Source organism: Lissotriton vulgaris, chromosome 1_2 (genome assembly GCF_964263255.1).
Source record: "Lissotriton vulgaris chromosome 1_2, aLisVul1.2, whole genome shotgun sequence".
In the NCBI taxonomy this organism is placed as follows: Eukaryota; Metazoa; Chordata; class Amphibia; order Caudata; family Salamandridae; genus Lissotriton; species Lissotriton vulgaris.
This window is the reverse complement of record NC_141686.1, coordinates 224,512,678-224,656,856: the sequence shown is the minus strand read 5'-3', so window position 1 is coordinate 224,656,856 and position 144,179 is coordinate 224,512,678. Positions and strand designations below refer to the sequence as shown.

The 144,179-nt window shown below is 44.5% G+C and overlaps 1 protein-coding gene across 1 annotated transcript; it reads left to right on the top strand.

The window, feature by feature from the left end:
- The first annotated feature begins 141,408 nt into the window (after nucleotides 1–141,408).
- LOC147735087 (olfactory receptor 8U3-like) lies at nucleotides 141,409–142,347 on the top strand. The gene has a single exon (XM_086952612.1). The coding sequence runs from the start codon at nucleotides 141,409–141,411 to the stop codon at nucleotides 142,345–142,347; it is 939 nt and encodes a 312-aa protein (XP_086808738.1).
- Nucleotides 142,348–144,179: the final 1,832 nt, after the last annotated feature.

The following is a 144,179-nucleotide window of genomic DNA, read 5'->3' as shown; positions in this document are numbered from 1 at the left end:
CTGAATGATTGCAGGATCTCTAAACTATGGTAAAGCAAATATTCCTATAAGTACTGTGTTTCAGTTTAAATTACATTTATTTGATTTAGTTTAAATCATTAAAGGGTGGAGCATCCACCAATATACACAATGTGCAAGGACGATTATATCAATGCATTAATTAACACAAATCTCATCAAACTCCATAAAGCCTCTAGAGCTGCTCATACCACCCAAATTCTCTATTATATTTACAATAGAATTTTTTTCACCCCACAAGCATTATCCAAATTCTCACCCAACACTCCTCCTACTTGTTGGTCATGCCCTCTTCCTTCCGCGGATTTAAAACACATGCTATTTGACTGCCCCCCTATTTCCCAGTTTTGGAATTCAGTCTGGTCTCAAATTCAAAAGATTTTTCATTTTCATACCCCCTTTTCCCCAGTTCACACTTTCCTAGGCTCTCTCTCTCCCGAATTACCTCAATCTCACCTTCACTACCCTCTCATAGATCTCCTGTTAGCTGTTGCATTTTACACTCTTACCTCTAACTGGAAGCAAGCCATGAATGTTTCATATCGCTCCTGGTGGAATGCAGTTTGTTTTCATCATCGACTGGATACCAATTTTTTCTCTCCCATTTTCCTGGCAATAAAGAGTGATATGCTTTGGCTTCCTTTGGTGGATTACCTTTCTTCATCTACTCCGTTAACCATTTCCCCAGACCCTAATTCAGTTGAAGTACGCAAGCCGCCTTGACTCCCCGCCCTTTGCCTCCTTCCCCCCATTATCTTTGCTGTAATGTTATTTTTACTATATATTTTTGCTATTTACCTAGTTTATCTACTATGAATTTATTATGCTCATTCCTCTCTCTATTATGTGATTTACCATGCAATTTTCTGTTTTTTTTTATCTTTAAACATTTTGTATTTTTGACCATTTCTCTCCTTATGATGTATTTATTGCTATATTAATTGTACTGTTTTCTTCCTTTCTGCCTCTGTGACCTTTATTTCTTCTCAATAAATCAAACTTAAAAAAAAGTAAATCTCATCAAATTTACTAAAATGGTTATATCAATGCATTAATTAACATAATTGTCATTAAAATTTACAATAAAATGTAATCATCAATCTCATCAAATTTACTAAAATGAATCTATCAATGCATTAATTAACATGAGTCTCAATAAAATGTACAATAAAATAAGTTTAAAGGATAGAAGTGGGTTGTTGATCTAAAAGAAGACTAGTACCGTAGATCGAATTGAGTGAAACCGGGATAAAGTGCTATAAGTACTGTGAGACCTATTAACTTACTCCAAAGTTGTTTTAAATGAAGACTCAGAAATACATCTCATCCCAAGTTTCCATTGGAAAACCAGTGATGGGTGGTGGATACCGATCCGCCATATGTCCTCTCCGAATTATGCACTAAATCAAAGAAGGTAATATTCCTGGAAGGTCCTCTACCTGAACTGTGCAGTAGAAATTAACATGTCATTGTTTCTGCTATATTGTTTTTTACAGAAGTTCACTTAGAGTGTCGTCCACAGGAAGTAGGAACCCTTACTCACCTAGGCGGCATGCTTCATCATAGTGTCCTCCCCAATTCAATGCTTAGCAGGACCGTCTATCTCTCAATCAGTGTACAGACCCTTCCAGGAGACTCACATCCATTGGAGCTTCTTCACCACTGCTTTAAGAATTTCTAGGCATCCCCTCTAAACTGACATCCTCCTAAAATCCTCAGCCTGATGTGACTTTCCATAAGCTATGTTGCTATTCAGCTACCTTGACAGATAGTATTTTCATCACTTCTACTATTTGGAGTAAAGTGTACCTTAAACCACCCGGACCCAGAGACATAAAATCATGCATGAGGACTTAAGCCACATGAAGATGCTCAGTTACAAGAATGATATGAAGGAGCAAGCTTGATAGACCTTTCAACATTCCCCTGTGAAAGTGCAGGAGCACAGGCTAGCTGTTACTTTTGCTTCATGCTGCACCATTTGAATGCATCTGGAGGCTGAATGTTGAGCAACTAGAATGTTGAAACCCTATTCTTGCTGTAGATCTCATTTTATAAAAAATTCATAAACATAGCACTAAATAATTTGGGAATGTTGGTGTATAGAATTGGTGTAGTCATGCTGATTTTACAAACTACACTGGAGTTCTTAAGGAGTTGCAATGGCATTTGATAATTTCAAAACTAGTTTGAGGCATTGCCCCTTCTTTGGGTGGACCACTTTGCACAGTTGCTACACTGCTGTGGTGCACAGTCCAGGTTTGTGCCACAACGCACATGCTGCGTTTTGATGGACAAATGGACATTTTGAGCACATTTGACCATTAAGTGCAACTATAAGGTCAAAATGGGACAGTCACATGCTATACTCTTGACTTTGTGATACTACATCCCAGGCAAATTTCTTTGTGCGAGTCCCTAGAGGAGGGCATGATCTCCTGAGGGTTCATTGATTGCTTCTTGACCTCTTTCGAGGGAGCCCCTCAGAGGCCTCTAGTGCAGGAAACACTTGGTAGATCGTTACTTGATCTTTTATGGAATGACTGCTGATCCTAAAACAAGTATTTTATTCTCAGATAACATTAGCTTGTGATGCTTACATGATCCAAAAAGATCTATCTATTTCAATACACAATGCACTTTGGTTTACTTGTAATTGACTTTAAACAATCACACTGTCTTTAAGACAACCAAAATAGTTTAACTTATTTGCCATACCTTTCATTTCTGCATGTCATGAGGCATTACAATGAACTAACTACTTTTTATTTCTCTTTGACATTGTTCTATATTATTACGGTTTTACTTAATCATACAATTAAATTGTTACTACTACTACTTGGTACCCTACAACAGAGAGAAGCATTTGTATGTCATTATAATTAATATTTCAATAATAATAATAATCTGTTCACAATAAATCCTTATTTATTATTTCACCAACTAAACTGTTGTTACTTGAACAACAACTCACGCCAATTCCCCTGGTTTATTTTCAATCTTTTTGTCTATTTCCTTTAACTCAGTGTTGCTATTGTTTATGATGTCCCCTCTCCAGTGACTTGCTGTTAGAGCAATTGTATGCCCCTAAAGATGTGCTCTATGATCATTCAAATTACAAGCCACTCTAGAGCATTCAGTCCCAGTGGCCACTGACAGGCATAATAAATACTGCTACTAGAGCAGCAGTGAAATGCTTACCCTTTTGATTTAGATAATTATTGTTTTTGGCAGAAGATGCCAGCTTTGGGGAGTTCCAGTTTAGAAGATGTAATATAAATTTTTGGAAAAATTGAAGGACTCTGACCAGAGGCAGCAGAGTCTAGACTGCTGGACAATTAATGCACCTTTGGGGTAAGTCTATTTTCCCCATTCAATACCTGTGATTCTTATTACAATAGCTTTCCATTTCAGTCCTGTACCCTACATTTTCTTGAAATAGTGTTGTAAAATAGGACGTCTACCTTTACTGCTCCATTAAAAGCCATCACACACTGACCACAAGTGAAAAGTGATTTGAATGTACCTAATTGAATTTAGAAAAGCTCCAATCTTTATATTGAAATTACAATTTAGATTTTTTTAAATGTATATGTTTTTGCGAATTAAGTAGGGGGGCCGCAGATTCCAATATTGATTCAGAGGGCTCCCTGTGTTCCAAAAATGATTAATTGGGGATTGCCAGAAATAAAAAAAATTAGAACCACTATGCTGGAGTACTTGAAGCTGCCTAGCACCAAAGCAGGCATACTTGCACATTGCTGCAAGGGTGTCTGCGTTACGAGCAGGATTATTTTTGTGCAGGAAGGGACTCATTATTCCTTACATGGATTTTCCTCTTTCTGTGTTTGGAGCAGGATACATCATGCATCAAAATGCAATGAGGAGGAATACGTGTATTTTTCCTTGCTTAGTCTGGCTCTGGGAGATGCACCATTTTAGTGCAATTCCAGGTGCACTGACCTTAGTAAATCTGGTATTTCATAGGTGGAGGCAGGGGAACGTCCATGCTCCACCCATGGAATGCCGGTCTGATGCAGAGTAATGCAAGGCACTTGTCCTGGTTTAGTAAACGCCAGATAAGATCTTCCATTGACATGCAATAACTTGCGTCACGCAAGAACTTAAGCCTCTTGTAAAATGTCTTGGATATACAATCGCCTGCTCTACAAAAGTAGCAAGCACTGTGAGCACCAATAAGAATCTTATGTTTCCAAATTAAGAAGATAAAATAGACCCTGGAATACTACAGACATTTGGATACTAAGATACAGAAACTTAGGGGCATATTATCAAGGGATTTATATCTGCTTTTTTGGCTTTAAAAGCCAAGAAAGCGGAGATAAAATTATCTCCCTATTAGCAACAGGAAGAAAAGTGTTTATCATCTAAATCTTATCAAACATGGCTATTTGATAAAAGGTTTTCATCAAATGTGACCCTTCAGCTATAGTCTAAGACTTGTGATGCCTATAGTGTCAAGGGATCCTTTTGGATGGATGACCAAACAGATACATCTTTAGGTGTATAGACAGATCTATGAAAATGAAAGAGTAGTATGCTTTTCACAGACGCAATTAGATAGATATGAACATGTCAGCCTTAAGACTGTTGAATGAAAATGATCAATATTCAAGCAGGTAAGAAATTGTTGGTGGCTGACGAAGGTGTGAAACTACACTGGTGTGAGGTTTTATTTTTGAAGATTCGTTAGGTACCATTGGCTGCAAAATTGAGATAGAGACTGCAACAAATGGTTGTGAGTGTACTAATATTGATTGGTGTTAGTGGAAGCTATTGCACAAAGGAGAAACTATATTAGTCAGGGTGATTTCCCGCTGGTCGAGATATCATTTGTGTATGTGTGTCTTTTTCCGGAGCAGACAAAAGTTGTTTCATTATTGTGCTTGCTTAGAGTTGCAGAATTTTTGTATGAGAACATTGAAAAGAAGGGTTAACCTCGGGTGAAGGACTACGTGACGTGCCGTGATGGGTCTGGTTGACAAGTCGTCAAGTATTAAACTGCAATAGGTTTATAAAAAGAAATTTGCGACGGGATTGGAAGAAGGTATTTACATTAAAAGTGTTTTCATTTGGGCGAGTTCCAGTTCGGGAGGGTAATGTAATGTAAATTGTTTCTTGTATCGCGCTTTACTCACCTGCAAGGGTCTCAAGGCGCGAGGGTGAAGAGGCTCCACCAGGATATATACCAGGTCATCAGATGGCAACACATGTAGGGCTTCCTTCAAAAGAAAAAAGGGTTGCACATGGTCTTCTGTAGAAATAAGCCAGACTGCTTTGCTCATGTCCCCGAATCAGTGACACATGTGCCTGGTAAATAATCATTAGAAATGTTTAACAGGTGTAGACACGTCCCCTCTAGTGGGGCATATATGGTCACAACCAGTTTTCAAGAAAATTAAGCCAATGGATTGTGCAGGCGGAACACAAAATATTTGTTAGGGTTACTTGGAATGCAAAAAATGTAAGAGAAGTTGATAACAAATAATAAAATGATAACATATTTCCTGTTCCAAAAACAAAATTATAAAAATCGTTTAAAGGTTTGCAATAAAAAACGGTACACTAAAGTGAAACATATTTTTTTCTGAAGCTGGTAAGATAAGTCTGATTCTTGATATGAGTGTTCTTCCCTTTCAAAAAGTAACATTGTGTTCCAATAAAACCATTTACAAGTTTACAATCGCATTTTCCAATGCAGGACATAATGTCACAGCCTATTATCGTTTCGAAGTTTATTGAGCTAATATAACTTGGCGATATTTACATTTATTATTAACTTGTATGTCAAAGTTTGGAATAACTCTTGCTGTTTAGGTAGATTGATCACTGACCTCGCCTTCCTTCGATCCATTTCTTAAGGTGGAAAGAGTAAGCCATTCATATGAGATTGTCTCTTGTTATCTCAGGGAAACGTAGGTGCTTTTATTACCCAACTCAACAGTAATCAGTCCGGACAGGTGGAAGACTGAGATGTTCTTAACTTGATCTCAGAAGGAAAGCTGGGCCAGATTGGAACTTAGACGAGACACTCTACTTTTTTCCTGAGTCGGTTACTCGTGGTGGCCTTGCAGCGGCGCAAAGCGCCAGCCGTGAATAGATGTGCTTCATGGCACTTTTGCAGCACTATGCGGTGGATGTGAGAAGGACATGTTATTGTGTGGCATGTGATTAAACTGTGTCTGGAGACAGAGAGCATATTTACAAGAGGTTATTGCCACGTGAACGTCACTTTACTGACGTTTTGGTGGTGATAACACCTTCGCCTTTATTTAACTTGTAATAATGCCCCTATTCACGCAGCACTTAGAGAGAAAGGACCGGGCAAAGGGTGTTGCTCTGGGAATTCCACTCCAACACCCACTGCTTATTGACTCTGACCCCTATTTACATGACTGGCGTAAATATGGGGCAGGGGCAAAAACAAGACAAGGGAAAACCTGGTCTTAAAGTGGTGCAACAAGATTATTTTTTCCAAAATTAATCATTTCTCCTTGTTTTTGCTGTGTATTATTGTGCAGCAGTTCGCAGCACACTTCGAAGTTACAAATCACCATTAGTGATTGCTTATGTGCAGGAAGGGACACCTTACTGCACATGAACTATCATGCCCTGCAACAAAGGCACCCTTACACTATGGCGCAAGGGTGCCTGCCTTGGCGCTGGGCAGCTAAATTTAGCGCCAACACTAGGGGAACACAGGGGTGCGCCGTATAATTGTAAATACGGTGCATCCCTGTGTTTTGAAAATGTCAGAGCGCATTACCAATTGTAGCATTATCCCGCACTCCACCATTCTGTTGTGAATATGGCCCAGAGTTGGGTTACTTGAAGGTAGGTGCCATCCAGACAATTTAATGGCATTTAGCGAAAAGAAAAAAAAATATCTCTCACTGAGTCATAGATTATAATATTAACCAATAATAAGAGTTCTGCAATGTTCCTTTGTTTGATGATGCCATGTTGGGTTATAAAACCTATTACGACATTGTTGTCAGCAGTCTCTTTAATTAATTGTTCCATTTAGAGAATGCTGCCAAGTCGGCATCAGAATATCATTCGCTGGATGGCATCTTTAAACCACTAATTCCTCTACATTCGCAATTAACAATTTATGGTGAAAGAGATAAGGTGGGGTAGGTGGGCTACATAATCGCTTGTCAATGAACAAGTACTGGGTCCAAAGGCAAATATATCTGCCTATGTTAAAGACAGCACACGCATTTTTTATTTTTAACTTGTTGATGTGTTTGTTAAAAAAATTGATGTGTTTTTTCAAACAATCAGTTCTTTAAAAAAGCCTGGTGTTGTCATTCAGCACGAGCACCCAATCATTCACCCTTCGTCCTTTTTAGAGTGGAGGCTTTTTTATTTAAATAGAAAATGAGGCGATGTAGATGTGATTCCAAAATCCCCATCACTGAGCAAAGGACATGACATCAGGTGAAAGTTATGTTTGGGTCTTACAAGTAAATGGCCCTGTTTTTGATGAAAGGTATACGAGCATATGTACAATTCAGTGATCTGTAAGAGTATATAAGCATCCATTGTGCAAAGAATAGTTTATATTTATGTAGTGCTTAAGGTTGCACGTTTTCACATCTGGGCACCTTTTATATATTGGGCATTACTTCTCTTCAGTTTAATGGTACTCGTTTATCGACCTCGCAAAGATGAAAAGATCAGTCAGCCTTAACAGGATTTTCATTTGTAACGTGTAGATGACACCAGATATCAGTGGGCCTAAGCATTGTTCATGCTGTGAATGTAATGGAAATGTAAGATGAAACGGATGTACAACGAGGCAGAGTTGTAATTAAAGCAGAAACAGAAAGTGCCATCGAAGTTAGCTCATTGTAAGAAGTCTTAATGCAGCAACAGAGGAACAGGAGACGTTTCAAATGAGGGAATGCCAAACACAACATGTAAAATGAATAAGAGAATAGCTGCATTTATAATACAATATCTGAAAGCTCATAGTTAATAAGGTATTTTCATCAATATGAACACTAGCACCAGTGCAAAACTGAGACCACATTGGATTGAACAGCATCAATTCTTTCAAATGTGGACCTACCCCCCCCCCCCACCCTCACTGTAATACACAGTAAACCATAACCCTGAAAATCCCTCTAACAATTGAATTCTCACCCATGATCCTTCCCATAGCAAAATCAGTCAAATATACTTTCTTCCCAACTGCATAAAGAACAACGCCTCATGCAGGGCAGAGCGCAGCGCAGGCCGGCAGACATCCAGGTGGCTGACAACACCCTCCAGATCAAAGGTGATGCTCACCCATCTGAAAATACTCAATGGTACTTTACATCATCAATTAACAGGCTGTGCTCATCAGCCTTTCTTATGAATGGGCTTCAGAGACATTTTACTGAGGTGTTTCACATCCAACCTGACCAACAGATACCTGCTCGTCCTGACAAACATAACGAGGTAAGAGAGAACCCTTCAGACCTGTGCCATGTTCCGGGGCTTCATGTTAATTCAAGTCCTCTCAACTTCGAATTAGAGTCACTGGAGATATCCCTGGCATGCAAGACCCCATTGGGTCATCAACATGCAGACACGAGTCATAAGTCATCAACATGCAGACATCTTTCATGAAAAAATGCAGACAGCACTCATGGATCACCAACATGCAAACAGCACTCATGGTTCACCAACATGCAAACAGCACTCGTGGGTCATCAACATGCAAATAGCACTCATGGGTCATCAACATGCAGACAGCACTCATGGGTCATCAACATGCAAATAGCACTCATGGGTCATCAAAATGAAAAGAACACTCATGGGTCATCAACATGCAGACATCACTCATGGGGCATCAACATGCAGACAGCATTCATGGGTCATGAACCGGCAACCAGCACTCATCATCAACATGAACATAAAAAGGGAACTTAGGCCTTCCATTTCTGTGCCTGCGCGCAGTTTGTTAAACTGCCATGGTATTCTGACAAGTGCACTCACTTGCCAGACTTTATCCTTCCCTTTCTATGCACATTAGACACTCCTATGGTAGGTCCAGAGTATTCCCTGGGCAGGGTGCATTGCATGTGATCATATGGGCCATCCTGCCCATATGATAGAATAGGAAGGATGTGTAATATGTTTTCCAGCCTATCTTCCCAAAGTCTATAGATGGAGAGGTGACGTTTAGTGTGCCTGAACTCGCAATGTAATTATACATCTTTGTTTATGAAGGTTGTTTTTGCATTGTATGTTTAGAAGCCACTTTTTTAGAAGTTACTGGATCTTGGTGCTCCAACACTTCTGTGTGTCTACCCGGTTGAAGATTGACAGTCTGGATTTGAAAGTAATATGATCTGGGGAATGTCTTGACCCAAGGGAGGAGGTGAGACAGCAACAGGCTGACCTGCATCTGGAGTGTAGGAGGAGGAGTAGCCCCTAGAGGTGAAGAGGCCTGGGTTGCTGCTATAATACAATTGTCCCATCTCCTGCTGAGTGATTGAGAATCTAGATCTCTAATAATCAAAGGAAGAAGGTAGCACTGACAGAGAGGCTGGTTTGAACAGGGAGCAGTGCCCCCAAACAAAAAGACTTCAAAGCAGCTATTGAAGGGTAAATTATGAGAGCTGAAGCCCCTGAACTTTGTAGACTACCTTGAACAAGAATGAACAAGACTGAAGTTACTTTGTGGTTAAGATTAACCTTTGCCAAGGAAGAAACAACTGAAAAGACTGAATGGAAGGACTGACCCTTGCTGCATGTTCTGGGGCTGGCTAGCAGTTTGCTGTTTTAACCAAGGAAAGGCTAAAGGGACTTTGCTGCATATTGTGTCCCCTTGCTTGAAATGACTTTGCTGTGCTGTGTCCTGAAGTAACGTATCCCCAAGAGCCAGAGGTGAGCTGGCTCCCTGTTGCGGAAAGTCAGGAACACAAAAGTTTTCAGGAGAGCCTCAGCGGCACTGTGTTTGTGTGCTTGTTGCAGCCTGAGACCCTTGTAAGCAGTGCCCTGTGATCATGGGCACCTGGAGTCAAAGGAAGGATCAGCGACGCTGTGTGCGTGTTCTTTGTGCAGCGTGAGACCTTGGTGAGGATTGCTTTGTTATCGTGCACACCCGGAATCCAAGTGAGTCGCATCGCCGCTGTGTGTGTGTGTGCTTTGTGCAGCGTGAGACCTTTGTGAAGATTGCATTGTTATCATGCACATCCGGAGTCCAAGTGAGTCTCATTGATGCTGTGTGCGTGTGCTTTGTGCAGCGTGAGACCTTCGTGAGGATTGCCTTGTTAATATGCACCTGGAGTTAAAGTGAGTCTCAAGAACACTGTGCGCATTTTCTTCATGCAGCATGAGACCTTTGTGTGGAGTACCTGGTGATCGTGTTCCCGAAGCTCAAGGGAGTCTCAGCGACGCTGTGTGCATGTGCCTTTTGGCAGCCTGAGATCTCCGTAGCAGTAGCGGCCCCGACCGGCAGACCCGGAGGAGCTGACCCACTGGCCCAAACCTGCCGTTGCCAATTCACAAACATTGCATCGGAGGCCCAAGTCACTGGTGCCCCCCAGGTAACATGTGTCGACTCCTGGGGCGGGGTGCGGGCTTGAAGGGAGAAACTCTCGGCCTCTCTCTTATTTCGGTAGGGTGAGTCTCTGGTTCAGCTCGTATCACGGCCTGTATTGCCAAGGGAGTGGCAGTACCGGGGCTGGAGTGGCGAGCTTCACTTTTTGTTGCACCATACCTGTATTGGGGGCAACTGTTGACAGAGGCTGACTGCGAGTCAGAAGGAGTGGCGGAGAGACCGCCTAAGGCACTGTGATCGGTGCCAGAGTGTATTATGCATTATCTTATTTCTGCATAACGGATTACCTGATTGTCGTATTACAAATTGCAAATTTCTGCATAACGAAGTAGCTGTTTAGGGTGTTACGCATTGCATTATTCCTGCATAACAAACTACCTTATTAGTGTATGACGCATGTCATTATTTCTGCATAACAAACTACCTCATTGTCGTATGACACATTGCATTGTTTCTGCATAATGAACTACCTGATAAGCGTATTATGTATTCCATTATTCCTGCAGAACAAACTACTGGATTTGTGTATCACGCATTGCCTTATTTCTGCATAACTTCTTAACTAGTGGTTGTATTATGCAGTGCATTATTTTTACATTGCAAAGTGTCTGATTGTTGATTTACAGATTGCATTATTTTTACATTGCATAGTGCCTGATTGTTGTATTACGCATTGCATTATTGTTACATTGCAAAAGTGCCTGATTCTAGCATTACGAACTGCATAACGTGGTATTAGGATTACAGTGGAATGTTTAGAAGTGCTCATTAACATTGCACGAATTTACAAGGGCTGGCTGGCCTAACAACCAAACAAACACAAGGAGATGAAGGACTGAGTGCTGAAACTTTTCAGACACTCACCCACAGTCACAGATTTGGGTTCAATCCATCATCATTCTTTAGCTCACTTCACTACCCCAGTTCAGACACATCTATATGCAATTCAGTCTTTACCCTTTGCCTCATGGGAATAGTTCAGCCCGAACTGCCAAGCCATGTCTTCCCCGGACCGGAAACAAGCATCCATTTTTCCCCGCCACTGCTGCCCCTCACAGCCACTGCCCCTCCAGCATGACCAGCACGACTGGCCCAATCCAGCTCCCCTCCCTGCTCCCGCCTCCCAGTTGTCCAGCCCTCCCTGACCCCTACTTAATGGCAGTCGCTGTAGTGACAGATGAGCAAGACCACTGACTCATTGTCAGTGAAATTCCTCTCCCTCCTTTGCAGCTCCACCATTAAGTGAGGTCTTCCCCCAAGCCCCTGCATTCTTGAGTGTTGATATAGAGGGCCTCCTCCACCCGCACGTTTTACCTGCGCCTCATCCCTGGTGGTCCAGTGGACCTCTGTCTCCTTTCTCTTGCTCTGCTTTTTCTCTCCTTTTTCACTAATTTTTTCCCTCGTTTCTAAATCCCCCTTTCAATCTTCTTCTGTGTCTCTCCTTCTTCACTATTTTTTTCCCTCATTTCAAACTCCCCTTCACTCTCCTTCTGTGTCTTTCCTCCGTTTTTCACTTGTTTTTCACCCTCATCTCAATTTCCCCCTTGCACTCTCCTTTGTGTCCTCTGTGTCTTTACTCCACTCTGCATGCACTTTTGCTGGCACATTGGCACATTCCCCTCTCTTTTTGACCTGTTTCTTGGCCTTTAACCACTAGTTTTTTCCCTGCTGATGCTGCCCCCGCGGCCCCTCCTCCCAGCTTGACCAGCATGACCAGCCCAATCCAGCTCCCCTCCCCGCTCCCACCTCCCAGCTGTCCAGCCCTTCCCGACCTCTACTTAATGGCCGCTGCTGTGTCCGTTTGCGACCCTACAGCGACCAGCACCAGGAAACCTTGATCTCCGCCCCTCCAACACTATGACCCAGTGGAACTCAACACACTCAGCCCAGGCCGCAACAACAACTGCAAGCTAGATTAACCAGTCAACTCGCATTGACCCTTCAGCTGTCACCGTTGCCATCAAACCTAGAGCATCGACTGGAACACGGACCAGAACAACCCAACCCAACCGCAAGAACACACCTGACCTGAAGACCCTGCAATGCACCCTCTTCAACATCAGATCACTTCACAAACACACCACCAAAATCTGGGACCTCCTCAACAGCGTTCCTCACCGAAACATGGACCAACACCGCCTGCCCTGCTTTGGAAAACATTTTTCTACACTGTGTGGCCTGATCCTGCAAGGCTCCTCTGAATCGTGTAGCGCTATTTGGAAGCGCCAACGCTCTATCAACATTCATAGCGCTATCTGTCAGCGCTTGTGACTCACCTCTCGCGTTTCCCGCTTCGCGGGAAACACTCGCTGTGGAGGGCTTGCTGGCTGCTTTGGAGGCAAGTGAACACCAACGCCCAGAAGCCAGTTGGGCTCTGAGAACCTCCCTGACACGCCCCCCTCAGCTGGAACAAATTACGCTGAGGCAGCGCTGAACATTGGAACTCTCTATCCTGTGTGCGGAAGAAGGCGCCTGCCCTGCTTTGGAAAACATTTTTCTACACTGTGTGGCCTGATCCTGCAAGGCTCCTCTGAATCGTGTAGCGCTATTTGGAAGCGCCAACGCTCTATCAACATTCATAGCGCTATCTGTCAGCGCTTGTGACTCACCTCTCGCGTTTCCCGCTTCGCGGGAAACACTCGCTGTGGAGGGCTTGCTGGCTGCTTTGGAGGCAAGTGAACACCAACGCCCAGAAGCCAGTTGGGCTCTGAGAACCTCCCTGACACGCCCCCCTCAGCTGGAACAAATTGCGCTGAGGCAGCGCTGAACATTGGAACTCTCTATCCTGTGTGCGGAAGAAGGCGCCTGCCCTGCTTTGGAAAACATTTTTCTACACTGTGTGGCCTGATCCTGCAAGGCTCCACTGAATCGTGTAGCGCTATTTGGAAGCGCCAACGCTCTATCAACATTCATAGCGCTCCTCTGAATCGTGTAGCGCTATTTGGAAGCGCCAACGCTCTATCAACATTCATAGCGCTATCTGTCAGCGCTTGTGACTCACCTCTCGCGTTTCCCGCTTTGCGGGAAACACTCGCTGTGGAGGGCTTGCTGGCTGCTTTGGAGGCAAGTGAACACCAACGCCCAGAAGCCAGTTGGGCTCTGAGAACCTCCCTGACACGCCCCCCTCAGCTGGAACAAATTGCGCTGAGGCAGCGCTGAACATTGGAACTCTCTATCCTGTGTGCGGAAGAAGGCGCCTGCCTTGCTTTGGAAAACATTTTTCTACACTGTGTGGCCTGATCCTGCAAGGCTCCTCTGAATCATGTAGCACTATTTGGAAGCGCCAACGCTCTATCAACATTCATAGCGCTATCTGTCAGCGCTTGTGACTCACCTCTCGCGTTTCCCGCTTCGCGGGAAACACTCGCTGTGGAGGGCTTGCTGGCTGCTTTGGAGGCAAGTGAACACCAACGCCCAGAAGCCAGTTGGGCTCTGAGAACCTCCCTGACACGCCCCCCTCAGCTGGAACAAATTGCGCTGAGGCAGCGCTGAACATTGGAACTCTCTATCCTGTGTGCGGAAGAAGGCGCCTGCCCTGCTTTGGAAAACATTTTTCTACACTGTGTGGCCCGATCCTGCAAGGCTCCTCTGAATCGTGTAGCGCTATTTGGAAGCGCCAACGCTCTATCAACATTCATAGCGCTATCTGTCAGCGCTTGTGACTCACCTCTCGCGTTTCCCGCTTCGCGGGAAACACTCGCTGTGGAGGGCTTGCTGGCTGCTTTGGAGGCAAGTGAACACCAACGCCCAGAAGCCAGTTGGGTTCTGAGAACCTCCCTGACACGCCCCCCTCAGCTGGAACAAATTGCGCTGAGGCAGCGCTGAACATTGGAACTCTCTATCCTGTGTGCGGAAGAAGGCGCCTGCCCTGCTTTGGAAAACATTTTTCTACACTGTGTGGCCTGATCCTGCAAGGCTCCACTGAATCGTGTAGCGCTATTTGGAAGCGCCAACGCTCTATCAACATTCATAGCGCTCCTCTGAATCGTGTAGCGCTATTTGGAAGCGCCAACGCTCTATCAACATTCATAGCGCTATCTGTCAGCGCTTGTGACTCACCTCTCGCGTTTCCCGCTTTGCGGGAAACACTCGCTGTGGAGGGCTTGCTGGCTGCTTTGGAGGCAAGTGAACACCAACGCCCAGAAGCCAGTTGGGCTCTGAGAACCTCCCTGACACGCCCCCCTCAGCTGGAACAAATTGCTCTGATGCAGCGCTGAACATTGGAACTCTCTATCCTGTGTGCGGAAGAAGGCGCCTGCCCTGCTTTGGAAAACATTTTTCTACACTGTGTGGCCTGATCCTGCAAGGCTCCTCTGAATCATGTAGCACTATTTGGAAGCGCCAACGCTCTATCAACATTCATAGCGCTATCTGTCAGCGCTTGTGACTCACCTCTCGCGTTTCCCGCTTCGCGGGAAACACTCGCTGTGGAGGGCTTGCTGGCTGCTTTGGAGGCAAGTGAACACCAACGCCCAGAAGCCAGTTGGGCTCTGAGAACCTCCCTGACACGCCCCCCTCAGCTGGAACAAATTGCGCTGAGGCAGCGCTGAACATTGGAACTCTCTATCCTGTGTGCGGAAGAAGGCGCCTGCCCTGCTTTGGAAAACATTTTTCTACACTGTGTGGCCTGATCCTGCAAGGCTCCTCTGAATCGTGTAGCGCTATTTGGAAGCGCCAACGCTCTATCAACATTCATAGCGCTATCTGTCAGCGCTTGTGACTCACCTCTCGCGTTTCCCGCTTCGCGGGAAACACTCGCTGTGGAGGGCTTGCTGGCTGCTTTGGAGGCAAGTGAACACCAACGCCCAGAAGCCAGTTGGGCTCTGAGAACCTCCCTGACACGCCCCCCTCAGCTGGAGCAAATTGCGCTGAGGTAACGCGCATCGCGGGACGCGCGCGGGTGACGCCGGGCTAAGCCCGGGCAAAGGGCGGGCCCTCTGTGGCCATCAGTGGCCGAGGTAGGCCGGGCTGGGCCCCGGTATCTTGAATTATTAGTTGTATTCCCTTAGATACTTGGTTGTGTTATTATATATTAAGGTAATGCTAATACGCCGATAGAAATATAGCCACAAAGTACTTGCACTGCTAGTTCTTCTCCCATTTTTATCCTTTGTATATTTATATTATTTTAAACTGTGTTTTTTGTAAGACTGGGAAATTTATTGTAGGCTCTATTTCATTTACGGCACTATGGAGGCTAAGACATTACGATCCGGGAAAGTTGTAATGGAGAATCATGGTACAATACCCGGTCCGAGTCATTTGAGGAAAAAGCAAGCCAACAGTGTCATCATGAAAGGTCAGATGCAATTAAGTCAAATTTGGGAGAAAAGCTTGAATAAATCCCTAGAAGTCCCTAGGAAATCTGATATTGATCAATTACCGCAATTGAATCCCTGCCCTAATATGGAGGAAGTTAGTCACTTGGCCCCTACGGTGGAAATGAAAAGGTCACCGAGTCAGTCTAGTGTGCTAAACCCTCCAACTTGTCCTGTACATGCGGCTGATGCTGACCCGTTGTTAATATCGCAATCCTTGAGCCATGATATTCTTAAAGGGAATGATATTCTGGAAGAAGATAAGGGTGATGTCTCTATACCTACCAGCATTGACTTAGAACTCTGCGGTCGATATGTGGATAAGACATCTTTACCCCACCTAGTAGCTAATAAAACTCCTAGTGGAGAAACACCATCTGGTCTGCTATTATATAGCAGTACGCCCTCCATTAAATCCACAGATAATTTTTCCCCGCAGATTGATGTACAATCCCCGCATTTTAATTTATCGGGGATTTGTCCCCTTACATCTTCAAGTTACCCAAAAAATGATAAACCCATCTCAGAGTCACTCATAGCCCTTGAGCAAATTCTGTCTTCCATATTACTTTTAATGGGAAAATTTGCTGTAAACTCTGATTGTATTTTGTCTTCGGTTACTGAGATACTGCAGGCATTGGTGGCACAAAATGTGCAAAATGTTGAAAATGCAATTAAGCCTCTCGTTACTCCTGCTAACCCTGTTCTTGCTGTTTATAAAGAGGTTGATAACACTACTGAAGGGAAGGGAAATGCCCCTCTGGGATTATCTACAGAGGCGGAGATTCATAAGTCACCTAATCAATCCACCTCATCTGCCCTGCTTCTGAGAACAGAACCATTGCTAGTTGTGCAGGAAGAAAATGTGAGTGAAGTACCTCAAACGGGGGGCCATGAGCTCTTTCCCATTTTTGTACATGATAAAAAGGAGCCAGAAGTTTCCTCGGGGTCTCCTAGTGCTGCCAAAATGAAATCAAGAGGGAAAAAGGGGAAACCTACACGTAAATATAAAAAGAAAAGACCTAGACAAATTATTTTTCCAAAACATATAATAACTGAAACACCCGCTCCTATAGAAAGAGGGTATAGCCCACCTTCCGATATTCCGGATAAGGTGGAAGTGGAAAGTATCTTAAATGATTCCAATGGGATTTCCCCGGTTGAAGTAACTATGAACAGGGTGGTTTCTGGACCTGTAGTCGATGCCCCTGCTCCCCAACCTATAAGTATCGATGATAAATATTTCCCGATAGTAACAAGAGTGTTTAATCCAACAGCTCCTATCTTTCTGCCTCAGACGGAGGTAGCTAGGAACGTAATACCTCAATCAGCAAAAAGCCCTATTTCATATGTGGATACTTTTTCATTGGATTTTCTTCCATTACTTGATTCTGATCTAAAAATGAACAGATCTTGGCTACTCAGCTGCTTCAATGAGATTGAAAGCTTAAAGTTGGTTCTAACAAATGATATAGATTTAGTTCTCCCAATAAGATCTATAAATGGCCAACGAATAAGGGTAAAGTTTTACTCTAAAATAATTGCTAATCTAGTTCTTCAACAAGCCGAAGCATTCCAATGTAGAGGAATTGACGTGCTACCTTTTGTTAATAAAAATTTGTGTCTTTCTCTTAATGAAAGAAATACAAAGTTGACCTCTGGACAGGATGATTTTCCTATATGTAATAATGATCTAAAAATTTGGCTCTCCAGAGGCAAACGTATGGTTTCCCAGGTCCTTCCCTTACCTGGTAGCACAGATAACCCTCTAACTGAAGACTCTTCGATGTGGAACTGGTTACCTGGAGTTCTCTCAAATACCACTTCGAGAAACCCACGACCATCTTCACATCTTTAACCCGTGTTTAAAAATTGTCTCTTGGAATGCCGCTGGCTTGTCTAATTGCCCTGAGAAATTTGATTATCTCCTCTCCTTGAATGCGGATGTGTTATGTATCCAAGAAACATGGTGTGATACTCTTCCTTATGGAGGGAATGACTACTTCGTCCTAGAGGCCGCTGCAACTCCATCTAAAAAAGGCCATGCTAAAGGCGGAATTGCCTGTTTGTTATCCAATGCATTACAATGGCAATTCTCACATTACAAGGACGAGAGTAATCTATTCCAATCCATAACTATTTCTAACTTGGATCCCGTTGTTCAACGGTCTTCGTTTATAATATTAAATGCCTACATTCCTCCTGAAGATAATTTTACGACAGTTTTAAAACGTATGTTCTCCTATATAAAGCAATTATTAGAGGTGGATGACCCCCCATACTTATTACTGGTGGGGGACCTAAATTGTAAAGTGTCTAATATTTCCTTAGACATATTTAGAAATAAAGCAAAGGAAGAAGTATATAATATTCCCCAAGCTCTTCTGCCCAATAAAATAAAAACTAACAAAAGGGGCAAGATTCTTCTTGGGGAACTCAGTGCCGTGGAGGGAATTATTATAAATGGCAGAATGCCTTCAGATACCCCGGCTAATTATACTCATGGTTCAACTAGGGGAGAATCTATTTTGGACTATGTAATAACAGACTTTGACACGTTCTCTTTTCTCAAAGATTTGGTAATCACTCATACCCCCTTGAGTGACCATAAAATTATTAAATTAACTGTCTCATTAATACCCCCTGAATCTGACCTCTGGTCCTTAAAGAACAGAGACTTTACTATTAATCGCCACTCAGATAGATGCTATTGGGGATCTAGTCATAATAAAGATGTACAAAACATCCTTACCCAATTTCTAACCGAGCTCGACTATTGGCAAGGTAGGGAATTCATGTTCCTTGAAACCCTCATCCAAAAAGTCACCGAAATGGCTAGGAGTACAGGAAATTATAAAAAGAAATATTTTTCTCCTAGTCCTCTATTAAGGTTAAATAAAGAAATCAATAAACTTGTTAGGATGCAATACCTTAATAGATCAGGGGAGAATGGGGTACAGTTAGCTCTGTTAAAAAGAAGGAGGGTGAGATTGAGAGCCAAGTTAAAAAGAGACAAAGAAGATACTTTATGGGTCAAGCTAAGAGAGGCATCAAATTGTAAAAACTCTAGAGATTTTTGGTCCATAATAAGGCAAGGATGTGGATCTGTAAAAACGTCCACTCCTATTGTTATTACTGAAGATGTCTGGACCCAATTTGTGACCACCTTATATGCGCCCAATGATGCAGGGGGCGATGCATGGGTTCCAGATCTTAATACCGATTCTAAAATGGAACTCCCCACTGAGCATTCCATAGCTACCGCAATCAAGAGCATGCGCTCTTCCGGGGCTATGGGACCCGACGAATTGCCCATGTCTATAATTAAGCAAGACGTAATCACTTGGAGCAGGATTCTTCTTCCAGTGTTTCGGGCGTGTTTTAAAACTCGAACAGTTCCCGACTCTTGGCGGGGAAGTATCCTGATCCCAATTTTTAAAAAAGGAGACCGGGATAATCCCTCTAATTATCGCCTAATTGCTTTATTGGACGCGATAGGGAAAATTTTTGCAAAACTTTTATTAGTATTAATAACAGAATGGGCAAATTTAAATAATATTATACCTAGGGAACAGACAGGATTTCGAAAAGAGCATGGAACTCTAGATAACCTAACTCTGCTACGGGTAATTGTAGACAAATATGTTCGTGTACGTGGTGGGGGCATATATGCAGCATTTATAGATTTCTCCGCAGCGTTCGATAGGGTGGACCGACCGACGCTGTGGAGAAAGCTGTCGGTATTGGGTATGCCGGGATACTTATTGGATTTAGTTAAGTCCCTACACAGGAACACATGGTGTAGGGTGTTACAAGGCGGCGAAAGGGGTCTCTCTCAAGCTATCCCCTCCCGGAATGGACTAAAACAAGGATGTATATTGGCACCCACACTTTTTTCCCTGTATATGGCCGATTTGCCAACCGCTGTTGCAGATTGTGAGGGACTAGCCCCAAAAATTGGAGGAACTGCTATATCTATTCTAATGTATGCAGACGACATACTTGTTTTAGATCTGACCCCGAAAGGTCTCGCTAATCGTCTCCATACATTGAATGAATTCGCTGATGCACACTATATGAAAATCAATAGCTCAAAAAGTAAAATCATGTGCATCTTTGGTAAGAAGAAGTGCAGATCCAGGAGCTTCAACTGGACATTAAGCGGAGAAAAACTTGAGGTAGTTAACTCCTACACGTTTTTAGGCAAAATAATATCTTCTAACCTTAGTGAGAAGCCCCACATCGAAAATAATTCTAGAAAAGCAATGGCCCATGGTAGGGGATTATGTTCCTTGTATAAAGCGACGGGGAAGAGGCACTTCTCCTTATGCTTGGAGGTATTCCGAGCAAAGATTCCTGCTACCCTCCTTTATGGAATGGAATTGGTAGATCTAAATCAATGGGATTTTATGCAAAAAATGGAGGGGAAGGTATTAAGGAAAATTTCCTCATTTAATTCAGCCTGCTCCACATCTTCTTGCAGGCTGGAATTCGGACTGCGAAGTTGCTGGGCTCAAGGGTTGGCTGCTCTCGTAAGATGGGTAGCATGCTTGGCCCGAGGTAAACCAGGAACCTTACGAGAAATCTTAAAAAAGGAACTATTGGGCAACTTTAATGAGTTCTCGCAGCTGGTAAAATTTTTTAGAAAAGCTGTTTCGCTACTGGAACTGGATGAAAGTACGTTATTTTCACTTTCTCCATCAGAGTTAAAGTTAAAGTTAAAAAGTATGTCCTGGGAACTATGTTATAAACTGGATATACTTGCCCAATAGAAGTATAAAGAAAGGGAAGCCCTGGTTTTAACCTATACACCTAAACTAGCCCAACAATACTTAACTTGGAACATTCCGCATGGTGTCCGTAGGATATGGTACCTTTTACGGCATAATTTGCTTCCACTTAATACACTACTCGCAAAATGGTATGGAGTGTCTCCCTTATGCAATTTATGTAATAATGCTGTTCAAGATCTTAACCATGTACTGTTTATTTGTCCGGTATTGCGCCTATTGCGAAAAAAATGGATAAAACCAATTTGTTTACAATTGGGAATTAAGAATGTAAAAATGTTCTTCCATGCTCTTTATTGCCCCCCTAACGAAATGTTCTGTTCCAGAATTTTTAAATATTTTAAAGAATTTTTATATATATATTAATGTGATTTCGGGAGATGTTGATGAGTGCATTATTTGTAGTTAACAAGTGGTTATTTCTGTTGCTGTATGTAGCTTGTGTTTATTTTTGCTATGTTAATATGTACATTATCTATGTGGCCCTCAATGAGAGCCAAATCATAATAAACTTTTGAACTTTTTGAACTTTTTTTTTGAATGGACCAACACCTCCTCGGGACCAGACATCGCCATCCCCCAAGGACACAACATCTCCAGGAAGGACCACCCCAACTGACAGCAGGAGGAATTGCCATCGTCCACAAATCCACCCTCTGCCTGAGCACACTCCCCGACAAGTCCACAGACCTGATGGAACACCTTCACTTCAAGATACTGGCCAGCCCCACCACCACCCTCTGAGGAACCCTCATCTACTGACCCCCTGGACCCGCGGACCTTATGATGAATCTATCACAGACCCCATCTCCCCACGGGCCATCGCATCCACCAACTGCACCCTGCTGGGAGTCCTCAACTTCCACCCAGACAACCTACTGCACCCCAACACCACATCCCTCCTGGAAACCTCTACAACATTGGACTCTGCCAGATCATGACCGAACCCACGCACTCAGCAGGACACACCCTCAATCCCCTCTTCACAACAGTAACTCCATCACCTTCAGCCACACCACCGAACTCCCATGGACCAAACATCAATACGCCCACTTCACCTTCAGAACACACACCATCCACAGACACCAGCACCTGCTCCCACCAAAAATGGGACCAGAATCACAGACAACCAGCTAACCTCATCACTCAGCAACTCCACCCCTACCGTCATGGAAAATGATGACCCCAACGCCGCAGCCCGAAACCTGCACAGATGAATCACTGACAGCTCCAAGAAAGCTATATGATTTACCATCGAACTTCGAGAGTCCAGATGCACTTACCGCTGCCTCGGAAAGGAATGGAGGAACACCAAATACACAGAAGCCCACAACAACTTCAGAGCCACCACCAAAGTCTACCACCAACTCATCAGAAAAATGAGAAAAAAAGCGATCAAAGACAAAATCTCCACCCATGCACAAAACAGCAAAGAACTCTTCAACATCATCAAGGAGTCCTCACTACCTTCCAGCGAGTCTACCACCATCCCACCCTCACAAGACCTCTGTGACAAACGGGGCACCTTTTTCCACCACAAAATCAAGAGCATCTACAACAACTTCAATAAAGACCAACACACTGAACCCTCACCAACCACCCCCAGCACCATGAAGCCAACGATCGACAACTGGACAGCCCTCACTACCGAATACACACTGAAGACGATGAACTCAATCCACTCTGGGGCCCTCACGGACTCCTGCCCCCACCACATTTTCAACAGAGCTGTCAACAACATTGCAACCATGCTCCGCCACACCATCAGCCGCTCTCTGCCAACTGCATCATTCCCCGACGACTCGAAACATGCCTAGATCAACCCCCGTCTCAAGAAACACTCGGCAGACCCAACCGACCTCAGAAACAACAGACCCATCTCCCTGCTTTTAAGCATGTAAAATTGCTTTTTCAAAGTAGCTGAGGATGTTGTTGATTTAGCTGCTACCCTACGTACAGTTTTGGTACTTTGCAAAGCGTGAATTAGTACAAACTTAGCATGTTCCGTAGTATTATGCCAAGGGTTAATTGTGTGGATATAGGTGGGTGTGATGTTGTGCAGTGTGAGTCAATGGTGTCCTGTCTTTCTGTCTCGGCATGTGGTGTGTAAAGGATGCTGGTCCAGGAAGGGGTTGGTTTTATACTATGGTATGTGGGTGTGTCCACATGAGTGCTGACCTCCAGATGTCTCTTCCATGCAAGTTTGGGTATATCATTGTGGCATGTGTGTTGTGATTGAGGGTGGCAGGGAGTACAGGCACATTTCGGGCATTGTTGTGAAGTTGGTTCCATCCGCCATTCCTCTGGCCTATGTGCATGTTGGCGATCAGACGCGGAGCTCGGTCTGCCTCGACCGCATTCTTATCGTAATTAGCCTTTGAAAGCCATTGAACAACTTTCCCTGTACGCCGCAGTCAGATTTGTAGCTTTTCCGTCCTTGGTGGATGGTCTTTTCTGACATCCATCTGCTGCGGTCTCATTTTGCGTATATTGCATCATAATGTGACCAACGGAATTGCCGAGGGTCAAGTGGGGGATTTTTTCTCTAAACCATGTCGTTTGACATCGTAATTGGAACCTAAGTGTGGGGAATTCTAGATCAGTGTTTACCAGTGCCAGTATCAAGGCTTCTAATTCTGCCAGGTGTGCCGTGCAGTCTCCTAGAGATTGCTCAAGTTCAAGTTCAAGAAGGCTTTATTTCGATAAAAATGATCATAAAAGCTTTTAAAATACACAATTCCATATTTAAAATGGCAAAATAGTCAAAACACAAGAAATTTAACATACAGTTAATTTAAGAAAATTTCCGAAGTTCATTAGAAAAAAAAGATATTTCATGAGATAATTTTAAAAAACGGATTAAACAATTGATTTAAGCCTCTTGGATCTAATGGACCAAGCCCATGATAAACATTTCGCAAGAATGCAAGCATATAAGGTACAACAGTCAGACCTGAGTATGCGTATTGCCTCCGCATGACGCCTAGTGCCTAGCTGGCGACATAGATGTTTAAGCCATTTCTTCTGCTGCAAGGTATACTCTCCACATTCAAACAAGAAGTGCGCCACTGTCTCTGGTCTGCCTATGCACATTGGGCAGTACTTTGTGGTTTGCAGGGGTGGTTTCCACCTTGATGAAAAGGCATTGTGAGAAGTTGGCCTGGTATATAATGCTCACTAATTCTAGTGATCACTTTGTACCATGCCAAGCAACCCTTATGATGATCGGTTGTAAGTCAACCTTGTAGACCAGTTATCCTAGTGGTAACGTGGACAAAGCAGTCTTAGGCTAAACTCTGAAAGGCATGTGAAGCCAGCTGTATTACCATACACAACCCCCTTGAATACCACATGAAAGGACACCACACAGATATATATTGAAAATATATATTGATTTATTAACTATAAAATCCCCTGGACTCTTTATGAGCACAGAAGCACAAGCGTTAAATCACAAGACAGTTTAAAATACACAAAAGTTGCACAATATGGATGAGCCCTAGGGGCCACCTAAACCATATACTAAGAAAGTGGTATAAGAGATACCAATTGGAAAGGAAACAGGCCTAGGGCCTTGGGAATCGCTGGAGCTATTCGAGACTAGCAATGATTAAGTCGGGAAAGGCCCGCGGGACTCGGGTGCAGTGTCTAAAGTGCACGCACTTTTCAATGTAAAGTCTATGGTGGTAAAAAGTAAAAAGTTAGTTAGTTCGGAACCTTCCGAGTGACCTAGAACGCTGAAACTTAAGACACAGGCCTTTGAGAGGTGTACCAGTGTAGGAACACTGGCGGAGCTGAGTTACCTCACCCACAGGAAGCGGGTGCACAGGGTCGAAGTAGTGTCGGGTTTCGTCACGCTGGTCGATGGTGCTTGGAGCTGAAGATGCTGCAGGCGGCTCGAGGTGAAGAGTTCCGGTGGATCCAAGGGTGGATCTGAAGTTGTGAAGACCTGAAAGCAGAGGGGACAATGTTCAAAGTCACTAGCCAGTGACTACCGGGGAACCAGATTGGAACCAGGCGATGTCGGGTGCAAACAGGCATCGAGGTGTAGCTTCTCTCTGCAGCCACGTGGACACCGGGGGTCGAGGACATCCAGGAGTCAGTCACAAGCTGTCCCACGCAGGCTTCTTGCTGTTGGCAGTGTCTGCAACTTGATCAGAGCAAACAGGCCTTGGCTAATGCAAGCCACGCAGGAGTCAAAAAAGTCAGCGAGTGCTCCTTTTCACAGGAGCTTGGGCAAGTCTGAAGCAACCAGACCCGCAGTGTAGTTTGTCGGTTTCGTCACCAAGATGGCCGCTGACCACGTGGCTAGTGGCCGGGATGGCGCGTCGAGTGGCACAATGCAAAAGGGCCCCACGCAGATCGTGGAGATGCTGGAGGGCTCTTCTTCGGTGCAGGAGCTGCTCGGTGGTGGGGTTTCTCAGTCCCCAAAGCACAACATCGAGGATGCCTCGGTTGCTGCGCAGTCAGCTTTTCAAGTGTCTTCCAAGAGGTCCGGTCCCACGTCACTCGGTGCCTCCACGGGTCCCTTCTTTGCAGGGACTGTGGATCGGGCTGTGAGAGGTCTGGTAGTCTGGGTCTTGTCAGGCTCTGGGCTCGGGCTACGGCGGGAGGCGGCGGCAAAGCAGACGTCGAGTTGCTGGTTGGTGCCTGTGTTCACAGGGTGGCCACTCCTAGGCCACAAGGGAGATTCTCTTCAGTCTTCTGTGCAGCAGAATGTCGAAGTCCAGTCTTCTTCTTGTTTAAAGTTGATTTCAGGATGATCTGCTGTGCAATGGCACTGCTCCCACTCTTATTCCCAATCTGAGGGGTGGATCACCTACTAGGTCCCTCCTCTGGGAGGAACCAGGAAGGGGGGCGGTTACACCCCCTTTCCTTTGTCCAGCTCCTCGCCCGGCCTTGTCTGGAAAGTCCCAGGACCGGTTTGGACTGGCTTATGCACGGGAACACCTTGTGTGCCCCGGGCATGTCTGATTCTATTCAGCCCTGTCCTACCCAATACACAAAACCCTGTCTGGGGTGGTGCTCGCACCTCCCAAGGCAGGAAACCCTTTGTCCAAGCCTCCCTCGCTGGAAGGACTCCCAGCAGCAGGAGGTCAGACTCGTGTCTGTGGTGGCAGCATCCATTTTGTGATGCTGAGGCTCTGGTTAACTTTAACCGGGGTTAAGGCTACACACATGTTGTGTCCCTCTAGAAGGGTGGAATGCTATCCCCGTCGACAGAACTGTCGAGGGGATAGTATTCCAATTCATATGACACCTTACTCGACATGTTTTGATAAAGCCAAACCAAAGATAGCATTTAACCGCGAGGATTATAATGCACTTAAGAGTATATGGTATGGCAATATCCCGGAACAGCGTAGGGAGTGGTTCCCGACAGCTGCAGACAGGCTCCGCTCATGCTAGAGCACCACCTCACATATTTCCAAGCACTTTGCCTCCAGGATTGATGAGGCCTTCCATAGGAGTGGCTGATAGGAACATATGTGTCCAATTCAATTCAATTCAAAAATCTTTATTCGATTGTAGATTTTACAATCATAAAAGTACAATTCATAAGTACACGTTTAAAAACATTACAAACAATTCATTTCATATGGCAAATAAAAGACACAGTGTACAGTACAAAGAAAAGGATGGTACATCAGGCACTATGAGCATGTGCAGTATTTGGTTAAAAACATAAATAACTGTATTCTTAAAAAACACCTAAAACATTCGCAGCATAATTATCCATCCATACTTTTCCTAAAACAGATGGCTTTTTTAAAAAAGTTACAGAAAATTATGTACAATCGCTATTCAGTAGTTGTAAATAGTAAAGTGCAGGTTTGATTTGTGCAAAACTTAGTTTTTTAAGGCACGGTTTAAGATATAATTTCCGTGGGATGGAGTAATAGGGGCAGATGAAAAGAAAGTGCGCCAGATCTTGAGGAGACTTTCCGTCGCAGCCACAAGCTGGCAACACTTCACCCAGTTGAGCCCCACTTGGTACTGCCAGTAGAAGATGATATAGATCAAAGCGGAACCTTATTAGCAGAAACCGTTCATAGCTGGTCATGGGCCATGTCAGGTAAGGTTCCATTTGTGGACAGGTTTTTAATAGTAAGTGTTTCCTTACACTGTCCTTCTGTATCTCAACCTCTTCTCTGTCAGTACATCTTAACAGTAGTATAGCGTTCTTGACCGAGGTAACATCAGATTTTATAATTGAGTTGGGGGCATAAAACAGGTTAGGGCGGCCAATTGCCGTTAAACAATCCTTTATGTACTTCACCCACGGTACTTTGAACCTCCCGTCTAGCAGTAAGGCTTCTTTCAGTAGGGCATGTGTTAGTGGAATGTCAGTGTTGAGCCAACAATTCAGCCAACACAAAACTGGATTTACTGCTATTCTGTCGCCTAAATAGGGGATCCCCAACTCCTCATGTACAGAGTAATTCCCAATACCCCTTGGTAGCCTCAGTGTCTTTTTCAGGAAGTTATTTTCTGTAACCTCTCGGTCTTTTATCTTGCGATAGCCCCAGAGCTCGCTTCCATAGCAGGCGACAGCAACACTTTTTGCCTGATACAATTTAAGCAATGCGGCCGTAGGGCAATTGCCGATTTTTTTTGCAAAGCCAAGAATGGCCGCATTTACCCTTGTTGTTTAGCCCTTCTTTTTAGAGACTGCTGGGCCCCATGATAATTTATGATCTAAAAGGACCCCAAGGTATGAGAAGGAGTTAGTTGAGGGGATTTTCTCCCCATTTATGCTAAAGGAATCAATTTTCCGGGTACCCTTTCCTGTTTTCATGACGTAGGACTTAGAATTATTTATACTTAGGCCACGTGACTCCATAAATTTAAAAAAGGAATTTAGTAATTTCTGGAGACCGATTGCTGTTCTAGATATAAGAACAGCATCGTCAGCATAGAGTAACACAGGTACCCCTTTGCGCTCAACTAGGGGGTAATCTGCTTCAGTATTTAAGAGAAATTCCTTCAATTCGTTAATGTACAGGTTAAAGAGGAATGGGGCCAGAATACAGCCTTGTCGAACTCCCTGGTTTATTCTAAATTCGTCCGTTACTTTAAGGTCTTGAGTGTAACGGACGTTTGCTCTTGTATCCGAGTGCAAATCGGCTAGGAAGTTAACAAGATTCCTCTCTACACCCATTCTCAGCAAGGTAGCCCATAGTAAGCTCCTGTCCACGCAGTCAAAAGCGGACGACAAGTCCATAAATGCCATGTAGACAGTTCCTTGTCTCGCCAGGGTATATTTACTTAGAATGAAATATAGGTTCAGGCACTGCGTAATGGTCGAATGGCCTGGTCTGAACCCATATTGTATAGGTGAAAGAATGCTATTATCTTTAGCCCATGTAGATAACCTATTAAGAATTACACCCCCTACCACTTTAGCTACTGAATTTATTAAGGAAATCGGCCTGTAACATAACGGGCTGCTGCGATCGCCCTTTTTAAAAACGGGGACTATAGTCGATAGACCCCACGTGTTTGGGCACCCCGTTATCACAGCTGCATTTATTACAGCCGTGAGAACTGGAGCCCAAAAGGGGATACTAGACTTAAACAGGTCCGGCGGTAGTCCATCCGGGCCCGGGGCCTTGTTGCTAGTTAGACCCTGTATGCCCCTTGCAACCTCATTTGCTGTGAAGCATAATGGGATCACAGTTGGTGTTAAAAAATCATGATCTTCCCAGTGCTCATTGCTCTTAAAAATTGTGCTGAAGTGGGTCACCCACTCCCCCTCTGAAATATTTGTACCAAGAGCTGTGTCATTTGGGTTATCAAACAAAGGTTTGTTGATTATTTGCCAAAACTTGCTGCTGTTCCCCAACACTGATGGATCTAGAAGGGATTCTATGATGTTGACCTTAATTTCCTTTTTTCTAACAGCTATTACCTTCCTATAGGCCAAGCGAAGATTTTTTATCAAATCGGAGTCTCTAGGTTTGATTTTTAGAGCATGTTTCAGATCCCTACTTGCCTTTGAGCAGTTATGATCAAACCATTTAGAATTTTTTCCACTTTGCCCCTTTGTTGGCGCTGTAAGCATGGAACCAATTTTAGAGACCAGCCCCGCAAACCCGGTCAGAATATTCGTGGGGGTTGAGTCAAAGGATGAACATGCAAACAGCTCCTCTTCACATGCGGGTTTATTATGGAGTATAAAGTGTCTTGGTTTATCATTGTCCATTTAATGCGGCGTCTGCCATTTATGCAACTCAACGTGCCTCGATCAATGCGAGACTGTCGTTTTGTGGATAGAGGCCCGCCCAAGTTAATGACGAGGGGATTATGATCACTGTAGACACTGGTATGGATAGTAAAGTGCGAGACCCATTGTACAAGATCTGAAGATACTAATATATGATCAATGAAGGATCCCTGGCCATGTCCTTTGAAGGTTGGGGTGTCGAAAATGTTTGTGTCAGGAACCAAGGACATAGCTACAGTCAAATTATTGTCATTCACTAAGTCATTTAAGTTCTTGCCACCCCTAGTGTGGGAGAAGTGAAAACCTTCAACACTATTACACCCCAAGGAACCCATTGGGGTACAGCCTGGATTACCACATGGATGGACATTAAAATCACCTACTATCAACAAGTGCCGTGATACATTGTAAACATTCTTGCTCATTAATTCTGTTAAGGAAGCAATATTGCATACATCATTACTGCTATTAGCATTGTAAAAGTTAACCAGGGTCAACACATTCTTGCCATTTTTTAGGTCAAGCATCTGAATGTTCAAATTATCGTCATGACAGTTGCTTATTTTGCAGAGCAAACCCAAGTTAATAAAGGTGGCCAGGCCACCCTTAGCTCTGCCCCTGATCGGGGCGACCGCTAGGATAATGAAGCTTAAAAAACCATCAATATGAATGTTTTTATCCTCCAACCAAGTCTCTTGAAGACACACAATACTAAATTTTTTGATAAATGATAACCAGGCTGGGTCTCGTAACTTATTGGCCAAGCCAGCTATGTTCCATGAGATTAGGCTTACACAGTCATCGGATACAGGGCAGGTAAAAGTTTCTCTGATAATTAGAGCGGATATTGGGGTGGGCATCACTGCGTTTGTGTCCACCAAGTCCGCGGTGCTTACTGCAACCAGTTCTGAATGCTCTAAGATAGGATCAGAAGCCCCATACAAGACAAAAGAGTTATCAGTTTTAGATGGAGAATCCAAAGTTAACAGTGATGTGCTGGGGTGGTTTTTGTGGTATCCTAACATACTTACACCCTTATCGGCACCACTTTCAGAGTCGCTATTTTCTGGCCTTATAGAGGGTAAAAGCATTGGAGCCACCTCATTGTTCCCAGAAAACGCTGTGGGTGATACTACAGGGGATCTGCTATTTTTATCAGCATATATTACAGCAGTATGTGTCTCTGTTTCATGGCAACAACTTCCCATCTTTTCATGTAACCGTATAATGCATGAGACATTTTCACCCCCCCCGTACCCTCTACACTCCTTAAACATCAGTCGCATTCCTCCAGGCCACTGAAGGCCTCGAACCTGTTAGAGAGCTCTAGGGGAGTAAATGGTATCAGATTTGACATATTACCATTAGGTCCTATTTTATGGTTAAATGGTATGGTATTCTACCCTTGTATAGCTGGTGGTGGGGCTAAATGGTGCATATATGCAGGATTCAAGGCAGACTCCATGTTGAGGAATTGGGAGGTAAGATAGGTATTATTATTTAGGTATTGTGGGGGGAAGACAGTGGATCTGGGGTAAAAGTACGTCAGGGGACGTGGTACAATGCAATTCTTTTCATTGCCGAATGGCCAATTCAGGATATGGTGTACTGCTTTTCTGTCCCTAAAATTTATAACCACAACGTCACCCCCTATATCCTTCACTCTGCCCCCCAACCAAGACAGGCGGCGAACATGGACTATTTCGTCATTTACCAGGTTGGGTTTTGGTCTGTACAGAGAGAGCCAATGCATTATTTTATTTTTTAATTGAGAGTATCCCTCTCTTTTTCCATTTGGCAGTTCGGGGACCCCGGTAAGTACAACCACGTACGGTAGTGCTTCCGGTGGGAGTTCCATAGGTGGTGTCCTAGACTGACCCCCTCTTCCCCGGGTAATCTCTTTCCCATCGGGTCTAGGGAGTCTATCCGGGAGAATGCTAGGTTCCCTGGTCAGAATATTGACTGAAGTAACTGCATTACTATTTGATGTTGTGGTAGTTGGTCTACCCTGGGCTGCTATTGAGTCTGTTGACAGAGATTTGTTACAAGTATTGCCATCAGGTATTATCGCGGCCACATGCAAGGGGTTAGGGGCAGCTGGAGTTGCTACTGCTGCCTGGCTATTACCTGTAGTGGATGTAGGGGGTGTGGAGCCCACAACATTTTTTAAAAGGGATTGTGTTGTTGTGATAACTTTTTGTTGTTGCACTTTTAATGGACCTTGTGATCGTACAAAATTCCCTAGTGCAGTCAAGTCCCCTTCTATTTTACCTAGCCTTGACTCCATCCCCTTAAATCTTTCTGCTAGTGCAAGCATGTAACTACGTACAATCAGCTCAATATTGTCCAAAAGCGACTTGGGGGAGGCTGATTGTGAGTCTTCTTCCATCTGAGTATGAGTAATATCTGGCTCTATAGTTACTTGGGATGGCGATGTTAGGGAAATAGCTGCTGTTACTTGATTAGTGTCGGGATCTCCCAGTGGTGTTATAGCAACAGTGTTCGCCTTTTTGCCAAACTCAGTATGACTTATTTTGGGCTTGTTCACAGTTGTTGTTTTCCGTCTCCTTTTAGATGGAGGGGGCCCATGCATTTTTTGTGCCAATGGCCTCAAGTTTTTGCCTCTTACAACCTTGCCAGGTCTTATTGTAGGTGAAATCAAGATCTTAGAGGTATTGTTAAGGGCATTAGTCACAGTTGGTGAGACTTGTTGGGTTTGAGTAGGTGACACAGCTGGGGCTAAACATTCTTGAAGGAGCAGGGGTACACTAGCAGTCAGTGATGTGTTATCTGCTGAGGTGGTGATCAGATCGTCGTCCAAAATAACAGACATTATGGGTTCGGAAAATGTTCTGTTTTTGATGCGTTCTATTGAGCGACGACGATCAGCCCTCCTCTCAGCTAACAGGAGCTCCTTATTACCTTCTAGGGCTGGTTTAAGAAAGTAATCATCCAGTGTTCGATTTAACGTGCCCTCGTTTTTATCTGCTCCCACAATAGCAGGGCTGGTAGCAGCTGTAGCCATAATGCGGTGGAAGGTAGAGGCGAACTATGTACAGAAATGAAGCTTAACTTACGGATATCGGGAACCATGACCTCTGGCCCAGCCCAGCCTCCTCTGGCCGATGAGGGCCGTAGAGGGCCCGCCCTTTGCCCGGGCTTTGCCCGGCTGCACCCGTGCCGCGTCCCGCGACGCGGGAGTTCTGTCCTCTTTTTAAAGCGCCAACTGGCGCGGAATCCCTGTGGGCGGGGTCAGCCGCGGGGAGCGCTGGTGGTTGTGGTCTCCCCCCTCGGCGGCCGCGCACGGATGGTAGGGTGCAGCAGCGGCGGGGGAGACCTGTAGAGCCCACTGGTTGTTCTGCTCGTGTCCCCGCAGCCCTCACACGCAGCAAAAACGCCAGCACAGAGTCTCCAGTGGCAGGAAGGCTCCCAGGTAGGGAAAAGCTGCTCCGTCAGTTTACAAATGAAAAAAACAGCAAACACTGCCCGCTCCTCAGCAGTTCTGTCCTCTTTTTAAAGCGCCAACTGGCGCGGAATCCCTGTGGGCGGGGTCAGCCGCGGGGAGCGCTGGTGGTTGTGGTCTCCCCCCTCGGCGGCCGCGCACGGATGGTAGGGTGCATCAGTGGCGGGGGAGACCTGTAGAGCCCACTGGTTGTTCTGCTCGTGTCCCCGCAGCCCTCACACGCCGCAAAAACGCCAGCACAGAGTCTCCAGTGGCAGGAAGGCTCCCAGGTAGGGAAAAGCTGCTCCGTCAGTTTACAAATGAAAAAAACAGCAAACACTGCCCGCTCCTCAGCAGTTCTGTCCTCTTTTTAAAGCGCCAACTGGCGCGGAATCCCTGTTGGCGGGGTCAGCCGCGGGGAGCGCTGGTGGTTGTGGTCTCCCCCCTCGGCGGCCGCGCACGGATGGTAGGGTGCAGCAGCGGCGGGGGAGACCTGTAGAGCCCACTGGTTGTTCTGCTCGTGTCCCCGCAGCCCTCACACGCCGCAAAAACGCCAGCACAGAGTCTCCAGTGGCAGGAAGGCTCCCAGGTAAGGAAAAGCTGCTCCGTCAGTTTACAAATGAAAAAAACAGCAAACACTGCCCGCTCCTCAGCAGTTCTGTCCTCTTTTTAAAGCGCCAACTGGCGCGGAATCCCTGTGGGCGGGGTCAGCCGCGGGGAGCGCTGGTGGTTGTGGACTCCCCCCTCGGCGGCCGCGCAAGGATGGTAGGGTGCATCAGTGGCGGGGGAGACCTGTAGAGCCCACTGGTTGTTCTGCTCGTGTCCCCGCAGCCCTCACACGCCGCAAAAACGCCAGCACAGAGTCTCCAGTGGCAGGAAGGCTCCCAGGTAGGGAAAAGCTGCTCCGTCAGTTTACAAATGAAAAAGACAGCAAACACTGCCCGCTCCTCAGCAGTTCTGTCCTCTTTTTAAAGCGCCAACTGGCGCGGAATCCCTGTGGGCGGGGTCAGCCGTGGGGAGCGCTGGTGGTTGTGGTCTCCCCCCTCGGCGGCCGCGCACGGATGGTAGGGTGCAGCAGCGGCGGGGGAGACCTGTAGAGCCCACTGGTTGTTCTGCTCGTGTCCCCGCAGCCCTCACACGCCGCAAAAACGCCAGCACAGAGTCTCCAGTGGCAAGAAGGCTCCCAGGTAGGGAAAAGCTGCTCCGTCAGTTTACAAATGAAAAAAACAGCAAACACTGCCCGCTCCTCAGCAGTTCTGTCCTCTTTTTAAAGCGCCAACTGGCGCAGAATCCCTGTGGGCGGGGTCAGCCGCGGGGAGCGCTGGTGGTTGTGGACTCCCCCCTCGGCGTCCGCGCACGGATGCTAGGGTGCAGCAGCGGTGGGGGAGACCTGTAGAGCCCACTGGTTGTTCTTCTCGTGTCCCCGCAGCCCTCACACGCCGCAAAAACGCCAGCACAGAGTCTCCAGTGGCAGGAAGGCTCCCAGGTAGGGAAAAGCTGCTCCGTCAGTTTACAAATGAAAAAAACAGAAAAAACAGCATATGTGTCCAGTTTAAGGTTAGATATAGGGATACTATATCTAAGCAAGAGGTGATTACACCAACTTACCCCAGCTGAGTGATCAGCCAGTTGTGTCAAATATGGAGGCCAGGCCAGGGGTGGCACAATACATGCTGCAGCCCCTGGTAGGCCTTGGAAACACCTATGCCCTGGGTACCTAGGGTACACTGTTACAGGGGCCAATAAGGTGAACCAATTCCAATTCGTAATGCACCTAAAGTGCATTGGCAGTAATTTAGAGAGAGAACAGCAGGCTGTGGGTCTGATTAGCAGGCCCACAGCCACATTAAGTCATAAACCAGTGAAGCAAAAAGCAACAATTTGGGGTGACCATAGGATAGCAGACCCTACTCTCCTACACAACCTCCCCACCAAACGCAGGGACATTAGACTAACCATGACCAGTTGTGTCTTCATGTTCTAAGTGGAAGTACCTGGAGAGACCATCTGCGTTGCCATGGTCAGTCCCTGGGCGGTGCTCCAATGTAAAGTCCATCCCCTGTAGGGAAATGGACCACCTGAGTAGTTTGGGGTTTTCACCCTTCATCTGATTAAGCCATAAGAGGGGCTTATAGTCGGTCTGAATCTTGAAGTGAGTGCCAAATAAGTATGGTCTCAACTTCTTCAGGGCCCACACCACAGCAAAGGCCTCCCTCTCAATGGCTGACCAACGTTTCTCTCTGGGGGTCAGCCTTCTGCTAATAAAAGCAATGGGCTGGTCCTGGCCATCTACATTAAGCTGTGAAAGCACTGCTCCCACTCCCAACTCAGAAGTATCTGTTTGGACAATGAACTCTCTTGAGTAGTCAGGACTCTTCAGGATAGGTGCAGAGCACATGGTCTTCTTCAGGTCATCAAATGCCTTTTGACAGATTTCTGTCCACTGAACCTTTTTGGGCATCTTCTTAGATATCAGATCATTAAGAGGAGTAACAATGGACCCATAGTTCTTAACAAACTTCCTGTAGTACCCAGTCAGGCCCAAGAAAGCTCTGACCTGAGTCTGGGTAGTTGAGGGGACCAGTCCTTGATGGTCTGGATCTTACTCTCCAGTGGTTGAACTTGGCCTCCACCTACAAGGTGGCCCAGGTATACAACCTTGCTCTGCCCTATCTGGCACTTTGTTGCCTTGATAGTGAGGCCTGCCTTTTGCAGAGCCTCAAGCACTTCCTTCAGGTGGACCAGGTGATCCTCCCAGGTGGAGCTAAAGACAGCAATATCATCCAGATAAGCTGCGCAAAAGTCATCCAACCCAGTAAGGACTTGATTCACCAACCTTTGGAAGGTGGCAGGTGCATTTTTGAAACCAAAGGGCATCACCACAAATTGATAATGCCCACTAGGGGTAGAAAATGCTGTCTTGGCTTTAGACTCCTCAGCTAACCTGATTTGCCAGTAGCCAGCTGTCAAGTCAAATGTGCTCAAATATTTGGTAGAAGCCAACTTGTCTATGAGCTCATCTGCCCTTGGAATAGGGTGTGCATCTGTCCTGGTGACAGCATTGAGTCCTCTGTAATCCACACAGAACCTCATCTCTCTCTTGCCATCTTTGGTGTGAGGTTTGGGGACCAGAACCACTGGGCTAGCCCAGGGGCTCTCTGAAGGCTCAATGACACCTAATTCCAGCATCTTTTGCACCTCAGTCTCTATACAGTCCCTGACATGATCAGGTTGCCTGTAAATCTTGCTCTTTACAGGAAGACTGTCACCAGTGTCCACCACATGGGTACACCAGTTAGTCTGACTGGGTGTCAATGAGAACATATGCCTGTATGCCTGCAGAACTTGTCTACAGTCATTTTGCTGATGTTCAGTGAGGCTGCCATCTAAGGCCACACCATCAACTGAGCCATCCTCAGGGTTCTGAGTGAGCAGGTCTGGGAGAGGGACACTCTCTTCCTCCTGTCCCTCATCTGTAGCCATGAGCAAGCCCATGTCTTCCCTGCTGACATATGCCTTCAATCTGTTGACATGGAGCACCCTGCGGGGGCTCCTGGGAGTTCCTAGGTCCACCAAGTAGGTAACCTCTCCTTTCTTTTCCAGAATTGTATGGGGTCCAGACCATTTGTCTTGGAGTGCTGCTGGGGCCACTGGCTCCAACACCCATACCTTCTGTCCAGGCTGAAACTCAACCAGGACAGCCTTTTGGTCATGCCAAGCTTTCTGTAATTCTTGGCTAGCCTCAAGGTTTTTGGATGCCTTCTCCATGTACTCTGCCATCCTGGAGCGGCGACCAAGTACATAGTCCACTATGTCTTGCTTAGGCTTTTTGAGAGGTAACTCCCATCCTTCCTTCACCAGACACAGGGGTCCTCTTACAGGGTGCCCAAACAACAATTCAAAGGGGCTGAAGCCAACCCCCTTTTGAGGGACCTCTCTGTAAGCAAACAAAAGGCAAGGCAGTAGGATGTCCCATCTTCGCCTGAGCTTTTCAGGTAATCCTTTAATCATGCCCTTTAGGGTCTTGTTAAATCTTTCAACAAGCCCATTACATTGTGGATGATAAGGAGTGGTGAACTTGTAGTTGACACCACATTCCTTCCACATAGCTGTCAAATATCCTGACATGAAGTTGGCACCTCTGTCAGATATTACCTCCTTAGGAAACCCCACTCTGGAGAAAACTCCAAGTAAGGCCCTGGCCACAACAGGAGCTGTTGTGGTCCTAAGTGGAATTGCCTCTGGGTACCTGGTGGCATGGTCCACCACCACCAGTATGAATCTGTGCCCAGATGCTGTAGGGAGATCCATTGGACCTACAATATCAATCCCCACTCTTTCAAAGGGAACGCCCACCACAGGTAGTGGTATTAGGGGGGCCTTTGTGGTTCCACCTGCTTTACCACTGGCTTGGCAGGTTTCACAGGAGCGACAAAACTCCTTGGTGTCTTCAGACATGTGAGGCCAGTGAAAGTGAGGGACAAGCCTGTCCCAGGTCTTATTCTGGCCTAAGTGTCCTGCTAAAGGAATATCATGGGCTAAGGTGAGAAGGAAACCCCTAAATTTCAGAGGTATAACCAACCTCCTGGTTGCACCAGGCTTGGGGTCTCTACCCTCTGTGTAAAGGAGTCCTTCATCCCAATAAACTTTATGGGCACCTTAAGCATTCCCAGCAGCCTCAGCAGCAGCCTGCTGTCTGAGGGGTTCAAGAGAAGGACAGGTTAACTGAGCCTGCCCCAAGTCTGCCCTAGAAGGTCCCCCTGTCCTCAGAAACTCAACCTGATCAGGTTCAAGTTCTTCAGAGACAGTTCCTTCAGGGGTCTCAAGACCAGCTTCCTGTGAAGCTTGATCCTCACTTGCAGGCAGTTGGGAAGGCACAGCCTTAACCCTCCTGTTCTTCTTCTTGGAAGGTGCTTGGTCCATTGTTCCAGGATCCAAGACCTGAGGGTCAGAGAGGCACTTTTTGGCCTGTGACCTGGTCACAGCAAGGACATGTGATGATATCCCTAACATCTCTGCATGAGTCCTGTACTCAACTTCTGACCATAGAGAGTTCTCCAGGTCATTGCGCAACAAACATTCAACTGGGAGATCAGCACTAACCACAACTCTTTTTAGGCAAGTTACCCCTCCCCAGGAAAAGTTAACAAGTGCCACACTATGTGTAGTAGTGACATTGCTGGCATTGGTCACCAGGTAATTATCACCTGGCATGTATTGTCCAGGGTCCACAAAGTTAGGTGTCACCATAGTGACACTGGCACATGTGTCCCTGTAAGCTTGAGCCACTTTGTTATTAATCAAAGGCGTCTGTCTGTATTTGCCCAGGTTACTGGGACTGATGTCAGGGGTCAAATCTATGTCCTCTTCACAAATCAGAACAGCCTGTGTAAGGGTTCTGACTAGGTCAGAATCTCCTTCAGTTCCCAAAGTGATACCCACTACCCCCTTGGCTTGTGGACCAGCACTGCTAGCTGTACTAGTGGGTGCAGGTGCCTTAGGGGCTGCAGTGCTGGGGGCTCCACCCTTTTTACACTCACTTGTCCAGTGAGAGGTGTTTTTACAAGTTTTACACCAGGGTTTCTTCTGACCTTCTTTCTTCTTCTTCTTGGAAGTTTGGGACCCACCCTCTGTTTCAGTTTGGGGCCCTGTTGAAGACTTCTGGTCTTTAGATTTCTGCTCCCCACCCTTCTGGTCTGTTTTCTTCTGGTCACCACCCTGGTTCTGGTTCTTTTGCTTAACTCTGGTTCTTACCCATTTATCTGCCCTCTTTCCCAATTCTTGAAGAGAGGTCAAATCTGAGTCAACCAAATGTTGATGCAACTGCTGGTTCTGACAATTATTTAAAATTTGTTCTCTCATCAGCAAATTATACAATCCTTCATAGTCTGTAACCTTGCTTCCCAGCAACCATCCCTCCAGAGCCTTAGTGGCACACTCAACAAATTCAGACCAGTCCTGAGTCTGTGTCTTCTGGGTGTCTCTGAACATTAACCTGTACTGTTCAGTGGTTAAGCCTAACCCATCAATCAGAGCACTCTTCTGGACCAGGTAGTTTCTAGAATCCCCATCACTAACTGTGAGGAGTCTGTCTCGGCCTCTACCTTCAAAAGAGAGCCACAAGATTGCTGCCCACTGCTCCTGAGGGATCTGCTGTACTCTGCAGGCTCTCTCCATTGCAGTTATCCATTTATGGATATCATCCCCAGCTTTGTAGGGGGCACAATCTTACTCAGGTTTCTGTTATCAAAAGACCTGTCTTTATCCTTGTGGATATTGCTGCCACCAGTGGGTTCTATTACCCCACTCTCTCTAGGCTGTCTTGCTCTAGCAAGTTTCTCTTGGGCCAGGGCAACTTCTAACTCTTGTCTCTGGATCCTCAATTCAGCCTCTCTCATTTTGGCCTCATGTTCCCTTCTCTGAGGGCTAGTCATCTCCCTTCTGGAGTGACCATGAGAACCTCTAGAAGCATGGGAGTTGTTAGAGTCACCTGAGTGAGTCCTCCTCCTCCTAGGCTTCTGGTTAAGTCCACCTGGGGGTCTGAATGGGTTGTTACCTGATTCAGTCCCAAATAGGCTTAAGTTAGCCTGGTTCAGTCTACTGACCAGCACCTGACTATTTCTGTCATCATCAGACTCACTGCTCCCATCCTCTGTCTCTTCTTCCTCTTCCTCCTCTGGATCTACCTGAGGAGCTCCAGTGATGGGGGCTTCCTCATCTACCAGGATGATAGGGACAGGGGTGTCTACAGTGTCATCCTCTGAAGGATGGCCTCGTTCAGCATCCCCTGTGGGGTCTACCTTAGAGGTCTTTAGAGTCTCAGACTGGTCCAAGATCTCTCTAAGGTGGTCTGTGGTAGGGGAAGGCCCTGTCCTCAGACCCCTTAAGACACAAAGCTGTCTTAATTCCTTAAAGAAAAAAATAGCAAATTTGGATGGTGCCCTTGGAGGGTCACTCTCAACAGGGATGTTCCCAGTGGATCCCTCTGCTCCAGACATTGCTCTTATCACGATATCCAGGTGCTCCAACGCTTCGCAGGGGCAGTACTGACGAATGTCCCGATCACCCTTCCACCGGTACCCTCGCTTCAAGAGCAAGACCACCAGCAGCAGGGAAAGGGGAAGTGGACAGAGAAGAGAATACCTGTACTTCGACTGGCACAGCGACTGCTATTCGTCTCACCGTCGTTTCTGTAGGTGCCTAATACACAGAAGGGGGAGAGAGAGAGAATATACCACAAACCTTCTTACACTGTGCTGACTATTCGTAAATGATAAATGAAACTTGTCCTACCAGTTTCTGCCCAGGTATTTGCCTCTCTTCTATATTTAGGAATGTTATCTGACTGAACTTCCTGCAGTGAAGACATATACGAACATTAGTATTTCTCCCTCAGATATTTCTACTCTTGCCCTCCCTCTCTCTATCAACCTGAATTGTACCTGTGAAGTTCTTCGTCAGACTTTGTCTTGGGGTTCTGTGCAGAGATATCCTCGGGTCAGAAGTGCGAGCAAAAGTTCACTGAATCTCTGAAGCACGCAAAAAGGATAAAGGAAGGTACAAGAGGGAGGAAAGGCAAGGAAAAACGCAAGGGGGAATGTCCAGAGGGGAAATGCGAGTGGAAGCAATACAGTTTGAATATTTGCTGACTTGACGAGAAGATGTAACGCCTTACTTGTAGAGTTCAAGATTCTCTTCAGCGGAATACTCAACTACGTCGTGTCAGAACAAGTCCTCCTCGACACTCGTCTTCTCCTGCAGAACCGTAGGATATTTGGATGACAGCTGTCACAGCTCGGGGACAGCGGCTGGGAAACTTCGTCTGACCGAGGGGCCTCTCTGAGCAGTGAGAGAGCACGACAAGGATTTCTCTCATGGAAGTCTCTGAAAACTCTAGTACTATGATACTTAGAACGTCTTTGATAATTGCTGTTATTCTCCCGTCATGAATTGTTGACGCGGAGCAGCGACAAGAACAAGCTTCTCGAACGGAATCTTCGTTGAAGTGCGCAGTTAGGAGCGCGCGCCTTCCAGAAGTCCACTAGAGGGCGCATCTATCGAGTACAGTAAATGGCACATTGAGCGGCCATCTTAGGGAGGGGAACTATTTACAGTCTTAACAGTTCTTTAGTTCAATGACTCGGATTACCTCTGGAATCTCTCAGTCTGCCAGAGGAACAAGGAAACCACACATTAGATCGTGCAGAACGGGGCCAGGACAGGGAGCTGACCAACAGTCTTGAGGAAGCTACAGTGGCTACTCGGTGAATCCTGACAGTACCCCCTCTCAAGGACCGATTCAACGGTCCTGGTTTGTGTGGAAATCTGGAGTGAAAACGTTTCAACAGTTGTGGAGCGTGAAGGTTGCTGACAGGTTCCCAAGACCTTTCCTCTGGGCCAAACCCTTTCCAATCAACTAAATACTTCAATTTCCCTTTTACATACTTGGAATCTAAAACATCCTTAACCTCATATTCTGGATGCTCTTGAACATTAAGTGGATCTGGAGGTTTTGTAAGCCGTATAGGCGATTGAACCTTTTTCAGCAAGGATACATGAAAAACTGGATGTACACCTATCTTGGCCGGGAGTTTCAGTTTTACAGTAACTGGTCCTAACACCTTTTCGATAGTATAAGGACCCACAAATCTAGGCTGGAATTTTCTGTTTCCTTTCAAATGTAAATTTTTAGTGGACAACCACACCTGATCTCCTGCTTGGTACTGTGGGGGCTTTTTCCTATGTGAATCTGCAAACCTTTTATAGGATGCCTTAGCTTTCTCTAGATTCTTTTCAGCTGATTTGTGCAAAGAACTCAAATCTAAAAGGGCCCTCTTGGCTGCGGGGACATCTAACTCCTCTTGTAACAACATAAAGTTAGGATGTCTACCAAAGTTCAAATAAAACGGAGAGTAACCAGTAGATGCACTCTTCGCATTATTACAAGCAAACTCGGCCATCCACAACTTTTCGGACCATTCCCCACCCTGATCCAATAGAAATAATCTCAAGTACTGTTCTAATTCTTGATTGGTCCTCTCTGTTTGCCCATCGGATTCTGGGTGGTAACTAGTGGACAGTCTACCCTCTATCCCCATCCCCTTTAGGAAGGCCTTCCAGAAGTGGGAAATAAATTGGGGACCTCGGTCTGAGACCACTATCTTAGGGACACCATGAATTTTGACAATATTTTCGCTGAATACTCTAGCTAATTGGACTGCCGTGGGAATTCCTGACAAGGGGACGAAATGACTCATCTTCGTGAATGTATCTACCACCACCAGGATGGTATCAAATCCCTTGCTCAACGGTAGGTCTACGATGAGATCTAAGGAAATTGTATGCCAAGGAGAAGGGGGAGTGGGCAAAGGCTGTAACAACCCTTGGGGAGCCTGTCTAGTGGGTTTACTCCGAGCACAAGACTCGCAAGACTGAACATACCTTTTGATCTGATCGGACATTCCAGGCCACCAAAAATAACGTTGCACCAATTCTTGAGTCTTGGCAATTCCTTTGTGACCCGCTAGAGGATGGTCATGACAGTTTTGCAAAGCTTTCTCTTGGAGCTCGAGGGTTGGAAGGTATAAGGCTTCTTTGACATATGGTAACTGCTGTCGACACTGACGCTCTTCTCCTAGTAGCACCCACTGTTGAACTTCTTCTGAGGTTAAACTCTTACGGACCTCTTCTTTGAAATTGTCCAATGTAAGCGCCCCCACGATCTTTGTTTCTGGAATGATTGGTTTCGCTTCTACGGTATGCTCAGATTCTTCGGTCTGTAATCGAGACAGCGCATCTGCTTTCCCGTTCTTGGGGCCAGGTCGGTATGTAATCACGAAGTCGAAGTCAGCAAAGTAAAGGGACCAGCACAACTGACGAGGAGTCAAGGTCTTAGCCGTCTTTAAAAACTGCAGATTCTTGTGATCGGAATAGACGGTGACTGTGTGTCGTGCCCCCAACAGATAGTGCCTCCAGTCCTCAAAAGCATCCTTTACTGCCAATAGCTCTTTCTCTGTGATGGTATAATTTATTTCAGCAGAGTTCAATTTTCTGGAGCGGTACGCCACGGGATGCAACTGTCCAGTCTTTGGATGGCGTTGAGAGAGAACTCCCCCGATGGCCTGATCTGAAGCATCAGCTTCCACGTAAAACGGTTCGGCAGGATCCGCATGCAGTAAGATGGGGGCAGAGGTGAATTGTTTCTTCAGATTCAGGAAAGCGGAGTTTGACTCATCTGTCCATTCAAACTTTACTCCTTTCTTTAAGAGACCTGTGATGGGAGTTATCAATTGCGAAAATCCTTGAATAAATCGCCGATAGAAATTGGCAAATCCCAGAAATCTTTGAATTTCTTTCACATTCTTGGGGGCTGGCCAATCTTCCACTGCTTGTACTTTTCCTGGGTCCATGGTCACTCCTTGAGGTGAAATAACGAATCCCAAAAACTCCACTTGTGACACATGAAAAACACACTTTTCCAATTTAACAAATAGCTGGTTTGCTTGCAGTCGTTCTAGGACCAAACGTACATGCTGGGTGTGTTCCTGAGGATTCTGCGAGTAAATCAAGATATCATCCAGGTAGATGATGGCAATCTTATCCATTAAATCGCTCATTATGTCGTTGATAAAGTGTTGAAACACTGCAGGAGCATTACAAAGGCCGAATGGCATGACACAATACTCGAAAAGACCGAACTTGGTTCGAAAGGCGGTCTTCCACTCATGCCCTTCTTTCATTCGAACCAAGTGATAAGCTCCTCGTAAATCCAGTTTGGTGAAAATTTGTGCTTCCTTAATCTGATCCAAAAGAACAGAAATCAACGGCAATGGGTACCTATTTTTAATGGTGACCTGATTTAATGCACGATAGTCTATGCAAGTTCTGAGACTACCTTCTTGCTTCTTCGGTATGAAGAACAGGGGTGAGGAAACTGGGGACTGAGATGGCCGGATAAATCCATTCGCAAGATATCGATCCAGGTATTCTTTTAAATGCACATTTTCAGCTTCCTGTTCACTGAACACCGTCTGGAGATCTCGGTACTCAGGAGGAATTTCTTCCGTCACTATCGCTCCAATGGACTGTCCGCCAAACGACAACAGCATAGATGGCGTAGGTTCCTTCTCAATATTCTTGGTACCGTAACAGTGGGACAGGCAAAACTCTGAATGCAGACTGACTGTCCGGTTTTCCCAATCTATAGTCGGGTTGTGGAGGGTTAACCAGGGCAGTCCCAGGATCAATTGAAATTGGGGGGCATCGATTAAATTGAACTGCAACACTTCCCGATGTCCCTCTCCTTGAGTAATTTCCAATTCTTCGGTGTGACTAGTAATTGGTCCGGAGGTCAAATTGGTCCCATCTACGGCACGTACAGGCTCGGGATGATCCTTTGCGATTGTCTTTGAATTTCTTTCACATTCTTGGGGGCTGGCCAATCTTCCACTGCTTGTACTTTTCCTGGGTCCATGGTCACTCCTTGAGGTGAAATAACGAATCCCAAAAACTCCACTTGTGACACATGAAAAACACACTTTTCCAATTTAACAAATAGCTGGTTTGCTTGCAGTCGTTCTAGGACCAAACGTACATGCTGGGTGTGTTCCTGAGGATTCTGCGAGTAAATCAAGATATCATCCAGGTAGATGATGGCAATCTTATCCATTAAATCGCTCATTATGTCGTTGATAAAGTGTTGAAACACTGCAGGAGCATTACAAAGGCCGAATGGCATGACACAATACTCGAAAAGACCGAACTTGGTTCGAAAGGCGGTCTTCCACTCATGCCCTTCTTTCATTCGAACCAAGTGATAAGCTCCTCGTAAATCCAGTTTGGTGAAAATTTGTGCTTCCTTAATCTGATCCAAAAGAACAGAAATCAACGGCAATGGGTACCTATTTTTAATGGTGACCTGATTTAATGCACGATAGTCTATGCAAGTTCTGAGACTACCTTCTTGCTTCTTCGGTATGAAGAACAGGGGTGAGGAAACTGGGGACTGAGATGGCCGGATAAATCCATTCGCAAGATATCGATCCAGGTATTCTTTTAAATGCACATTCTCAGCTTCAGTCAACGCATAAACTCGACTACAAGGAAGAGCGGCTCCCGGTTCCAAGTCGATGGTGCAATCATAAGCACGGTGGGGTGGCAATACTTCAGCTTCCTGTTCACTGAACACCGTCTGGAGATCTCGGTACTCAGGAGGAATTTCTTCCGTCACTATCGCTCCAATGGACTGTCCGCCAAACGACAACAGCATAGATGGCGTAGGTTCCTTCTCAATATTCTTGGTACCGTAACAGTGGGACAGGCAAAACTCTGAATGCAGACTGACTGTCCGGTTTTCCCAATCTATAGTCGGGTTGTGGAGGGTTAACCAGGGCAGTCCCAGGATCAATTGAAATTGGGGGGCATCGATTAAATTGAACTGCAACACTTCCCGATGTCCCTCTCCTTGAGTAATTTCCAATTCTTCGGTGTGACTAGTAATTGGTCCGGAGGTCAAATTGGTCCCATCTACGGCACGTACAGGCTCGGGATGATCCTTTGCGATTGCCTTAATACCCATCTGTTTAGCATAACAGATATCACAGAAGTTTCCAGTAGCACCGGAATCGAGCATAATGGCCACTCCACAAATCTGATGTTCACGGAATTGCATGGTTACATGAAGGATTACATGAGGAGTCATGGTCTGTAGCGTATTTAAAATCAAATGTGACTTTGGAGTCGTCTTATCTTCTTTCACCACCAGAGCGACCCCGTCTACTGGCGGTTCACCTCGTTTCCCTTAAACGGAGTCTTGGGACGCTTCAAACAATCCTTTACAAAATGGCCGGCCGTACCACAATACAAACATAACTTCTTTTGTCTCCGTTGTTCTTTTTCTTCGTTGCTCAAAGGGCCTCGAACTGTCCCAATTTGCATGGGTTCCGACTCTGAATTCCCTCCGGGTCCTTTTTCGCTCTTCGCTCTGTCAAAGCGCGGGAAATTTATCTTCCAATCTTTCTTCTTCTCACCTTTGCGTTCTGAGTTCCGAAAATCCAATTCCAAAACCAAATCTACCAAAGCTGACAACTCGGTGGGTCGATTGGGAATCTGAGCCAGGGTGTCCTTGATTTCATCTCTTAAGCCACGGTAAAACAAGGCAGCTCTCTTTTCTTCGGGCCAGTTAGTCTCTAGGATCAGTTTATTAAACTGTGTGAGGTAAGTAATCAAATCTTTAGAACCCTGACGCAGCTCCAATAATTCGTTATCGGTGGCCTGAGATATCCTTCTCCGATCAAAAATTCTAAGAAACTCAGCCTTTAATTTAGTGAAGTCACTAAGCAAAGGATCATCCTCACTAACTAAAGGCATGGCCCAATTGGCAGCATCTCCACTTAAATATGACAGGATAAATGCTACTCAAGATTGGGCGTCTGGGAACAATGTGGGTCGACACATGAAATGAAGGGAACATTGGGTCAAAAAATATTGAGCCTTTTGAGGATCTCCCGAAAACCTTTCAGGAGTTGCCAATGGGATCAACGGGGATACCGAATGAATTACCTGAGCTACAGATTTTGGATCCACAGCGGCACCACTAGTGACTGGTACCGCTGAACTCTGTACGGGATTCCCCATAACTAAACCATCTACCTTTTGTGCTAACAACCTAGCTTCTTGACGGGAAGCCACTAACTCTGACCTTAAACTTTGGTTTTCATCTCGAACGGCTCCCAAATCTCTCTGAATCCCTACTAAGATTGCGTCTAATTCCTTCAAGTCCATTCCCTCAGCCATACTGCCCGGGCGAAGGTAAAATACGTGGGCACTTCAAACTATCACGATATCCAGGTGCTCCAACGCTTCGCAGGGGCAGTACTGACGAATGTCCCGATCACCCTTCCACCGGTACCCTCGCTTCAAGAGCAAGACCACCAGCAGCAGGGAAAGGGGAAGTGGACAGAGAAGAGAATACCTGTACTTCGACTGGCACCCTACTTCCAGCGACTGCTATTCGTCTCACCGTCGTTTCTGTAGGTGCCTAATACACAGAAGGGGGAGAGAGAGAGAATATACCACAAACCTTCTTACACTGTGCTGACTATTCGTAAATGATAAATGAAACTTGTCCTACCAGTTTCTGCCCAGGTATTTGCCTCTCTTTTATATTTAGGAATATTATCTGACTGAACTTCCTGCAGTGAAGACATATACGAACATTAGTATTTCTCCCTCAGATATTTCTACTCTTGCCCTCCCTCTCTCTATCAACCTGAATTGTACCTGTGAAGTTCTTCGTCAGACTTTGTCTTGGGGTTCTGTGCAGAGATATCCTCAGGTCAGAGGTGCGAGCAAAAGTTCACTGAATCTCTGAAGCACGCAAAAAGATTAAAGGGAGGTACAAGAGGGAGGAAAGGCAAGGAAAAACGCAAGGGGGAATGTCCAGAGGGGAAATGCGAGTGGAAGCAATACAGTTTGAATATTTGCTGACTTGACGAGAAGATGTAACGCCTTACTTGTAGAGTTCAAGATTCTCTTCAGCGGAATACTCAACTACGTCGTGTCAGAACAAGTCCTCCTCGACACTCGTCTTCTCCTGCAGAACCGTAGGATATTTGGATGACAGCTGTCACAGCTCGGGGACAGCGGCTGGGAAACTTCGTCTGACCGAGGGGCCTCTCTGAGCAGTGAGAGCGCACGACAAGGATTTCTCTCATGAAAGTCTCTGAAAACTCTAGTACTATGATACTTAGAACGTCTTTGATAATTGCTGTTATTCTCCCGTCATGAACTGTTGACGCGGAGCAGCGACAAGAACAAGCTTCTCGAACGGAATCTTCGTTGAAGTGCGCAGTTAGGAGCGCGCGCCTTCCAGAAGTCCACTAGAGGGCGCATCTATCGAGTACAGTAAATGGCACATTGAGCGGCCATCTTAGGGAGGGGAACTATTTACAGTCTTAACAGTTCTTTAGTTCAATGACTCGGATTACCTCTGGAATCTCTCAGTCTGCCAGAGGAACAAGGAAACCACACATTAGATCGTGCAGAACGGGGCCAGGACAGGGAGCTGACCAACAGTCTTGAGGAAGCTACAGTGGCTACTCGGTGAATCCTGACAGCTCTAGTGTGGGTGGATGTGTTGCAATCTACCTACACTGGTGTTTACCTACTAAACCTATCTAGTAGTTGTAGTCAGGGTGTGCTACTCCCTTTGCTCTACAACAACTAAGTTCAGTAGAACTTAAGTATACTAGTCTTGTTTTATATGTACCTAGCAGGTACCTGTATGATCTTTCAAATGATAATCTCAAAGATTGTAATGGTAAAACAACAGCAAGCTCAGATCCCAATCCGCTGCTCACCAATGTGAGAAGTTGGCCTGGTATATAATGCTCACTAATTCTAGTGATCACTTTGTACCATGCCAAGCAACCCTTATGATGATCGGTTGTAAGTCAACCTTGTAGACGAGTTTTCCCAGTGGTAACCTGGACAAAGCAGTCTTAGGCTAAACTCTGAAAGGCATGTGAAGCCAGCTGTATTACCATACACAACCCCCTTGAATACCACATGAAAGGACACCACACAGATATATATTGAAAATATATATTGATTTATTAACTATTAAATCCCCTGGACTCTTTATGAGCACAGAAGCACAAGCGTTAAATCACAAGACAGTTTAAAATACACAAAAGCTGCACAATATGGATGAGCCCCAGGGGCCACCTAAACCATATACTAAGGAAGTGGTATAAGAGATACCAATTGGAAAGGAAACAGGCCTAGGGCCTTGGGAATCGCTGGAGCTATTCGAGACTAGCAATGATTAAGTCGGGAAAGGCCCGCGGCCAATATGTGGTTGGACCTCACATATTTCCAACCACTCTGCCTCCAGGATTGATGAAGCCTTCCATAGCAGTGGCTGATAGGAATATATGTGTCCAGTTTAAGGTTAGATATAGGGATACTATATCTAAGCAAGAGGTGATTACACCAACTTACCCCAGCTGAGTGATCAGCCAGTTGTGTCAAATATGGAGGCCAGGCCAGGGGTGGCACAATACATGCTGCAGCCCCTGGTAGGCCTTGGAAACAACTATGCCCTGGGTACCTAGGGTACACTGTTACAGGGGCCAATAAGGTGAGCCAGTTCCAATTCGTAATGCACCTAAAGTGTATTGGCAGTAATTTAGAGAGAGAACAGCAGGCTGTGGGTCTGATTAGCAGGCCCACAGCCACATTAAGTCATAAACCAGTGAAGCAAAAAGCAAAAATTTGGGGTGACCATAGGATAGCAGACCTTACTCTCCTACAGGCATACAGAGGAAGAGTACCTGCTCTAAATTTAAAATAGAGGGCCCTGTCAAAAGGTTTCTCGATGTTGATATAAGTACAGTTCTCGCACTGGCAGGTCCTTAAAATTCAGGAAATCTTCCGTTAATCTGCCCAAGCAGTCATTAGTGTCCCTTTTTGACGCTATCCAATTCCAGTACAGAGTTTTTAAAGTTTCTTTCGGTGGAGAGGATCTGTTTAGCCATGCTTCTTTTAGTCCCACATTGGATAACAAGATTTTCATATCTCTCAACCATTTAATTTTCTGCCATCCTGGAAGTGACATAATTTCTGAAAGGCCTTGTGCATATTTGCCAAGTTCCTGTACTCGCCACAGGCGGGCCCATAACAGCAATGGCCGAAGTTTTGCTTTGTCGTCAATTGGGCGACAACCTAAATCCAACATTAGTGGAACCATAGGCGTACCTTGCGGGAGGGACATAATTGCTCTGCTGAATTTCCTCTCAGATCTTGGCAATTCGTTAGTAATAGATGAGCCCCATAACTCAGCCCCATAAAGAGCAGAGCTAACCCCTTTGGCTGTATAAATTTCAAGAACAGTAGATATAGGTCTAAAAACACAAGAGCGTTGTTCTTTCAATAGAGCTCCTGTTATACGTTTGTGGGTTAGCAACATTGTATCCAAATGAGGGGCCCATTGCATTTTGTGGGACAACCGTATGCCTAGATAGTCAAAAACTTCTACTTTCCCCAAAGGTTCTCCATTCAGGGTAGGAGGGCAGATACTTTTTTTTGAGGGATGGCGTTGAGAGAGAACTCCCCCGATGGCCTGATCTGAAGCATCAGCTTCCACGTAAAACGGTTTGGCAGGATCCGCATGCAGTAAGATGGGGGCAGAGGTGAATTGTTTCTTCAGATTCAGGAAAGCGGAGTTTGACTCATCTGTCCATTCAAACTTTACTCCTTTCTTTAAGAGACCTGTGATGGGAGTTATCAATTGTGAAAATCCTTGAATAAATCGCCGATAGAAATTGGCAAATCCCAGAAATCTTTGAATTTCTTTCACATTCTTGGGGGCTGGCCAATCTTCCACTGCTTGTACTTTTCCTGGGTCCATGGTCACTCCTTGAGGTGAAATAACGAATCCCAAAAACTCCACTTGTGACACATGAAAAACACACTTTTCCAATTTAACAAATAGCTGGTTTGCTTGCAGTCGTTCTAGGACCAAACGTACATGCTGGGTGTGTTCCTGAGGATTCTGCGAGTAAATCAAGATATCATCCAGGTAGATGATGGCAATCTTATCCATTAAATCGCTCATTATGTCGTTGATAAAGTGTTGAAACACTGCAGGAGCATTACAAAGGCCGAATGGCATGACACAATACTCGAAAAGACCGAACTTGGTTCGAAAGGCGGTCTTCCACTCATGCCCTTCTTTCATTCGAACCAAGTGATAAGCTCCTCGTAAATCCAGTTTGGTGAAAATTTGTGCTTCCTTAATCTGATCCAAAAGAACAGAAATCAACGGCAATGGGTACCTATTTTTAATGGTGACCTGATTTAATGCACGATAGTCTATGCAAGTTCTGAGACTACCTTCTTGCTTCTTCGGTATGAAGAACAGGGGTGAGGAAACTGGGGACTGAGATGGCCGGATAAATCCATTCGCAAGATATCGATCCAGGTATTCTTTTAAATGCACATTTTCAGCTTCCTGTTCACTGAACACCGTCTGGAGATCTCGGTACTCAGGAGGAATTTCTTCCGTCACTATCGCTCCAATGGACTGTCCGCCAAACGACAACAGCATAGATGGCGTAGGTTCCTTCTCAATATTCTTGGTACCGTAACAGTGGGACAGGCAAAACTCTGAATGCAGACTGACTGTCCGGTTTTCCCAATCTATAGTCGGGTTGTGGAGGGTTAACCAGGGCAGTCCCAGGATCAATTGAAATTGGGGGGCATCGATTAAATTGAACTGCAACACTTCCCGATGTCCCTCTCCTTGAGTAATTTCCAATTCTTCGGTGTGACTAGTAATTGGTCCGGAGGTCAAATCGGTCCCATCTACGGCACGTACAGGCTCGGGATGATCCTTTGCGATTGTCTTTGAATTTCTTTCACATTCTTGGGGGCTGGCCAATCTTCCACTGCTTGTACTTTTCCTGGGTCCATGGTCACTCCTTGAGGTGAAATAACGAATCCCAAAAACTCCACTTGTGACACATGAAAAACACACTTTTCCAATTTAACAAATAGCTGGTTTGCTTGCAGTCGTTCTAGGACCAAACGTACATGCTGGGTGTGTTCCTGAGGATTCTGCGAGTAAATCAAGATATCATCCATGTAGATGATGGCAATCTTATCCATTAAATCGCTCATTATGTCGTTGATAAAGTGTTGAAACACTGCAGGAGCATTACAAAGGCCGAATGGCATGACACAATACTCGAAAAGACCGAACTTGGTTCGAAAGGCGGTCTTCCACTCATGCCCTTCTTTCATTCGAACCAAGTGATAAGCTCCTCGTAAATCCAGTTTGGTGAAAATTTGTGCTTCCTTAATCTGATCCAAAAGAACAGAAATCAACGGCAATGGGTACCTATTTTTAATGGTGACCTGATTTAATGCACGATAGTCTATGCAAGTTCTGAGACTACCTTCTTGCTTCTTCGGTATGAAGAACAGGGGTGAGGAAACTGGGGACTGAGATGGCCGGATAAATCCATTCGCAAGATATCGATCCAGGTATTCTTTTAAATGCACATTTTCAGCTTCAGTCAACGCATAAACTCGACTACAAGGAAGAGCGGCTCCCGGTTCCAAGTCGATGGTGCAATCATAAGCACGGTGGGGTGGCAATACTTCAGCTTCCTGTTCACTGAACACCGTCTGGAGATCTCGGTACTCAGGAGGAATTTCTTCCGTCACTATCGCTCCAATGGACTGTCCGCCAAACGACAACAGCATAGATGGCGTAGGTTCCTTCTCAATATTCTTGGTACCGTAACAGTGGGACAGACAAAACTCTGAATGCAGACTGACTGTCCGGTTTTCCCAATCTATAGTCGGGTTGTGGAGGGTTAACCAGGGCAGTCCCAGGATCAATTGAAATTGGGGGGCATCGATTAAATTGAACTGCAACACTTCCCGATGTCCCTCTCCTTGAGTAATTTCCAATTCTTCGGTGTGACTAGTAATTGGTCCGGAGGTCAAATTGGTCCCATCTACGGCACGTACAGGCTCGGGATGATCCTTTGCGATTGCCTTAATACCCATCTGTTTAGCATAACAGATATCACAGAAGTTTCCAGTAGCACCGGAATCGAGCATAATGGCCACTCCACAAATCTGATGTTCACGGAATTGCATGGTTACATGAAGGATTACATGAGGAGTCATGGTCTGTAGCGTATTTAAAATCAAATGTGACTTTGGAGTCGTCTTATCTTCTTTCACCACCAGAGCGACCCCGTCTACTGGCGGTTCACCTCGTTTCCCTTAAACGGAGTCTTGGGACGCTTCAAACAATCCTTTACAAAATGGCCGGCCGTACCACAATACAAACATAACTTCTTTTGTCTCCGTTGTTCTTTTTCTTCGTTGCTCAAAGGGCCTCGAACTGTCCCAATTTGCATGGGTTCCGACTCTGAATTCCCTCCGGGTCCTTTTTCGCTCTTCGCTCTGTCAAAGCGCGGGAAATTTATCTTCCAATCTTTCTTCTTCTCACCTTTGCGTTCTGAGTTCCGAAAATCCAATTCCAAAACCAAATCTACCAAAGCTGACAACTCGGTGGATCGATTGGGAATCTGAGCCAGGGTGTCCTTGATTTCATCTCTTAAGCCACGGTAAAACAAGGCAGCTCTCTTTTCTTCGGGCCAGTTAGTCTCTAGGATCAGTTTATTAAACTGTGTGAGGTAAGTAATCAAATCTTTAGAACCCTGACGCAGCTCCAATAATTCGTTATCGGTGGCCTGAGATATCCTTCTCCGATCAAAAATTCTAAGAAACTCAGCCTTTAATTTAGTGAAGTCACTAAGCAAAGGATCATCCTCACTAACTAAAGGCATGGCCCAATTGGCAGCATCTCCACTTAAATATGACAGGATAAATGCTACTCAAGATTGGGCGTCTGGGAACAATGTGGGTCGACACATGAAATGAAGGGAACATTGGGTCAAAAAATATTGAGCCTTTTGAGGATCTCCCGAAAACCTTTCAGGAGTTGCCAATGGGATCAACGGGGATACCGAATGAATTACCTGAGCTACAGATTTTGGATCCACAGCGGCACCACTAGTGACTGGTACCGCTGAACTCTGTACGGGATTCCCCATAACTAAACCATCTACCTTTTGTGCTAACAACCTAGCTTCTTGACGGGAAGCCACTAACTCTGACCTTAAACTTTGGTTTTCATCTCGAACGGCTCCCAAATCTCTCTGAATCCCTACTAAGATTGCGCCTAATTCCTTCAAGTCCATTCCCTCAGCCATACTGCCCGGGCGAAGGTAAAATACGTGGGCACTTCAAACTATCACGATATCCAGGTGCTCCAACGCTTCGCAGGGGCAGTACTGACGAATGTCCCGATCACCCTTCCACCGGTACCCTCGCTTCAAGAGCAAGACCACCAGCAGCAGGGAAAGGGGAAGTGGACAGAGAAGAGAATACCTGTACTTCGACTGGCACCCTACTTCCAGCGACTGCTATTCGTCTCACCGTCGTTTCTGTAGGTGCCTAATACACAGAAGGGGGAGAGAGAGAGAATATACCACAAACCTTCTTACACTGTGCTGACTATTCGTAAATGATAAATGAAACTTGTCCTACCAGTTTCTGCCCAGGTATTTGCCTCTCTTTTATATTTAGGAATATTATCTGACTGAACTTCCTGCAGTGAAGACATATACGAACATTAGTATTTCTCCCTCAGATATTTCTACTCTTGCCCTCCCTCTCTCTATCAACCTGAATTGTACCTGTGAAGTTCTTCGTCAGACTTTGTCTTGGGGTTCTGTGCAGAGATATCCTCAGGTCAGAGGTGCGAGCAAAAGTTCACTGAATCTCTGAAGCACGCAAAAAGATTAAAGGAAGGTACAAGAGGGAGGAAAGGCAAGGAAAAACGCAAGGGGGAATGTCCAGAGGGGAAATGCGAGTGGAAGCAATACAGTTTGAATATTTGCTGACTTGACGAGAAGATGTAACGCCTTACTTGTAGAGTTCAAGATTCTCTTCAGCGGAATACTCAACTACGTCGTGTCAGAACAAGTCCTCCTCGACACTCGTCTTCTCCTGCAGAACCGTAGGATATTTGGATGACAGCTGTCACAGCTCGGGGACAGCGGCTGGGAAACTTCGTCTGACCGAGGGGCCTCTCTGAGCAGTGAGAGCGCACGACAAGGATTTCTCTCATGAAAGTCTCTGAAAACTCTAGTACTATGATACTTAGAACGTCTTTGATAATTGCTGTTATTCTCCCGTCATGAACTGTTGACGCGGAGCAGCGACAAGAACAAGCTTCTCGAACGGAATCTTCGTTGAAGTGCGCAGTTAGGAGCGCGCGCCTTCCAGAAGTCCACTAGAGGGCGCATCTATCGAGTACAGTAAATGGCACATTGAGCGGCCATCTTAGGGAGGGGAACTATTTACAGTCTTAACAGTTCTTTAGTTCAATGACTCGGATTACCTCTGGAATCTCTCAGTCTGCCAGAGGAACAAGGAAACCACACATTAGATCGTGCAGAACGGGGCCAGGACAGGGAGCTGACCAACAGTCTTGAGGAAGCTACAGTGGCTACTCGGTGAATCCTGACAGCTCTAGTGTGGGTGGATGTGTTGCAATCTACCTACACTGGTGTTTACCTACTAAACCTATCTAGTAGTTGTAGTCAGGGTGTGCTACTCCCTTTGCTCTACAACAACTAAGTTCAGTAGAACTTAAGTATACTAGTCTTGTTTTATATGTACCTAGCAGGTACCTGTATGATCTTTCAAATGATAATCTCAAAGATTGTAATGGTAAAACAACAGCAAGCTCAGATCCCAATCCGCTGCTCACCAATGTGAGAAGTTGGCCTGGTATATAATGCTCACTAATTCTAGTGATCACTTTGTACCATGCCAAGCAACCCTTATGATGATCGGTTGTAAGTCAACCTTGTAGACGAGTTTTCCCAGTGGTAACCTGGACAAAGCAGTCTTAGGCTAAACTCTGAAAGGCATGTGAAGCCAGCTGTATTACCATACACAACCCCCTTGAATACCACATGAAAGGACACCACACAGATATATATTGAAAATATATATTGATTTATTAACTATTAAATCCCCTGGACTCTTTATGAGCACAGAAGCACAAGCGTTAAATCACAAGACAGTTTAAAATACACAAAAGTTGCACAATATGGATGAGCCCCAGGGGCCACCTAAACCATATACTAAGGAAGTGGTATAAGAGATACCAATTGGAAAGGAAACAGGCCTAGGGCCTTGGGAATCGCTGGAGCTATTCGAGACTAGCAATGATTAAGTCGGGAAAGGCCCGCGGGACTCGGGTGCAGTGTCTAAAGTGCACGCACTTTTCAATGTAAAGTCTATGGTGCGTAAAAAGTACAAAGTTAGTTAGTTCGGAACCTTCCGAGTGACCTAGAACGCTGAAACTTAAGACACAGGCCCTTGAGAGGTGTACCAGTGTAGGAACACTGGCAGAGCTGAGTTACCTCACCCACAGGAAGCGGGTGCACAGGGTCGAAGTAGTGTCGGGTTTCGTCACGCTGGTCGATGGTGCTTGGAGCTGAAGATGCTGCAGGCGGCTCGAGGTGAAGAGTTCCGGTGGATCCAAGGGTGGATCTGAAGTTGTGAAGACCTGAAAGCAGAGGGGACAATGTTCAAAGTCACAAGCCAGTGACTACCGGGGAACCAGATTGGAACCAGGCGATGTTGGGTGCAAACAGGTGTCAAGGTGTAGATTCTCTCTGCAGCCACGTGTACACCGGGAGTTGAGGACGTCCAGGAGTCGGTCACGAGCTGTCCCACGCAGGCTTCTCGCAGTTGGTGGTGTCGGCAACTTGATTGGAGCAAACAGGCCTTGGCTAATGCAAGCCACGCAGGAGTAAAAAAAGGCTTACCACTCGGACCAGCAAGGTCAGAGCGGGGGCTCCTTCCTGCAGGAGCTAGGGTAAGTCTGGAGCAACCAGACCCACAGTGTAGTTTGTCGGTTTCGTCGCCAAGATGGCCGCTGACCACGTGGCTAGTGGCCGGGATGGCGCGTCGAGTGGCACAATGCAAAAGGGCCCCATGCAGATCGTGGAGAATCTGGAGGGCTTTTCTTCGGTGCATCGGCTGCTCGGTGGTGAGGGTTCTCAGTCTCTAAAGCACAACGTCGAGGATGCCTCAGTTGCTACACATTCAGCTTTTCAAGTGTCTTCCAAGAGGTCCGGTCCCACGTCACTCAGTGCCTCCACGGGTCCCTTCTTTGCAGGGACTGTGGATCGGGCTGTGAGAGGGTCGGGAGTCTGGGTCTTGTCAGGCTCTGGGCTCGGGCTCCGGCGGGAGGCGGCGGCAAAGCAGACGTCGAGTTGCTGGTTGGTGCCTGTGTTCACAGGGTGGCCACTCCTAGGCCACAAGGGAGATTCTCTTCAGTCTTCTGTGCAGCAGAATGTCGAAGTCCAGTCTTCTTCTTATTTAAAGTTGATTTCAGGATGATCTGCTCTGCAATGGCACTGATCCCACTCTGATTCCCAATCTGAGGGGTGGATCACCTACTAGGTCCCTCCTCTGGGAGGAACCAGGAAGGGGGGGCGGTTACACCCCCTTTCCTTTGTCCAGCTCCTCGCCAGGCCTGGGTCTGGAAAGTCCCAGGACCGGTTTGGACTGGCTTATGCACGGGGACACCTTGTGTGCCCCGGGCATGTCTGATTCTATTCAGCCCTGTCCTACCCAATACACAAAACCCTGTCTGGGGTGGTGCTCGCACCTCCCAAGGCAGGAAACCCTTTGTCCAAGCCTCCCTCGCTGGAAGGACTCCCAGCAGCAGGAGGTCAGACTCGTGTCTGTGGTGGCAGCATCCATTTTGTGATGCTGAGGCTCTGGTTAACTTTAACCGGGGTTAAGGCTACACACATGTCGTGTCCCTCTAGAAGGGTGGAATGCTATCCCCGTCGACAGAACTGTTGAAGGGATAGTATTCCAATTCGTATGACACCTTACTCGACATGTTTTGATAAAGCCAAACCAAAGATAGCATTTAACCGCGAGGATTATAATGCACTTAAGAGTATATGGTATGGCAATATCCCGGAACAGCTTAGGGAGTGGTTCCCGACAGCTGCAGACAGGCTCAGCTCATGCTAGAGCACCACCTCACATATTTCCAACCACTCTGCCTCCAGGATTGATGAAGCCTTCCATAGCAGTGGCTGATAGGAATATATGTGTCCAGTTTAAGGTTAGATATAGGGATACTATATCTAAGCAAGAGGTGATTACACCAACTTACCCCAGCTGAGTGATCAGCCAGTTGTGTCAAATATGGAGGCCAGGCCAGGGGTGGCACAATACATGCTGCAGCCCCTGGTAGGCCTTGGAAACAACTATGCCCTGGGTACCTAGGGTACACTGTTACAGGGGCCAATAAGGTGAGCCAGTTCCAATTCGTAATGCACCTAAAGTGTATTGGCAGTAATTTAGAGAGAGAACAGCAGGCTGTGGGTCTGATTAGCAGGCCCACAGCCACATTAAGTCATAAACCAGTGAAGCAAAAAGCAAAAATTTGGGGTGACCATAGGATAGCAGACCTTACTCTCCTACAGGCATACAGAGGAAGAGTACCTGCTCTAAATTTAAAATAGAGGGCCCTGTCAAAAGGTTTCTCGATGTTGATATAAGTACAGTTCTCGCACTGGCAGGTCCTTAAAATTCAGGAAATCTTCCGTTAATCTGCCCAAGCAGTCATTAGTGTCCCTTTTTGACGCTATCCAATTCCAGTACAGAGTTTTTAAAGTTTCTTTCGGTGGAGAGGATCTGTTTAGCCATGCTTCTTTTAGTCCCACATTGGATAACAAGATTTTCATATCTCTCAACCATTTAATTTTCTGCCATCCTGGAAGTGACATAATTTCTGAAAGGCCTTGTGCATATTTGCCAAGTTCCTGTACTCGCCACAGGCGGGCCCATAACAGCAATGGCCGAAGTTTTGCTTTGTCGTCAATTGGGCGACAACCTAAATCCAACATTAGTGGAACCATAGGCGTACCTTGCGGGAGGGACATAATTGCTCTGCTGAATTTCCTCTCAGATCTTGGCAATTCGTTAGTAATAGATGAGCCCCATAACTCAGCCCCATAAAGAGCAGAGCTAACCCCTTTGGCTGTATAAATTTCAAGAACAGTAGATATAGGTCTAAAAACACAAGAGCGTTGTTCTTTCAATAGAGCTCCTGTTATACGTTTGTGGGTTAGCAACATTGTATCCAAATGAGGGGCCCATTGCATTTTGTGGGACAACCGTATGCCTAGATAGTCAAAAACTTCTACTTTCCCCAAAGGTTCTCCATTCAGGGTAGGAGGGCAGATACTTTTTTTTGAGGGATTCAGCACAAGATACTTCATCTTTTCGGTATTGATAATCAAACCCCGTTCAGAGCAAAAAGACTAAAAATTGTTCAAAAGTCTTTGGAGGCCAATCGGTGTTTTCGATATCAAAAGCGTATCATCCGCGAAGAGAAGGGTTGGTATACGCTCTCCGGCCAGGGATGGTTCATCTGAAGGATGTCTCCGAAGGTGCTCAACCACCCCATTAATGTAAAGGGAAAAAAGGGTGGGAGCTAGGACACATCCCTGCGGACCCCCCTCTCTACCTGGATGCTGCTAGTTTTTTCACCCTCTGGGCCCCACCTTATCTGGGCAAAACTATTTTCATGGAGCCTAATAAGCAATGAAAGGATATAGTGCGGCAACCCCATGTCTGCCAGAACACCCCATAGGGTCGCCCTCGGTACAAGGTCAAAGGCAGTCTTTAAATCGATAAAAGCGAGATAAAGACTGCCCTTGCCTATAACCACTACCTTCCAATATATCATCATTAGCCTAAAGGCTTGCTCGATTGTGCCAGTGCCCACTCGGAACCCTGCCTGGTAGTCAAAGAGAATATTATTTTGATCTATCCAATCCAATATTGTGACCAATAGGACCTTGCCAACTACTTTTTGGCTGATATCCAACAGATTAATTGGCCTATAATTGGATGGATCATCTCTGGCGCCTTTTTTATAAATGGGGACAACCTCCGCCCCTTTCCATGATGTGGGAATCGGTGCACCCCTACAGATGGCAACGAGAAGGCAGTAGATACATTTCCCCCACTTCTGGATATCTGATCTCAACAAGTTCCCCGGTATGCCATCCGGTCCAGCAGCTTTTTGTGGCCTGATAGAACTTATGGCATACTCCACTTCTTTTATTGTAAAGTCAGAACTTTCCTGAAGGGACGCCCAATCTATATCAATCTCAGGTGAATTCCCTGCCCTTACTTCAACAGCAGTGTATAACTTTGAAAAATGGTTGACCCACGCCTGACTAGGGATATTGCAAGTTATCAGATCAGAGTCGGGTCTGTTTCTGGCTCTTATTGTGTCCCAGAAGCATTTTGAGTCCCTCTTAGAGCTAGCCTCTTTAAGAGTACGCCAGTACTCCTCTTCCCACTCTCTTTTTGCATGTGCCAGAATGAACCTATACTCTTTCCTGGCTATCTGTATCAAGGGTTGGGATTTCCCTTTAACAGCCTCTATTAAGAGTGACTTTGCCTGTCTGCATGCTGGGGTATACCAGTCGTGCTTCCCCTTGGGTTTACACTGAGATGGATTCCCCCCTACGAACCCCTTACCCTGGAATACTCTCCTATAGTCTTAACAGCTGCCTCAAAAATAGACGTCGCCATTTTGGCTGAATGGGCCAGATTGGTAGCATAGATTGCATTTTTGTACAACTTGGATGGAACTTTCTATTCCGTATGCAAACTTTACCGATCGCACATGCTGCAATATTTTGTTGCTTACTACCTATGGCCGGTTGATCATATCCGTCAGTGTAAATAATATATTCATACTGATCTCGAGTCATTATTCATTTGGTAGAGGATATTTTTGTTCGTATTCCTGGAATGGGTGTGTCTTTAGATTTGGGTCTTACCTGTATTCTACATTTGTTGCAGTGAGAGAATTAGCCCATTGTATCCATCTCGGATGTAAGGCTTTTGCATTTAGGAACGCTCGCTTCTTTTGCAGCCTCTAAGGCTGTGACCGGAGTCACTACTACTATTCGTTTCCCCTGAGCAAGTGCTCTTTCTCTTAATACAGTAGTCTGTACCACTGTCAGAATCTATTCTGCGGATGTGAAGCGCATCTCAGCATTTATGTACAAATATGACTTGTATGCAATTGGTACTGTTTCACCTCGATTATATGTTAGGTATGTGTATATCACCAGGTTGCATACGTTTACGCGTGTCTGTAAGTGTTTGAAGCTATCATGCTAGCTTGTAAGGAATGAAGTCTATTGTGTCCATTGTTTTACTGAAAAGTCAGGTTTTATTAAGTCATAGAAAGGTTTTACTCTTTCTGCGTAATCCACAATGTATTTTCCACAAAAAATTAGGAATCCCAGGATTGAGTGTACATTTTTTAATGATGTCAGAGGTTGGAACAGTGCGCATTTTTCAAAACAATTTACTGTCAGACTGTTTCCTTAACTTGAAACCTCATATCATAAAAACAGGACTGAGGTGGACAATTTTTAATTTCTTAAAGTTGAATTTGTAGCCCTCAGATGCAAATCCCAAAATGAAGGTATTCACTCTGTTCAAGTGCTCCTCAATGTCATTTTCCATCAGATAAATATCATCCACATAGGACAATGCCTCTTCATCCAAATTTTGAAGTAACTCTGTTATCCTAGCCAAAAACAACTCCGGGCTGTTCTATACCCTTGAGAGAGTCGTCTAAATTGCAGCTGAGACCTTAGCGCTGAGAATGCTGTTAGATACCTGCTTCCAGGCGCTATATTTTGGCCCAGAAATCCATTTGATATTTCATATTTTTGCCCCACAATGTTATTCATTAATGATGCACTGTGTGCATTTTGAACAGCAAATGTCTTAGTGCAAGTGTTTAAGGGGACTATTAGGTTGGCGGACGGACTTTCGTCCACCCGCCTCCCTAGCGGTGATAGGATCAGCCGCCAGTGGTGCGGCAGTCCCGCACCGGCAAATAGGATACCACCGCCACGGTGGTGGTGGCATCCCCCATCCACAACATGGCTGGATGCACCTTGTGCATTTGCATGCACATCCTAGCTGGCACTGTGTGGTACCTGCCACGTTGTGCATGCAAATGCAGGGGGTACCATAGGTACCCCCCATGTGCACCCCTACTCCCAACACCCAAGGGCCCCCACAATCAGGGACCGCATGCCTTTCCATGGCGGCAACGCTGCAAGGGAAAAGCACATCTCTACCTGAATTGTAATATGGATGGCGGTGTCTTGCAGACACTGGCACCATATTCAGCCCCTTTTCCGCCCGGTCGACCCATTGATGGATGGACAACCGTTGAATGGTCTTTCCACCCACCGGGGTCCTCCCCGCCATCCTAATATTCCAGGGGGAAATGGGAGATGGGCGGTGGGCGGTAGATACTCACAGGCAGATCTCCAACGCCATACGGGCAGTGGCGATCCGCCCGCTATTATAATAGACTCCTAAATGTCTGTAAACAATATGAATTGGCAGGTTTCATGAATGGAAACAGAGGATTGTTCATTTGAGAGGCTCAATCAACCCTTGGTATTAAAGTTGAACTGTTTTTTACCTCCTTAATTTATTGACTACTGCCCTGGTGCAGTTGGAGTATTTTTTAAAGGAATTTTGTGGTGGGTTGAATCCTCATCCTATCCAACATGGTTGTTGTATAATCCTGGAGCCTAGACTACTGCCCACTCCTGTGCATATTTGCATTGCAGTTGTCTGGAAATATGGTCTGAGAATGCCTGTAGAATTACCTTTTCTACTTTAGGGCAATCCATGACGAATGCTGGCAGCCAATCTTGGTCAGCTGGCAAAATGTCATAGCCAAACATCGGGTTCTCTCAAAACTGACCTCTCACTGTTCTACACTTGTCCTCCTCCATCTGGAGCGTTATTTCCGATACTTTATGTGGGACACTTACCCTAGTATCGGGCCTTTCTACTGTGATATAATCATTTAAGTCCGCTGTCACAAGAAATTCCATCAGGTTCCGGTGAGCTATTGTTAATTGTGCTCACTGTCTAGCATGATCAGAGCCCATTCCCTGTTCAGTAGTCAAATCCTTAGAATTCTGGGCATGTCTGATTGTTAGACCTGCAACTTTCTTCTTTTTGAACTGTGGCTTCTGCTTTGGCCTTTCTTCTTTTTTAGAAGTGTAATCCTGAGCATGCTGCTTGTCTCTGGACTTTGTACACTCTTCTTGTATGTCTGACCGTCCTTCCTGCTCAGAGGTTTTGGAAGAACCCTCAAAGGAACAAGAGGAACATTTATCATTATCCTGATACCTGTCAGGTTTCCTAATATTATCCCTATTCCTAAGGTTATACCTCTTTTCAGAGGGCTCCAGCGGAGGAGATCTACCTCGGGATTGAGATCTGTTTCCTTTAAATGATTGTTGTTTTTTATTGTCCCACTTCTTTTTAGTTGAAGCGGTGCTTGCTAGAAAGTGTCCTTTTCAGGATTGCCCATCAGTTGTGGTTTTAAAGCTTTCCCACCCAAACTGTCTCTGCTAATTCTGCATTTGCGGTTTCTATTATTTTTGATAGATTGTGTTCCTGTTCTACAGGACTGAACTCCCATAGGCATTGGCGGAAGACCACTGAAGCTGCTTCCCCTTTAATATTAGCTAGTATTATGGTTGATACCTGGCATAGTTACCTAGTAACTTCATCCCTAATTTCAGAACAGGCTCTGCCCTGTACTCTTTTTGTATTTGTCTTAATACGTCTAGTACTGGTATAAATTGCAGCAAAGACTGTACCCCAAGTGGTACAATCTTCTACTTGTGGTGTGAAACCCATGGGCAAGCAGATTGTTAGCATTCTGTGTTTTTCATATGGAGTAGTATTCGGGAATACTGCCTCTAGCTGTGCTTTTAGTTGCTGTACCCTGAGTTTGAGTTCCATTTATGGCAACTATAGCTGGTTGGACTGTAAAAGTCCTCATGACGAATTGCATCAAGTTTCTACAGATTTTAATTCAATCTTTGTGTTGTATGAGTAGGTCTCCTGGTGGCATTGTGTCAATGTCAGGATGTGACGTGTAGGCAGCTAATATCGGCCATGTTGCCCCTTCTCCTCCGAGCGGGCCGAATCTTACTCTTCTTCTTATGTGGGGTAGGGCGCCTTTAAACCAGTATAAATGTTCCTGGTACGTGAGCGGAGCTTCAATGTCCTCAAATGGACAATTTTCCTCTGGTGCATCTCCTTCTGTGTAAGGGGGAAATGATTTTGTTCTTGCATTTCCTGCTGGGAATGTAACCCACAAATAAAATACCTCTGTTTTGTTTGATTTGTGTGCCTCAATCACAAAAGCTACTATGCCATGCCTGACTGTTACACAAGCTCTAGCAGTTTCAGGATGCCCTTATTTCTGAATTTTTCTGCAATCGGAATTGCGTTTGCATCGTCTTCTCTGGCTGAGAGGTGTAGATCTACTCTTACAGCATCTCCTGTCTTAGTCATTTTTGTAAAGAAGAAGGTTGTTCAAAGAAACTAAGTTAAGGTTTTGTATGCACAATTTTAAGAACACTGTGTCTATCTAGGTTGATTAACCTCAGCCAATAAATAGGATTTTTTATCCTACTCAGCTGCTGCAGAATTTGTACCCACCCACTCCAGGTGTCTCTGGTATTTTGTGAATAAGGATCTCTGAGAATAGCACAACTGAACCACTCAGATGCTACTGTTCAATAAGTACCTAACCAACATTGGCAGCACCATGTCGTGTAGTCCCTTTATAACCTATACAGGATCTGCGCGTTTGGATAACATAAAAAGCGGTACTGGTGGCAGACCGATTCTGTGCATCCCCACCGGATACATTAGCCTGCCTGTATCAGCTAGCTCACAGTGCCACTAGAGTCTCCTCTTTTCATGGAGTGAATAGTTCTTCGTAACCACAGAAGATTACAACCCTTATCCCTCAGAATTGTGAAAACAACATACTACTTTATGTTCAGTCACTCGTGCTCACTTGGGGCCCGATTCACAGAATGAACTTAAGACTAAATCCTAAACTTACTACTATTTGGTATTCACAGAATGCATTTACTACTTTCGGGATTCACAGAGTGATGGACAGAGCCATGGCTAAATCCCCACCTCCGAGCCGGAAGCTCCTCCTCCAAGCCGCAAGCTCCGCCTATGGGCCGCAAGCTCCGCCCCCACGCTGGAAGCTCCGCCTCCAGGCCGGAATTTACGGCCCGAGTGTGGACGTAAAGTTAATAGTCTTAAATCTTTTCTGTGAATACTGAAAGTAGTAAATTCATTCTGTGAATCCCGAAAGTAGTAAGTGCATTCTGTGAATCCCGAAAGTAGTAAGTGCATTCTGTGAATACCAAATAGTAGTAAGTTTAGGATTTAGTCTTAAGTTCATTCTGTGAATCGGGCCCTTAGTTTGGCTCAGAGATAAACGGAATAAACAGCCTGGGCGTTTCAATAAGAATTTATTGAACTGTTGTTATTCTAGTTTAGAATAGATAAACTGCAACAACCGTTAGACAGTGGCAGAAATATATGATTAGCAATCCTACAAAAGTAAAGGGATGGTATAGTTCTACCATTGTGCAAAAATCATGAATATATACACATACATAAAACACATGATAAAAAGTGCGTACTCTTACGATGTCTTCCTAAATAGATGTACCTAAATGTACCTAGCATCTGTGTAGGTGTTATGCCAAGAATCCCTCCTGGATCTAGTCAACCCCATTACTTGAGAATTAGAGAATGTAGGACCCCGTACTGATCTCAGGTTTGACACCCTGCAAGGGATGTTAGACAACTGCTAGCCGGAGTGTCTGCATGCAGGAACCTCAGCGTCTCTGGTCAGTGTGTCAGCCAGGAAGTCACGGTCTCAAGCAAGACTTAATGTAAATATACCCATAGGTCTTCTCAGGGGTCCTACCTTGCTGTATTAATGTACCGGTCTAAACGATGACATTGGGCCTGAACTTTATACAGAGATATTATACAGGAGATGTCAGTTTTGGTGTTAATCCTGCTGTGCTTACAAGAAGCTTTATGCATAATGTATGAGATTCGAACCATGGAAAAACCCTGTTCTGAATGCAGTGTTGTAGCTATGCAAAATGTCAGTCCCTATGAACCGTTATGTAGGAACTGTAGGGGAGGATATATGTGAATGGTTGCAATGTTACCTGCACCTATATAGGGTACCTATATGGAATATAACAGATGGGTATGGTCCTAAGATTTATTGGCAGAGAGTTCCACAGGCTGGTTGTATTGTGACTGAAACTCCTATAACCGCAGTTGGATTTCTTAATTCTAATGGTGGTAACAAAGCTGGCATTGCTGATCAAAGAGATCTACTTGGAGAGTACCAACTAAATGTATTCCAAAGAAATGTTGGACCTTCTCTGTGCAGATCCCTGTGAGCACTGCATTGTGCTTTAAATGTGACTCGTTGGCAGACTGGGAGCCAGTGAAGATCCTGAATGGCTGTCGCTATTGGCAGATATTTTGGAACATCCAGGATCAATCTGGCAGCAGCATTCTGTACCGTCTGCAGCTTCCTGAGTAATCTGGTATGAAGATTCATATATAGGCCATTACAATAGTCCAGCTTGGACAAGACTAGCGAGGACACAACCATTTTTATGGTGTTTCTAGGAATAAAGGGTAGGATTTTCTTTAGAGTTTTGATGGTGAAAAAAGAGGAGGACACAACCTTAGACAGCTATGTCTCCAAGTTGAACTTGATAAAGTCACGGTTCTTGGCTTTCGTTACTGGGATAGGAGGTAGGCCCAGGTTACCAGGCCACCCGGCAAGAAACCAAGCTGGAGAGAAGTAACCCAACAATACCACCTCAGTTTTGCTTGAATTCAGTTTCAATCAGTGCATGCTTATCCAGATACTCAGGGCAGTCATGCAATCATTTAGTTTAAGAGAATGGTTATCGTCCTTATCCACCGCAGAGATCACCAGCTGGGTATTATCAGCGTAGGATGTTGGGTTCAAGTTAAATCTTCTAATCAGCGGGGTGAGCTCAGAGATATAGAGATTAAAAGGTGTGGGGCTCTACAAGGGGCCCTGAGGGACCCCATAAGGCAGGTTAAATAGTGAATATTTAAACTGACCTAAATGTACCGTTTGGGATCTCCCTGATAAAAAGGATGTTAGTAGAGTGAGAATCTTTCCTCTTATCCCTACAGCTTTCAGACGGTGGATCAAAGGACCATGGTCCACCTTATGGAACGCTGCAGGCAGGTCCAACAGAATAAGAGCCGCTGACCCTCTACTGTCTAATGTAATTCGTATTTTTTCCGAAGTTTTTATCAAAGCAGTCTCAGTACTATGATTTGCTCTGAACCCACACTGATTTTGGTCTAAGAATTGATTTTCCAAAATACAATTAGCAAGTTGTACATTGAATATTTTCTCTATGATTTTTGCCGGAAGCAGGAGTCTTGAAATGGGATTGTAATTAGCAGGATCACTAATGTCCAGGTTTGGCTTTTTAATAAGGGGGAGGATACAGGCCGCTTTCCAGATACTAGGAAATGATTCTTGCATTAGTATTTGAATGAATACTGATTACAAGTAGGGGGTAAGGTACTGATTTGCCAGTTGTAGAATCTTAGGGGGGCAAGGGTCATTTGGGGATCCAGATTTAGCAGCAGAGAGAAGCATAGCTGCTTGATTTATAGATGGTGGAGTGAATTCTAAGAGCAACATCACATTGGTTAATGCCTGATCTTTTTGATTGGTATTCACATTAGTTTTATCAAAAAGGTCATACATTTTAGCAACTTTATTTTTAAATGTCTGGGCAAGCAATTTACAGAAATCTTGGTTGTGACTAGAAGAATTGTTGTTTGAATCTAAGGTGATTTTCTTTATGACCTGACTTTTTTCATTGATGAGCTTCTTTTTATAATTTGCACAAATAGCTTCATAGCAATGTTTTTCAAATCCATCATAGTTTTTGCACAAGTTCAACTCTTGCCTACTACATGCTTGTTTTTCCAATCTTTGTGCCTCTGAAAACCAAGGAGGCAATGGTTTCTCCATATATTTATTCACAGAGATAGTGGGAGCTAGCTTTGTGAAATTAGTTTCAAGCCTTGTGGTGTATTTTATGGCTTAGGAATCGGCTTCCATTTCTAGGTCAGGTTGGCTTTGTGTCAGCTGATTTGCTAATACTGTGGGATCAATTTTATGCCAGGGTTTATTGAGTACCCTAGTATCTGGTGTAATCGAAGTTTTTGATGGGGATAGCTTATAGTTAAAAAGTACTCCTCACGGTAATCGAACCACATTAGAGGAAGTGTAGAAGGATTGGAGATGGCAGGATTATTAGCAAAAAGGTTATTCAGCGTATGACGCGCTACATGTGTAGGGTCTTGTATAAGTTGTTTGAGTCCTACTCCAGTTGTCATTTCAAGAATGCTGATGTGTCTTTATCTATTGTTGATTCTAGATGAAAGTTTACATCTCCTAAAATGTTGAAATAGTTGGATTGGAGACCTAGTTTCCACAGTGATCCCTAGGTGAGGGAGGTAGAGTGGACTGCTGCAGAAAAATTGTGATTGGCCAGCCAACACTGCAGATCTTGAGCTGACTCCTCCAGGACATTGATGGTGTTAGAAAGACAGCTTTGATGCTGGGCCCAAATGAATTTCAAGTTGCACTGCATGGCTTTCATATGCCATCTGGTATATTTGACAAAGAGGAGACCTAATGCTAAGAGGTCAAGAAGCATCAGCAACACTCTCACTCAGATCCGGTATGAAGCCTGAAGCTTTAGATCCAAATGTTCTGGACTCGTTGCTGTGTAGAAAAAGCCTTGAACTTCACTATGTCCAAGATTGCCACATGAAGGGATACCTCAGTGACAGAATTAGGTACATCTTTAGTTCAATTATTGCAACCTCAACTATATCAAGTGTTCTACTGTAATCCAGGCGTTGTCTATGACTGACTGTAGCAAGCCTGACTTCAGGAGCTAGTCATCAAGGATGCCTTATGGAAATACATCAACTCACACATGTAAACTGGCATTTACTGCCTTAATCACTTTCATGAACTCCTGAGTGGAACTTGTGAGACAGGAAGTGGGAGCAAGGCAAAGTGAAAAGGCTCCTGGACCACCATGCACTACCAATAAAACTTTTGGGACTGTTGGAAAGAGATATGAAAATACCTGTCCAGCAAGTCCAATTACATCATTCAGTCTTCCGGGTCCAGAGCAGATATGATCTAAGCCAATGTGGCCATTTTGAATTTTCCCTTACTGAAGAAGGCTTTCAAGAGTCAGAGTACCAAGATGTATATGAAGGACATCTGGTACTGTTTGCCCTGCCAAAGCAGTTGTGTTATCCAAACCAGTGTGGATAACATACTTTGATGGGCTGTGCATGTCATGCATCATCTGATTTAGAATGGCCTTAAGATCCTCTGGGACTGCTTATAAGATGCCACTGGCCATGTCACAAAAAGCATGTGTGTATTTGCCTAATAGTCATACTGCATGTACCGATCACAGAGCTAAGCTTTCTGAGGAAAACATGTTTGCCAAAGGCAACCTTCATTTCGGGTTCCCTATGTGAGGGATTTATTGGAACTGAGCTGTTTATGCTATTGGTTGATGCCTGTACAACAAGGCTCTCTGGAATGAGGTGCTTGGTGAGAAAATCCAGATCACCAAGCACTGGTTGAAGAAATCTGGCCACTGCTCACTAACATGTGGGAAAGGACATGGTTGTGATCAACCAGTCAGTCTCTGAGGGAATAATTAATTGGGAGCAAGGGCTTAGATGTAGCCAGTCCAGAATTTCTTTCAACATTTTAATTTTAGCCTCAAGGAAGGTTAGCTGTAATACTAGTATTGTGGCTACGCTCTAGACCACCACAGCAAATGAGGCACTTTGGCCTATGTATCAATCCAAGCTCTGACGGAGGAGCGGTATCAAGCCCACTGGGGTGCTGTAAATCAAGGAATGAGGCCTCATCAGTGTTGTGAATGGAGAGAAAGCCATCCTTCTCTCTATCATCATCATAAATATCCTGCTCTGGCACAGAACCATAGTATGAGCCCAAACATTTATGGAGCCTCTGCAAATAGCTGCGATGTATACAGACACATAGTTAGACTCAAGATGCATTACACTTGGCTACATTTTTGTAACTTGAATGAAAAAAGGAAGGGAGGCCTCCTCTATAATTAAATAGGGGACAAGGAGTCTAATTAGGAGGAACAAGAAGGGGTCCCACAGCAAATCAGCTCAAGAAAGAAAGAACCCAAGTGTAGTTCACATATTTCTCTAAGTACCAGATTTGGCTTAAACTTAACACCATAAAACCTTAAACAAATGTTGAGAAAAAATATAAATCATAAAGAATGTGTGTCTTATAAAAATATACAGTTTATTACAAATCAGATATAAAAACAAGTAGTTTGAACAATAAAGGTGCCCTAACATACAATTTCTAATTCATTAAAAACAGTTAAAAATCACAGTTTATTTTAAAAAACGTTTCATCACGAATGTCACAGATGTTCTTGTAGTCGACGCAGCGTTTCGGTGGATTGGTGATAGCACCTTCCTCAGGACAAACAATTCTATAAAAGAACATTGTAATTAGAAACATGCCATGATATGACAGGCTGGCATATTCTACCTTTTTATTTATAACATTCTTCTTGGTATCTAGGTGCACATTACAACACATTCAGGGGCGTTTTTTTTAGTAAATGAAAATTTATCACAAAAACATTCTCTTTGGGACATTACAGGAGGCATTCGGTCTATGTGACTGTACACTTGGGTCTTTAGAAAATGAGGACATCTAGTCCTCATGAGGGTGGGCTATGGGGTTCAGGACGCCTATAGCCTACCTGTGTGTTCTCTTGACACTATCCTCACAGTATTAATTTGGAGGGTTTTATTAGGGTCAGCTTCAGTCTGACATCCGGAGTATTTAATTTCCAATATTGCAGTTCCTTAATGGAGAGAAAATAATAATTACTTTTTATTTCCTCTTGAGTCTTAGAATATGGACATGTTCTGCTTTTATAGATTCCCTTGACACCAAGTATTGATTTTACCTTATCAGGTCAGGAAATCTGCATTGATGAGGGTACCGGAGGGGGGCCACCGAGTTGTAAATAGGAGCACTGTTGGGATAAGGAAGTAATCTTACATTTCCAGAATCCATGGTTTCTTTATTTAACCAACTGTTCAGAGTACTCTTAGCTTGCTCTTATCAGAGAAGGACTAGTTAGGTACAATTAGTGTTTTTATCCCAAGTTCTACTCACCCAAGAATTAGCGAATTTCTTATGCATATGACCGCCACTGGATGTTTTCAATTTTGTCCGCGGCGATGTTTTATTCGTGATTGTGGTTGTTGATAAATGCAACCTGGAAATAATCATAAAGTGTCCTAAGTTTGTATTGTTTTTTGAATTCATTAATACAAAGAGACAGATTTTTTAGCTTACTCGGTAGTTAACAATAGAAGCGAAGTTTAACAATAGAAGCGAAGTTTAAAAGCAATGGTGGTTGTGTCATCTATCTCCACCAGTTACCACCCCAAGTGTGGGGGTTATGATAAATACATTATGTTTTTATTTGCAGACTACCCTTTTTCTCTATTTTATTGGTAGTGGAGTGGTTTAACTGAAAGAACCTTTGAATGGCATGGACGCAGGTTGAAATCCGTTAGACGACATATATTTACCAGGGTTAAGCTCTGCTTCGACTCCCTGGCGGCAAGGGTAATTTAAACTAGAGAGCCGGCGTGTAACTGCGGGATGCTCTTAGACGAGTACCGGTCTTTTTCTTACCTTTGTTTTTTGGATCGGCCTCCCTGCTCCCCTCGCGGTAGTTTCGGCGTCTGCTTTCCCGGTCGTTCTGCCAAGTGTGTATCATGGCGTTCGTCCGCTGTTCTTTTTAAAGTGTTAGTTTTCGCGGGAAAGACTGTCAATTAGGTGACGTTGCTTTTCCCCGCGGTACTTGTCTTTTGAGATCCATTGTGGAGAGGAACTACAATTGTAGTTTTAAGTCTCGATGGCGCATGGTGATGACTAGTCTGTGTTTGTAAACAACACGGCGTGTTTTTTCCAAACGTTCGTAGTCATACATAAAGTTGGACTAATTCCGGGGTCATTTCAGTATGTGGTGTGCCGCCGCATAGGTTTGCGGGTGGCAGCAAAAGACCTTATTCTCTCATTGTGTCACTTATGCTAAGTTTCTTTTGTGGTTATGCTAATACAGTATATACCAAATAGTGACGTTCGGAATCTATAATCTTCACTTCTGTGACTCCGTAGGCTTCCCCCTCTGTAGTTTTATTCTCAAGATTTGTATGTTTTGAATTTGGGAGGGGGTGATGAGTCCCGTGTTTTATGAGGGTGCCTATAATCTTTTTGGCATACTAGTTCTGTTCGTGTCTCATACAGATATTAGCTGGCCTCCAAAGGTAATGCTGTCTTTTTTTGTACAAAAGGTCTATGAAAGATATGCCCGCATGGTGCTATTGCAGGATTCTTTCCCAGTCTTCCCTCGTGTTAAGACCAGCATTCACTGAGTTAAACCGGGACATGTAGAATTGCTCCCGTTTTTTACGTTTCATGTCAATATTCCCTCCTCTCATGTTTTGCGTTATTATCTCCAGTCCACACCATGTCAGTTGTTCGATTTTATGACCAGCTGATTTCCAGTGATCTACAATTGGGGCTCCTGATTTGTTGCATCGTATTGCAGATTTATGTTCATTAAGTCTGATCCTGACTTCGCGGCATGTTTCACCGATATATACCAGTTGCAGGGGCACTTAATTAAATATACTAAATTTGTAGATCTGCAATTTATGAAACATTTATTAAAGTGTTTTATTTTATTGTGTTCTATCGGGTTGCCCTTGATCACATTATTGCAATTTGAGCAATTGCTACATGGGAATGTCCCGACTGGGAGTGGGTTATTGTCTATCGTTCGTTGTACTTGGGTTGTATCTCGATAAGTGTGTACTAAGCTGTTCTTGATTGTTTTATTTCTTCTGAAGGCAAAGATTGGTTTAGGGATCTGTTTCTTGCTGCTGTTGGTATTAACTAGGTTCCAGTTCCGGTTTATTATATTCTTAATTTTATTACTCACTCCGCTGTAGTTTGTCACAAAAACTAGCCTGTTGTCAGTTTCTGTGTCTTTTGTTTTTCCTACAAAGAGATTATCCCTATTGAAGTATTTGGCTCTTTTTAGTGCTTGATTGACCATTTTCTTAGGGTATCCTCTATCTACAAGTTTTTTGGACAGTATTCCTGCATGTTTCATAAAATCTTTGTCATCTGTGCAGTTTCGTTTGAGTCTGAGAAATTGCCCAAACGGGATATTATTTTTCTGACATGGGGGATGATAGCTGTCGTAGTGCAGCATGGTGTTTCTGTCGGTTTTTTTTGTAAATAGTTCAACTATGAGGGTGCCCCGAAGAGTGTTTAATGATTATATCTAAGAATTCACATCTTTCTTGATTGTAATGACTGGTAAATCTGAGATTTTCATCCCCTAGGTTGAGCTAGGATATGAACTCGTCAAGGGATTCCATGGGTCCTGTCCAGATAAAGAAAATATCGTCTATGTACCTAGACCATAAAGAAATATTTTCAAAAAAAGGAGCAGCTGCGTTAAAAATGTGTGTCTCTTCGAATTGGGCTACATAAAGACAAGCCAGGCTGGGAGCACAGGTGGCTCCCATGCTGGTCCCCTTGGTTTGCTTGTAAAACTCTTTCTCAAATAAAAAAATATTATTTTTGAGGACCATGGTGACGCAGTCTATAATAAAGGTTGCATGTGGAGTTGGGTCTTGGTCATTTTCGCATAGTAATTTGCTGATTGTATCTATGGTACTATCCTGCGGTATATTGGTGTATAGGGCTTCTATGTCAAGCGTTACTAGGTATTGTGTATCTCGGTTAAAGGGAAGGTTCTCAATTTTTTGAATGATGGCCGCCGTGTCTTTTATGTATGCTTTTTGTTTGGTGACGTGAGGTTGAAGAAAGATGTCGGCATATTTACTGAGGGGTTCGGTGAGGGAACCTATGCTGGACACTATGGGTCTCATGGGGGGGTTTGTGGTGTCTTTATGTACCTTGGGCAGTCCATAAAGTGCAGGTATAGTGGGATTAGTATTTCGGAGGAATTTGTATTCTTCCTCGCAAATAATTTCTTCCTCTTTTGCAAAGTCTAAGAGGTGTTTAATGTTGGTTTCAAGCTCAATCCACTCACTTCTGTTGGATTTTCGATAGTGATCAGAGTTGCTTAGAAGTAACAACATTTTCTCTTTGTAATCTGAAGTGGACATCACAACTATGCTCCCGCCTTTATCGGCCGGTTTAATGGTAAGCATATGGTTGTTTTCTAGTTCCCTTAGTGCTTCTTTTTCTTTCTTATCCAGATTAAATTTTGTCCAATTCTTCTGTTCTACAACATCTGATACACTTTTTGTTACCGCTATTTCAAAGGCTTCTATTTGTTTGTTAATTTGGCCTAACTGTGGAGTCCAAGTGGATTTGGCTTTAAGGCCTGATTTATTTGGACGAATGAGTCTTTCCTTATCTTCAAAAAATGTCATTAATCTTACTTTTCTAAAGAAACTTTGGAGGTCTCTTTCCAAGCTAAATTTATCTATAGGGGCGGCGATTGCATAACCTAAGCCCTTTTCTAGTACCTGAATTTGGTGGTGGGAAAGGGTTGTGTTTGAGAGGTTAATTATAGGTGCTTTATTCAGATGTCCCAGTTCTTCTGGCTCCTTGTTTGGGGTCTCTGTTGATGTTGAGGCACATATTTGCCCCTCCCTCTCCCTCTTCCTCTCTGTTGTGAGAAGTTCTGACGTTGTTCTAAAAAAGGGAGTGATGGTTTATTTGAGCCTTTATTTGGATCTCAAAAGACAAGTACCGCGGGGAAAAGCAACGTCACCTAATTGACAGTCTTTCCCGCGAAAACTAACACTTTAAAATGAACAGCGGACGAACGCCATGATACACACTTGGCAGAACGACCGGGAAAGCAGACGCCGAAACTACCGCGAGGGGAGCAGGGAGGCCGATCCAAAAAACAAAGGTAAGAAAAAGACCGGTACTCGTCTAAGAGCATCCCGCAGTTACACGCCGGCTCTCTAGTTTAAATTACCCTTGCCGCCAGGGAGTCGAAGCAGAGCTTAACCCTGGTAAATATATGTCGTCTAACGGATTTCAACCTGCGTCCATGCCATTCAAAGGTTCTTTCAATTAAACCACTCCACTACCAATAAAATAGAGAAAAAGGGTAGTCTTCAAATAAAAACATAATGTATTTATCATAACCCCCACACTTGGGGTGGTAACTGGTGGAGATAGATGACACAACCACCATTGCTTTTAAACTTCGCTTCTATTGTTAAACTTCGCTTCTATTGTTAACTACCGAGTAAGCTAAAAAATCTGTCTCTTTGTATTAATGAATTCGAAAAACAATACAAACTTAGGACACTTTATGATTATTTCCAGGTTGCATTTATCAACAACCACAATCACGAATAAAACATCGCCGCGGACAAAATTGAAAACATCCAGTGGCGGTCATATGCATAAGAAATTCGCTAATTCTTGGGTGAGTAGAACTTTGGATAAAAACACTAATTGTACCTAACTAGTCCTTCTCTGATAAGAGCAAGCTAAGAGTACTCTGAACAGTTGGTTAAATAAAGAAACCATGGATTCTGGAAATGTAAGATTACTTCCTTATCCCAACAGTGCTCCTATTTACAACTCGGTGGCCCCCCTCCGGTACCCTCATCAATGCAGATTTCCTGACCTGATAAGGTAAAATCAATACTTGGTGTCAAGGGAATCTATAAAAGCAGAACATGTCCATATTCTAAGACTCAAGAGGAAATAAAAAGTAATTATTATTTTTTCTCCATTAAGGAACTGCAATATTGGAAATTAAATACTCCGGATGTCAGACTGAAGCTGACCCTAATAAAACCCTCCAAATTAATACTGTGAGGATAGTGTCAAGAGAACACACAGGTAGGCTATAGGCGTCCTGAACCCCATAGCCCACCCTCATGAGGACTAGATGTCCTCATTTTCTAAAGACCCAAGTGTACAGTCACATAGACCGAATGTCTCCTGTAATGTCCCAAAGAGAATGTTTTTGTGATAAATTTTCATTTACTAAAAAAAACCGCCCCTGAATGTGTTGTAATGTGCACCTAGATACCAAGAAGAATGTTATAAATAAAAAGGTAGAATATGCCAGCCTGTCATATCATGGCATGTTTCTAATTACAATGTTCTTTTATAGAATTGTTTGTCCTGAGGAAGGTGCTATCACCAATCCACCGAAACGCTGCGTCGACTACAAGAACATCTGTGACATTCGTGATGAAACGTTTTTTAAAATAAACTGTGATTTTTAACTGTTTTTAATGAATTAGAAATTGTATGTTAGGGCACCTTTATTGTTCAAACTACTTGTTTTTATATCTGATTTGTAATAAACTGTATATTTTTATAAGACACACATTCTTTATGATTTATATTTTTTCTCAACATTTGTTTAAGGTTTTATGGTGTTAAGTTTAAGCCAAATCTGGTACTTAGAGAAATATGTGAACTACACTTGGGTTCTTTCTTTCTTGAGCTGATTTGCTGTGGGACCCCTTCTTGTTCCTCCTAATTAGACTCCTTGTCCCCTATTTAATTATAGAGGAGGCCTGCCTTCCTTTTTTCATTCAAGTACATACGGTTTGGTAACAGGGGAGGTATCTTTCGGTACACTCTATCCTTATACTTGCCCTAATGGAAGGCATAAAAACCTTAAGTTATAATGAGGATCAATTTAATAAAATAATACATGGCACCACAAAGAATATATCATCTGCTCAAATTACCAATACAGATGAGGGAGAGTGGCGCAAATTGTGGAATGCCAAGAAAAAAATTCATACGTACGGAATTGCATTCGGATTTTCTAATAGATTATTGCAAAAATGGAATTATCCCTAAAGGGTTACAGGTGACTAATGAACCTGGCATTTTTATCGGCAACTCTAAATGTATAGAAAAATGGACTCTTGTCTCGAACAGATGCAGCCGCGACTGGATGCTTTTAATTATTGAAACCGCCACTGACATTTTAATAATAGAAAGACAGGAACTCAACGAAATGGAGAAAAAACTGAGTGAGAACCCGGCATTAAATGATGCCATCAAAAAATTAGAGGACATCCAGAAAGATGTAGATGGCTACAGGGACTATCTTTTCAATAAAAAAAGCAATAAACTAAAAAATGATGTGGCTAGATACAACCCAGAGATCACATATCCTTATTTACAAAAGGACTATTATGACAGGCCACGTGACACGCCACAATTCCGTAAACCCTGGCAACGTAACCAGAGCCAGAATTTCCAGCCAAAAAAGAGGGTCAGATTCTTTGATACGTCCTATACCAGCACAGACAGCGAAAATGAAGCACAGAATGATAACAGACAGGGCAATAAAGAAGAAGATACCGCCAAAGGCTCAAATAAACCATCACTCCCTTTTTTAGAACAACGCCAGAACTTCTCACAACAGAGAGGAAGAGGGAGAGGGAGGGGCAAATATGTGCCTCAACATCAACAGAGACCCCAAACAAGGAGCCAGAAGAACTGGGACATCTGAATAAAGCACCTATAATTAACCTCTCAAACACAACCCTTTCCCACCACCAAATTCAGGTACTAGAAAAGGGCTTAGGTTATGCAATCGCCGCCCCTATAGATACATTTAGCTTGGAAAGAGACCTCCAAAGTTTCTTTAGAAAAGTAAGATTAATGACATTTTTTGAAGATAAGGAAAGACTCATTCGTCCAAATAAATCAGGCCTTAAAGCCAAATCCACTTGGACTCCACAGTTAGGCCAAATTAACAAACAAATAGAAGCCTTTGAAATAGCGGTAACAAAAAGTGTATCAGATGTTGTAGAACAGAAGAATTGGACAAAATTTAATCTGGATAAGAAAGAAAAAGAAGCACTAAGGGAACTAGAAAACAACCATATGCTTACCATTAAACCGGCCGATAAAGGCGGGAGCATAGTTGTGATGTCCACTTCAGATTACAAAGAGAAAATGTTGTTACTTCTAAGCAACTCTGATCACTATCGAAAATCCAACAGAAGTGAGTGTATTGAGCTTGAAACCAACATTAAACACCTCTTAGACTTTGCAAAAGAGGAAGAAATTATTTGCGAGGAAGAATACAAATTCCTCCGAAATACTAATCCCACTATACCTGCACTTTATGGACTGCCCAAGGTACATAAAGACACCACAAACCCCCCCATGAGACCCATAGTGTCCAGCATAGGTTCCCTCACCGAACCCCTCAGTAAATATGCCGACATCTTTCTTCAACCTCACGTCACCAAACAAAAAGCTTACATAAAAGACACGGCGGCCATCATTCCAAAAACTTGAGAACCTTCCCTTTAACCCAGATACACAATACCTAGTAACGCTTGACATAGAAGCCCTATACACCAATATACCGCAGGATAGTACCATAGATACAATCAGCAAATTACTATGCGAAAATGACCAAGACCCAACTCCACATACAACCTTTATTATAGACTGCGTCACCATGGTCCTCAAAAATAATATTTTTTTATTTGAGAAAGAGTTTTACAAGCAAACCAAGGGGACCAGCATGGGAGCCACCTGTGCTTCCAGCCTGGCTTGTCTTTATGTAGCCCAATTCGAAGAGACACACATTTTTAACGCAGCTGCTCCTTTTTTTGAAAATATTTCTTTATGGTCTAGGTACATAGACGATATTTTCTTTATCTGGACAGGACCCATGGAATCCCTTGAGGAGTTCATATCCTGGCTCAACCTAGGGGATGAAAATCTCAGATTTACCAGTCATTACAATCAAGAAAGATGTGAATTCTTAGATATAATCATTAAACACTCTTCGGGCACCCTCATAGTTGAATTATTTACAAAAAAAACCGACAGAAACACCATGCTGCACTACGACAGCTATCATCCCCCATGTCAGAAAAATAATATCCCGTTTGGGCAATTTCTCAGACTCAAACGAAACTGCACAGATAATAAAGATTTTATGAAGCATGCAGGAATACTGTCCAAAAAACTTGTAGATAGAGGATACCCTAAGAAAATGGTCAATCAAGCACTAAAAAGAGCCAAATACTTCAATAGGGATAATCTCTTTGTAGGAAAAACAAAAGACACAGAAACTGACAACAGGCTAGTTTTTGTGACAAACTACAGCGGAGTGAGTAATAAAATTAAGAATATAATAAACCGGAACTGGAACCTAGTTAATACCAACAGCAGCAAGAAACAGATCCCTAAACCAATCTTTGCCTTCAGAAGAAATAAAACAATCAAGAACAGCTTAGTACACTCTTATCGAGATACAACCCAAGTACAACGAACGATAGACAATAACCCACTCCCAGTCGGGACATTCCCATGTAGCAATTGCACAAATTGCAATAATGTGATCAAGGGCAACCCGATAGAACACAATAAAATAAAACACTTTAATAAATCTTTCATAAATTGCAGATCTAAAAATTTAGTATATTTAATTAAGTGCCCCTGCAACTGTGTATATATCGGTGAAACATGCCGCGAAGTCAGGATCAGACTTAATGAACATAAATCTGCAATACGATGCAACAAATCAGGAGCCCCACTTGTAGATCACTGGAAATCATCTGGTCATAAAATCGAACAACTGACATGGTGTGGACTGGAGATAATAACGCAAAACATGAGAGGAGGGAATATTGACATGAAACGTAAAAACCGGGAGCAATTCTACATGTCCCGGTTTAACTCAGTGAATGCTGGTCTTAACACGAGGGAAGACTGGGAAAGAATCCCGCAATAGCACCATGCGGGCATATCTTTCATAGACCTTTTGTACAAAAAAAGACAGCATTACCTTTGGAGGCCAGCTAATATCTGTATGAGACACGAACAGAACTAGTATGCCAAAAAGATTATAGGCACCCTCATAAAACACGGGACTCATCACCCCCTCCCAAATTCAAAACATACAAATCTTGAGAATAAAACTACAGAGGGGGAAGCCTACGGAGTCACAGAAGTGAAGATTATAGATTCCGAACGTCACTATTTGGTATATACTGTATTAGCATAACCACAAAAGAAACTTAGCATAAGTGACACAATGAGAGAATAAGGTCTTTTGCTGCCACCCGCAAACCTATGCGGCGGCACACCACATACTGAAATGACCCCGGAATTAGTCCAACTTTATGTATGACTACGAACGTTTGGAAAAAACACGCCATGTTGTTTACAAACACAGACTAGTCATCACCATGCGCCATCGAGACTTAAAACTACAATTGTAGTTCCTCTCCACAATGGATCTCAAAAGACAAGTACCGCGGGGAAAAGCAACGTCACCTAATTGACAGTCTTTCCCGCGAAAACTAACACTTTAAAAAGAACAGCGGACGAACGCCATGATACACACTTGGCAGAACGACCGGGAAAGCAGACGCCGAAACTACCGCAAGGGGAGCAAGGAGGCCGATCCAAAAAACAAAGGTAAGAAAAAGACCGGTACTCGTCTAAGAGCATCCCGCAGTTACACGCCGGCTCTCTAGTTTAAATTACCCTTGCCGCCAGGGAGTCGAAGCAGAGCTTAACCCTGGTAAATATATGTCGTCTAACGGATTTCAACCTGCGTCCATGCCATTCAAAGGTTCTTTCAGTTAAACCACTCCACTACCAATAAAATAGAGAAAAAGGGTAGTCTTCAAATAAAAACATAATGTATTTATCATAACCCCCACACTTGGGGTGGTAACTGGTGGAGATAGATGACACAACCACCATTGCTTTTAAACTTCGCTTCTATTGTTAAACTTCGCTTCTATTGTTAACTACCGAGTAAGCTAAAAAATCTGTCTCTTTGTATTAATGAATTCGAAAAACAATACAAACTTAGGACACTTTATGATTATTTCCAGGTTGCATTTATCAACAACCACAATCACGAATAAAACATCGTCGCGGACAAAATTGAAAACATCCAGTGGCGGTCATATGCATAAGAAATTCGCTAATTCTTGGGTGAGTAGAACTTGGGATAAAAACACTAATTGTACCTAACTAGTCCTTCTCTGATAAGAGCAAGCTAAGAGTACTCTGAACAGTTGGTTAAATAAAGAAACCATGGATTCTGGAAATGTAAGATTACTTCCTTATCCCAACAGTGCTCCTATTTACAACCGGTGGCCCCCCTCTGGTACCCTCATCAATGCAGATTTCCTGACCTGATAAGGTAAAATTAATACTTGGTGTCGAGGGAATCTATAAAAGCAGAACATGTCCATATTCTAAGACTCAAGAGGAAATAAAAAGTAATTATTATTTTCTCTCCATTAAGGAACTGCAATATTGGAAATTAAATACTCCGGATGTCAGACTGAAGCTGACCCTAATAAAACCCTCCAAATTAATACTGTGAGGATAGTGTCAAGAGAACACACAGGTAGGCTATAGGCGTCCTGAACCCCATAGCCCACCCTCATGAGGACTAGATGTCCTCATTTTCTAAAGACCCAAGTGTACAGTCACATAGACCGAATGCCTCCTGTAATGTCCCAAAGAGAATGTTTTTGTGATAAATTTTCATTTACTAAAAAAAACCGCCCCTGAATGTGTTGTAATGTGCACCTAGATACCAAGAAGAATGTTATAAATAAAAAGGTAGAATATGCCAGCCTGTCATATCATGGCATGTTTCTAATTACAATGTTCTTTTATAGAATTGTTTGTCCTGAGGAAGGTGCTATCACCAATCCACCGAAACGCTGCGTCGACTACAAGAACATCTGTGACATTCGTGATGAAACGTTTTTTAAAATAAACTGTGATTTTTAACTGTTTTTAATGAATTAGAAATTGTATGTTTGGGCACCTTTATTGTTCAAACTACTTGTTTTTATATCTGATTTGTAATAAACTGTATATTTTTGTAAGACACACATTCTTTATGATTTATATTTTTTCTCAACATTTGTTTAAGGTTTTATGGTGTTAAGTTTAAGCCAAATCTGGTACTTAGAGAAATATGTGAACTACACTTGTGTTCTTTCTTTCTTGAGCTGATTTGCTGTGGGACCCCTTCTTGTTCCTCCTACATTTTTGTAACCTCATAGCATAACATAGGTCAAACTCGAGCTGACACCAGTTTAAATCTGACATGGGCATCAGCAGCAGATTGTCCCATTACTGGTTGCTGAGTAGAAGTCTGTATTGAAGTCATTATGAGCCCGGGAAATGGGTTCTGAGATCCACAGATGGTGCCAGAGAGAGAACCACTGGTGTTCTGTGGACCCTGCAGTTCTGTGTGGCCTGAAGGAACACCAGAGAGTGATAGAAGTTCAATGAAAATTTTCAGCATGGCCACTTTGAAGGCATCAACCTGGGAAACTCAGGCTATATTGGGACCAACTGAAGAATTGATTATGTGGCTGATGAACCCCAACTGGCACCTTAACGCCCTTGCCTCATTTTCTTTGAGTCAGAGTGGCAGGATGGAGTTAAGACCCACTTCACTGTTTACTGCTTGCACTTTTACATTGAATTAAACTTATCAGAAGAATTTGGACAAGAATTGGAGTGGTCATGGGAAAGGTCTGTGAACTGGGCTGAGATTGAGTTCATGACTAAGAGCAACTTCTTGAATTTATTGACTTACAACCGCATCTCCCAGTCTTGATTCACATTCAGGAGCCTTAGGGCACATTTATCACAGCCTCTAGTCATAGCATCAAAGGCACAACTTGTGATAGTCCATGACTTGCATGTGCTTCCTGCAGTCATTGCATGGTTTGCTATTTTTAGTAGGAACATTGCTCCTTATCACACTGTTTTGGAGTTGTCTAAGTACCGACAAATAGCCTGATTTAATTGTTTCGGCGAGGGAACTCTGTCGCAACACTCCCCACTAGCACAGTGGTCTGCACGACTGATTTATATGCAGGTGCAAGAAGTTTGGCTACAGTGGTGACTACTCTGTCTGCACCATATTCAAACTATATGTATGTCTGCCCAACTAGGATGGGTGGACATATAGCCATTTTTTACTGTCCATCATACACAGGCTAATCGTGGAGAAGTGTGGCTCACTGGTTAGAGGAGGCAGACCTGGAAGCAGAGGTCAACCAGCGTTCCATTCCCGGCTCGGCGGGGTCTTGAGTCCTAAAATGTCCATGGACTCGACAATTCTCGCTCCGGTGCCTACTCGATTCACAGGTTCACACTCTGTGACTCTGGGCAATAGCTTGCTTAATCTCCACAACGGCCCCTCGCGGCGGGATGCCTGGCTTTCACCTTGCGGATACCCTGCCGGGGTTATCTCACAGGGGAATACCAGGACGTGTTCCCTAAGCAAGCGCTTAGAAACCGATTGGTGATTTGCGCTATATAAATTCCTGTACATTTACATTTACAAGGGAAAGAAAAAACTAAAAATGCCCCCCTCGCCATGTGAGATTACTCCCTTTGAGAGGGGAGATCATCGCTTTTATTTGCAAAAAGAAAATCCTGGCAGGCACGGCTTGAACGCTGCAGATGGCAGTCAGGTGAGCCTGTTGCTCTGCACTAGCATGACAGCAAACCTGATTTCTTTGTATTTTGGGGGACCAGTGTATTGCCTTCCAGAGTGGCTGCAGTGGACAGGGGCACCCCTGGAGGTGCTGTTGAAGACTGAGGGGAACATATTGTCTGGTGGCAGAAGACATGTGGGCCAAGCGGACTGCCCAGCCTTTGCAGATCAAAGATGGAGGACTGAGTCAGTAGAGAGTGACCCCAGCTGGATTGTGCACCCCCCATCGGTAAGGAAACGTGGCACCTGTGATGTTGTCCCAAATGGCAAACATTCTGTGCCCTCACTGGGGACTCTGGAGGGGGAGAAATCCATGGAGCCCCTAGCTCACAGTTGAGTGGACCAGCTGAGGCAGTGCTTGGCGCCCAGATTAGGACTCAGTGCTGTGGTGTGAGTTGAGGGAGTGGGTGCAGCTCCTGCATGATATAGTTCCCAGACCCTTGGGGGGATGGCTGCCCAGCCCCTGACTGAGGACACGCAGGGTCCTGATGACATCTATAGAGAGCGGCACCAACTGGGGTGCCTGTTCCAGACCGATTGGGGAGCCTGTTCTTTACTACTGGTGGGCCACTTGATGGAAGCCATTGCAGGGGTGGCAGAAGTACTGCTGGTCCTTGTGTTTGAGGCCTGAAGCTGCGGGACAGTGGTGGGACCCCCTCTCACCCAGAAGAACTTTAACAAGGGTTCCAGTGCATCGGGGGTCCACCACCTGCTGGAAAACAAGTTCGGAGTATACGGACACCAGGACGGGGATATTACTCGCCGCCGAGATCGGGGACTGGCGTAAGTGATCAACAGTGTAGCAATCCATCACATGGGTGCCTGGCATAAGTGATCAACTATGAATAAATCCATCACAATTGCGCCTCTATTCACACTTATGGTCTGGCTGCCTAAGGGGGTTGGAACTATCTGCAGCACTCTAGTGAGCCCTCTTGTCGGTGGATGCAGCTGGAGGCCGGGGGTCCCTCTGACCCTACTGGTGGCACCTTTGATTGCCGCAAGCCACTACGGCAGAAAAGGCAGGGATGTGACTAAGCATGGGCAAATTTTGCAAATCTGGCGTTCGCGAATTTGCGTATTTGCGAACTCGCAATCCGCAAAATCCGCAAATTCTCATGCATTTGCGGATTTTTGGGGTTTTTTTGTGTTTGCAAGGGTTTCTGCCAGTTCGCGAGGGTTTTGTACCAGTTCGCAATTGCGAACTTACTTGTCGGCACACAACGGTCGCGACTATGTTGTTTCTAGGACTGGTTCATCAGCACAGGTTCAAAGCACCCTCTGTTTCAACACTGCCACCATCTGTTTCACCCATGCCACCCTATGGTACATCAATGCCACCCTCTGGTTCATCATCACTGTAGATTATGGGGGGGAAAAGCAAGCACACCTGCCCTGCTTCAAATGACATGAATTAATTTGGGGTTGGTTTATTAATGTGTCACTGTTTTAAAATTCCAGTCTGGCACCTGCTTCCTTATCAGTAATTTGCTTTCTGTTGCAGTGCATTTTTTTTTCCAGGACCTTTGTGGCCTACTTGTAGCTATTCTATGAGCCTGCTGTGAGGGTCAGAGCAGGGTCATACAATTGTTGCAACTAGCAACTGAACTCTGGAGGGGCCCCAGTCAGGAAGCACTACAGGGAATGGTTACTAATGATGAGTTTGAACTTTTGCACCTGCTGAGTGCTTTCACTTTTGCAAAACTCGTTTTTCTGCAATTTCGCAGGATTCGTGGGGCACGAACTTGCGTGAGATTGAATTCGGAAGCCACGAATTTGTGCGAATATGCAATTTGTTTTTTTGCGGTGTGTTAGTTCGCAAGGTTTTGTGCGTTTTAGCGAGCCGCTTGTAGCGCAACGGCGCGAAGTTACCCTCGCGGTCGTTCCCGGGCGCGGCTATCTTGTTTGCATGACGTATTTCCGTTTCCGGGCGCGATGTGTAATCTCGCAAAGTGTGCGGCTCGCTAGTACAATTTTACGTGTGTTCGCGAGGAAAATCTCACGCGAACTTACCCACGCGGTCGTGAACGGGCGCGGCCATCTTGTTTCTCATTCATTGCTATGGTTCTGGGCATGCTTCTTCTATCCTCTCTGAATCTCTGCCATCCTTTTCTAGTTTGAAGTTTTTTTGATTTATTTTACTTATTATCTATCCCTCTATTTTTCTAGCTCTATATTTTTGTGTTTTCTGCTACTTTTGGTTAATTTTAAACTACTTTTTTAAACTCTTTTCTTTTCTTCTCTTCCCTATTCTATTTTCTTTATTATTTAGCTTCCTTTCTGCCCAGACCATGGTAAAGGGAGCCGGGAAGGGTCCCGCACCCCGTGCCCGGCTCCCGTGCGGGCATTTTAGGGGGGAGACAGTCGCACCCCGGGAGATCTTCAGCCCGGAGGAGGTGGCCGCACTAATTTTATATGTTCAGTGCCGCCTCCCCAGGACCATCATGGCAGGCGGCAAGATCGGTAGCGGTTAGGGGATCCGGGAGCGCCGGAAGCGGTGGGAGAAGGTGTGCCGGGCCATGTACCACCACACTCGGGTCCGGCGCACCTACAACCAGGCCACCCACCGCTGGACGGATATCCTGGACTGTGAACGCGATCTGCTCGACCTGCTTGGCCTTGAGATCCCCGGGCTTGGTGAGTAGTAGTAATTATTTCTTTACTACTCTGTTTTCTCCTGCTTTGTGTGTTATTATATTGCAAATTTTTGTTTTTTACCAAGAGCAATAATGCTGCTGATTACATTGTAGGTAAATTATATTTCAAAATCTTCTGTGCATTTCAGGTGCACTGCTCTCCTTCTCAGTAGTGTTGCTTCTATACTTATTTGTTTTCGATTTTGTGTTCATTTCATTGGCCTGTGAAATTATGTATGAGTGTAGTTTAAAGAACTGCATAATGCTAGACACTAGCGTTCAGATTTTTAATTACCGGCGCATCCCTGCAAAGTAGCAGGGATGCGCCAGTAATTGTGCGCCACGCCACCACCACCCATGGTGCGCCGTACTTACAATGCGGCGCACCATGGGCCCAAAACGTCACCAAAGCGTTACGCATCTGTGCCGTAAAGGCGACGCATTGCTGGAGTTGCGTCGCAACGATGGCGCAGCTCCATCAATGCTCTGGGGTGCCCTATCTCCCCAATGCTGCGTCGAGCCGTACGTCTGCTTCAAGCAGGCGCAGGGTTTGAGTCACGCATCATTGTCCTTAAAGTGACTGATTGAAATCTTGTAGTTTTTAAGCATGGGCGAATTTTGCGAATCTCGCGTTCGCGAATTTTGCGGATTTGCGAATTCGCAATCCGCAAAATCCGCAAATGCTCGCGAATTTGCGGATTTTTTTTTTGTGTTCGCAAGTGTTTCTGCCAGTTCGCGAGGATTTGGTACTAGTTCGCAATTGCGAACTTACTTGTCGGCTCGCAACGGTCGCGACTATGTTGTGTCTACGTCTGGTTCATCATCACAGCCTCCCAGCACCCTCTGTTTCACCACTGGCACCCTCTCTTTGACCCATGCCACCCTCTGTTACATCAATGCCACCCTCTGGTTCATCATCACTGACTGTAGAAGATGGGGGGGGAAAAGCAAGCCCACCTGCCCTGCTTGAACTGACATTAATTAATTTGGGGTTAGTTTATTAACAACACCTGCCCTGCCCCAACTGACAATAATGAATTAGGGGCTAATTAATGTGTCACTGAAAGAATTTGAAGTTCCAGCCTGGCACCTGCTTGTCTGCTCCTTTAGCTGTAAATCAGGACCTTTGTGGCATACAGTTAAGGTCAGAGCAGGGTCACACAATAGTTGCAAGCAGGCAACCGAATTCTGGAGGGCCCCCTCAGGAAGCACTACAGGGAATCGTTACAAATCATGAGGTTGACCTTTTGCACCTGCTGATTGCTTTTGCTTTTGCAAAAATCGTTTTTCGGTTTTTTCGCGCTATTCGCGGGGCGCGGCGTCGTGCGAAACTGACCGCGGAAGCCGCCAATTCGTGCAAATGAGCTTTTTATTTTTTTGCGGCTTGTTGTTTCGCGAGTTTTTTTGCAGTATTCGCAAACCGCTTGCAGCGCAACACGCGAATTTACCCCAAGGTCGAGTACGGGCGCGGCCATTTTGTTTGCGTGACGTATTTCCGTTTCCGCCCGCTATGTATAATCTCGCGCAGTAAGCGCATTGCGAGTAGAGGTTCGCACGAGATCGCAAGGAAAATCTTGCGCAAACTTACTTTCGCGCTCGTGAACGGGCGCCGGCCATCTTGTTTTTCATTCATTTCCTGTGTCTGGGCATGGTGTTTAATCCTCTTGCTATCTTTGCCATCCTTTGCTTGTTTTCAGTTTTTTTTTATGATTTTGCTTCTTATCTATCCCTCTCTTTTCCTAGCTGTATATTTTTGTCTTTTCTGCTATTTTTCTTTTCTTTTAAACTACTTTTTTGAACTCTTTCCTTTTCTTCTTCCCTACCCTATTCCTTCCTAATTTTCTACTTCCTACCTTACCTGCCCAGACCATGGTGAAGCCAGGCGCCGTGAAGCTGCCCAGGCACTTGAGGGCGGCGGCGGGGAGGAGGAGTCCTGGACCCTGTGCCAGGACCCCATGCGGTCGATTGAGGGGGGAGCAGGTGATGCGACGGGAGATCTTTAGCCCGGAGGAAGTGGGCGCGCTGGTCTACTTCGTCCAGCGCCGCCTGCCCAGGACCATCGCGGGAGGCGGCAGGATCGCGGCCGGCGGCTACAACATGCGGGAGCCCCGGAAGCGGTGGGAGAAGGTGTGCTGGGCCATATCCCACCTCTACGGGGTCCAGCGCACCTACAGCCAGGTCACCCATCGCTGGCCGGACCTCCTGGACCGGGAGCGCGACCTGCTGGGCCAGCTCGGCTTGGAGATCCCCGGGCTTGGTGAGTAGTAGTAGCCATTTCATCACTCACTACTATGATGTTTTCTCCTGCTCTGTGTTGTTGTATTGCAAATATTTGTTTTTTACATGGAGCAAGCCAATAATGCCGCTGATGACGATTACATTGTAGTTAAATTATATTTCAAAATCTTCTGTGCATTTCAGGTGCACTGCTCTCCTTCTCAGTGGCGTTGCTACTATGCTTATTTGTTTTCTATTTTGTGGTCTCATTGGCCTGAGTAACTATTATGTATGAGTGTACTTTACAGAACTGCGTAATGCTAGACACTAGGGGGCAGATTACATTTACAAGCCCCTTGCGCCACGTTTACGTTGCCTTGCGTGACGCAACAGCGGCGTAAACGTGCCGCATCCCTGCGAGTCATTTACAGCATGACGCATCTAGGGAGATGCGTCACGTTATAAAGCCATGGGCCTGCACCACAATGGGTGCGTTCCTAGTACGTAGGGTGGGCGGTCCGGCGGCTGTGTGCCTCGCAAAATTGCCTGCGTGAAATCTACAAGATTTAACGCAGGCACTTCTGCGACGCTGCTACGTCAATTCAATTCCTTATGCCTGCTTGAAGCAGGCGAAAGGACTGACACAGCATGTTAAGTATTGGGTGGCCCTGAGCATTACTGGAGTTGCATTGCGTTGGCGATGTGACTCCAGCGATGCGCCGCTCTTACGTGACGAGATGCGTCACGCAAGTGCCTACCCTTGCGCCAGGGCGGGCCGCATTGTAAATGAGGCGCATCTGCCGTGTCGCAAGGGTAGTTTTGCGTGACGCATTTGATCTGGCGCATCTCTGGAGATGCGCCAGAACGCGTAAGTAAGTATGCCCCCTAAGGGGCAGAATTGCAATTACCGTCGCATCCCTGCAAAGTAGCAGGGATGCGCCATTAATTGTGCGGCCCGCTACCACCACCAAACATGGTGCGCCGTATTTGCAATGCGGCGCACCATGGGCCCAAAACGTCACCAAAGCTTTACTGCTGGAGTTGCGTCGCAACGATGGCGCAGCTCCAGCAATGCTCTGGGGTACCCTATCTCCCCAATGCTGGGTCAAGCCGTACGTCTGCTTCAAGCAGGTGCAGGGTTTGTGTGACGCATCATTGTCCTAAAGGTGACTGATTGAAATTTTGTAGATTTCCCTCAGCCACTTTTAGGATGTGTTCCAGCGCAGGAATGCCCTCCCTTGCGCCGGAATGCCCCCTGATGGCGCAGGGCTTTATAACGGGATGCATCTCCCAAATGCGTCACGTTGTTATAATATTATACGCCGCACCATGGCGCCCTTTTTTGTTTAGCTGCTGCGTCACAAAAGTCACGCAAGAACAGAGCAAAAGAGCCGCAAGGGGCTTAAATCTGCCCCTTCCTTTGTACCCCTGACAATAAGAAAAATAGTGGCGGTGGATTGATAGTTTGACTATTTAAATGACTGGTAATGTAGCAGGCAACTGTTAGTGTTGTCACTGATCTGACTGAAATCACAATGGAGTTTGTCTGTCACTTTGCGTCTTGCCTGCGGACTGCTGCCTGCCAGTCCTAGGTGAACCTTTCAGTACTTTGTTTAGTGAGTTACGTGACTTTTGAAGTCACAGGTCCGCAAATAAATGAAAAGTAACCCTAACCAATATAATTTCGCGGAAATATTTTGTTATTGTTCTTTTGAAATGTTTGATTTGGTTGACATTGACAAGCAACAATCATCCATGTTTTCTGTTCTTTCTTTCATGTTGTACGTCAGCTCCCCCCAGGGGCGAGGGGAGGACACAGGAGCAGCAGGCGGCGGATGCTGTTCAACAGGGCCAGGATCGGGCAGGCGAGGGCTCCTTTGCTGGCCCCAGTAAGTTTTCATTTTAGACTAGTACCTATTTTTCCTAGCGTTCCTCATTTGATTTTTTCAAAATCGTCTTTGATCTTCTTGTAGACTGTATCTAAATTCTTATCCTGCCTCTACTATGACTCCCTGTGGTATTACTAGATTATTCTTATTAGTCTGTCTGTGTAGCTAACTAAGATTGCACGGTTGGCGAAACTCCCATTCTAGTCAGCAATAGCTCTATCAACTTAGTGCAGTCCTCTGGGATTGTCCATAATGTCTTTTGAAGTGTTCTATCTGCTTTGAAAATTCCCAACTATAAAATGTGAATGACCACCAAGAAATAATAAGATACTACCTTTTGGTTTGGATAGGAGAACAATCCATACCACTACAGTGGCACGGACAATTCTTCTGCAGAAACAGAACTATGGACAATAAATAGTGCATTGCTTATGAATTATAATAGGCGCTGTTAGAGTTTCCACATACCTCTGTGATAACAGACTTTGAACCCCCAATGTCCTTACTGACTGACTACTACATAGTGTGGCACAGTCATTTACCTCCCGAATTCATCGATCATTGATCCCCAATGATGATTATTATCCAACGTAGCTGAAGAGTACGGAGTCAGAGTCAAGAAGTGTCAGAGGCACGGACTCATGCTTGCAAAAATTGCAAAACCTTTCGCTCAGTCACTCTAGTCACTCTGGACCAAAAAACTCTCTAGAGTCTCTCTAAGTTTAAAAGCTTTATTAAAAGTAAACACATTTATTAAAATGAAGTCATAATTAAAAAACGAAACGTTTAACTGAGAATGTAAAAGTGGTTAGTGCTGACGATTAATTGAAGACATTTCTTGTGGTCGAGCCGAGCTCTCAACTTGTTTCAACTTGATCTTGTTGTTAGAAGTCCATCTTCTGTCTGTGTGGAAAAAAATGGTGTGTGTTAAAAAGCCAGCCTTCATCAGTTGTGCCAAAAAGTGCTGCATTACATTGTTTTCACATGTCTTCATTCCTTGACCAAATACTAGTGAGTCGTTTATTCTAACATTCTTAAATGTACTTTGTAGGTGGAACATCAGGTGGCGGGGCCAACGCAGAGGTGGTGGTGGTGCTCGACACGGAGGCGGAGGGCAATTCCTCAGGGGAGGATGCGGCGGTTCCAGTGCCGGCTGTGAGAGTTCAGACGGTGGTGGTGGCGGGCAGAGGTAAGCTCTTATATATTCCTTACTTATTGAGATTGAAGACATGGCTGGGAAGGAAAGAATATGAGATGCATGGCTGGGTGAATGATGAAGCAATGATTGGTGGAAGGACAACAGCCTGGGTGGGTGACACAGAAACTGTATGTGTCCATATACCTGGATCATGCTACTATCTGACTCTTAGATAGCATATGTGTATCTAGAGCAGGGGTACTCATAGTACGGCCCGCGGGCCGGTGGCGGCCCGGCAAGCCTTCCTTGGCGGTGTGCAGACCTTGCAGACAATCACTGCTCCCCCGGCCCCCAGAGAGCAGAGTGGAGATGCAGGGCCACAAAGAGGTGAAATAGAACAAAGCCTCTGCTCTGTGGGGCCGGGCAAGCAGTGATTGTCAGGGTGGAGATGCAGGGGCGCTACAACAAACAAAGCCTCAATAATATGTTAATGGTCTTTTAAAGACCTGTTAAGTACTTTGGTGTGGCTGTCTGTGTGTGCGCATTGAGGAAGCTGTCTCAGCCCGGGCTGAAGGCTGACACAGACAGACACACACACAGTGAGATGACAGAGGGGGAGGGAGAGGGAGGGCAGGAGGGAGAGAGAGATGGAGAGGGAGGGCAGGAGGGAGAGCATGAGTGAGAGAGATGTATGTAAATGCTGGGTCTGGTGGCTCAGTGGATGAAGGCATCTGCTGCAGGGACCTGTGTGCAACCTCATGGTCACAAGTTTTCGTTTTGCTTTAGCCCCGCCCCCTCTGACTCCGCCCCCACCAGTGCAGCCCTCGGCCACAAACTACACTGTAAATTTAGCCCCTGAGAGAAAGTTTGTGAGTACCCATGATCTACAGAGAGTAGACGGTCAGTGGATGAACTAAGTGTAACTTTGAAGAGCATGTAACACTGCACCCGCACGTCTGTTCCAGTGTAGGAAAGGCAAGGAAAAGAAGTTTTAATTTTGTCCAAATACTACCATCAATAGTAGCAGTAGTTTGTATTGCAAGCACAGCATAGATCCGGTTATTAGGGTGGCCACTCCCTACCTCTCCTAATAAGTTTAGTAGTACTCAGTCATTCATGTGTGGATGTATCACTGGTCACTCAATAAAAAGCAAAGCACCTAAAGTCATCCCATACATAAGCAAAAACATCCCATGTGAAGTGATAGATAATCCGATTATTTATCTTCTTCAATTTTCCATTTCTAGTACTCATTTCCACTGTAGGGTGAAAGTTAAATTAATTAAGCAGTAGCCCTTGAGTTGTAACAGAGTATTCTCAGTGCCACCCGTAATAGAAAAGTAAGAGCTTCACCACCTGCATGTACTGGACGGGTACAGTAACGCAACGCAAGTCTAGGTCACTCCTCATGGCGTGCGTCTCTTTTTCTCGGGTGCAAGTTTACTGCGCTGGCATTATGCCGGCTTGCAGAAGATAACGTACCAATTTTCCTAAACAAGAGACAAGAAGAAGAATAAGACTGGTGTACTTTCATAGTCGACTCCAATGGAAGTCCATAGTGCTCGTAGAATTTGTTCCTTAAACTCCCACTAATGTTAGAGCAAGGATGAAGAAGTGTGAGGTTAGATAGATACTGGCCTCAATAGTTATGTAATGCGCTTGCAAGTTGCTAGTTGTAGTGCAACACAAATTTCTGCTGAATGATTGAGTTAATCTTAAAGAGCATTGGTTACAGACTATGTCTTTCTTTCTTCATATAGGTTCTCCTTCCAAACGAACAAGGAGGAAGGAGCTGGCTAGAGCGGCCTGGCAACGGAGGATCGATGCCACTGTGGCCGAATATCGGCGGCTGGTGGCCCTGGAGGACGAAGAAAAAGTGCAGTCGACCACAACAACTACGTCGTCTGCATCGGCCTCCGTGCCCCCACGGGCTGCCACCCAGCACAGTGGTCCACCCAGACTGAGCCAAGCTGCCAAAGCCAAACGCCACCGCCGAGTAGCAAGGACAACAGCTTCCTCTCACAGCGGTTGCACCTGCAAGGCATTGAAGGCACGCCTGCGCCGCAGTACCCTGATGGTGTCCCGCCTCCAGCAGGAGCTCCACCACTTTTCAAACGAGTTGGAGGGGCTCCGCGTAGAGCACGCCTTGCTCCGCCAGGAGCATGATGCCCTGGCCCAAAAAGTAGACAGCATCCACCCATAGTGTCCCTTGTACCTTTTTTAGAGACTTTTCGGGGGTGGGAATTGGGAGTTGGGTTTTTGGGGACTTTTGAAGGACAATCGTTGGGGTTAGGGAGGGTCTTGCGGGAGATTATTTTGTTAGGGATATAAATATACTTTTTCAAACTTTATCTGAGAATACCCGTTTCTTACTGCTTGCTTGGTGGGTGGGGGTTTAACAGTGACTTTGTTTTCCTGAAAGTTTAGTTCCATTTTCTTCCTTTAAGTGTAAATGCCCAAATGTTTTCAACACTAAGTGCCTCTCACAGAGTAAGTGAAGTGAATCCAAGAGTCCTAGGACTTTAGTAGTACTACCGTCAGTCTCTCTTCTCTCCTACTAATACTCCATTATACCCCCAAACCTCCAAACGCTTATCTTACCTGTAATTTGTGTTTGAAAGTAGGGCTAGACCCAGGGCTGGCTCCACGGCAAACAGCGAATAAGGTTGGCAATCTTGGTCGGATAAAATTTCCTCATAGCAGTGGTACTAGTGGTGTGACACAGTGGCAGTTGCATGCCTATGAAAAAAAAGAAAATTAAATCTGGTTTGTCCTCCTGAGCAATTCAACGGTACAACTGAGAATATAGCAGGTGACAGAAGTACACTAGAACAGTGCCACATTGTAGCCTAACAAATGGTAAAGTATAACTACTAATTCGGTTGAAGTTCTTTGACATTAGCCATGGGTCTTTGTCAAGCAGAGTAAGAATATATCCTCGGATTTCTTCACCAGCCTGTTGCTATCACCTTATCCTCCCCAGCAAGTGTGTGGATTTATTGCTGTAATTTAGTCACACATCAATCAAAACCACACAGCCCGGGGGAAGAGGGTTAGGGTTTGAAAAATGGATGGGTACGGGGGTTTTTGGGAAAGGTTTTGGGAGACAAGAAAAAATAGCACAGCATGGACAAACAATTGTGAACATAAACAAATCTTTGGGTACAAACCTATCCATCAATCTTTGAAAGTGCATGCACTACTGCATGCATGTCAGTGAAAAGTAAGTAGTACTTTCGACAACTGTGGAAGAAAGAATGCGACAGTACAGGGCCTGTGTGGAATTATTGATAACGATATTCAACATAAGGTCTCTGTAGCCAGATACCCGAGAGCCTTGCTGGTCACTATAAATCCATTCACAACAACACTCAATGGGGTTGGTCTGGAAGGTATAGTAGATAGAAAAGGAGAAATTGTTTTTTTTCTAGGTGTCCCCTCACTCACCAGGGTTGCCCCTTGGTGACATGCTTCATCATTGGGGCCATCCCAGTCCTGTACGGGCTGGGGCGTGCTGCGACTTGCGAATTACGTAGGAGCACTTACAAATGACTATGTGTGGTGCAGATGTGATAGTGGAGTGGACTACGTGATGTGTTAAGGGAACAATTTAGAAGCAGAGAGAGATCCAAGAAATGCAGTCACAGTCAGAGAAAAAGGCAAGGGATACTGTATCTATGTTGTTGTAGTTCTCCTGTTGGAAGTGGTAAGTAAGTTGCCTGCAGAAAAAAAATCCTCTTATTAGCGGCACTCCTCCATTGCAGCCGACGCTTCGTCCATCGATGTTGATCACCAAAAGACACCCTGTAAAAAAAGCACAGCATAGACAAACAATTGAACATAAACAATTCTTTGGGTACAAACCTATCCATCAATCTTTGAAAGTGCATGCACTACTGCATGCATGTCAGTGAAAAGTAAGTAGTACTTTCAACAACTGTGGAAGAAAGAATGCAACAGTACAGGGCGTGTGTGGAATTATTCATAACGATATTCAACATAAGGTCTCTGTAGCCAGATACCTGAGAGCCTTGCTGGTCACTATAAATCCATTCACAACAACACTCAATGGGGTTGGTCTGGAAGGTATAGTAGATAAAAAAGGAGAAATTGCTCTTTTTCTAGGTGTCCCCTCACTCACCAGGGTTGCCCCTTGGTGACATGCTTCATCATTGGGGCCATCCCAGTCCTCTACGGGCTGGGGCGTGCTGCGACTTGCGAATTACGTAGGAGCACTTACAAATGACTATGTGTGGTGCAGATGTGATAGTGGAGTGGACTAAGTGATGTGTTAAGGGGTCAATTTAGAAGCAGAGAGAGATCCAAGAAATGCAGTCACAGTCAGAGAAAAAGGCAAGGGATACTGTATCTATGTTGTTGTAGTTGTCCTGTTGGAAGTGGTAAGTAAGTTGCCTGCAGAAACAAAATCCTCTTATTAGCGGCACTCCTCCATTGCAGCCGACGCTTCGTCCCTCGATGTTGGTCACCAGAAGACACCCTGTCCACTGCCTGCCTGATGCTGAATTGTGGCTCGCTAATGTGAAGCCTGACTCCATCCTTTTTTCCCCATTGCAGAGACTGAAACCTGGCCTGTAATTATTCAACGAAAAACAGGAAGTGATATAATATTACAACACCACTGATAAATAAATGTAAGGTATGTAGGCTGTGGAGTGCAAAAAGTCACAATTTGATTTTCCTAGTAGACAGTACAATATTTTTGAAAGTGCGTACTCTGTCTGAGTCACCTTTTGAAGGATAAATGAGTAGGGGCAAATTAATGTAGCGGATCTTTCCCCTCAAGCTAGGTGTACTGTAAACTGTGTGTTAGAACAAAATTAGATCTTCCTAGCAGTGCTCCCACCCAGACCCTTACTAAAGCCAGTCGCAAAAAAGACCCCCAATCAAATCTCAAAAAACGAGGCCTAGCAGAAAACTGGTGACAAAACTTACTTTGAAAGTAAAAGTAGGCCGAAGTACCCCCTTCCTAATTACCCCTTACCCACCATGGATTGCATTCAAACCACTTGCAAGCAACCAAGCAAAAGTAGCCATAGCCAGCATCGCTCCAAGACTCGAAATCCCCCCCACTCAAACACATGCAGTAGAAATATTGCTAACCCTAACGAACCCTAAGTTAAGAATAGTGGCAAAGGCTTTCTTTAACTATGCCAAATCCCCCCTTTCCCACCATGGATTTTCTTCAAATGACTTGCAACCAAAATTACACATTCTTACGAGTGCTCTAAGACCCCAGAACTCAGTTGCAAAAATCTAGAACACCCCGAAACACATGCAATCCTGCTGCTAGGGCTAACCCTAACGAACCCTAAGTTACAAAAAGTGCCAAAAGGCTTTTCCACGAGGATTTTGTCCCAACCTCTTCTACCCGGTATTAGACCTTCCCAGGAATGCCCCGAGACCCGCCAACCCACCCGCCAAGAAGCATAACACCCCCAAACAGGCCAAAAGCAAAATCTCATACTTGCAATATTTCTCGGCCTTCGGTCCAAACGCGCTGCGTAGCTAGGCCATAAGTCGGGGTTGCCACGACGGATTTCCTGAAAAGCAAATGCAATCAAGATTAGAGTGTCCCAGCAGTGCTCCCAGACCACGAAACTCACCCACAAACAGACGGAACCCCCCCCCTAGGAGCACCTCAAAGGCAAGCAAGTCATCATAAACACAAAAAATTTTCCGCCTGGGATTTGGTCCAAAACACTTTTATCCGGTATTAGAGCTTCCCAGCAATGGCCCCAGAGCCGTTAACCCAGGTGAAAACGAGTAGAAGACCCCCAAACAACCAAAGAGCAAAAGTACAAAAATGGGGAATTGGTCAATTTTTCAACAAATTTCCTAAATCACTCCGTGCGCGCTCTGCAGCTAGGCCCAAACTCCCCTCTGCCACCATGGATTCGCTTCAAACCTCTTGCAAAGTAAAGTATATATGGCCAGCAGTGCGCCCAGACCCCGAAACACACCCACAAACACCAGGAAGCCCCCCAAATAGGCCCCCGAAAACGCTACATTGAGCAAAATATCAGAAATAGCCAAAAAAAAATCGGCCTGGATTTTGTCCCAACCACTTCTACCCGGTATTAGACCATCCCAGGAATGCCCCAAGACCCGCCAACCCACCCGCCAAGAAGCATAACACCCCCAAACAGGCCAAAAGCAAAATCTCATACTTGCAATATTTCTCGGCCTTCGGTCCAAACGCGCTGCGTAGCTAGGCCATAAGTCGGGGTTGCCACGACGGATTTCCTGAAAAGCAAATGCAATCAAGATTAGAGTGTCCCAGCAGTGCTCCCAGACCACGAAACTCACCCACAAACACCAGGAAGCCCCCCAAACAGGCCCCCGAAAACGCTACATTGAGCAAAATGTCAGAAATAGCCAAAAAAAAATCGGCCTGGATTTTGTCCCAACCACTTCTACCCGGTATTAGACCATCCCAGGAATGCCCCAAGACCTGCCAACCCACCCGCCAAGAAGCATAACACCCCCAAACAGGCCAAAAGCAAAATCTCATACTTGCAATATTTCTTGGCCTTCGGTCCAAACGCGCTGCGTAGCTAGGCCATAAGTCGGGGTTGCCACGACGGATTTCCTGAAAAGCAAATGCAATCAAGATTAGAGTGTCCCAGCAGTGCTCCCAGACCACGAAACTCACCCACAAACAGACGGAACCCCCCCCCTAGGAGCACCTCAAAGGCAAGCAAGTCATCATAAACACAAAAAATTTTCCGCCTGGGATTTGGTCCAAAACACTTTTATCCGGTATTAGAGCTTCCCAGCAATGGCCCCAGAGCCGTTAACCCAGGAGAAAACGAGTAGAAGACCCCCAAACAACCAAAGAGCAAAAGTACAAAAATGGGGAATTGGTCAATTTTTCAACAAATTTCCTAAATCACTCCGCGCGCGCTCTGCAGCTAGGCCCAAACTCCCCTCTGCCACCATGGATTTGCTTCAAACCTCTTGCAAAGTAAAGTATATATGGCCAGCAGTGCGCCCAGACCCCGAAACACACCCACAAACACCAGGAAGCCCCCCAAACAGGCCCCCGAAAACGCTACATTGAGCAAAATATCAGAAATAGCCCCAAAAAAATCGGGCTGGATTTTGTCCCAACCACTTCTACCCGGTATTAGACCATCCCAGGAATGCCCCAAGACCCGCCAACCCACCCGCCAAGAAGCATAACACCCCCAAACAGGCCAAAAGCAAAATCTCATACTTGGAATATTTCTCGGCCTTCGGTCCAAACGCGCTGCGTAACTTGGCCATAAATCGGGGTTGCCACGACGGATTTCCTGAAAAGCAAATGCAATCAAGATTAGAGTGTCCCAGCAGTGCTCCCAGACCACGAAACTCACCCACAAACACCAGGAAGCCCCCCAAACAGGCCCCCGAAAACGCTACATTGAGCAAAATGTCAGAAATAGCCAAAAAAAATCGGCCTGGATTTTGTCCCAACCACTTCTACCCAGTATTAGACCATCCCAGGAATGCCCCAAGACCCGCCAACCCACCCGCCAAGAAGCATAACACCCCCAAACAGGCCAAAAGCAAAATCTCATACTTGCAATATTTCTTGGCCTTCGGTCCAAACGCGCTGCGTAGCTAGGCCATAAGTCGGGGTTGCCACGACCGATTTCCTGAAAAGCAAATGCAATCAAGATTAGAGTGTCCCAGCAGTGCTCCCAGACCACGGAACTCACCCACAAACAGACGGAACCCCCCCTAAGAGCACCTCAAAGGCAAGCAAGTCATCAAAAACACAAAAAATTTTCCGCCTGGGATTTGGTCCAAAACACTTTTATCCGGTATTAGAGCTTCCCAGCAATGGCCCCAGAGCCGTCAACCCAGGAGAAAACGAGTAGAAGACCCCCAAACAGCCAAAGAGCAAAAGTACAAAAATGGGGACTTAGTCAATTTTTCACAAATTTCCCAAATCACTCCGTGCGCGCTCTGCAGCTAGGCCCTAACTCCCCTCTGCCACCATGGATTTGCTTCAAACCTCTTGCAAAGTAAAGTATATATAGCCAGCAGTGCGCCCAGACCCCGAAACTCACCCACAAACACCAGGAAGCCCCCCAAACAGGGCCCCAAAAACGCTACATTGAGCAAAATGTCAGAAATAGCCAAAAAAAAATCAGCCTGGATTTTGTCCCAACCACTTCTACCCGGTATTAGACCATCCCAGGAATGCCCCAAGACCCGCCAACCCACCCGCCAAGAAGCATAACATCCCCAAACAGGCCAAAAGCAAAATCTCATACTTGCAATATTTCTCGGCCTTCGGTCCAAACGCGCTGCGTAGCTAGGCCATAAGTCGGGGTTGCCACGACGGATTTCCTGAAAAGCAAATGCAATCAAGATTAGAGTGTCCCAGCAGTGCTCCCAGACCACGAAACTCACCCACAAACAGACGGAACCCCCCCTAAGAGCACCTCAAAGGCAAGCAAGTCATCAAAAACACACAAAAAATTCCGCCTGGGATTTGGTCCAAAACACTTTTATCCGGTATTAGAGCTTCCCAGCAATGGCCCCAGAGCCGTCAACTCACCTGCAAAGAGGTACAACAACACCCCCACAAGTGCTGAGTCTTTCTTCATTGGGCGTAAACCAGCCCTCTGGTTTGATGGAAATAGGAGTCTGGAGGAGGAGGATAGAGGAGCATGTTCTTCTGAACTTGTGAACCTTAGGAATGCAGACTGCGGCAACTTCAAATCAATTAGCAAACCAGTGAAGACAGTTCTGCTGATGGGCTTGATTTTGTGATTATCTGATTAAAGTTTGAAATATATTAACTGTGCACAACAAAGAAAGACAGACACACAGGAATAAAAGTGAATAAGGATGAAAAAGAAAGTTATTGATTCGTTGTCTCATTTTCAGGGCTCAGTATCACGGTCCAAGAATAAGAATAAGGCTTCGTCATCATACTCTGCGAATTCAGGCAGGGTGAGCTCAGTGTCACCTGACAGAGTAGAAATTCCCTCATCTATGTTGCTGGCCACCTCCTCTTCATCCGGCACGCTTTCTCGTACTCTGAAATCTGGTGGTATGAGGTGCTGATTCATCTTGATCATTGTTAACCTCTCCACATTTTTGGGCGAGAGGCGGCTCCGTTTGGGAGTTACAATGCCACCAGCAGCACTGAAAACCCGTTCAGAAGACACACTTGCGAATGGGCAAGACAAGTAGTTTAAAGCCAGGTTGGTGAGCTGTGGCCACAATTCTTTTTTCCCATGCCAATACGCCAATGGGTCAGAATTAACATAGACCTCTGTTGAGTCATTCAGATAGTCCTTCACCATCGACTCAAGGTCCTCATCAAAGGTTCCTCCACTTTGCTTAGCTCTTGCTGTGCCTCTGACCTTTTGAGAACCAAACCCACGCAGAGCTAGCCAATCCTCTTCAGCCTCCAATGTTTCTGTTGTGTCTCGTGCAGATGATCCGGTTGCCGGTGTCTTTAACGGCTGAGAGGTCACTTGTGCCACAGCCACAGGTGCAGAAGTGGATTGTTTTGACTGGGGATGGCCTGCTGATGTACTGCCATTTCCTTCAATTTTCAGCCGTTCTCTTTCAAACCTCTTGGCTGACAAGGCTAGCCAACGTTTGTACTTTGGAACATGTTCATCATCAAAAGGAAAGAATGCTTGGCCTGCCAGCGCCTTTTTGTAGCGTGGATCCAGAATAGTAGCACAAATGTAATGCTCTTCTGAGTGGATCTTTTTAAGACGTTCATCACCTTGTAGGAGCTCTAATAATTTCTCAGCCAGAAGCAAAGAGTCTTGGTTTTTGTCCTCTTTTTCAAACACAGAACACACCTCCTTCAGTTGGTCCTCCAGCATGTACAACAATGGGATAGCTTTTCCCAAATTAGAGTCCTCCTTGCTGACTGCACGCGTGAAGAACTCAAAAGGACAAAGCATGCGTGTCAGGCTTTGAACTATGTTCCATTGCGCCGCACCCATCCTCAGCAACTCTGTACCCTCTGTATGGAAATATTGATCGAGTTCCTTATACTGCTCATACAGACGCTCAAGCATGTAGAAGGTTGAGTTCCAACGTGTTACCACCTCCTGGATGAGTGCTTTCACTGGCATTTGACGTTGATATAGCAGGCTCCTCAGCTGCTTCCGGGCCTTAAAAGAATGGCTGAAATGCTTGCACATTTTTCGGCAGGTGTCCAATACACTGTACGCTGCACTGCCTTTATTACCCAAGAATTTTTGGACAACCAGGTTTATACAGTGCGCCAAACACGGCACTCTGAAATAGTCACCGTCCCTCATGGCCTTAACTATATTGGAGCCATTGTCCGTGGAAACATAACCAACCTGGCGTTTTAGTGGGGACAGACAGTTAAGGACCTTTGTGTTAAAGACATCCAAAATGTTATATGCTGTGTGACGTTTCTCCAAACCAAACATGGCTAGTGTTGCATGTTTCCGAGCAGCTTTAAAAACAATGTCCGCGTCAACACCTGCGTTTAGCTTTGCTTTAGCCCCTGAAAAAGAGACCCAGTGTGCAGTGATGCACATGTAATCAGCGCCTGCGCCACTGGTCCACATGTCTGTTGTCAGATGTATAGTGTGAACAGCACTCTTTTGCAAAGCTGCCCCAATCACCTTCAGAACATCTTCATGTAGTGCTGGAACCGCAACTCGGGCAAAATAGAACCGGCTAGGAACCTTCCATTTAGGGCAGAGCGCTGCCACTAATTCTAGAAAACCAACCCCTTCTACAAAAGAAAAAGGGAGAAGGTCCAGAGCTAGCATTTTAGCCAGCTTAGTGTTATACAGACGCGTCAGTGGGTGGTTGCGTTCATATTGCGCTTCTGTAAACAACATCTTTTTAATGTTGCCCTGGACCAAGGATTTACGGGATGATGATGATATCTTCGACCCAGTTACGCTCGCTGATGAACTTTTTCCGCATTGATGTCTCACTCTCTCCCACACTCTTAGTGTGCCTCACATGGGGTGTGCTGCTGACAGGGGTACTGGGTGTAAGTGAAGTGTTTGACACGCCTTCTTCCTCCTCGTCATTATCAGATGAAAAATCAACGTTTTCATTACGTGCAATTCGGGCTTCCGTGAGCGCCTGTAGGTGCGCAAACCATTGGACAGCGTGCTTTCTTTCAAGATGACCTCTCTGGCCTCCGGTACCATAGTTGGAACCAAACTTACCACGACTAACTGCCAACTTACAAATGCTACAAATGGCGAGGTTTTCCTTTTTTGTGGAAACACTAAAGAAGTCCCAAACTGCGGACTTGAAATGTCTTTGGGGGCCGGAGGAGGCAGGGATACTGGTGGTGGTGGTCCTGCTGCTAATGCCAGATGAAGTGGAGGATGTGGATTGCCGAACTTCAGTACGTTTTGCAGTTTCACCACCACGAATTGAGGTCGAGGTGGGTACCTTCTTGCAAGGAAGAAATATGGAAGCGGTAGGTTTTGGTGTACTACTTAACTCCAAATCTAATGATTCCATTTCCATTGCCTCCTCGTCGACATCATCATCACGCTCAGCAGCTTCTCGGGATAGGGTCAAAATGTCTCTTTGCTGCATGCCCGGTGGGGCTGCAGTGACCTTTGTGATGACTGGCTCGTCGTCATCGTGAGAGGCTTCATCATCAGCAGTATCTGTCACTTCTTGTTGAGCCTCATCACAATCCATAGCTATGAGTTTTTCGACGACCTTCCTTTTACGCTTAGGTACCTTTGTCAGATCATGGTGTGCCTCACTGTCAGACCGCAGTTGTGGTTCCCAAGACGGATCACTTGCATCAGAAGGAGGTGGGCTTGAAGAAGATGTAGACACCCCCCTTGATCTTTTCCTTGCTAGGGATGTGGAAGACAATGAATGATCATCAGGAGGAGTGGCTTCCAATACCTCGGCTTCATTGTCGATTTCCTGATGTGCCCCTACTTCGGGAGGAACAACTATTGTGGGCACTAGTGAACCTCCATGCACCTTTGCTTGCGCATCTCCTTTTGCTGCCTCTCCTTCCACATGTACTTGGGCGTGTACTTGCACATGGTGTTGTTGTTGCGGCTGTGGTTGTTCAACACTTGTCAGATGAGTTACAACAACCTGTGTTGATTCAGGGACATTGCTGCTACATTCTTGCGATGAGCCAACATCACTGGTCGAAAGACTAGGCCCATGCTAGACTCAAATACCCCTGGTGAAAAGGCCACAAGTACAGGCCCAAAAAACGAAAATCACTGAAAAATCAGCACAATCCCAATCCATCCATGCACTCCATGATGTTTAAATTCAAGACAACCCACAGAAAGACTAGGCCCATGCAAGACTCACTACCCCTGGGCATAAATAAAGCTTGAAAAGTAGGCAAAATAGTTGCAGGCCTAACAACAAACCTTGCATTCAAAATGGCCACTTGCCTGCCAGCACATGGCCAGTGCCTGTAGCTGGACTCAAAATGGCCACCAGCCACATGGCCTTTCCCTCCCCATGAACACCCCCAAAAATCGAAAAACACTGCAAAATCAGCACAATCCCAATCCATCCATGCCCTCCATGATGTTTAAATTCAAGACAACCCACAGAAAGACTAGGCCCATGCAAGACTCACTACCCCTGGGCATAAATAAAGGTTGAAAAGTAGGCAAAATGGTTTCAGGCCTAACAACAAAGCCTGCATTCAAAATGGCCACTTGCCTGCCAGCACATGGCCAGTGCCTGTAGCTGCACTCAAAATGGCCACCAGCCACATGGCCTGTCCCTCCCCATGAACACCCCCAAAAATCGAAAAACACTGCAAAATCAGCACAATCCCAATCCATCCATGCCCTCCATGATGTTTAAATTCAAGACAACCCACAGAAAGACTAGGCCCATGCAAGACTCACTACCTCTGGGCATAAATAAAGGTTGAAAAGTAGGCAAAATGGTTGCAGGCCTAACAACAAAGCCTGCATTCAAAATGGCCACTTGCTTGCCAGCACATGGCCAGTGCCTGTAGCTGCACTCAAAATGGCCACCAGCCACATGGCCTGTCCCTCCCCATGAACACCCCCAAAAATCGAAAAACACTGCAAAATCAGCACAATCCCATTCCATCCATGCCCTCCATGATGTTTAAGTTCAAGACAGCCCACAGAAAGACTAGGCCCATGCTAGACTCAAATACCCCTGGTGAAAAGGCCACAAGTACAGCCCCAAAAAACGAAAATCACTGAAAAATCAGCACAATCCCAATCCATCCATGCCCTCCATGATGTTTAAATTCAAGACAACCTACAGAAAGACTAGGCCCATGCTAGACTCAAATACCCCTGGTGAAAAGGCCACAAGTACAGGCCCAAAAAACGAAAATCACTGAAAAATCAGCACAATCCCAATCCATCCATGCCCTCCATGATGTTTAAATTCAAGACAACCCACAGAAAGACTAGGCCCATGCAAGACTCACTACCCCTGCGCATAAATAAAGGTTGAAAAGTAGGCAAAATGGTTGCAGGCCTAACAACAAAGCCTGCATTCAAAATGGCCACTTGCCTGCCAGCACATGGCCAGTGGCTGTAGCTGCACTCAAAATGGCCACCAGCCACATGGCCTGTCCCTCCCCATGAACACCCCCAAAAATCGAAAAACACTGCAAAATCAGCACAATCCCATTCCATCCATGCCCTCCATGATGTTTAAGTTCAAGACAGCCCACAGAAAGACTAGGCCCATGCTAGACTCAAATACCCCTGGTGAAAAGGCCACAAGTACAGCCCCAAAAAACGAAAATCACTGAAAAATCAGCACAATCCCAATCCATCCATGCCCTCCATGATGTTTAAATTCAAGACAACCTACAGAAAGACTAGGCCCATGCTAGACTCAGATACCCCTGGTGAAAAGGCCACAAGTACAGGCCCAAAAACTTAAAATCACTGAAAAATCAGCACAATCCCAATCCATCCATGCCCTCCATGATGTTTAAATTCAAGACAACCCACAGAAAGACTCAGTCCACCCACCACTGAGTACCCCTGGGCAAAAGGCCCCAAAACAGCCCAAAAATCGAAAATTCCAAAATTTTAGTTGCAGCAACTGTAATGCCCCAAACAAACTTACTTGTAAAATTTCTAATCCAACAGTGATCCAAAGAAAGTCAAAAAGGCCTCTAATCCAAATATCCAGCAGCATCCACAAAAAGTAATCCTTACAGCTCCAGATCCAAATGAAAAGTGACCAGGAGATGGACAAAGCACTGGGAGGAGCCTGCTGAACAGGAACAGGAAGTTGAAGACTGTGGGGCACTTCCTTCCTCCCATTCCCCTCCCCCCTCCCCAAAATGGACTCCTCGCTAAAAAAGTGCAGGCAAATGTCAACATAAGGAGTTATTCAGATAAAAATCATCATTTCAAGAAGGTTTATGCTGCTTGCTGGTGGATTTCTTGTGCAGAATTGCAAATTTTATATTTTCGCTTGTGCGAGATTCTTGCTGCTCGCTGCATCTCAAATCTCGCAATTGCGAAGTACCGCGAGACGTGATCTCGCCGTACTCGCGTTGACAAACTATCGCTGGCAAGCCGCGATGACGTAATCGCGCTCGCCAATTTCCGCGGGATCACACAGCAAGATCCAAAATGGCGCAGCACTCGCAAACTATCGAGAAAAACAACTCGGCAAACGATGATAAACGCCGTCCGCCGCAAAAATTGTATCACCAACGCCGCGCGCCGCAAAAAAAATCCGCTGCGTGCGAATTTGCGGATTTTGCGGGAAATTCGCAAATCTCGCGGATTGCGAATTTCCCAAAAATCCGCAAAATCCGCGAGCGAAACGGATTTTCCGCCCATGCTTAGTAGTTTTCCCTCAGCCACTTTTAGGATGCGTTCCTGCGCAGGAACGCCGTCCCTTGCGCCGGAATGCTCCCTGATGGCGCAGGGCTTTACAACGTGATGCATCTCCCATATGCGTCATGTTGTTAATATACGCCGCACCATTGCGCCTCTTTTGTTCTGCCGCTGCGTCACAAAAGTCACACAACAATGGAGCAAAAGAGCCGCAAGCGGCTTCTAAATCAGCCCCTACAGGCTCAAGTCCAGTCCTTCCTTTGTACACATGGCGATAAGAAGAAATAGTGGCGGTGGATTTATAGTTTGAGGTTTTTTTTTAATGACTGGTTAATGTAGTAGGAAACTTTAGTGTTGTCGCTGATCTGCAATCACGATGGACTTTGTCTGTCACTTCGCGTGCTGTGGACTGCTGCCTGCCAATCCTAGGCAAACCTTTTTAGTACTTTATTTAGTGAGTCACATAAGAACTTTCCAAGTTGACGGTCCGCAAATCAAGCAATACTAATAACGTAGTAGACCACATGAGATCGGTCAATATATCCCGTGGAATAGTTGTCTATTTGCTATTTCGCCAACATTTTTTGTTATTGTTCTTTTGAAATGTTTGATTTGGTTGACAAATATCATCCATGCTTTCTGGTCTTTCTTTCTTTCATGTTGTACATCAGCCCCCCCCAGGCGCAAGAGGACACAGGAGGAGGTGGAGGGTGCTGTTCAACAGGATGCAGGCCAGGATCGGGCAGGCGAGGGATCCTTTGCTGGCCCCAGTAAGTTTTAATTTTAATATAGAGTACCTATTTTTTCCAAGCGTTCCTCATTCAATTTTTTCTAAATCGTCTTTGATCTTCTTGTAGACTGGATCTAAATTCTTATCCTGCCTCGACTATGACTCCCTGTGGTATTACTAGAATATTCTTCTTAGTTTGTCTGTGTAGCTAACTAAGATTGCACATTTGGCAATTCCATTGGACTCCCATTCTAGTCAGCAATAGCTCTATGCACTGAGTGCAGTCCTCTGGGATTGTCCATAATGTCTTTTCAAGTCTTCTAAATGTTTATGCTTTGACAATTGCCAACAATAAAAAGGTGAATGACCACTAAGAAAGAATAAGATACTACTTTACTTTTGGTTTGGATAGTAGGACAATCCATTCTACTACTGTTGCAGGGACAAATCTGCACAAACAGAACTATGGACACTAAATAGTGCATTGCTTAGCTTATCAATTATGATAGGTGCTATTAGACTTTCCACATACCTCAGTGATAACAGACTTTGTAGTTGAACCCCCAATCTCCTTACTGACTAGATAGTGTGGCAGAGTCATTTAGCTCCCAAAGTCACCGATGATTGATCCCCAATGATGATTAGATTATACAACGCAGGACAATAGTACGGAGTCAGAGTCAAGAAGTGTCAGAGGCACGGACTCATGCTTTCAAAAATTCCAAAACCTTTAGCTCATCCACTCTAGTCTGGAGGACCAAAAACCACAGAGTCCATTTAAGTTTAAAAGCTTTATTAAAAGTAAACACATTTATTAAAATCAAGTTTGTCATAAAACTAAACGTTTAACTGAAAATGGAAAAGTGCTTAGAGCTGACGATTAATTGGACACATTTCTTGTGGTCGAGCAGAGCTCTCACCTGGTTTGAACTTGATCCTGCTCGTGTTCTTAGAAGTCAAGCTTCTGTCCGTTAGGAGAAAAAGTGGTGCGTGTTAAAAATAAAAAGCAAACATTCATCAGTTGTGCCAAAAAGTGCAGCAAGACAACAGCCTTCCCTGGAAAAAGGGACATTTTTTACTTTAGAGTAGACAGTCACAAATTATTACATTGTATTCTGTTTTTTTCACATTTCTTTATTCCTCCTAGACCAAATATTATATAGTAGTGAGTGGTGTATTCTAACATTCTTAAATGTACTTTGTAGGTGGAACATCTGGAGGCGGGGCCAGCGTGGAGGTGGTGGTATTGGACGAGGGGAACAACTCTGGGGAGGAGGCGGTGCAAGTGCCAGACGTGCCTGTGAGGGTTAACACGGTGGTGGCGGGCAGAGGTCAGCTATATATTCCTTACTTATTGAGATTGAAGATTGCAGAGTGTGCTTTCTGCACGGGTGTATTATAAATCAACCAGGTAGTAGCCTCCTCTAAATGTACTTCGACTTAGCTGTGAAGTTTTTGGCGAGAACAATTAGATCTGAGATGAACTTGATGGATGGGATGAACGAAAAGCAAAAGAAGGGTGTAAGTAAGTGTGGAAGGATGAGAAATGTAATGATGACTGGCAAAGAAGAATGATATGTGTTTGCTTGGTCCCCGAGGTGGCTGGGAAGGAAAGAATATGGTATGGTGCATGGCTGGGTGAATGATGAAGCAAGGATGGGTGGAAGGAGAACAGCCTGGGTGGGTGAAACAGAAACTGTATGTGTGCATATACTTTGAATGGATGGATGCCTGGATCATGGTACTATCTGACTCTTAGATAGCATATGTGTATCTAGAGAGTAGACGGTCACTGGATGAACTAAGTGTTACTTTGAAGAGCATGTAATACCGCACCCGCACGTCTGTTCCAGTGTAGGAAAGGCATGGAAAAGAAGTTGTAATTTTGTCCAAATACTACCATGAATAGTAGCAGTAGTTTGTATTGCAACTGCAAGCACAGCATATATCCGGTGGACACTCCCTACCTCTCTTAATAACCTTAGTTTAGTAGTAGTACGTCATTCATGTGTGGGTGTATCACTGTTCACTCAATAATAAGCAAAGCACCTAAAGTCATCCCATATGTCATCAAATACATCCCATGTGAAGTGATAGATAATCAGATTATTTAGCTTCTTCATTTTCCTTTTCTAGTACTCATTTGCACTGTAGGGTGAAAGCTAAATTAATTAAGCAGTAGCCCTTTTAACAGAGTATTCTCAGTGCCACCCGTAATAGAAAAGTAAGAGCTTCACCACCTGCATGTACTGGACCGGTAAGTAACGCAAGTCTGTCTCACTCATCATGGTGTGCATCTGTTTTTCTCGGGTGCAAGTTCACTGCGCTGGCATTATGCCAGCTTGCATAAGATAACGTACCAATTTTCCTAAACAAGAGAGAAGAAGAAGGATAAGACTGGTTTACTGTCATAGTCGACTATAATGGAAGTCCATAGTGCTCGTAGAATTTGTTCCTTAAACTCCCACTAATGTTAGAGCAAGGATGAAGAATTCGGATGTTACATAGATACTGTCCTCAATAGTTATGTACTATGCTTTCAATTTGCTACTTGTACTGTGACACAACTTTCTGCTCAATCATTTTGTGTTAATCTTAAGGAGCATTGGTTACAGACTATGTCTTTCTTTCTTCATATAGTTGCTCCTTCCAAATCAAACAGACCATCAAGGAGGGAGCTGGCTCGAATGGCACGGCAACGGAGGCTGGATGCCACTGTCGCCGAATATCGGCGGCTGGTGGCCCTGGAGGAGGAGGACACGCAGTCTACCGGTACAACAACAACATTCACTGGGACAGCTGCATCCTCCTCCGTGCCCCCACGGGCTGCCAGCCAGCGCAGTGCTCCAGCGGTACGGAGCCGGGCTACCAAAGCCAACCGCCACCGCCGAGCAGCAAAAGACAGCAGCTGCCCCACACAGGAGTTGCAAGGCACGCCAGCGCCGCTTATGCCTCAAAGTGTCCTACCTGGAGCAGGAGGTCCTAACCTAGAAGAACTTGGTGGAGGGTCTTCGCTTCGACCATGCCACCCTCCGCAAGGAGTATGATGCCCTGGCCGCTAAAGTCAACAGCACCCTGCCGTAGTGTCCCTTGCCCCTTTTTTAGAGACTTTTGGGGAGTGGGAATTGGGAGTTGGGTTGTTTTTGGGACTTTTGAAGGACAATCGTTGGGGTTAGGGAGGGTCTTGCGGGAGATTATTTTTTTAGGGCTACAAAAATATACTTTTTGAAACTTTATCTGACCATACCTGTTTTTTACTGCTTTTGAGTCTGGTGGGTGGGGGTTTAACAGTAAGTTTGTTTTCCTGAATAGTCCTCGGACTTTAGTAGTACTACCGTCAATCTCTCGTCTCTCCTAATACTCCATTATACTACCTCCAACCAAACGCTTATCTTACCTGTAATTTGTGTTTGAAAGTAGGGCTAGGCCTAGGGCTGGCTCCACGGGAAATGGCGATTAAGTTGGCAATCCTGGGCGCATGAAATGTCCTCCTCATTGCGGTGGTACTAGTGGTGTGGCACAGTGGCAGTTGCATGCCTATGGAAAAAAAGAAAATGAAACCTGGTTTGTTCTTACTGTAGCATTACAACGGTACGATACAGAACATAGCAGGTGAGAGTACACTAGAACAGTGCCACAATGTAGCCTAACAAATGGTAAAGTATTGAAAGTATAACTTGTACTTGTGTTGGATTTCTTTGACATTGGCTACTACTACAAGAAATAGTACTGAAGCTGAGTAAGTCTAGAATATATCCTTGGATTCCTTCACCAGCCTGTTGCTATGACCTTATCCTCCCCAGCAAGTGTGTGGAATTATTGATGTCATTTAGTCACACATCAAGCAAAACCACACAGCCCGGGGGAAGAGGGTTAGGGTTTGGAAAATGGATGGGAATGGGGGTTTCTTTCTGGGTAGGTTTTATTGAGAGAAGAAAAAAAAGCACAGCATGGACATTGAAGATAAATAAATCTTTGGGTACAAAGCTAACCATAAATCTTTTAAGTAACATAAAGGAAGTGCATGCACTACTGCATTCATTGTTACTGAAAAGTAAGTAGTACTAGAATGCGACAGTACAGGGCTGCAGCGTTTTCACTTGCCTATCTCTGCACTCAGAGAAACACTTCTTACAATAAATTAGGTTTAAAAAATAGATGAAGTAAAACCTATAGAATGGCTGTAGGGATCAATTTAGAAGCAGAGAGAGATCCAAGAAATGCAGTCACACTCATAGAAGAAAACAATGGATACTGTATCTGTATGTTGTTGTAGTTGTCCTGTTGAATTTGGTAAGTAAGTTGCTTGCAGCAAACAATTCCTCTTATTAGCGGCACTCCTCCATTCCAGCTGACGCTTCGTCAATCAATGTTGGTGACCAGAAGACACCCTGTCCACGGCCTGCCTGGCGGATGCTGAATTGCGGCTCGCTAATGTGAAGCCTGACTCCATCCTTTTTTCCCCATTGCACAGACTGAAACCCAGCCTGTAATTATTGAACGAAAAACAGGAAGTGATATTACAACACCACTGATAAATAAATATAAGGTATGTACGCTGTGTAGTGCAAAATGTCACACTTTGATTTTCCTAATAGATAGTACAATATTTTTGAAAGTGCGTACTCTGTCTGATTCACCTTTTGAAGGATAAATAAGTATGGGCAAATTAATTTAGCGGATCTTTCCCCTCAAGCTAGGTGTACTGTAAACTGTGTTTTAGAACGAAATTAGACCTTCCCAGCAGTGCTCCCACCCAGACCCTTACTAAAGGCAGTCGCAAAAATGTAGAAGACCCCCAATCAGATCTCAAAAAACGAGGCCTAGCAGAAAACTGGTGACAAAATGTACTTTGAAAGTAAAAGTAGGCCCAAATACCCCCTTACCCACCGTGGATTGTATTCAAACCACTTGCAAGCAAGCAAAAGTATCCATAGCCAGCATCGCTCCAAGATTCGAAACCCCCCCCACCCAAACATATGCAATAGAAATACTGCTAACCCCAACAAGCCCTAAGTTAAGAATAGTGGCAAAGGCTTTCTTTAACTATGCCAAATCCCCCATTTCCCACCATGGATTTTCTTCAAATGACTTGCAACCAAAATTACACATTCTCACGAGTGCTCTAAGACCCCAGAACTCAGTTGCAAAAATCTAGAACACCCCAAAACACATGCAATCCTGCTGCTAGGGCTAACCCTAACTAACCCTAAGTTACAAAAAGTGCCAAAAGGCTTTTCCTTATGGATTTTGTCCAAACCACTTCTATCCGGTATTAGACCTTCCCAGGAATGCCCCAAGACCCACCAACCCACCCGCAAAAAAGCACAACACCCCCAAACAGCCAAAAAGGAAAATCTCATACTTACAATATCTCTCGGCTTTCGGTCCAAAAACCCTGTGCAGCTAGGTCATAACTCCCGTTTTCCACCATGGATTTCCTTTAAGGCAAATGCAATCAAGATTAGACTGTCCCAGCAGTGCTCCCAGACCCCCAAACTCACCCACAAACATCCGGAACCCCTCCAAAGAGCACCTCAAAGGCAAGCAAGTCAGCAAAAACGCAAAAGAATTTCCGCCTCCGATTTGGTCCAAACCACTTTTATCCGGTATTAGAGCTTCCCAGCAATGGCCCCAGAGCCATCAACCCAGGAGAAAACTAGTAGAAGACCCTCAAACAGCCAAAAAGCCAAAGTACAAAAATGGGGACTTAGTCATTTTCTTGCCAATTCCCAAAATTCCTCCGCGAGCGCTCTGCAGCTAGGCCCTAACTCCCCTCTACCACCATGGATTTGCTTCAAACCTCTTGCAAACTAAAGTATCCATAGCCAGAAGTGCTCCCAGACCCCGAAACCCACCCACAAACACCAGGAAGCCCCCCAAACAGGCCCCCGAAAACGCTACATTGAGCAAAATGTCAGAAATAGCAATAAAAAATTCTGCATGGATTTTGTCCAAACCACTTCTATCCGGTATTAGACCTTCCCAGGAATGCCCCAAGACCCGCCAACCCACCCGCAAAAAAGCACAACACCCCCAACAGCCAAAAAGGAAAATCTCATACTTACAATATCTCTCGGCCTTCGGTCCAAACACGCTGTGCAGCTAGGTCATAACTCCCGTTTTCCACCATGGATTTCCTTTAAAGCAAATGCAATCAAGATTAGACTGTCCCAGCAGTGCTCCCAGACCCCCAAACTCACCCACAAACATCCGGAACCCCCCCAAAGAGCACCTCAAAGGCAAGCAAGTCAGCAAAAACGCAAAAAATTTCCGCCTCCGATTTGGTCCAAACCACTTTTATCCGGTATTAGAGCGTCCCAGCAATGGCCCCAGAGCCGTCAACCCAGGAGAAAACTAGTAGAAGACCCCCAGACAGCCAAAAAGCAAAAGTACAAAAATGGGGACTTAGTCATTTTCTTGCCAATTTCCAAAATCACTCCGCGCGCGCTCTGCAGCTAGGCCCTAACTCCCCTCTGCCACCATGGATTTGCTTCAAACCGCTTGCAAACTACAGTATACATAGCCAGCAATGCTCCCAGGCCCCGAAACCCTCCCACAAACACCAGGAAGCCCCACAAACAGGCCCCCGAAAACGCTACATTGAGCAAAATGTCAGAAATAGCAAAAACAAATTCTGCAAGGATTTTGTCCAAACCACTTCTATCCGGTATTAGACCTTCCCAGGATTGCCCCAAGACCCGCCAACCCACAAGCAAAAAAGCACAACATCCCCAAACAGCCAAAAAGGAAAATCTCATACTTACAATATTTCTCGGCCTTCGGTCCAAACGCGCTGTGCAGCTAGGTCATAACTCCCGTTTTCCACCACGGATTTCCTAAAAAGCAAATGCAATCAAGATTAGACCATCCCAGCAGTACTCCCAGACCCCAAAACTCAACCACAAACACCCGGAACCCCCCCAAAGAGCACCTCAAAGGCAAGCAAGTCAGAAAAAATGCAAAAAAAATTCCGCCTCTGATTTGGCCCAAACCACTTTTATCCGGTATTAGAGCTTCCCAGCAATGGCCCCAGAGCCGTCAACCCAGGAGAAAACTAGTAGAAGACCCCCAAACAGCCAAAAAGCAAAAGTACAAAAATGGGGACTTAGTCATTTTCTTGCCAATTTCCAAAATCACTCAGCGCGCGCTCTGCAGCTAGGCCCTCACTCTCCTCTGCCACCATGGATTTGCTTCAAACCTCTTGCAAACTAAAGTATCCGTAGCCAGAAGTGCTCCCAGACCCCGAAACCCACCCACAAACACCAGGAAGCCCCCCAAACAGGCCCCCGAAAACGCTACATTGAGCAAAATGTCAGAAATAGCAAAAAAAAATTCTGCATGGATTTTGTCCAAACCACTTCTATCCGGTATTAGACCTTCCCAGGATTGCCCCAAGACCCACCAACCCACCTGAAAAAAAGCACAACACCCCCAAACAGCCAAAAAGGAAAATCTCATACTTACAATATTTCTCGGCCTTCAGTCCAAACGTGCTGTGCAGCTTGGTCATAACTCCCGTTTTTCACCACAGATTTCCTGAAAAGCAAATGCAATCAAGATTAGACTGTCCCAGCAGTGCTCCCACACCCCAAAACTCACCCACAAACACCCAGGACCCCCCCAAAGAGCACCTCAAAGGCAAGCAAGTCAGCAAAAACGCAAAAAAAATTCCGCCTCCGATTTGGTCCAAACCACTTTTATCCGGTATTAGAGCTTCCCAGCAATGGCCCCAGAGCCGTCAACTCACCCGCAAAGAAGTAGAACACCCCGACAAGTGCTGAGTCTTTCTTCATTGGGCGTAATCCAGCCCTCTGCTTTGAGGGAAATAGGAGTCTGGAGGAGGAGGATAGAGGACCATGTTCTTCTGAACTTGTGAACCTGAGGAATGCAGACTGCGGCACCTTCAAATCAATAAGCAAACAAGTGAAGACAGTTCTGCTGATGGGCTTGTTTTTGTGAATAGGTGATTAAAGTTTGAATTATATTAACTGTGCACAATAAAGAAAGACCGACACACAGGAATAAAAGTGAATAAGGACGAAAAAGAAAGTTATTGATTCATTTTCTCATTTTCAGGGCTCGGTGTCAGTGAAAAAGAATAAGGCTTTGTCATCATACTCTGCGAATTTAGGCAGGGTGAGCGCAGTGTCACCTAACAGAGAAGAAATTCCCTCATCTACGTTGCTGTCCACCTCGTCTTCATCCGGCTTGCTTTCTCGTACTTTGTAATCTGGTGGTATGAGGTGCTGATTCATCTTGATCATTTTTAACCTCTCCACATTTTTGGGCGAGAGGCGGCTCCGTTTGGGAGTTACAATGCCACCAGCAGCACTGAAAACACGTTCAGAAGACACACTTGCGAGTGGGCAAGACAAGTAGTTTAAAGCCAGGTTGGAGAGCTGTGGCCACAATTCTTTTTTCCCATGCCAATACGCCAATGGGTCAGCATTAACATAGACCTCTGTTGAGTCATTCAGATAGTCCTGCACCATCGACTCAAGGTCCTCCAAGGTTCCTCTACTTTGCTTAGCTTTTGCTGTGAACTTTTGAGAACCAAACCCAAGCCAAGTTAGCCAATTCTCTTCAGCATCCAATATTACTGTTGTGTCTGGTGCAGATGATCCGGTTGCCGGTGTCTTTAACAGCTGAGAGGTCACTTGTGCCACAGCCACAGGTGCAGAAGTGGATTGTTTTGACTGGGGAGTGCCTGCTGATGCTGATGCTGATGTACTGCCTTTTCCTTCAATGAGCTGCCGTTCTCTTTCAAACCTCTTGGCTGACAAGGCTAGCCAACGTTTGTACTTTGTAACATCTTCATCAGCAAAAGGAAAGAATGCTCGGCCTGCCAGCGCCTTTTTGTAGCGTGAATCCAGAATAGTAGCACAAATGTAATGCTGTTCTGAGTGGATCATTTTAAGACGTTCATCACCTTGTAGGCGCTCTAATAATTTCTCCGCCAAAACAAAAGGGTCTTGGTTTTTTTCATCTTTTTGAAACACAGAAGACACCTCCTTCAGTTGTTGCTCCAGCATGTACAACAATGGGATAGCTTTTCCCAAATTACAGTCCTCCTTGCTGACTGCACGTGCGAAGACCTCAAAAGGACGAAGCATGTCTGTCAGGCTCTTAACTAGGTCCCATTGCGCCGCATCCATCCTCAGGTCCTTCTGAGCTGTACCCTGTTTTAAGAAATAGTGATTGAGTACCGTATACTGCTCATACAGACGCTCAAGCATGGAGAAGGTTGAGTTCCAACGTGTTGGCACCTCCTGGATGAGTGCTTTCACTGGCATTAGACGTTCATGTAGCAGGCTCCTCAGATGCTTCCGGGCCTTAAAAGAATGGCTGAAATGGTTGCACATTTTTCGGCAGGTGGCCACTACCTCGCACGCTGGACTGTCTTCATCACTCAAGAATTTTTTAGCAACCAGGTTTATACAGTGCGCCAAACACGGCACTCTGAAATAGTCACCCAGCTCCATGGCCTTAACTACATTGGCGCCATTATCCGTGGAAACATAACCAATCTGGCATTTTTTTGGGGACAGCCAGTGAAAGACCTTTGTGTTTAACTCATCCAAAATGTTTTGTGCTGTGTGACGTTTCTCCAAGCCAAACATGGCTAGTGTTGCATGTTTCCGAGCAGCTTTAAAAACTTGGTCCGGGTCAACACCTGCGTTTAGCTTTTCTTTAACCCCTGAAAAAGAGACCCAGTGTGCAGTGATGCACATGTAATCAGCGCCTTCGCCACTGGTCCACATGTCTGTTGTCAGATGTATAGTGTGAACAGCACTCTTCTGCAAAGCTGCCCCAATCACCTCCAGCACATCTTCATGTAGTGCTGGAACCGCAACTCTGGCAAAATAGAACCCGCTAGGAACTTTCCATTTAGGGCAGAGCGCTGCCACTAATTCTAGAAAACCAAACCCTTCTACAAAAGAAAAAGGGAGAAGGTCCAGAGCTAGCATTTTAGCCAGCTTAGTGTTATACAGACGCGTCAGTGGGTGGTTGCGTTCATATGGCGCTTCTGTAAACAACATGTTTCTAATGTTACCCTGGACCAAGCATTTACAGGATGATGATGATGACTTCTTCGACCCAGTTACGCTTGCTGATGAACTTTTTCGCATTGGTGTCTCACTCTCTCCCACACTATTAGTGTGGCTCATAAGGGGTGTGCTGCTGACAGGGGTACTGGGTGTAAGTGAAGAGTTTGACACGTCTTCTTCCTCCTCGTCATCATCAGATGAAACATAAACGTTTTCTTGACGTGCAATTCGGGCTTCCTTGATCGCCTTTAGGTGCGCAGACCATTGGACGGAGTGCTGTCTCTTAAGATGACCTCTCTGGCCTCCGGTACCATAGTTGGTACCAAACTTACCATGACTAACTGCAAGTTTACAAATGCTGCAAATGGCGAAGTTTTCCCATTTTGGGCAAACACTAAAGAAGTCCCAAGCTGTAGACTTGAATTGTCTGTGGGGGCCCGAGGAGGCGGCGATACTGGTGGTGGTGAATATGCTGCTAATGCCAGATGAAGTGGAGGATGTGGATAGCCGAACTTTAGTACGTTGTGCACTTTCACCACCACTAATTGAGGTCAAGGTGGATGGAGGTCCCTTCTGGCGAGGAAGAAATATGGAAGCGGTACGTGTTGGTGTACTAGTTAACTCCAATGATTGTTGTGTTTCCATTGCCTCCTCGTCAACATCATCATCACGCTCAGCAGCTTCTCGGGCTAGGGTCAAAATGTCTGTTTGCTGCATGCCCGCTGGGGCTGCAGTGACCTTTATGATGACTGGGTCGTTGTCGTGAGAGCCTTCATCAGCAGCAGTATCCGCCACTTCTTGTTGAGCCTCATCACACTCCATAACTATGAGACTTTGGACGACCTTCCTTTTACGCTTAAGTACCTTTGTCAGATCATGGTGTGCCTCACTCTCAGACGGCAGTGATGGTTCCCAATTTAGATCTGTATCATCAGAAGGAGGTGGGCTTGAAGAAGATGTAGACACCAGCCTTGATCTCTTCCTTGCTAGGGGTGTGGAAGACAATGAATGATCATCAGTAGGAGTGGCTTCCTCAAATGATACCTCGCCTTGATTGTCGATTTCCTGATGTGCCCCTACTTCGGGAGGAACAACTATTGTGGGCACGTGTGACTCTCGATGCACCTCTGCTTGCGCATCTCCTTGCGCTGCCTCTCCTTCCACTTGTACTTAGGCTTGTACTTGCACATGTGGTTGTTGTTGCAGCTGTGGTTGTTCAGCACTCGTCAGATGAGTTACAACAACCTGTGTTGATTGAGGGACATTGCTGCTACTTTCTTGCGATGAGCCAACATCACTGGTCGATGGTGATTGAACAAGTACACTGGCTGCCTCTGCAGCACTCGAGGGCTTGGACTTAAGTTGGCGAACTTGGCGTGGTGGTGGTGGTGGCACTGAGCCCAATGGAGCGGGGGTGCCTGCTCCCAGCTTGGTCCCCAGCAGATCCCGTACTTTTTTTTTTACTCCCAAAAAATGTGGCGGGCGGCACACCAGTCTCCTTGGTAACTTGCTTCTTCTGCTCCTTACTGGCAACTTTCTTGCTAGAGGAGCTACAGGGAACTTTTTTTGGGGCCATCTTCTTCAGAGCAGGTCAGAACAGCAGGCCGCAGTTGCACGAGTTGCAGAGTTGTCTGTGGCCAGACGTGACGTCGTGTGACGTTATGCTGCACACACAGACCGCTGCAGGACTTCTTCCTGGCACTGGTGGTTCTCTTGAGTCTTGTGCGCCTAAAAGCAATGGAAGACAGAAGAACATCAGTTCAGTTATACACCCCAAAAAAACGAAAATCACTGAAAAATCAGCACAATCCCCTGCCTCCCAGCACATGGCCATGGCCTGCCTGTAGCAGCACTCAAAATGGCCCCCACCCACATGGCCTGTCCCCATGAACACCCCAAAAAATCGAAAATCGAAAATCAAAGAAAAATCAGCACAATCCCAAGCCATCCAGGCCCTCCATGATGTTTAAATTCAAGACACCCCACAGGAAGTCTAGGCCCATGCAACACTCACTACCCCTGGGCATAAAGGTTGAAAGCTAAGCTAGGCAAAATGGTTGCAGACCTAAGAACACTGCCTGCATTCAAAATGGCCCCCTGCCTCCCAGCACATGGCCAGGGCCTGCCTGTAGCAGCACTCAAAATGGCCCCCACCCACATGGTTTGTCCCCATGAACACCCCAAAAAATCGAAAAAAAAGAAAAATCAGCACAATCCCATGCCATCCATGCCCTCCATGATGTTTAAATTCAAGACACCCCACAGAAAGACTCAGTCCACCCACCACTGAGTACCCCTGGTGAAAAGGCCACAACAACAGCCCAAAAAAAGAAAATCACAAAAAAATCAGCACAATCCCAAGCCATCCAGGCCCTCCATGATGTTTAAATTCAAGACACCCCACAGAAAGACTCAGTCCACCCACCACTGAGTACCCCTGGGCAAACGGCCCCAAAACAGCCCAAAAATCGAAAATTCCAAAATTGTAGGTACAGCAACTGTAATACCCCAAACAAACTTACTTGTGAAATTTCTAATCCAAAAGTGATCCAAAGAAAGTCAAAAAGGCCTCAAATCCAAATATCCAGCAGCATCCACAAAAAGTAATCCTTCCAGATGAAGAATCCGAATGAAAGTGACCAGCACATGAAGAAAGCACTGGGAGGAGCCTGCTGGACAGGAACAGGAAGTTGGAAACTGTGGGGCACTTCCTTCCTCCCCCCCCCAAAAAATGGACTCCTTGCAAATGTCAACCTGAGAAGTTATTCTGATAAAAATCATCATTTCCAGAAGGTTTATGCTGCTTGCTGGTGGATTTCTTGTGCAGAATTGCAAATTTTGTATTTTCGCGAGTGCGAGATTGTTGCTGCCCGCCGACTCTACAAGTTCGCAATTGCGAACTCCAGCGATACGTGATCACGGCGTACTCGCGTTGACAAACTCTCGCTGTGCAAGGTGGCAAGCCGCGATGACGTAATCGCGCTCGCCAAACTCCAGCGGAATCCCGCAGCAAGATCCAAAATGGCGCAGTACTGGCAAAATATCGAGAAAAACAACTCGGCAAACGCTGAATGACGGTAAGTGAACGCCGCACACCGCAAAATTGTATCAGCAAGAAAAAAAATCTGCTGCGTGCGAATTTGCGGATATTCGGTAAATTCGCGAGCGTTCGCGGATTGCGAATTTACCGAAAATCCGCAAAATCCGCGAGCGGAATGGATTTTCCGCCCATGCTTAGATGTGACGGACACAGGCTGCCCTGAGGTGATATCAGTGTGCCAGTCAGGCCTAGGTTTGGGTCCGGTGTGTTCGATACTGGAGGTGGCCTGGGGCTGGGTCCTGAACCAGAGTGATATGAGCTACTACTGGATAGCACAGGGCATGGTGTGAGTCCCAACAGCTGCTTGTTTGCCTTCTACCACAGCAGAGACACCCTCTGCTCTGCTCCACTTCATTGCCTGCACTCTGGAGAGGTTAGTTGGTAAAAGTGAAGACCCTTGTCACCCTCATCATGTTGTGTGTGCAGCAGCTTATGAGAATCTGTGTGGGTGGGCTTCCCTGCATTTGGCCCTTTGCTTAGGTGAGACTGAGCCGGCCCTTTGTTACTGCAGTTACATTGAATAGTGTTTCTCAGATAGTGGGCAGAAATACCTAGCTGCCTGGGGTTATTTCTCCTGTATGCTGTCCTGTTCCCCGGGAGAATGAATACAGGCTACCCCAAACTGCATGCACAAGCTACCTAGTGGGTTGGAGCTCTGGTGTGTACCCACTGGGAGCATGTTCATTTCTGGAGCTGCCTCGCCCATGACCCCCATTGGCCCGCTGGGAGCGGTCCAGACCCAGTGTTGGGACAGCTGCTATCATGGAAAAACCACATAACACGTAACAAGCAGGGACCTCAAAGCTGTAGATGAGGGAACCCTATCCTTCCCCCCGGGCACATAGAAAGTAGAGAAACCTCTGATGCATCAATCCACTCACATTTAGACAAAGTACTAGTCACTAATAAAGACACTCAATCAACACTTCAACAATATATTGGGGCACTGTCCATGGGACTGGGCCTTCTTCAGGGAGAGCACCACAAATTGGTGGAATGAGTGATGGACAGTCAGTTAGTGAAATCATACCTATCCAGCAGGCAATGTCCAGTAAGCTGGACAATCTCTCCATCAGAGTATGGATTCTTGAACAGCAGACAGAGGACATAGAAGGCTGTAACTGCTGCAATAACATTAGAGTTGTGGGGCTTCCTGAGGGAGTTGAGGTAGCAGATATGGTGTCATTCCTGGAGAACTAGCTTCGCACTGAAGTCAAGCCCGATGCTCTCACACAATTCTTTGCCCTGGAAAATGCACATCGGGTGCCATCCTGCCCGCTGGCCCCAGAGCAACCCCCCGACCCGGTGGTGGCGTGGCTGCTGCACTACAGGAATCAAAACATCATCCTTCAAACAGTCATTTTGCAATATTAAACAATAAAGCAATAGTTTGCCCTGATTTTACAGTCAAAGTTCAAGGATATAATTTGTGGAAACCAAAAAAGCCTTCCATGAGGAAGGTATACAGTATGCATTGATTTTTCCTGCTAACCTTTGTATCCTATTGGGTAGTACCAATTTTTCCGGACACAGTATCTTCCCGGCTGACGGCCTACAAAGCAGGAGCACCTCTCCCAAAATCCCAAACCGGCCCGGCACTGCTGGACAGAAGCCTAGGTATAGATACAGAGGGCCATCTAGGAAGACCTTGTTGAGGAGACCCTGTTCCTCACAGACAGAGCGGGAGAGAGCGGCAGCATTGCTCACCATCACAGATATAGCATTGACACTGGAGATAGAAGCGAGCATCGACGCCTCTTCTGATCATAAGTTGGTAGTTTCTGATTCCGGGTGTTCAATCGCCAGTATGGCAGACCTCCCTGTTGTGACTTCATAATCCGTGGATAAGTTCATTTGAAGGGTTCTGATGGTCCCCCTAATTTCAACAAACTAACAACTGGAAATGTAGGGTGGCACTATGTCACTAGGAAACATTGGCCAGTTCTATGGCTGGCATTGATAAACATATTAAGGGCCATATTGGAGATACATATCATAATCATAGGCCCTTGGAATACTGGCACCAAGTGGCCTCTGACGGACACTAACTGGTTGATACATTACGGACTGGACTGGTGCGGCACTGCAGAACTCAGTCCTAATTTGCCCGGACTAACAAGACTGCCCCCACTAGGAGACTGGAGGTGGCTTTCTCTTAACAATGGTATTTCTTTACTGGTTTGGCTGGCCAGCCATTGATGGACTGCCCTGGGGTGTGGGATTTCATAGTTGTGATTTTGTTTGCACGTCCTGGGGGTTGAGAACTACTTTGTGCTTGCTGGGGGAAGTGGGGGGTGGAGTTTGCTGTCTGGGAATGTTGTTACATTTTGAAAAATGGGAGTTTATACACATAATGTAATTCTTGTGTCTTGGAATATTAGGGGAATGGGCCGTGCCACAGCAGGACGCTGACTCTATATACTATATCAGAAAGAGGTATAGTGTGCAGAGAATCATCAGAGGCTTTACAGAGGTTAAAGTAGGTAATGCTAATGTTCAATTTTTGTGGTAGTGTGGGCGAGCAGTTAGGCTTATCAGAGGGCAATGCTAAGCATTTGTAAAAAATAATACTTGGTTATATTTATTTTGTAGAACCACAGAACTATGTCTCATGGTAAATATGTTTTTCAGTAGAACTACTTTTTAATACAAAAAGTGGACGCAGTGCAATTTTTGAGTCTCTCGATGTGAAACCTGTGGGAGGAAGAAAACATCAGCATACATAGGGTTAACAACAACATACAGTAGTAGTCTTCGAGAGTTGAAGTAGGTATTGGGAAAGATTCAAAACAGCACCAACACTACACCACAAGCAGCAAAGGGGCGGCCGAGTGGAGGGTAAAGGGTGCAAATACATTGTCGGCACGCAATTCAAATCAATAGAGTTTGCTAAAATCAGAAAGGGGCTGCTTACCGGTAAGTAACAGTGGCTTGGAGGACGAATATCCATGAGACAAGCACTGGGCACGGTCCAAAGCAGCACCAACACTACACCACCAGCTGCACTGGGGCGACTTGGTGCAGGATGCTAACACAGCTTTGGGCACCCAATGTACGTCAATGGAGAAAATCGTAAAAGGGATGCAGGCTCATGCCAACAGGCTGGTCACAGGAAACCAATAGATGGAGAGGTTAGTTGCAATACTCAGGGACGTAGGAACACCTTTGGTTCTCTTCACCTAGGCTCCGGTTGGACGGGTTGAGGGTGCATTTTGCTGTCAGAAAGGCTTACTTGAGCAGGTCGCGCCTGAGGGTGTATCTGTACAAAGGCTGCAGGACACATCAAGGTGAAGTCCAGGAGGGGTCAACCTACAATGGACTTGGACTCTGGATGTTGAGGAAACTTGCTGGAACCAGTGGGCCTCTTGGACTGAGGTGAGGCGTCAGGTGCATAAGTGGAACCGGGCATCAGGTCTGCTGTTCTTGGGAGATCTTTGTCCTTGTCGAAGGCACACAATTCTCCCAGGGTTTTGGAGTTCACTGGGCAGCAGGAAGAGCTATATTTTGGTGCAGAATCGTTGAGGGCTGCAGACAGATAGATAGGGCTGGGGCCATGTCAGTCTTTCTCTACAGCCTTCTTCTGATAGTGCAGCTCTGTGGTGTCCTGCTCATCTTAGGTTATTAAGAACTGAAGTTCAGGGTCTAGGGATGCCACCTAAATTCTAGATTTAGGGTTGTTACAAGGGAGTGACAGGAAGTGGCCAATGGGGTGCCCCTTATCTGGGGTGTTTATACCCTACATTATGCCCACCTCCAGTTGAAGGGACACATAGCCGTACCCCTGAATAAAGAGTCCCACCATCTTCAAGATGTTGTGAACTGAAAAGTGTACTTCACCGCACCTCCAACACCTAAGGGGTGAAGTTGGAAGAAGGTGGAACACCTCTTCTTCTTTCTAAGATTTCCCACTTGTTCTCCTGCCAAAAAGGAGGTGAGGAAAGGAAGGGGACCTGCTCCTTCCAATAGGAGACGCTGGAGTTGCACTACAAAGAAGGCAAGGCCTTTGAAGCTCCCCACCACAGATGAATCTTCTTGACTAGGGGAAGGTGTGAACACCTCTGCCCAGAACAGGCCTTGTTCTAGACTCTCAGTGTGCAGGCACTCACCCCATTAGGTCAGGACTCTGTCTGGTTTCTGCTTAGGCCAGTCAGTGACCACACTAAGGGTTGGTAAGGTTTAGGGGACCCCTCTCTATAGTCCTCTGTGTACAATTTTTAACAAATCTGACACTGGAATCAGTGCAGGATTTGTATGCTAAGATGTTTAGTACCAGACATCTCATACTTCAGTAAAGCCATCGTGGAGCTGGGGAACTCACAATGATGAGTGTCTAGCCCATATACTTTTTTTGGCTTCCCTGGTCACTTACAATATCCAGGAATAGACTGGACATTGTAGGGAATATTTGTTCATGCTGATATGGCCAAACATAGGATATAATGCATCCTGGCTTAGGGCTAGAGGCATGCAGTAATGGTGACATACTTATACCTTATGCAGTTTATGGGTGGTATGGCACACAGGGCTCGGTGCCATGAGGACTCTTCTGATTTCTCTGCACTAAGACATGCAGCATGCAATGTGAGTATGCATTGCCTTGGTGAGGGATCTTTGCGGTGGCGCAACCAGTGCTGCAGCCCCTGGGGACCCTCTTCAGTGCCGATGCACTATGTACCAGGGGTACCACTTACTAGGGACTTACATGAATAACTGAAAATGTGCAAATTGTGGAAGCAATAGGTTCAGTTTAGGGAAGTAGCTCTGGCACAGGAGACCTGCTTAATAGGGGTCAAGTGCATTTCCAGTCGAAACAACATCATTTTCTAGGCAAAATGTTGGGGCTAACCTTGTCCAACAGAGGCACTTTCCTACATGACGCCCCCAAATGAAAGAGGATGAGACTAACCTTCCCCTAGAGAGTCTTCATCATCTAAGTGGAAGAACCTTGAAGGGCTCTCTGCATTGTCATGGGCAGGCCACGAGTTGTGTTCTACTTCAATGTCCATTCCGTGTAGGGATATGGACCACCTTAACAGTTTGGGTTTTTCACCTTTCATTTGCATTAGACATCTGAGAGGCATGTGATCAGTTAGAACAAGGAATTGAGAGCTAAAAAGGTATGGCTTCAACTTCTTTGGGGACCAAATAACAGCAAACGTTTCCCTCTCAAGATATGTCAATGCCGTTCCCTGGGTAGTAGCCTTCTGCTGATGAAAGCCACTGGCGGGTCTTGACTGTGGTCATATATTTGGGATAGGGCCATTTCCATTTTATCTTCAGAGGAATCAGTCTGCACAATGAATTGCTTGACATACTCTGGAGCTTTCAGAACAGATGCAGAGCACAATGCTTCCATCTGGGAAAAACGGGGCCCCTGCCTAATTGGATAAACCCTAGCAAGGTTAAGTATTTTTTGGAAAACAGAATGTGCACACCGGGTTATGTGTACTGGTAATTCGTGATTAACTTAGACATGCATATTTTAATAAATCATTCTCCACCCATAGAATTCTGATATATGTTGTTTATTTTTTATATATTTGATATTTATTATTTGTTGTTTTGTTTCTTTTTTTCTCTCCTTTCCTATTCTTCTTTTTTTCACATATATATACTCATGTTAGTTACTTTTTTTGGTACAAAAGACATTTTTACATACAAAACATTAAGATGGTTTCACATAAAACATTTTTTTTTTTTTTAAAACAATATCATCGCTGTTTGAGACTTAATGCAAACGCAATTAATTCCTTCAACGCGTTTCGGCCGTTCGCCTTCCTCAGGAAATCTGCCTTGTTCTTTGCTACAATAACCGTGGCTTATTTAATGGAGCGTCAGGGCTTCTAATAGATTTATTTCTCAACTTGTCCAGCTCACCATTTTGGTCCTTCTTTTGGAGGTTAGGGGTGCCACAAAAATGCCATACTCCCTCACAAACCTCCTATTGTAGCCAGTCAAACCGAGGAAGGCCCTGGCTTGGTTCTGGGTATTTAGACCCACCCAGTCCAGAATTGTTTAGATCTTGGGTTGGAGTGGCTGAACTTGGCCTTCACCTACCATGTGTCCAAAGTACCCAACCTTTTCCTGCCCTATCTGGCCCCTGCTTGCCTTAATAGTGAGGGCTGCCCTTCTCAGAGCCTCAAGTACTTTCCCAAAATGAATCAAGTGATCCTTCCAGATAGAGCTAAAGACAGCAATATCTTCTAGATATGCTGCACTAAATGATACTAATCTAGCCAGGACTTTATTAACCAACCTTTAAAAAGTGGCAGGTGCAATTTAAAACACAGGGCATCCTAGTGAACTGATAATGCCTATCTGAGGTTGAAAATGTTGATCTCTCTTTTGCTCCTAGTGTCAGGTCTATCTACCCTGGTGTGAGATTAAAGGTTCTCTGGCACTAGGCTGCTACCAACCTGTCAATCTGTTAATCTGTTCCTGGAATTACATCAGTTTAGGTCACAGTATTGAAGCCCCTATAGTCCCCACAAAGCCTCCTTTCTTTCTTACCACCCTGGGTATGAGGCTGATCCAGGGGCACTCAGATGGCCCTGTGACTCCCAATTCCAGCATCTTGCTTACCTCAACTTTGATGCACTCTTTCACATGATCACTGTCTGTAAATTGTATTCTTGACAGGTAGGCTTTCACCAGCATCTATTTCAAGGGTACACCAGCTAGCCTGACCAGGGGTCAAAGAGAAGGGTTCAGCAAAGTGATTTAGGACTTGCCTGTAATCAGTCTGAAGGTGGGCAGTGAGAGTGTCTGACTAGACCACTCCTTCCGTTGACCCAACTTTTGGATTGTTGGACAGGAGGTCAGGGAGATGTTCACTCTCTGCTTCCTGATCCTCATCTGTAACTATGCAAATGGTCACTTCTGCCCTATCATGGTAGAGTTTAAGGGAGTCGATGACCCTCTTGGGGTTTCTGTCAGAGCTAAGATCCACCAGAAAGGTGACCTCCCCTTTCCTTTCTAGGATAGAGTAGGGCCCCCTCCACTTGTCTTGGAGAGCCCTCAGAGCTACTGGCTCCAAGGCTCACTCCTTCTTCTCTGGTTGGAACTCAATCATAGCAGCCATAGCAGTGCTTCTGAAGCTCTTGGCTTGTCTCAAGATTTTTACTTGCTTTTTCCATATATTCAGCATTCCAAGAGTGGAGGTCAAACACATGGGGGCAGTTTTAAGAGAAAGTGACTCAGTGCATTCTGCATGCCATTTGGCTGAGTCACTTTCATATTTACAATGATATGTCGCATCCCTGTGCTTTCCGCTGCTCTGGCGCACAAACAGCTACCATGCGCTGAGGCAGGCACCCTTGCACCATGGTGCACCTTGCTACGCCATCCCTAGGGTGGTGTAGCATACTGACACATTTCCAGATTTACGTGGAACACCCACAGCAATGCCCATTAAATGCCCCTTTCATGCCAAGTGCTGCATGTAAAGGGGCCATATTTACATGGACAGGAAAAGTCACGCAGGGAGGCTTTTCCTGTGCTTGTAAATATGGAGCAGTAAAATACGCCACCAGTACTTCACAAAAAATCACCTACTAGTGGCACAGGGGGCTTATAAATCTGCCCCATAGTCCACTATATCATGCTTGGGTTCAACCAGAGGTTTCCCCTGCCCCATCTTTACAAGGCACATTAGTCTTCTGACAGGATGACCAAACAGAATTTCAAATGGGGAGAACCCAACTCTCTTCTGTGACATTTACTTGTAGGCAAAAAGTAGGAATGGAAGTAAGAAATCCAATCTCCTTTCGAATTTTTCTGGGGGCCTACCAATCATGCCTTTAATGGTCTTGTTGAATCTCTCAACAAGGCCATTACACCATGGATGGTAATCGTTGTGAACTAGTAGATCACTCCACACTCTTTCCTCATGTGTTACAGGTAGCCAGACATGAAGTTTGTATCTCGGTCTGACACCACCTCCTTAGGGAAGCCCATCCTGGCAAAGATACCAATGAGGGCCCTATCACTTCAGTCGGCCAAAGGGGAATAGTTTCAGGATTCCTATTGGTATGATCCACTGCCACCAGACTATATTTGTTTCCTGATGCTGTAGGAAGGTCAAGGGGACCTACAATATCAATCCATACCATCTCAAAGGAAACCCAAGAACTGGGAGTAGAATTAAAGGGGACCTTTGGGTGCCCTCCTATATTGCCAATGGCTTGAAAAGTGGGACTAGAGTTACAAACCTCCTTTACCTTCTGGTGAATCCCTAGTCAATAGAAGTGGCTGACTAGCCTATTCCGAGATTTGGTCTAGCCAAGGTGTCCAGCTAGGGGGATGTCATGGGCCAAAGTGAAGAGGTAACACATGAGGCACTACTGCTCTCTTAGTGGCACCAATATTGGGGGCTCGGGCCTCAGTGTAAAGGATTCCCTCTTCCTAATAGGTCATGTGGTAACCACTAACATCACCACCTTCTTGTGCAGCAGCAGCAGATTGTTGTTGCAGGTGTTCAAGAGTGGGACAGGTACTTTGCCCGAGTATAGCTTTTCCCTAAAGGGTTCCCTGGGTCCAAATGCTCAGCCTGGTAAGGCTCTAGCTCAGTTCCACCTGGGGCTGACTCTTCGTCCTCTAGAGGAGAAGGGTTTGTTGTCTTATTTGGCTATATCATATCCTTTACCATCAGGATATTCTTTCTTGCCCAAATGCCCTCGTCATGTCAGTGGACCTCGAAAAAAGCTTACGATTCAGTGAGGTGAGACTTTCTTCAAACAGTCCTGCTTAAGATGGGATTGGGTGAAGGCTGGATAAAATGGGTCTATCTACTAAACCCTAACCCACGGTGAGGGTCAGGACAGGGAATACCATATCATCCCAATATGCAGTCTATCAGGGTACTAGTCAGGGATATCCTCTTTCTCCCCTCCTGTTTACCCTGGCTATTGAGCCATTGGCAGAAAGTTTTGGACAAAAAGGGATGACTTATGGAGTTGTCGTAGGGGGCTGAGAGCACATTATATCTTTATATTCTGAATACTTGTTGTTGTGGCTCAGTGAACGCCTAAGGGGTGTTGGGAAAGTTGCTGCAAGAATTCTCTGTCAAAACTCACTTGTTCACCATAACAACAGGTGCAGTACAGCTGTATGGTCTGGTGTTTCATGCCTTTGAAGGTCTCAGGGATGGTAATCTGAGACCCATGACTTGCTCCCTCAAGTCATATGTTCTGTTCTGGTGTTCTTTGAAATTAGCAGTTAAGGCTTGGGTTTTTTATCTAAAATGATTTTGTTACCCAGGTTGCTGTATTTCTTTGTAAATCTCCCAGTCGAATGTCTGACAAAATATCGAATACAAAAATATCGAGGTACAAAAATATCGGAGCAAAAATATCGACAGCAAAAATATCGGAATCCTATCTTCATTAAGGTAAGTACAAAAATATCGAAAAAATAATATCGAAGTACAAAAATATTGGAATCAAAAATATCGTTTTTTTAAATTTATTAATAATAATGTAAAAATAATATTTAAATACATAAAATTTTAGAAGTATTAAATAAAAATATTAAAACAAAATTAAAACTAATACATATACATTTAAAATAAATAAAACACTTAAAAATTTAAAGGAAATTTAATTTTTTTCATCTAATTTATTTGATGTAAAGTAATATTTTTTTGTTTTTACCCTGTACGCCTGTACCCCAAAAACTCAAAACTGACCCTAAACCCTAAAAATATCCCTGTACCCCAAAAACCCAAAACTGACCCTGAACCCTAAAAATACCCCTTTACCCATGAACTGAAAACTGACCCTGAACCCTAAAAATACCCCTTTACCCAAAAACTGAAAACTGACCCTGAACCCTAAAAATACCCCTGTACCCATGAACTGAAAACTGACCCTGAACCCTATAAATACCCCTGTACCCAAAATTAATTAATATAATAAAATTACCAATTAATTATTAATTAACAATAACAATAAAGTAAATATATTTGAACATTTGCTGTAATTAATTTAATTTAATAATGAATATTATTGTGCCCAATTAATTAATTGAGAATAACAATAAATTATATATTAAAAAATTACTATAATGAATGTAATAACATAATTAATAATAATTAATTACCAACTAATTAATAATTAAAAATATGTAAAAAATTATAATAATTAATTAACTAATTAATAAAAAATTAATTACCAATTCATTATTAATTAAAATATGTACAAACATATATCACTTAATTAATTATTATTAAATTACTTCCCACCCTATTCCCCTATAAACCCATAACCCGCTACAGAACATATTTATCAATTAATCAATTAATTAAAAATAATTAAAAATTAATTCTCAATTAATTAATTAATAATTCCAACTAATTAATAATTAATTTAACATAATTAAATTACTTCCCACCCTATTCCCCTATAAACCCACAACCCGCTACAGTAGTAAAAGACAATATGTAATTAAATTACATTAAAAATAAATAATAAAACATAATAAATACAATATAATATACACTAAATGTATTTAAAAAATGATATTAGTAACATCAAAGTTATTAATTTCGATATTGTTAACATCGATATTTACAATATTACTTACCTTCGATATTTTTGTATATCGATATTTAAAACTCGATATTTTGGTATATCGATATTTAAAACTCGATATTTTGTCTGTGTACCCTCCCAGTCAACATAACAGGCTCCTGATTTCATTATTTAGATACCTTATTTTGAGAACTGATCTGGAATGGTGGGCACAATAGGGTTGCCTTGGCGGTGCTCCAGAGACCCTCAGCCGCTGGATGCCTGGGTGCCGCTGACTTTTAATTATAGTACTTGGCCGCCCAGCTTCAGTGGATAACCCATTGGTTAGCTGGAGAGCATCGCAAAGAAGTGGGTCCCATAGGGTTGGCTGGGAACCAGGGAGCACTTTTAGCGAAACTCCTTATCCAGAAATCGGGGATTCCACGTTCGGGATTGTTATTACAAATTGACTCTTGTGCTGGTGGAGATGACTGCAGAGGACAGCTGGGTCTTCTTTAAATGCCCCGGCCCTTCCATTGGTGGGCCTGCCACAAGGAAATCCCCCCTTTTTGCTTTAAAGCGTACCAGTTATCTGACTGGACAACAGCTGGCCTGATCACTGTGAGTGAGTGCTTTCAATTTGGAGCACTAGTCCCATTTGAGGACTTGGTGACACAATGTGAGTAATACCCAGACAATTCCTAACATATAAGGCTTTAGTGCCCACGTTCAGGGGCATGTGGTCTGATAGTAAACAGGAGCCCGAGACCCATGCAGTTTTCAGGCCCTGATAACACTGGGCATCATGTGGTACTTATTGAATTTGCTCCATAATGCGCAGTTGGACATGGCCATGGCAAACTTGATGAGGATAAAGGAGAGAGGGGAGAGACTGCTGGAAAGGGATTTTCGGGACTGTGAATGCAGTGTGGCATTGGCATCTTTCAAACATATTTACAGAAACACAAGGCTTAAATAGGGCCATTTTAATCACATACAAACGACCTTCATAGATTACATATCATGTATGGGGGAGCGCCAAAGGCCTGCCCTACGTGTAAGACACTATTGGTGGATTTTGGACATATTACATAGAGTTGCCCTGGTATGCTCTAATTCTGGGGGGCTGAGCAAGGTATTTGATTCTACACTTTTGTGCACAGCACAGGTGTGCCTCCTAGGGTTGTTTCCCAGACGGAAGGCACATCGAGTGGGCACTAGATTTGTGGACCTGGCTTTGAGGCTGTCCTGGAGACGAATAGCAATGCGATATTGCTCAGGGGAGGGCCCACCGGTTGAGGTGTGGTAGAGGGATGTCACGGTGTCCACCAGAGTGGAGGAACGGACTTTGATCAGAGATAATAAACATGGGACCAGACAATACCAACTTGAAGTTCTTTGGACAGAGGATCTGAGGGCCTGGAAACACCGGGATATGAACCTGGGGAAGACAACGGGGCCAGATCGCACAGTGAGGTGGAGGTTAGGACAACCCTCAGGGCCGTTTGGGGGAATAGTAGACACTCTTGTTTGGAGGGAGCAGCTTAGGTGTCACATAATCAATCCCAACTAATAGGAGCCCAAGGGGGATAGGAAGCAGGCCGCCCCCCACTCAAAGTGCAGTCAACAATGATGGCCTACCCCTTGTGTATTCTATAAAAAGATGTTTAGTTTATATTTTATTGTTAATCAGACAGAGGTATGCATACGGCTTCTGTCTGTAAGAATGTATTGCACATTGTTACAATCTACAATGATGCTGTTAAGGGATCACTGACATAATATCGAGGGACAGAATATCGACTAGCAAAAATATCGAGGACAAAATATCGACAGACAGAATATCGAGTTTGTATCTACAAAACAGGTAAGTACAAAAATATCGAGTACAAAATATCGTTTGCAAAAATGTAGTTTATAAAAATATCGACTTTATTAAAAACAGTGTTAAATTAAATTAATACAAAAAATTAATTACTAAAATATGCTTAAAAATACTTAAATTTACTTATAATAATTAAATAATTAATGACATTAATAAAAAAAATGTTTACAATCATATTTGTTAAAACATATATATATAGTAACATAATATAATTAAATAATATCCAATATTATTGCCGTACGATAGCAGAAGTGTAAAAAATACTATTCACACTCCAGAGAGTGCAACAGTAGGGGAATCGTTGGATAGCGTAGGGGTAAAAATTACTATTCCCACTCCAGTGGGTGCAACAGTAGAGAAAGCGTTGGATAGCGTAGGGGTTAAAATTACTATTCCCACTCCAATGGGTGCAACAGTAGGGAAATCGTTGGATAGCGTAGGGGTAAAAATTACTATTCCCACTCCAGTGGGTGCAACAGTAGAGAAAGCGTTGGATAGCGTAGGGGTAAAAATTACTATTCCCACTCCAGTGGGTGCAACAGTAGGGAAAGCGTTGGATAGCGTAGGGGTAAAAATTACTATTCCCACTCCAGTGGGTGCAACAGTAGGGAAAGCGTTGGATAGCGTAGGGGTAAAAATGACTAGTCCATCTCCAAAGAGTGCAACAGTAGGGAAAGCGTTGGATAGCGTAGGGGTAAAAATGACTATTCCCACTCCAAATAGGGCAACAGTAGAAAAAGCGTTGGATAGGGTAGGGGTAAAAATTACTATTCCCACTCCAAATAGTGCAACAGTAGGGAAAGCGTTGGATAGCGTAGGGGTTAAAATTACAATTCCCACTCTAGTGAGTGCAACAGTAGGGAAAGCGTTGGATAGCTTAGGGGTAAAAATTACTATTCCCACTCCAGTGGGTGCAACAGTAGGGAAAGCATTGGATAGCGTAGGGGTAAAGATTACTATTCCCACTCCAAATATGTTATGTTATGTTAATAATTTGTTAAGCGCAAAACAGCTGCCCCAGCAACGAGGCGTTCCGGCGCTGAACCATAACAGATACCTGAGGGGAGGGAGTGAAACAGCAGGAAGATTATATCAGGGAAAACAGATATGTTTTGATTGCCTTGCGAAAGGCCATTGCGATAGTGCAACAGTAGCGAAAGCGTTGGATAGCGTAGGGGTTAAAATTACTATTCCCACTCCAGTGAGTGCAACAGTAGGGAAAGCGCTGGATAGGGTAGGGGTAAAAATTACTATTCCCACTCCAAATAGTGCAACAGTAGGGAAAGCGTTGGATAGCGTAGGGGTTAAAATTACTATTTCCACTCCAGTGAGTGCAACAGTAGGCAAAGCGTTGGATAGCGTAGGGGTAAAAATTACTATTCCCACTCCAGAGAGTGCAATAGTAGGGAAATTAAATACTTCATATATTATTTCAATAAATATAAATTCATATCTATAAAAAATTAATTAAAAGTAATTACCAATTTAATATAATATAATTAATGAATTAAAATTACAAATTAAAATTAATTATTACAATTATTTACCTAATAATACAAATTAATTACAAATTAACAGTTAATATTTTAACATTTAAAAATTAATTAACAATTAATTCAAATTAAATACAATGAAATAAATTGATTTATTTAATTAATTATAAATAAATTACTTCCCACCCTATTCCCCTATAAACCCACAACCCTCTACAGAAAATAAATTATTAAAATTAACATAATTAGCAATTAATCAATTAAGAAAAATTAATTGCCAATTAAAATTTAATTAGTTACCAAATATAAATTAATTAACAATTAATTAAAAATGAATACCAATAAATACTTTTACATATTTAATTAATTATAATTAAATTACTTCCCACCCTATTCCCCTATACACCCACAACCCACTACAGAAAATAAATTAGTAAAATTAACATAATTAACAATTAATCAATTAATTAAAGTTAATTGCCAAATAAAATTTAATTAATTACCAAATATAAATTAATTAACAATTAATTAAAAATGAATACCAATAAATACATTTACATATTTAATTAATTATAATTAAATTACTTCCCACCCTATTCCCCTATAAACCCACAACCCGCTACAGAATTAAATTACGTAAAAAAACAAATATCATTAATTAAAATAAATTATAACATAAATACACACTTTTCACACATATAATAACATAAAAAACACTATAAAATATTCGATATTATTAAAAATTCGATCATTTTAATAACCTATATTATATACTTCGATATTTTAACTGTCTATATTTTTAACATTCGATATTATATTACTTACCTTAAAAACGATATTTTTGATGTCTATATTCTGTCCAGTCGATATTTTGTCCATTCGATATTTAAAACTCGATATTATGTCCATTCGATATTTTTTAGTCGATATTTTGACTGTTTACCGCTGTTTATCTATATATGTGTGTCTACGTGATCTACCGCCTATATCTCTATGCCCTCTCTCATCCAACTGTGAAAAAAGGGAAGGGAAGGTTGACAGTGCCTCACGGAAGCAACACCAAGGTGAGGATTCTGGCAGACTGGTACTCGCCTGATTCCTCACTTCTCATCATTGGCTACTGTCAACCCAAAAATAAATGGGGAGAAAAAGATTGTGCAGTCAAACCAAACAACCATCATGTGTTACATGTGTTTATATAACCCAATGTGATGTGCCTATATCCCTACCAGAGTGGAATATAGACAAATCACCCTTTAAAAAGAGCAAAGCAACTGGCAACTATGTCTTTATTCTGTGCTGTTAGCTCGCTCTATTAAAAGTCAACCGACATGTTTCATCACTGTGTTTTACTTTACCAGTGATTTCTTCAGGGTTTCGGGTCAGCATATGATTTGCACATTTACAATTCTTCCCTTATTGTACCTGCAGTCGGATATAGGACAAACAACACACATATGAATATATCTCATACTTGTAGTCAAGTGTCAACACACAGCACCGGTTCCGGTGCGGGTTAAAAAGTAATACTTTGTACTACTGATTTGCTGGCGGTAGTGAATGTTACATTACAAGGTGGCCTCCACTGACGTGCCTACCCGGCCCCCGTGGAAGAATATGATACTTTGCGAAGCCCCTATCTCTGTAGTGGGTCCTCTCGACCGCCCGTAGGTCGGTATCTGTGAAAAAGATAGTTAAAGGGTAAAAGTCACCTCATACAGTTATCCCTCTCTCATTCATAATCACTGGTCCTAGCGCCCATCTTGAAACCAGATTTCAACACATCGTACCATTCGTGTCCCATATTCAAAATCGCGGACCGAGCCTCACTGTTTAACAGCCAATGTGCTCTCCAATCTGCCTGCAGTCTTCCTTACCGCTAATATGCACAGGTGAGGTCTCAGCTCACCCCTCGTGTAACGCTGCCATCGCGGTTTCCCGTTTACATCCCTGTTGTACCGGTCATCTGATCATGACGTGCAACGATCCCGCCCACTCTGCGTGGCGCATCATCGCGGTTAAACGTGCACGCCATTTTGGATCGGGTGATTTAGATTGATATTGTCATGTCCCTATCGCACTGCTTGTGTGTTTACTTTTTCTGACATTCTGCCTGCCCTATAATTAATACTGCGAGTGCTAGAATGTTACAGCTGCAGTTTAAATAATTATGAGCCGGCATTAGACCCTTTCCAGTTTCGTTACTATTATCATGTATAGTGTTTGTGCACACAATAACCGGGGCTAATTATGAAATAGCTGTACGCCCTATAATTAATACTGCGAGTGCTAGAGTGTTACTGCTGCAGTTTAAATAATTATGGGCCGGCATTGAACCCTTTCCAGTTTAATTACTATTATTATGTGTAGTGTTTTTATCCACACACTCACCGGGGCTTATTATCAAATAGCAGACCTCTATTTCTAAGTCCCAATGAAAGGGGTAGTTAGGCTAGTGTCTATACATATAAAGGTGCGCCAATATATTCTGCATCCTTCTACAGCACTCTGTGGGCTCCTCTGAAGCACTGGATCAATTTCTATTGTGGCTTAATAGCCTCGATATCTGCCTTCGATTCACATGGTCAGTGGATCGCCTCAAAGCAACATATCTAGATTTAGATATACACGCCAGAGACAACAAGCTTATAACATCAGTCCATCAGAAACCAACAGATAAGAACTCCCTGTTGCACTATCGGTCATTCCACCCCAGGGCCTTGCGAGATAATCTCCTGGTGGGGCAATTTATGAGGTACCGGAGAAATTGCTCAACTACTGAAAACTTTCTAGAGCAGACGGCTGATTTAACTGATAAACTTACTGCCAGAGCGTACCCACGGAAAACTGTGAAGCAGGCCAAAAAACGGGCGTTAAACACTCCCCGTGAGGCCCTTCTTGATCGAAGCAGAAAGGAACCGCAGGACTGCATCCCGATCATTACTACTTATGGACCACATTCTACTAAAATCCTCCAGATATTGAGGAAACACTGGCATATTCTAAGCACCAAGTCTATGCGAATGCCACAACCACACTTTGCTTTTAAGCGATCATCTAGCCTGAAGGACCGGCTGGTTCACACATGCCCTCAAGAGAAGTTACCACACTCTAATCTCCCACTGGGTCATTACCCATGTGGTGAGTGTACCATCTGCCCCCTCACGATGAAAACCTCTTCAATTACAAGAACAAATGGGAAGACCTGGCACTTAAACAGTTTCAGCAATTGCAACACATGCAATGTAATTTACAGATTGTCATGCCCTTGCGGACTGTACTATATTGGATTAACGACTAAAAAAATCACAGTCAGAATACAGGAACACCTCAGCACACTCAAATCAGCGAAATTTACCACTAAACTGGTACAACATTTTTCCAATCAAAAGCATCAACCAAGGGACTTACGTTGGGTAGTCATTGAAAGGGTTCAAGGAGATCAACATAATATGAGCAACAGACTACTCAAAAAGGAGGCCCGTTGGATTTATGAAGAGACCACGGAGGAGCATGGCCTCAATGATATTATTGAGTGGAACGGAGTATCTGGACTATAGGACTTATCCCTATTGTGTGCACCAGCAGTGAGGGCTACACCTATATATATATATACAAACATCTGTGCATGATGAAGGAATAGAGTGCTGTAGAAGGATGCGGAATATATTGGTGCTCCTTTATATGTATAGACACTAGCCTAACTACCCCTTTCATTGGGACTTAGACATAGAGGTCTGCTATTTGATAATAAGCCCCGGTGAGTGTGTGGACAAAAACACTACACATAATAATAGTAATTAAACTGCAAAGGGTTCAATGCCGGCCAATAATTATTTAAACTGCAGCAGTAACACTCTAGCACTCGCAGTATTAGTTATAGGGCGTACAGCTATTTGATAATTTGCCCCGGTTAATGTGTGCACAAACACTACACATGATAATAGTAACGAAACCGGAAAGGGTCTAATGCCGGCTCATAATTATTTAAACTGCAGCTGTAACATTCTAGCACTCACAGTATTAATTATAGGGTGGGCAGAATGTTAGAATAAGTAAACACACAAGCAGTGCGATAGGGACATGACAATATCAATCTAAATCACCCCGATCCAAAATGGCGCGCACGTTTAACCGCGATGATGTGCCACGCAGAGTGGGTGGGCTCGTTGCACGTCATGATCAGATGACCGGTACAACGAGGATGTAAACGGGAAACCGCGATGGCAGCGTTACACGAGGGGTGAGCTGAGACCACACCTGTGCATATTAGCGGTAAGGAAGACTGCAGGCAGATTGGAGAGCACATTGGCTGTTAAACAGTGGGGCTTGGTCCGCGATTTTGAATATGGGACACGAATGGTACGATGTGTTGAAATCTGGTTTCAAGATGGGCGCTAGGACCAGTGATTATGAATGAGAGAGGGATAACTGTATGAGGTGACTTTTACCCTTTAACTATCTTTTTCACAGATACCGAGCTACGGGCGGTCAAGATGACCCACTACAGAGATAGGGGCTTCGCAAAGTATCATATTCTTCCACGGGGGCCGGGTAGGCACGTCTGTGGAGGCCACCTGGTAATGTAACATTCACTACCGCCAGCAAATCAGTAGTACAAAGTATTACTTTTTAACCCGCACCGGAACCAGTGCTGTGTGTTGACACTTGACTACAAGTATGAGATATATTCATATGTGTGTTGTTTGTCCTATATCCGACTGCAGGTACAATAAGGGAAGAATTGTAAATGTGCAAATCATATGCTGACCCGAAACCCTGAAGAAATCACTGGTAAAGTAAAACACAGTGATGAAACATGTTGGTTGACTTTTAATAGAGCGAGCTAACAGCACAGAATAAAGACATAGTTGTCAGTTGCTTTGCTCTTTTTAAAGGGTGATTTTTCTATATTCCACTCTGGTAGGGATATGGGCACATCATATTGGGTTATATAAACACATGTAGCACATGATGGTTGTTTGGTTTGACAGCACAATCTTTTTCTCCCCATTTATTTTTGGGTTGACAGTAGCCAATGATGAGAAGTGAGGAATCAGGCGAGTACCAGTCTGTCAGAATCCTCCCCTTGGTGTTACTTCCGTGAGGCACTGTCAACCTTCCCCCCCTTTTTTCACAGTTGGATGAGAGAGGGCACAGTGATATAGGCGGTAGATCACGTAGACACACATATATAGATAAACAGCATCACTGTAGATTGTAACAATGTGCAATACATTCTTACAGACAGAAGCCGTATGCATACCCTCTGTCTGATTAACAATAAAATATAAACTAAAAATCTTTTTATAGAATACACAAGGGGTAGGCCATCATTGTTGACTACATAATCAATCCCCCCTCAGCCCAGGACCTGTAGACCCAGAGTACAAAGTGCTAGTTAGCTCCGTACGAGGTAGGCCCTACCCATATGCCTAATTCCAAGGTGAGCGTAAACTTATTAGTAGATGAGTTTACATGTGGCACCACACCTCTGCCCCCCCCTAAGTATACCAGATCGTAAGACCAAGGTCCCACAAGGACCTTAGACTTAGGGTCCTCAGGACTATTTTATTTTGTGTTGTTTTTGCTTAGACTAGATTATCTGATCAAGATGATGACCCCCCATATGTTGAGGTACCTGAGACTACATAATAGCAGTATTGTGGAACTTACCACATGTTTATTCTAGGTTATGATTCATCTTACTAGAAGTGGTGTTTTAAGTCTTTACTGATTATAGTTTTTTTTCCTGCATTGCCATGACCATCTATAGAAATTGAACTCATGCACCTGACTGCTCCTATACGCATGTATGCATTTTGTCAAATGACAATCGAAATATGTTTTAAAAAAGAAAAGCCTGCTATGGGATTTACTTTTTGAAAATGAAATGAAAATTAAATGTAAACAGTTATACTGTGAAACCCATTGACAGGAACCACAGTGATGGCAGTACCTGCTAACACTTTATAAATGACCACCAGATTGGCAGTCATTTATAAACTAGGCTGGTGCCAGCTTCATCAGCGTGATGGATTCATTTTCCCCACCTAATTATAAATCAGGCCCAAAGTTAGGAGCGGAGTTCCAGGTCAACACTTGAAGACATGGAACCAAAGGAACTTGACATCAACATGCAGAGATGGCACTGTTATGCAGCTTTGGTTTATTTATTCTGGAGCTGTATGAAGCCATTTTGCAAAAGCCAACAGGGCAGTGTGCATTATCACTGCTACACATCCATTCAGGCTTCTAAGGCATATTCTAAGGAGAGGAATCTGCTGTCAGATGTATCCCTCAGAAACATCAATTTACAAAAGCCTAAGATGAATGCCACTGATGTAATCTTCATATTTCTCTTATTTAGATATCCCATATTAGATTTTGTATATCCATGTATTCAAGTTACTTTTTTTAATAAAAAATGCATAACACTTAGTATTATTTAGGCTTTGTTTCACTACAGGTTAATAAATCAGTTTGCACTAAATACATTGATTAATATGTGCTTCAAGTGCTTCATTAATTGTTGATACATAGAATGCAGATGGTCAGCTATGCTTCATGGAAGCATTCATAGGTGAAGGTGCATTATGGCTCATGTAATGGTTATTGCTTTTAATAACATTCAACTTGCTAAAAGGAGAGTTTAAGCTGCGATAGTCAACGGCTGGGAAGAGAGAAATCTTTGTATTCAGGGAGCAGAGAACTGAGAGGAGAGCTGTAAACACAAATCCCTTTGCAAAGGCCAATGACAGGCCCACTCAACTGCCAGAGGAGCCTCATTGGCGTGTTTAGGGATACCATCACTTTTGAACTCAGAGAGACAATAGCTGTCTTACTAAACAGTAACACTGTTTTTCCACTAGGGCTATAAAGATAAAAGGCAAATCCTGTTATCAAGATCATAGAGGCTCGTTTTGGTGCTAGGATTAGCGAAGTTGGAGGCAAGGTTGAGTGGTTGGAGAAAAAATGCAGATATACTCTACAATAAGGTTACAATGCTGCAGGTTTCTATACTATTCTGTTTAGTAGCTGCTATTGTTGTTACCATTCTTTTTGGTTTTATAGTTAAAACCATACACATTATATGCACTAGGATTGGATTTTGTTTTTAATAGCAGGTATAAAATGTGCATTCTTAGTGTGTATACTTGAGGGTGTCTATTCATGGTGAAAAGAGGCATGGTACTATTAGCAACACGTACTCATATGAGTCTCACAGGACTGATTGTTGCTCAGAATTCACCACCTACTTGTAATACTTATGTGGTCTGTGGGTTACAGTCATCAGGTTCTCTATTTCCTTATGGTATGTTGACTAAGTCTACATCACCAGAGAGCCTGGAGATCGCAAAGCTTGGGATGTCTTCTGGGTAGTTTCAGAAAACATAACAGTACAATTCATGATTGCTACAGAGAGGCAGGTAACACCTGGGATTCCAATATGTGGGGATACTCTTTCTTGAAGGCATGGACTTGTATCTTGTTTCTTGCACTGCAGGAGAGCATAGGAACTCTGATCTCTTAAGTAATGGTGCTTTTTCATATAAGATTAAATGTCATTCAGCTTTTCTTGAAGATGAAGATGTTTGGGTGATTTGGTTAAATATGTGCAAGCACCTGAGGCATGCCACGGCATGTAGGATGGCTTTAGGAGGTGCTAAAATAGCTAGGCTACTACAGCTAGGCTGTAGAGCAAGGTATTGCCTTCATACAATTTGTGAGATATGCAGAAATGGGATATTATATAGCAAATCTTGATGTCTCATGCTAAATTGAAAATTCTTATTGTGCAGTGGCGAATAATGTACCTCTAATAAGACAAGAGAAACTCATTTCATCAGCTTGATTTAAATCCCTTTCTATATGTAGACCTTGCTGTATTATGTATAATAATTTGCTAGAGACACTTAAATACCCTTATTCTGATGAAGTGTACAGTAGATCTGCACATTGTTTGTAACTTCCAAAATAACTATATGAGATATGGCATTGTAACTTGTAAAATCATCATATGACTTCAGGTGGGAATAACTGATAGAACACTCCTGTTATTCAGAGGTCTATAGTTTAAAGTCAGAGTCAAACAAAATAATCTAAAAAGTCTTTCGTTGTTAACAAAAATTATAGGCACATGAAAATTCCTGTTTTGTTGTCCATATTTTGGGTAAATTGAAAAGCATTAACATATTCTATTTCTATCAACATTATTTCTTTTGATACTCTGTCTTGCCCCATCTAGCACATGTCCACATCCAATGGAAGGCAGTAACTACACTGTGCTTACAGAGTTCCTCCTATCAGGACTTACAGATGTCCCAGAACTGGAAATTCTACTGTTCCTGATATTCCTCACTGTTTACATCATCACTATTGTTGGAAATGCTGGAATTATCCTTCTGATCACAAATGACCCTTGTCTTCACATACCAATGTACTTCTTCATCAGTCACCTTGCCTTTATTGATCTGTGTTATTCTTCCACTATCACACCCAAGATGTTGACAGACCTCCTGGCAGTGAGGAAATCTATTTCTGCCCCTGGCTGCTTTACCCAACTATCCTCCTTCTCCCTCTTTGCCACATCAGAGAGCAACCTTCTATCATTGATGGCTTTTGACCGCTATGTAGCAATTTGCATCCCGTTGCGTTACACACTCATAATGTCCAAGAAGGTCTGCCTGTGGTCAGTGGTGGCGGTGTATGTTGCCAGCCTTGTAAGCTGTGTGATTAACACTGGGTACATATCTGTACTCTCCTTCTGTGGGGCCAATGTAATCAGGCACTTCTTTTGTGACTTTGTGGCCCTCTATAGGGTGTCATGCACTGATACCTGGAGCAATGAGATGATGTTATTCGCCTTTTCTGCACTGTTCACATTGAGTGCCATCCTCATTATTCTATTCTCCTACAGTTCAATTCTTTGTGCAGTTTTTAAAATTCAATCTGTGATGGGTAGAAGTAAGGTCATATCCACCTGTGGATCCCACTTCCTGTGTGTCGTGATTTTCTACGGGACTCTCCTCTACATGTATCTCAGGCCAAACTCCAGACATTCCCAGGAGCAAGACTTTGTGAGCTCTGTGTTCTATGCTGTGGTTATCCCCATGCTAAACCCCCTGATCTACAGCCTCAGGAACAAGAGCATGAAAAATGCCCTGAAAAAGATAGGATTGAAGAACACCTTCCCATTCTGATGAGAGCCTGCAACAGACACATGTGAGGCTAAACCTTCTGCATTTTGCAACTAGAAATATAGAGACTTGGGGCCCGATTCACAGAATGAACTTAAGACTCAATCCTAAACTTACTACTATTTTGGTATTCACAGAATGCACTTAGTTCTTTTGGTATTTACAGAAGTTAGGATTTTGTTTTAAGTCTGTCTTAAGTTTGTCTTAAGGCAAACGTAAGTCAAAATCCTAACTTCTATGAATACCAAAAGTAGTAAGTTTATTCTGTTAATGCCAAAAGTAGTAAGTGCATTCTGTGAATACCAAAATAGTAGTAAGTTTAGGATTGAGTCTTAAGTTCATTCTGTGAATCGGGCCCATAGTGTGTGAGTCATCAGTGGAAAAAGTGCCCTTTTCTTTTTTGTCCTCCAAGTAAAATGTTCATTTTCAGTTGTGTTCATTTTCAGGTATTTAGCATTCCAGGAACACCAAAACTTATCTTAAAGTTTGTTAGGTCACATAAGCGTCAATTTGAAAACATTTACTAAGACATATTTTGAATTAGTACCCAAATTGGAGCTAGTAATAACTGGTATATGTAAAGTGTTGCAAGATAACTGTAGAAGTTGTGTTTCTAAATCAGTCCTTTTGCGTATAGACACATGCAAAGGTAGAAAGACCACTAAAAGCCTCTTATGAATTATTTCTTCTGAATTCAAAGAGAGGGTATATTGTTACATGCAGTCCACTTTTATTAAGAAATTCATACCTGAACAACAATGATCTATGTTTTCCACAATCCCTGGCAATCTTGGAAAACAGGTGTTTTTTCAACCCTCTTCTGGAAGTCATTTTCTCTATATGTTTGTTATCATGGTGCCAAAACAAGTGATTTAAAAATGTAACCTTAGCTACATTTTGTGTACTGAAGTGTGTTTCTGCCAGTGAGTGCACCACTTGCTTTCTGCTCTAAACTTATAATGTGTACACTTTTCTATTTTCTTATGTTCCAATTTTAACATTATATTCAATACAAAAGCCAAATCCATGCAAAATATGTATTGCAGCCCGGAAGAAGCCCGCAAACGGTGAAACGCCTTGGCTGTACCTATTTGGCTGTACTCGTTCTACATTCCAACTTCTAAAAGAAAGGATCAGAAAACCAAAATATCTCCTCTCGTCCTAGATTGTTTTTTGTTTGGCATCTGTGCTATATACTTGGTTTATGGTCTACATTGCCTCTTCGAGCTTTTTTTGTGTACGTGCAAAATGTATTTAATTATTTAATGTCTTTCTGTAATTTGGTGATAGAGTTAATAAAGATGGAACCAGAGCTTTAGGAAACGATATATAGAGTCCTGTTGAACACAGAATGGCCCTTTGTGATAAGATCCCAACTAAAGCACATGAACTTGACAGGAAGAGATGGAGTAAATACAAATGCATATTGTAAATACTGTAATCTGATGGATCACAGTTTTCCTATGGAGTCACAGAGACGTGAAAACTAAAATCTTCTGTCTTTGAACCAAGTGTGATTACATCATGCACATTTTGAGATTTGTAAACAGAGGACTTACCAAGCCCTCTACTGTGGTGCACATTTGACCATTGTTGACAAATGTGGCTTTTACAATTAGCACCAAATTTGAGCCTGGGGTTGCCAGAGGGCACCACTGGCATCTATTTAAATTCTATGTAAATGTACAGGAATTTATATAGCGCAAATCACCGAGCGGTTTCTAAGCGCTTGCTTAGGGAACCCGTCCTGGTATTCCCCTGTGAGATAACCCCGGCAGGGTATCCGCAAGGTGAAAGCCATGCATCCCGCCGCAAGGGGCCGTTGTGGAGATTAA

Excerpts from the sequence above, each read along its gene's own strand:
- LOC147735087 (XM_086952612.1), top strand. The coding sequence starts at position 141,409 with ATGGAAGGCAGTAACTACACTGTGCTTACAGAGTTCCTCCTATCAGGA.